This window comes from Argiope bruennichi, chromosome 4 (assembly GCF_947563725.1).
Source record: "Argiope bruennichi chromosome 4, qqArgBrue1.1, whole genome shotgun sequence".
NCBI classification, from domain to species: domain Eukaryota; kingdom Metazoa; phylum Arthropoda; class Arachnida; order Araneae; family Araneidae; genus Argiope; species Argiope bruennichi.
Window position 1 is genome coordinate 45,206,968 of NC_079154.1, and position 122,737 is coordinate 45,329,704.

The 122,737-nt window shown below is 27.8% G+C and overlaps 4 protein-coding genes across 7 annotated transcripts; 1 reads left to right on the forward strand and 3 right to left on the reverse strand.

The window, feature by feature from the left end:
- Positions 1-2,196: 2,196 nt before the first annotated feature.
- Positions 2,197-36,979, reverse strand: LOC129965979 (WD repeat-containing protein 44-like). 3 transcript variants are annotated; one of them, XM_056080301.1, is made up of 21 exons: positions 36,751-36,979; positions 34,912-35,045; positions 34,021-34,063; positions 28,234-28,317; positions 26,138-26,620; positions 24,339-24,455; positions 21,840-22,061; positions 21,410-21,546; positions 20,858-20,950; positions 19,237-19,298; positions 17,801-17,967; positions 16,400-16,444; positions 15,465-15,558; positions 14,688-14,740; positions 14,381-14,476; positions 13,610-13,732; positions 11,848-12,039; positions 10,940-11,041; positions 4,230-4,345; positions 3,850-3,968; positions 2,197-2,743 (listed from the first exon to the last, which is right to left on the reverse strand). In XM_056080301.1, exons 2-21 carry the CDS (start codon positions 34,977-34,979, stop codon positions 2,538-2,540), a joined length of 2,622 nt encoding a protein of 873 aa, XP_055936276.1. In that variant the 5' UTR covers positions 34,980-35,045; positions 36,751-36,979; the 3' UTR covers positions 2,197-2,537. The 3 variants fall into 3 exon arrangements, with proteins under 3 accessions (XP_055936276.1, XP_055936274.1, XP_055936275.1); XM_056080299.1 differs by having other exon boundaries at positions 19,237-19,310; XM_056080300.1 differs by having other exon boundaries at positions 19,237-19,310; positions 36,730-36,979.
- Positions 36,980-37,789: 810 nt separating this feature from the next.
- On the forward strand, positions 37,790-108,447 carry LOC129965376 (trans-1,2-dihydrobenzene-1,2-diol dehydrogenase-like). Of its 2 annotated transcripts, XM_056079210.1 has the most exons (9): positions 37,790-37,805; positions 48,853-48,927; positions 84,150-84,253; positions 85,927-86,038; positions 89,125-89,288; positions 99,286-99,538; positions 102,636-102,760; positions 104,277-104,427; positions 108,226-108,447. In XM_056079210.1, exons 3-9 carry the CDS (start codon positions 84,164-84,166, stop codon positions 108,336-108,338), a joined length of 1,008 nt encoding a protein of 335 aa, XP_055935185.1. In that variant the 5' UTR covers positions 37,790-37,805; positions 48,853-48,927; positions 84,150-84,163; the 3' UTR covers positions 108,339-108,447. The 2 variants fall into 2 exon arrangements, with proteins under 2 accessions (XP_055935185.1, XP_055935184.1); XM_056079209.1 differs by lacking the exons at positions 37,790-37,805; positions 48,853-48,927 and adding an exon at positions 69,352-69,421.
- On the reverse strand, positions 44,319-49,279 carry LOC129966236 (E3 ubiquitin-protein ligase makorin-2-like). Its single transcript, XM_056080651.1, has 2 exons — positions 48,714-49,279; positions 44,319-44,473 (listed from the first exon to the last, which is right to left on the reverse strand). Exons 1-2 carry the CDS (start codon positions 49,277-49,279, stop codon positions 44,449-44,451), a joined length of 591 nt encoding a protein of 196 aa, XP_055936626.1. The 3' UTR covers positions 44,319-44,448.
- LOC129965375 (involucrin-like) lies at positions 54,894-59,511 on the reverse strand. Its single transcript, XM_056079208.1, has 2 exons — positions 59,473-59,511; positions 54,894-56,558 (listed from the first exon to the last, which is right to left on the reverse strand). Exon 2 carries the CDS (start codon positions 56,547-56,549, stop codon positions 55,281-55,283), a length of 1,269 nt encoding a protein of 422 aa, XP_055935183.1. The 5' UTR covers positions 56,550-56,558; positions 59,473-59,511; the 3' UTR covers positions 54,894-55,280.
- Positions 108,448-122,737: the final 14,290 nt, after the last annotated feature.

Sequence of the window (122,737 nt, forward strand, 5' to 3'; positions counted from 1 at the left end):
GTCATGTGAGCTAGAGATGCCGAGGGTGTATTAATATGTCTTTGTTGTCTGCTTTTTTTTTTTTTTCTTTCTTTTAGTGCTGTTCTTTGTGCAGATTCTGAATAAGTTTTCCGTAATTGTGATCCAAATTTTCTGATATAGTCACTCAAAAAAGCATCATTTCTTATTATCAAGCACGATACGGTACATTTATTGAATAATTCCCATAGCAGTCTCAATTTAAATACACTAACTTATCCAAATTTAACAGAGTATTGATTAATTTGCTATAAAATTTTCCAGTATTATATTATTCTCATATCATCTGCTGATGTTTGGTAGCAAGTAGTGAAATGTTTTGTATTTTTTAAAAATATCATTATAACCTTTATTATTAGCCCATGTTATGAATGTTTTTGTTTATTTTGTTAACGACTCCTTTTACAATCAGGATAACAAAGTTTCGTCAGCAAATTTATATCATTTCAAGTACTGAAACCGAATTGATCTTGAGATATGCACGGTAAAAAAATTTCATTCTCGAGTCATAAAACAAGCAAATAACGAATATACATTAGTTCCCCAAAACTGGATTTAATTTAATAATTGCGATTTTTTTTTTAAATTGTACATTTATTTTAGATTAATCTCCTTTGGCAATCAGCTGGTTCACTGGAATTAATGCTCACTAAAATTTCCAATTAAATATTTATATATCTTGTTATCTTAATAGCTTAATCAAAAAAGTATCTTTAAGCCTCAAATTTTGTTAGTCAATCTGTCATAACCTCCTATCATATAGGAGCATAGGCATTGGCGATAAAATCGAAGATTCCAGAAACTACAGGAATCTTAGCGATAGCACTATTAGAGGGCGAATCTCGACGAACTTTATGGAAGCCTCTAACCCTGCCACTAAAACTATGAAAAGCCGGGTGACAGAAGTGAAGTCAGTCAATTGAGAGTAGCAGACTATGCAAGAGACGCGAATAATCGAATGAAGTCTCTTTGTTGCAAGTTTTCTCTGAGTACTTTATGCTTTCATTATTATTTGAGCCCATTGGGATGTTTCCACTACAAAAATTTTAGAGAAATATTTTGTAATAATAAATTATTTACTCTTTAAATTTATTAATAATGGCGTTTAAAACACATAATTGCATTGCAGATCTCTGGGTCATCATTACCTTCAAAGTACAGCAACTGTAATTTCTATAAATGATAGGGAAGCACTTAAGATTTCTGGAAATTAAGCTTTAAAGATGCAAGACTAGATCTTAAATTTAAAACTGTAATAAGTTTGTTTAAAGATATAAAAAGAAATGTCTTAATGATTAGTAAAAGAAATAAAAATTTACACATGTTATAGTTATGTTGTCTGTAATCTCATTGACACTTCATGTATAAAGAAAACATTCAAAATCAGAAATAAAAATTAAACAAGAAATAGATCAAGTTTGATTACTGCAATTTTCAATAAACAAATAATTCTAAGGAATTCCTGATCTATGCTATTTAGAATGTGAGAATGCAATGAAATCTGCTTATGAGCCTTTATTACATCAAACTCAACATTAATTATTTCATTAGTAGATTTTTATTTTCTTTTTTCTGTGACTGAATAGTTTTTATATAATTTGAAATATTACTATATGTAAGAGGATTTTGTCAATTTAGATTACCTGCACATAATAATATGAAGGACTTTGAACAAACATATGCAACTTGCTTGTAAAATTAGCAATCAGTTATTGTTTATTAAAACATGCTTCATATATTCAAGCTTCAATAAAATTAAATATGAAGAAAACCTCTTTTTTTAACATATAATTCTAAACTTTACTTAAATATCTCACACTGCATTTGAATATAATCCAATTAAATTTTTTAATCAAAAATACAATAAAGATTATTTTATATTTAAAAAAAAAAAGCAAGCAAGCAGTAATTTGAAGGGGAAGGAAAAAAAGTCACAATTTTCTTTAACTCATTTCAACAATAAAGCTCTGCAAAAAAAAAAAAAAAAAAAAAAAAAAAAAAAATCGATCACATGATATTTATTTCATAGAGAGTAAAACACTTAATTTTTAAAAAAAATTCTGGGTGCTTTAAATAAATTGTTTTTCTTTTCATTTAAATTTGTATGCAATTTCACCTAACTATATTTATATCAAGAAAAATACTCAGATATAGACATTAAATCTATCCTCAACAAAATTCTTGTCTTACAATGTTTATTCAATATAATCTTTGAAAACTATTCAATTTTTACACAGTTTTTAATTTTAACAGATGATAGACGAGGACACCTCAGAAAAATAGACATCTTTTCAAAATGCATCAACATAGTAAAATGTGATAAATAGTAAAACAAGACAACTTTAATAAAATATAATTACAACATACAATAAGTACATGCAATCTTTACAGTAAAAGTTTCAAAATTTTTCTTTAATAGAATTCTTGTACAAAAATTACATTTATTTCAGATTGAAAACATTTATAATTGATATACTCCATATACTGTACAAAGTTTACATACAAGACTAGTCTATATTTTAAGAAGTATTAGTAGCTCCAGTTTTCGTTTTGTGTAAGAAAACTTTAATTACTCCATTAAAGTCACCACTGACCATAATATAATACTTATTTATGTCTTCTTTCATGGCAGCAGCAACATCTTCATCTTGATCACGTATTAATTGCTTTACAATAATGGAAGGATTAGGTGCGAATACTGCTGAGGTAACAACAGCATTATGGGCTATAAATACAAAAATAAATAAAAGCACGTATAAAATTTGAATGTAAGGTCAACATCTTAAATGGCGATTTTATGTTTTCAATAAGATCTTGGGAATAGTTTCTAAGGTAGCACATTTATTATAACATAAACAAAAAGAGAAGAGAAATAAATAAAAACCACACAACATTTTGGAATTTGACAATTATATACAGTAACATGACTGAGGCTTTGGGAGAAATGTGATGGAATGATGAAGTAGGAAATTTATTCATATATCCACATCAGATCCACAAGCAAATCTATTATCTCATTTCATAAATGATAATTTTGTAAGATGATGGAGAAGCATTTTTATAGAAATATTTAAGGAGTGAAAGTTTGCAGTCAAATTTTAATGAACTTTATTATTATTGTCACGAAGAGTAAGTAACCATCAAATAATGAATCTTTGGTAACAATGAATATATTTTAGAGAAGGAAATAAAATTAACATTCACTTCAAACTGAGAAGCATCAATGTGAGATAACAAAATAATAAAACTATCAAATCCCCAAATATACACCTACATAAAAAAAAAAAAGGCTACTATATAATATTATCTGCTAATACTTAATGAAATAGAAAGGAAAGATTTTTTTTTAAAAAAAGGAACCCTGCTTTTGATTGAGGTGATATGAAATAAATATCCTCCCCCTCCAAAAAAAAACCAACCTAAACCACAAAAGCAGTATAACGATCAATTACTGACAGAGAATTTAAAATAATTCATGAACAAAATTTTTATTTTCACAAAGGATTTCAATAATCATTGACTTTGCTTTTATATTGGAAGATATTTTCATTATATACAAAAAAATAATTTTTCTCAGGAAAATGTAAGGGTTATGGGCATCAGATCATAATCTCAAAAATAAACCAAAGAAGTAACTTAAATCATTTTTTGTTTATAATAAGAAACATTTATTTAATATTTTAAAAACAAAAAAAATTAATAAGTAGGATTTTTTTCCCCGCAGAAATAACATATTTCTGATACATAACCATTTTCTGGGTGTCAAAAATTTTATGAATTCATAATAAAACAACAGAAGCAAATGTAAGAATATTTAAGCTCACTATATACCTTTTATTGCAGTCCAATAATCATTCCTGTCTCTTCTAAATTTGGCATAATCATGTGATGTTTTCCACAAGTATATAAATTGATTTTCTGAACCACTAAGTATGTACTTTCCATCGTGACTGAAATAAATTTATATATTTACAAAATAAATACATAAATAAAATGTGAGTATATTTTTTAACTTATTGACAAAAAAAGCATCTTACAATTTAGCATATATTTCATACAGCTAATCCTATAATGTTTCATGTGCACATAATAATTAAATATAAATTCTTATTACAAAATAGAATATCAAATGCATTCAGTAATACAACATTAGAAGTCTTCATATAGTAAAGCAGAACAAAAGTATTTTAGAATATAAATTACACACTTACCTCAGACTAGCTTTTATTTGGCTACTCAAATTTACATATCCTTTATATTTACAAGTTAAACATAAATCTCTCAAATCATATAATCTGATTCTGGAATCATTTGAAGTTACAAGAATCTAAAATAAAGATAAAAACTTTTAAAGGATTTAAGAAAATGTTTAACATTTTTGCATATAACAGCACATAAAAAGATACAGATAAAACTAAAAGAACAAACATTTTTATAAGTTTACAAATTAAACAAACATCATACTTATATGAATAATACTTTTTCCACTCTAACAATTCTCATTGACAAAGCATATATATTCAATGATAACCTCCCAAATAATTAATCAATTTGATCCAAAAACATATAACTCTCAGAAATAAATCTAAAAATTACATGCCCATATTTTACATATATTCTAAGGTTTGAATGACATAATCAATTATGCAGTAAGAGGAATATTCTGCACACTGTGAATAAATTTTATTTAATGTTTATATAATTTTACTAATAATTGCAATTTTTATGATATACAAAAATAAAGAAATTCGATGCTCTTGCACTTTCATTTTTCAAGATAAATAAAATTACCTTTCAAGTCTTCTTTTGGCAATTCCTCAGCAATAACCATTTAATTCAAGTATGATATTTTTCTAACAGCAAATCTTTTTAAAAATATATAGCATTTAAAACTCTTAACAAAGTTTAATGATTTCTTTCATTTTTTTAAAGAGGTATGATAGTATTTTATAAATAAAATTCTTCAGAAGACTTTACAGAGCTCAATTTCAAAGAAAAATTTTTCAAGATAAAGAAATTACCTTTTATGTCTCATTTTGGCAATTTCTTCTCAGAAATAAACAATTAATTCAAGTAAATTTTTTTTAATAGGAAGAAGCATTACTTATACTATTTTACCCAATTATGCATTTGTTATATCAATTCTGCATCGGTATAAAAATATTGAGAAATTTTTTTCCTCCCGGATATGATTGAGCACTTTTTTCTTTCTAATTGCTCTAGGTCACAGCAATTTTATAGAATATTGATTCATATACCCAGTGTACAGTTGTAGTTGTTGTTCAGAATGTTTCTTTTCTTATATTAATGAAATATTACTTATTACCATTTTATCTTCATAAAATTATTGCTTGCTAAAAAAATATAAAACATTTAAAACAAAAAAAGCATTATATAAAATTATATTAAAGGTAATAATAGTAAAGGTTAATGTTATTGTGCATCAAACCACCTATTGAAAACTGTGTAGTGTAAATTCAATACATGAGAATCTAAAAGTATATTTAACATTAGCATACACAGAATCCTTAATTGCTTGTAAGTAATTTTTTTTTTTAAAAATAAAGTAAGACATCATTTGTATGCTTTGCAAATAACAGACATACAATTATGTATAAATGAAAAGACACATAACTGAAGCTTTAATATACTTTGATTAATAAAAATTTAATATTACTAATGGAAATTCGTTTAATAGTAATAACATTAAAGTTTTAAAATTAGAGAATTCCTGCAAACGTGAAAGAAAAACATAGTTACAGAAAGTTAGAACATAGTTAAAACATTAATGAAAAAACACAGTTGCATTAAACATTAGAAACAGAAGAACATTTAAAACATAGAAACATGGATGTAAACATTGTTGCAGAAAAAAAAAATTTCAAGGATTTTTATACTTTGTGTACAAATTATATAAGATGTATATAAAAGCAGGTAAACATTTAATAAAATAAATAAATTTTTCTATAATGTGCTGATTGTGTGGGAGTATTAAATATAGTATTATGAATCGAATTAAGTATATATAATGTTTTTTCATTAATATTTTGATAAATATAATACATTTTAATTTTCTTCCAATTGAATCCATTATATCTTTGAAGTAAGATGGAACAAATTCTTCACATTTTTCTACCTCATTACTTAAAACACAATACATTTTTCTACACATAATTAATAATTCCAAATTATATTGCAAATTTATTCACTATGAATAATTCTGTAGCAATGATATAATTTTACAGAAATTCACATACTTTTTAGAAATTATATTTGCAGCAAAAAATTTAATGATCTTCATAATGACTAGGAATTAATGAAAATGATATGTAACTGAAACTTCTGAAATTTTTATATAAAGTAATTTAATAAAATATTTATTATAATAGTTACAAATTAATTGACGACTATGATAAAATGATATATAAAAGACAAATGAAAAAAGGGTGCTTTACTATATATACAGATAACATTTTTTGTGTAAAAGACTCCTTTACATAAAATTACAAATCACAAATTTTTTTAGTAATATCCTTTTTTTAAAATTTTAAAATATGAAAATCGACCACCAGAAATTAATACCTCAATAAAACTAGAAAAATTACACATTGTTCTGAACAATTTAAAAAAAACATTATATAGAAAATTTTTCCAATAATTTTTTAAGAATGATACAAAATTTAGTCAAATATTGCAACAGACAGCTTAAATATACATTTGCAAGATGAAAAATGATAGCAATCACTTTCAAAAAAATTCAAATAATCAATTGACTTTTTTTAATGAATAATGAATTAAAAGCTTTTCTAATTCTGTTTATCAACTGGAAGATAATTTTCTTACATTTTAAAATTAAGGTAAGCATAATTTCATTTTACAATAAACTATAAGCATGCATAAATCTGCTGCAAATTAAAAACCACTATTATTCACTTTTATTATAGAAAAAAGTTCAAAGATTTTTTTAAAGAAAATTCATGGATGATATAAATAGAGAAATGCAAATAATAAGTTTAAATAATATATTTTCCTCTTTTAATTTTCCAATGCATTATTACTTTCTTGCTTATTAATTCTAAAAGTTTAAGGAAAGAACCTTAATGAGATATGCAATGTTGATCTTCATATAATAAATTAAAACTTGCAGCTCTAGTGAGTTTCAAATCAAAATGCAAGCATCATTACCTTTAGCCACCACATGGTAACTACTAGATGCTGATTTCACAAATATTAAATGATGTTTTCATAAACATGTTCACAATTTAGTCACAACAAAATTCATTTAAAAATGTTATCTTAACCTTATTTTTGATCATTGGTTGGCAGAATGAAAGGGAAAACAATTTATTAATGAAATGGAATTAATGAAAGGGAAATTTAAATTATATTATTAAAGTTTCACTTTCAGAAAATATTTGATTTTGCTAAAACTTACTTGCACTGAAAATTTTTTATTTTCTGGCTTTTCAACAATTTGTCTGAAAATTTCTGCAGTTATAAATCGTCTCCAATTTTTGTCCGTTATCATTTTAAATTATTTAGTTTATTTGCAATGTGTTTACTTTTTGTATGCTTTTCACCATTGTATCTGTGCTTGTCCACTTTTTATGACATATTTAGAGTATGTATTTTTCTGCATATACAAGTTCTTTTGTATTCTAAAATTTCCCACTCCACCACATTTTTTTCCCAATTAATCTAAAATCAAATATTTTGCAACATATATGCTTTTTTTTCAAGTTTATCAACCATGAATACTTTTATTTAAGAAAATTCACTTTCATATGCTCTGGCCATGGGATTTTATCCTCAAAATCTCATATACTTCACACAATTTCTGATAAGATTTTTTACTTTTTCAATATTTTGATAAAAACTTATTTAATCGATTTTTGGATAATTCATGCTTCTCAAATTCTACTAAATTGCAAGCCATATCACTCATTGTTGAATTCTATAAAAATAATATCACATCCCCCTTTTTTTTTTTTTTGTAAAAACTTGCAAACCACAAGGCGAAGAAAAATGGCTTTCATCTTGTTACAACAGAAAGGCTTATTTGGCTATTCTCTTTTGGACCTGAACGCTAATATTTCAGGAAAGTACATAGTTGAGGTGGAATTTTGTTTTAATTTTATAAGTGAAAAACATCTAAAATTCATGTTTAAAATCTCTTGAGTTCCCTCCTCCCATTAATAAGATTTTTTAACATTTTGTAACCAAAGAATTCAGTAATAACTTTTCTGATAACAAAATACGAATGTTGATTTCAACATTCAACAAAATGTAATTCACAGTTTTTAAGCTTACAAAAACATCAATTTTCAGGACACTAAGTTTTCAAATAGCCAGTGACCATCTTTTTCAAATGTGGTACTAAAAATAGAAAAACTAGGCATTCTATATTGAAGAAAGTATATATAAAGTTGGATAATTTTGGTCAACAAGAAAAATTTCTGTCTGACATAAAGGATCTTTGTTGTACTTAGATCATGGTATTATAAACTGCCCTATCCAACATATAATACCATTTGTTCCTCATTTAGATAGCTCATCTATCAGCAGCTGCATTCTCTATATACTTGATTCTCCAAAGATTCTTAAAAAAATTCCCATTTTCTAAAAATTTGAGCACAATGTTATACTAGTTGTAAATAACTACATTTATTAACAAAGTTGAAAATTCTTTTTAAATTTCATCATTCAATAAGCCAAAAATTTCTAATTTACTGATGGACTATTTATATAAAACTTTTCTCATTTCCCCCCCCCCATGGATTTGATCATCTCAATCAAATTTAAATTTCCTAGTTTGCCCCCCCCCCCTCTCACATTCCAAAGCAGAAAGTGTAAATTATTTTACCTTGTATCAAGAACTGGTTGAATGTTCATCATGCATTATATAATAAATTTTATGATCAACCATACTCTTAAACACAATGCCAAACATAACCATATTCTTCCAGTTACACAGTTGAAAACTTTCTATGCATTTCAAATACCATCTCAATTCTACATATGAGGTGTGATAATATAATCTTCAGTTGCTAGGTCTATTCAAGATTCCTTCCTCATGTGGCTATCCTTTTTCTTCCTTTCTTTTTTTTTCCCCTTTCCTTTCCTTCAAACCACACAGAGAAAAAAAGTTTGGAGATTGACAAATATCTCAAATCAATACCCTTTTTCTGCTGGTGGAATTCTGAAGCCAAAATTAATAACCCATTCAAATAATTATGAAAAAATGCCAAAAATACATAATAGTCATTTTATTGGTTTAAGTTATTGAGTTGTTCTTGAAAACAAACATCTAAGTTTTGCACCTGAATATCTAAATTCAGACTCTTTTCCTGTACAAAAAGTTAAGGTCTTATTAAAGGTTTTAAAGGCTACTCTACTTTTAAGACAATTTGGAATAATATAATGATTTAAAGTATTCTTAGCAAAATAAAGTTTTGAGTGAAAGTTATATATGAATTTTTCATTTAGATTATAATAACATTTAGAGTTTGCCTTTATGAATAATTAAATAAAACAAAAAAAAATTAATCTATAAAGAAAATCATCACAATTACTCTTCATAACAATATGAAGTCAGAAAGCTTAATGTTTGAATATACAGAAATGCAACAAATACAGAAATTAATGTTACTTTTACTCTTTAAGCATTGAATTTAACTTTTTCTCAGTACTTTCTAATTCTGATTTATTAATTCTTTTTTCTCCTTTCTTTTGCTAAGAAGTGAAAACTATTTGATTGACATAGACACACTTTCTTTTGATTGATAAAGACAAATTATATAGACATAATCTATATAATTTGTAAACTCTGTTTTCTCTGGTAATCTTCCTGAATTTTTTTCCAGTTTTTCAACAGGACTTTGTAAGCATCTTTTCCCATTCATTTAATATATATACATATATATAAAGTATTTCTTTCCTATATTCTGAATTTTTTTTTTCTTTCAATATCTTATGATATTCAAAGTAAGCCAATTATTTTTGTTTTACTCCTGCGACAGGTAATCTTAGTTTCTCAATGATTGAAACTGTACTGAATTTTCAAAATATTTTAAAGAATCAATTATATTTCGACAGGCTATAAAGCTTTGCTCTTTTAGGTTTTTAATTTTAATTCTTTTATTAAAAGAAAAAACCCTTATCTATATCAGCTATCCCATGAGAAAGTCTTAAAAGAATTTATGTTACTTTCCACAATTTGCTAAAGTTGCAGAACTGTCGAAAAAATGACTATCAGCATTTTTAAATCTGACAAAATGTGCAGACAAAAAAACAGTAAAAAAGGGCTGTTATATGATTTCAGATAATATAAAATTCAGAAAAAAAAGTAGTGAAAATAACTTTGAAAAAAAAAAATTCTTAGTGGCAACCTGGTTTTCAAAAAGTATTGAATAGTGTTCCTGAGCATAATGGTCATTAGAAAGTGTGTCCAGACGTAATATTTGAACCAAATGCTAATTTCAAATTTAATTTTCATTTTTTTTTTTCCTTTCTTTTTTTTTTTTTTCGTCTTTTGAAAATTTATTATTATAATACCATCTAAAATCGATTTTTAGAGTAGAATTTGGGGCTTAGGGTCCAAAATTGAAACAATTGGTTGCAAATTTCCTTTATTTTTCAAGGATTTGTAAAAACTATGAGAACCTTAATGACAGACTTTATTATTATCATACAGAAGAAATGATTCATATGGGTATGGAAATCATATAATATGGATTGCAGATCATGCCTTTTTTATTGCCTTATATATTGCCTTTTTTTTTTTTTTTGTATTTCAAGAGTATTTTATTTTATAAGATATAAAAAAAAATCCCGATAAGCACAGATACATGCAATTTTTTTTTAAATTTATAATATAGGAAAAGAATTTGCAAGTTTTTAAGAGGGGAAAAAAAAATCAAACCTTATCTTCTCCTGGCATTTCCTCGATTCCACTAATTTTCCTTCCATGAGAATTTTTCCCTTTAGTGCTCCTGACATGAATTTGAGTATAATACTTGAGTTGCTAAAATTATTTACAAATCTTTTTGAATATTTAAGAATAAAATAATAAATATTCGCAATGCATAGTTATTTATAAAATGAAGCTAATTTAATTTTTATTCAAGTCAAACAGCAAAATAAAGAATAAATAAGATGCATTTTTATAAGATACATATTAAGTGCACTCATAAAATAAAAAATGAATAAAATGAATAAATCACACATGAATACAATGCAATAAAATCAAAAAATTAAAACAACTAAAAACATCCTTTTTAAATAATTTATTTAAAAAGAATAAATGGTTTCATGTCTATGATCATTAATAAGTTTATAAAATAATTCTTGCAATTTATTTCAAATTATCTACTGTATCATAAACAAAATAACTAAAATAAATGAATTTTGATAAGCAATAAAGAGCTCTTGAGTAGAAAAAATAGTAAAAGATAGCAAGAAAAGAAATGAAATAAATGTAAAGTAAATAGCATATCAAAAATATTGACATTTTTTTAAAAAATAAGGTAGGTGCAAGGTAAATCAAAGGTAGATTAAAAGTTAATCTTCTTGAAAATGAATAACTTCTATCTATTTTTAAGAATAAAATCTCAATAATTAACAAATTATTTTACACTTCTTAATTATTATGTTCCTATGATGAATTATTCTGTTTATTTAAGAAAAGAAGCAAAATAATAACAAACATTAAGAAAAAATAAAATAATTATGAATATAAATAGACTGTCAGCATATCTAGAACATATATACACAGTTAATTTAAATTGTTTCATCTAAAATAAAAAGCTAAATTATAAATATCATACTCACATCAGTATAATAAAATATACAACGACCATCATAAGAACCAACAACAGCAATTTTCCCATTCTGACAGAAATTTACAGCAGTTATCAACTTTGTTTGCCCATCTAATTCATTCCACAGAGTTACTTTTTTATCAGGAATATTCCAAAGTCTTAGTTTCCCATCTAAAGAGCCACTCAAGAAATAGCGATCGTCCTATAAGAAACAAAGAAATTTTATTGTCTATTTACAAAGATATATTATTATCTATTTTATAATCAAAGACATTTTATCAACATTTAATAATTTCAAATACACTTTAAAAATTAAAATTATTAAATTTTAATGAACAATACGAAGCAAATTTTAAAAAAATATTAAAATCACTTTAAAAAACAGTGCTATTAATATTTAGAGTGTTAATACAAATAGATAATAAAGATATGAGACTTAAAATTGCATTTCAAATCCTACACAAAATTACAATATATACAATAGGGAATAAGAATATATTTCTTATCTCAAAAAAATTTGTATTGAAATTAAAAATTTTATTTAAAGTAGAAATAAAATAACAAAAACAAAATGAGTTTGTAGATTATTAAAAAAACTCATTCTAGACAAAATTATTTCATACTTATAAAACCAACCATCATAAATGAAACAAAAAAAAAAAAATCTTAAAACTTAAATAAACAAACAATTCAAAGCAACTAATGAATTTTAAAAAATGAGGTAAGTACATAAACGAGAAGAATATAGAATATTTTACGATTTCAAACACATTAGAGACTGATTAAAATAATTATCAAAGAATAAATAAAAACTAATTTAAATGAAAAAAGCAGCTACAAATTTGATAGTCAACTAAAGCAATTCAAACCTAAAATATAATAATTAATCTTTAAATGCATCATCTCTCATTGGGATGCACAGACAATATAATAATATAATATGTAAAAACATTTGGGTAATACTTCATCTGCTAAAATTTATAAAAAATAATAATCAGAATACCACATATATAATTTTTTTCTGATCTCACAAAATCAAATTTTTATACTAAAACTTCAAAAAATGTCTGGTAATTTCATGTTTAAAAAAATAATGTTGTCATACTGCTTCTTATAAAGAAGGCTCTAAATATTCCTAGTTAATTAAATTAAATTTATCCACCGCTCTTTCACAAAGATGAATAATTACAAATTTGAAGAGAAAAATACCATATATCTTTTCCTACTATCTCTTTCCCTTCACTGATTAGGCATACAAAAATTTTCTTAATTTTCTTAGAACTGATATCATTGATTAAAAAAAATAAAAGAAAATTATTAACCTATTTTTACATGAGTTTATAATATTTGCATAAAATCCCCTTTCTAAGATAATAAAGTCATTTTATATTGGTACTGTTTGTTTTGCCCAACATAAATCTTGTTAAAATCAAAAAGGAAAGAAATAATATATTTTTTAAAGCAGAAAAAAAAAAAAACAGGTTTCTAGGCTAAAGTTTTCTACATAAAAATTCAATGCTGACATTTTATAATTTTATTTCATAGATAGGGTCATTTTGAAGACAGAAGCCAAAATATAATACAAAATTCCCCCATAAACACCGAACATTCCAAATTAGAATTGCACATTTAAAATAATCATGAATATGACATTTTTTTACAATTGAACGGATTTGAGATATTCAGTCAAAACAACATAAAATAGTAGTTAACAAAAGAATTTTATATACTTAAGAATAATTTAGATTTTAAAACTATTTCAATATACTTACTTTGGGATGAAAGACAATGGCAGTAACAAAATCAATGTGCTGAAAGCAGCAGAGACACTCCTTTCGAGAGATGTGCCATAATCTTACAGTTTTATCCATAGATGATGATAGTATAAAATAATTCTGTAAAATAATAAAGAACAGAAATTGCAGCAAACAATGGTAAAAAAATCAAGTGAAATTACTTCACATATAAATAAAATATATACATATATCTAAGTTATATAATAGAAAATTCATTTTTTCAGAAATTTAGACTTGAATGATGAGGCAATTTGGATGGAATGATACAGATTCATCAGAAAGAAATACAGATAAACTTTTTTTTAAAGAATGATCCAATAACAAAACTAAAATTTGACAATATAAAATAATGAAAAATTGGACAAGTTTTTTTTTTTATTATCTTGTAAATATCTTTTTTTATATATCTTGTAGCACAATAAAACTAGCATGGAAAACAAAAACGAGAAGATAGTAATGCAAAGCAATACTTGAAGAAAATAAAATCCTACTGGTTATTTACATATTAATCACAGGGCATAGTCACATTCTAATTACAAAAAAAAAAAAAAATCTACTGACATACTATTTTTGGTGAATAATCATTCCATGTAGTTTATCGTGTAAGTAAAAGTACTCTGCATTATGTATAGATTTATTTTCATATAATCCATACACAAGGCAAGAGTTTCCATTTTCAACATAATATTTAATAAAAGTTTTAAAAAACACTATGCATACAACTTCACACAAAAGAAATATAATTACCTTTGACCAAGAAACATCCAAAAGCTCAGCAGTATGTCCTTGATATGTGCAAAAAGGTTTTCTGAGAAATGGGCCTTTATCATCTTCGCTTTCCTCCTATAGTGCAAAAAATTTAATACAAGTAAAAAAATTTCTTAATACTAAGTAATTTAATATAAATTATTTTATTAAATATATATGATAGAAATATAACATTTTAATTATTTATGTATTTTTCCCACAAAAACTTAATTACATGCAAATGCATATATAATAAAACTTTTTCTTTCACATGATTAATTGAAAAAATAATAAAATATATATTAACCTTATCATCGTCATCAGTTGTGCTAACATCAGGTTGTGGTGATGTCTTACCACCTATAATTGTTAAACATTTAAAATAAATAAGCATAAAATGTGAATGACATTTTTAAAAAGTAGCATACCGATGGATAAGAATTTTTTTTAAAAACATTCATCTCATTAAATATATAATTTTATCCTCTATATTATAACTTTTTTTATATGTTATATATGGAAGAATTAAGATCATGCATAGAATCCTTGCTATAATTTCTTTTTCAAGCTTTCTACAATATATATCATATTAATAAATTTATACCATTTCAAATTTTTATTAAATATATATGATATTTTATTAAATATATATACAGCTATTTGTTTTTTAAATAAATAATTTCTAAACATATACAAGAAAGTTCAATTTTTTTATATACTTTTAAATTTATTTAAAAGTATTTCCTATTTATTCTATATTATTACTTTTAAAATATAGATGTGCATGTGTATTTCAAAAATATCATGCTTTGCATAACTTGAATATCTTCCATCTAAAAATAAAATACATGAAAAAAACATATCTATTTTCTTGCTGATTAGATTTACATAAGCAAACATATATGCATTATTCTTGAACTAATCAGCAGATTATCAAGACAAATATCATGAAAGAACATTAACTATTAGATGTAGAAAACTAAACTGACAGAACTGTGAAAAACTTCGTGAGTTAAACACTAAATCAATACAATTTTATATAAAATAGATAAGTTCACTACAGAAATTTATAAGATACACTTACTCTCAGCATTGAATCTTTGTCTCATGTCATCAAAATATTTATAAGCATCTCTTAAAACCCAAATGCGAAGATCATGATCCTGGCCTGCCGTTGCCTATTAAATATTTTTTTTTAAAAAATAATCAACTAAATTATAGCATAATTTAATATAAAATAATTTTTAAAAGCAAAATAATGTATTGAAAAATAAATATGGCGTATATTATTAACACTAATAAAAGTTAGCAGCATGGAAAAAATTCTACCTAATATATTAAGAATTTTTCTCTTATTATATGCAGTATTAAAAAAAATGAGGAATGCAACAGAAAAAAATGAGAAAGATAAGCATGATCAACATTACCTAGATAAAAAGTTTTATGCATACCAGCATTTCTGCTATCAAAGATAGCTATGAAAATAAACAAATTGAAAGAAATTCCAGAAAGAATTTTCATATTATTTCTACATAACTAATGAAAGTTACACTTGATACTTGCATTTTTCTTAACTTTGACTTTTTTTTCCTTTGTACTTATATATTCTTTTTAAGTTCTAGTTTTATTTTTTCTATTATACCATATTCTGCATTGTTTCTTTCCAGAGAGATAAAAACGTGAAGCAATAGTACCCAAGTCTTTAGTACCCAAAAAACATTACTTTACATTGAAAATAACTTGTTAGCAGTAAACACAAAATTTTATTTCAATAATGAATCAAAGAAAACAATATAAAACTACGAATTAACCATCAAAACATAAATAAGCCAATTTTCACTAGGAAATACTTAAATAAAAAGTTGAAAAAATATTTAAAATATAAAAACAATATTGGATGAAATATTTGGAAAGTTTGCAAGAAACATATCCAAATCTTAAAGAGATATAATTCAATCAATTAACATAAATATATTAATTCAAAAAAAAAAAAAAAAAAAAAGGAAGAAAAATACTTACTAGTAATCTGCCACATGTAGAAAATTTCATTGTCCAAATTGCACCCTTAAATTCAAAGGATAAGAATTAGAAAATTTAAAAAAGAAAAGTCAAATGAAAAAGAGAGAGAGAGAGAGGGAAACTATCAAATACTGATAACCACATTTTATAGTTCCATATTTAAAATTTGATTCAATTTTTGTTACAAGAACTTTAAAATATATATTTTATATCAAAGTTGAAAACATTAAGATTTATAAATAAAAATAGAGTAAACATTTCCTGATACCTCTCTTTTAAAGCAATGTAACAGCATAGTTAGCTGTGATTAACAGCGGCATGTTAAAGTAAACAGGCATAAAACTGTTTTAATGGCTTGCCTAAGTAATTTATATATTTATCAAAAATGCGAATGTTTAATCTTCGCAAGTAAGAGCATAGTATTCATTACAAAGTTCTAATTTCTGTAATATGAGAATTATAGAAATATTAATTTCTAATTATATAAATATGATTTTCTATAGTATATAACATTTAACAAACTTCATGACTATCTAAAAAATTTTTTTCTTTAAAAAACAAAATATATTTTTTTTAATGTTAAAGATAGTTTCCAAACAAGAATTAACAGTTTGATAATAATTCAGAAAATTTTATATGCAAATTAAGTATTCTTGGGCTATGTATAACACTCACTAAGAACAGTTAGTAAATAAATATACATTTTAAGCACTCAGTATAAAAATATTGACATTATAACTTAAAATTTAAAAAAAACTACATATATGAGTAAAGAAAAGAGTTAATTAAATTTAATCAGTTTAAAGTACATAAAAAAAGAAAATCATATATTAGGGCCAAACCTCTCATTTAAGTACAAAAATAAGCAAATGGTAATAATCTTTTCCATATTGATGAAAATAAATTTGTAGTAAATTTATTGAAATAAATTTGTAGTAAAAAATTGAAATAAATTTGTAGTAAAAAATTGAAATAGGTATAATTCTTAAATGATATTTAGTATTGTACTCTTAATCTGCTATCAGTGTAAATTTTAGGATTCCACAATCAATTTCATATTGTTTAACTTTATTTTTCATTTATAAGTTTATTGGAAAAAATTAAACAAACACAGGCCTTTTTAAATAATTATATTTCAAATTTTTTTTTTTGAAGGGGGGAATATAGAAGTTTGAAATCTAAATATTTTCTAATAAATCCAATAAAGCAACTTTTGCAATACTTTGTAGTAAAAAATTAAAAATTAAACTTAAAACTAAAAATATTTGTAATAAAAAATAAATTAAAAAATTATTACATACAAAATAAATTCAACAACAAACTTTAATACATGCATCAATGAAAAAAATAAAAAAATACAAAATGAAAAATCCCATTTTTCAAATCAAACTAGCTACTTACTGTATGTTCACCACTTAATTCTTGAACAACTCTTATATTTTCAAACTCACTACCACCCTTTTCAGCTGATTTTAATTTGCTTGAACTTTTAATTTTAACAGAAGATCTTTGATCAGAAATTATTTCTTCTTCACTGTTATCTTCATCTCCATGCCGTGAATGAGTAACTGTAACATATGAGAAATTTTTTTGCTAAATGTCATAAGGTATTTTTTTAAAAAGCATAATTAGAATTAAAAAGAAAAAATTATAAAAAAATTCTACAGCAGATCATAAATGCTTTGATATTTCCAGCATGTTTCTAGCAATACTTTATATATGTTAGTTGATTCAATTCAAATAGCAATAACTGACAAGTTGACAAACTAATTATTTTAAGGAGTTGGAAGCTAAAGTTACCACAAGCATAACAAAAACATTGCATTTTGTTAAAAAAAATAACACCATTTGAGATAAGTTAAATTGTTAAATTTTATCTTTTCAATTTAGCAACATCAATTCATTCAAGTTTGTTACTAATATAGTTAGGTAAGTTTTGTTTTTTTCCCCTTGTGACATATCTATTATCAAAACATCAATGAACATATCACAGAATATCAGTTAAAAATACATATTGCATAACTAACATAATCATTCAATAAAAAATCCCAAGCAGAGAGGAAAAAAATATTTTCCATAAGATAAAAAGAGATATGTCATTAAAATGCTGAGGAATGTTGTAAACAAATATGGTTTCCAAAGTGGTTATTGTGAAAAGAAAATAATATATATAAAAGATATTTTTAAGTTAGATGTAGATCACAGCTGAACATTGTTTAAAATATTAAGATAGTAAGAAAATAATTTAAGAATAGTAGTCTTTTAATCAAATTACTTTTAAAAAAACATTTGATTATAATTTTTAATTTTAAGTACGTATATCATTAGCCAACTTCCACACAGTATAAGTTTGCTATGGAATTTAAAAGAACATTCTACATCTCTATTATTTTGAAAGCATAGCTACAAAATAAACAAGACACTGAAAAGACTGCTTTATTTAAAAATAATAATAAATAAGTAAACTTATATTAAAGGATTAAGTTTTGGTTGTAATTAAATACAAATCATTTCTATGTAAGGAATTAAAGCTATAAAATGCTTTTAAAGAGCCTTCAAAGCTTAAGCGTTTTTTTTTAAAATATGATTCTATGATGAATTCTACAAGCATTAAAAGGAGAATCTGCCAACAAAATACTTGCTCATGATTGTCATAAATTCTGATAACTTTAAAGTGAGGTACTAATTGAAAAATTTACTATTTAATATAAGAGTGTAATTAAATATTTAAATTTTTTCAATGCATAAACATTTATGAATAGTAAATTAAAACTTTTATAAATATTACTATTATAGTTTAAATTTATAACTTAAAAAAATCAAATTAGAAAATTTACCTTTATCAACTACAGTCCTAATTCTGCTGACTTCCATCCGTAATCTTCTTCCCAGACCTCGCCTGAAAGAAAACCTTGAAGTTGTTTTTTTTTTATTTTTCAAATTTTTCAAACAATAAAATTAGAACATACAAAAATTTTAAAGAAAAAAGAAATATAAATAATCTTACCAAAGCTAATTAAGGAAAAAATTTTATCATAAATAATTATGTAAAATAGAAATACTGCATTTCACGAATTTTTATGGATAATCTCAAACATTTCTTTTATAGAATAACAAGCAAAATTATTAAAAGATTTATTAAATAAACATTGTATTTTAAACTCTTGTAAATTTAAAAGTCAATTAGATAACAAGAGAAATGATATCCAATCCACAAATATCCAAGACTCATTAGTGTAATGACATTTAACCAACTCATAAAGCAAGAGATTTCAGTCAAATCAAGATTCAAGCTTAATTTTTGAATATTTCCCACTTTTGAGGCCATTAATTTAGATACAATAAATTATAATTAGCAATATTTCTTTATGAAAAAACATGATTATTATAAGGCACTTCTCTAAGTGAAACCAAAACATTTTGTTTTTATTAATAAAAGAAATAATTTAACTATAGACATGGGGGGAAAAAAAGAAACTTTTAATGTATAAAAATGGTATTGTAAGGGGAAAATATATTAAATTTTAAAAAATTAATTTAAATTTAACAATTATTACCTATGCTACTAATTATTACCTATACAAATTTTTAAGTAAAAAAGAAAACAAAACTTTGAATTGCATTCATCCAATTCTGACATCACATATTTTTTAAAAGATAAATAATACTTGTTAAAAAGAAGCAAAAATTTACCAATATTAATAATGAAATATTTTTTTTAACAAAATTGATCATTAAACAAGATCTACAATAAGTTTTGTATTATTTCTGAAACCATAGCAAAAATATATATTTCTTTAAATTTGGTTCTGAAACCATAGCAAAAATATATATTTCTTTAAATTTGGTCCAAACATAAGAATATCCATATAAATCACTAGAAAACAATCAGAATACTATGTTAATCATTACTTAAATGATTTATAAGAACCTAATATAAACCAGATAAGAATAGAACTCTTGCTTATTATTATTCTCTCAGCATTGGCAATGTTCCAGGTTGGAGAGGTGAAACTGAATATTTTTATACAGTCAAAGTCAAAATTAATTAATTTAAAATCATCTCAAGAACTTGAAAATTCTGATTTGGACATTTAAAAAATACTTTTAAAATATATAATTGAATAGTAAATTTCTTTAAGTAACAATAAAAAATTTACAATGAAATCATTTTGGAGTTTCTAATTCACAGACAGCTAGCAAATATTTATGAATTTAACATCTCAACATGTTTTCAATTCTAACTCAAATCATGTAAAAATAGAATCAATTTCTCTTATATAACTAACACTACTTTATTCTATATCATCCTAAAATTTAAAAAAGTAAAACAAAATCTGAAGATTTTCTCACAAAAAAACAGCTACTTCATAAATGCAATTATTATTATTTTTTTTGTTATGTAGAAATAAAGCAATGTACAGAAATAAATAAATAAAAGATAGCATTGTAACTTACGTTCTCTCTAAAGCTCTAGAGGCAATATCCATAGAATCAGATTTCCTCATATCTGTGCTTTCCTCATCAGATTCTTTATTCAAAGCTGTATTACTGTAAATGGAAATAGCAAAATTATCAATAAATAAAATAAAACTAACAATTAATTACTTAACACATACATAAAACTGAAAAAATTCTGGTGTTTTCCACCATTATTTAAAAATAAAAGGATTGCAACCATTTTTTTTTTTTTTTCAATTTATGGAACTTTTTAAATCAGAATTTAATTGAATTACACTAAAAAATTTATCTAACAGGATTTTTTAAATTATTAAGCCTATAATAGGAGGTTGAAATGTTTATAGATAGATATCATGATTTACGTCAGTCAGTATGAGTATAAAATATTATAACCAATATATAATTAAATCAAAATAAGTAAAAAGTATCGTAAATTACATACTATATTATTTTAAAATCATTTAACACTGATTTAATATCTATGAATTCGAAATACAATTTATTTAAAAATTAAATGAATAAAATTACGATAAAATAAAGTTTACTAACCTTACATATTCAGACGTCAATCGCATTATGTGCAGAGATAAAGGATTTAAACATCTTGGCAAATGTTCCTCGGCTAAACTTAAGGGAATCTGTTCACCAGTATCTAAGTTTCTCACTGTTACTTGTGCTAATATTTCCTATTAAACAAACATAGAATTTTATTTAAATCCATAAACAGCTTAAAAGGACAAATGAATTGTATAATTCAATCATCATCATTTTTTGCATATTTTTATATTCATGAGACTAAATTAAAATCAGCTAAAACTTAAGTGCATTCTATATTAAAATATTACAAATGTATTTAATTTGTATTTAAGCTTGACATCTTAAAACCCTATTACGGTCCCAAATATATAGTGTTGTGTATAGTGACAATAATAATAATATGAAACTGTGAAAATAAGAAATTTTTGAAAGATTATCACACCTGATCAGTTAATGGACGTCCAGAATCTGACCGTGTCCTAACCATATAAGGCTGTTGTTGCTTAGGTTCTTCATTAGATCCATTGGCATTTTCATGACCTTCAGAAGCATTAAGAAGATTTTTTGAAGAATTACTTTTCAAGCTGTCAGAACGCTGAGAAGCAGAGCCTCGTCTTTCAGCATTCTCAACATTTGGACCTTCAGCTCGATCTTGTTCTCTATCCTATATAAATGCAGTATGAAAATAAGGTATTCAAAACAAATCCAAATAAGATAATTCGCATTGCTTTATTATACACATATATAAGGGAACAAAGTTATTCAAATCACATAAAATCATTTACACAATACAAAATTTGAAACTATTTTCTTATCTAAACATGTCAAAGAAATTAAAAATATAATAATAAAAATATAAATTGCTATTTAAAATATTAATGAAAATAGAGTAAACATTATTATAAAGGTTTTATTCATTTAAGAATGCTCAGAATCATATAATTTGTTTAGAATTTTCATCAAAGATTTCAAAGCATGCACTACAAAACCAAGTTGCCATATTAACTTTATACTTAGACAGAATGCCTACTTTTATTGAAATTTCAAAAAGGAATAAAATCTTTCTTGATTTTTTAAAAAATCATTCGAGACTTTAAAATCTTACAGCAGAAATAACAAAAGCAAAATAAAAAAAAATTATCTGAATATTGATATATAAGTAAATTATTGAAAATCTTTGAAACCAATTAAAAAAATCTATTATAAAATGTTCACTGGAGCAATGATTACAAACATAGAAAAATAATATCAAGTTGCCATCTTACTATAAGACTGAACATAATAAATGGGTAATAGAAACCTAAGTTCTGAAATGTACAATTTTGAATAACTGGTCAGTATTTACTAAATTGTGAAAGCTTCAAATTTACTTTTTTCTTCCCTTGTATAAACATGAAAGACAGAGAATTGCTTAATTATAGAATCAAAATAATTTTTACCACTTAAATCTACTTCATGCAAGCCCAAAAACAGAAGAATAAGTAGAAGGTGGAAAACCTAGAAGTTTGGGTATATCATAAAAAAGTTCTGTTTAATTTTAATTTTTACATTTTATGGAAGGACGGGTAAAACAAAAATCAAAAGTTCACCTGAGAAATTATACACAATGAAAATATTTACAATTATTCAAATATTGTTTTTAGTTGATATTAGAGATCAAAACATCAAACTTCTAAAAAAGGATCAATGGTAATATTTTTTTAATAAATAGAATGAAACTCATATGTCATTTATTAAAAATCAATGCAAAATATTTATTTTGATAGAAGAGAAAGAAAAAAAAATGCAGGCAGCAAACCAAGTAAAACTGAGCTAATATAAGAAAAAGAAGAAGCAAAAAAGGAAAAAAAAAAAAAAAAAAGACAAATATTTTAATAAAGAAAAATAAACTTAAATTTTTAAAAATAATGAAAACAGCAGAAGTTGGGCTAAAAGATTTTATAAGATAAAAAAAAAAAAACTGTAAATGTAAAATGAATTATGTAACAATATCTTTAAAAAAAAATCTGTTAAATTTGTAGAGCATATTAAATTTTAAAGCAATTTCTTGTCTATTACCATTAGTTTCTTTCACAGCAATGACATTTATAAGTTTCTTTCTTAGTCCTCATAAAAGTTGAGAGTTGAAAGCAAGCATGAGAAATTTTTAATAATCTTTTTTTCAGATTTTTAAAAAATCTAAGTACCAACGAACTATGAAATTTTATATAGCTAAGTTAATTGTTTTCTGGTTATCAGTGTGTAATCTGTAAGCTTTAGCAGGAGAGGGAGAAAAAAATATTTGCAGTGAGTCGAAATGACAATATATAGTAATGGAAATGTGACCTTATTTAGTGTATTTGTTCAGATGAAGTTAAAATGCAACTGCTCTTATTATTTTTACAAAATTAGAAAGGTGCATCTCTTTTATTTTTTAAAAATAAATATTATCCATCTTTAATAATTTTTTTTCCTATGAAATACAAAATAAGCTTTAAAAACAGATTAAAAAAAATCCCAATTTTATTTTTGCAAGAATCATCTCCCTCCCCCTCTTTAAATTACAATTCTATTTAAATACATTACTTTTTCTGGTTAAAAACACACTCAAATGAAAATTGTGTAGTTTGAGATTCATAACTTTCTTATGAATAATGCCCTTCCTGACTTATCACCTCAGTATATAAAACAATTAATAAATATTAATGATAAATAAAAGAACAACAATACAGTTTTCTTCATAGACTGTATAGTGATCCCACTATTTCTTGGAGCATTCTCATACCAGAAGTAATATAAATGAAATAATAAATTCAATTAGAAGACACCTATCTCTTTAAACACTTGAACATTTTCAAGTATAAAAATAAAATAATACATATCAAAGCAGAATAGTATGTATTATTTTATTTGAATATGTAATTATCATTTCCATTCATAAAATTCCAATATTTTAACTCACTTGTGGTTTTACTACATATTGTCCTCTAGTTGCACTATGTAAATCAAGGGAAAATTCTATTTCTCTAGCAAGGCTTTCAACAGGGTCAGTTGGACTTGGTAATTCTACATTAGATTCCTAAAATTAACATTAAGAAATAGCCATTACAAATTATGCAAATCAGCTGTAAGCAAGAACCATATTAAAGCCATTAGATATTGAAAAAAAATATAAGCTACAAAATTAAGGTTTTAACAATAAAATGTATGGCTAATCTTAATAGTACAATATTTCCTTGGTTTTTAATTTTGTCACATAAATATATGTATTGTTTTGTAAATAATTATTAAAAATTAAATAATGGAATGCAAAAGCAATTTCAGCATTTTAAAAAAGAAAAAACAAAGCAGCCAAGTATAAAAATAAATTATTTTCCCATTTAAAATAATACTAACTGAAGAATTAAGCTAATTATAAAAGCAAAGTAATTATTCACCAGTCATTTTTTTAAAAAGAAATTTGAAACTAAGAATTCATTCAGAAGGATTATAACAGCACAATTTCAAATTAGAGATTTTTTTTTCCTCTTTTAAGTTTTAACATATGGTACAAACATTTTTCATTCTGAATTTTACAAGTTTATCACACATACAATTTATCTGAATTTCAAAAAATATGTATCAATAAGACTTTTTACTTTTTTTTTACACAAATTAAAATTTCAGAAAACTTACTGAAGGAGCCATAATAAAAATTCAATATATCAAATAGGATAAAAATGAATATAAGTTAAAACATATATATATATATATTTCAATAAATAAAAATGTCATAATTCAAAAGTATAATTTTCTTAATAATAAAAATGTCAATGAATGAGTACAGTAAATTCCCAACTATCTGGCCTAACATAACAGAAGGATAGTCCAGAATTCTAATAAATGCTCACTCTCCTACCCATCTATATCATTAAAAACAATTTTTTTTCCCACATATTCTTTGACCTCTTACAGTACAGGTATTATAATGCACAAACCAGTGGTTTATGAATGTTTTGTTATGCGAGTTTTAAAAATTACAAGTAAAATTCGGAAAATGAAAATATTGCATGCATTCTAAGACATTTTTTTTTAATGTCTGTTTCAAATGCAGAAAACATAAAAGTAAGAATATATGCATTTTGAAAATAATGTTAATATTAAACACAGAATTCATTTTTACAAAAAAAACATGTTTTACTACTCAGTGATGACTGATTAAACTAATATGAAAAGATGCCTCTGGTGAAAGAGTCAAAGTTGATAAACTTTTGTTTGAGTGAAATTCTTATAGATGATTACTTCTCAGCCTTTCTCCAGCCATACCACTGATGCAAACAGGATATATATATATATATATATATATATATATATATATATATATATATATATATATATATATATATATATATATATATATATATATATATATTATAAACTATTTTCTATTTTATTATGCAGAATTATCTTCTTTAATTGAGCTGGATAGTTGAGAGTCTACAACAAATGAGAGATATATAGCATAATTGCACAATAAAGCATCAAAATTAATTATATAATTCATAACAAATCATTTTAAAGCTTCTTAAAAAAAGTAAGATAATTATTAACTTTTGAATGAATATACTACAATATAAAATAATGCAATCATGGTGAACATAATTTATAGACATTTATTTTTAACTTATGTTTGAGTCAGCAAATTTCTTCCATATTTATTGCTAAAATTCAAGGAATAATTATTAGTTATATCAAATAATACATGTGTAAGAATATACTTACTGAAACTGTTAAGTTGTTGGTGTCAGTTTTATTTTTATTTCTCTTTTTTCGTCTTGGAGGAGCAACTGGATGTTTGAATTCTCCTTTTGTGCTAGCTACAACATCTGGTTCTGTGCAATTAGATCGCTGCCGCAAAGAGGGTCCAGCACCATCTTGAAGGCTTCCACTTTCATTACAAGAATATTTAGAATCTGTTGAAACAGTATCTATATCTCTTGAACTTTGTTTATCTCGACCACCAAGAATGCTGCCAATTTTTCCTAAACTCATAACACTGCTGGTTTCGTTAGAATTTCTGTCAGAATGTTTATAGGCATAACCCCTACTACTAGATGGATAGATTCCTTCAACAGAAGAAGATTCTATGCTGCTTTGCTCTGAATGTATTTCCTGAACATCATCATCATCATGTAACATTTGTTTCCTTAGCTCTTCTACTTTTTTCCGTCGTTGTTCGTTGTCTCTTGCCTTACGTGCTGCTTCCTAAATAAAAAAGACAGAAATGGAAGGAATGGGCATTTGTAAATGTTTATTTGAAAACATAAATAATAATGTTTAGGATGGCAGGAAAGTTAATTTTTTTTCATCTAGCCTGAGGTAAGAATTAATCCTCCATTTCAATTTAAGAGGAAAAGTAGTAATAATAACAAAAATATGATTCAATCTATCATAAGATATTAGTTTACAAAGAAGTACACAAAAACTAAACTTTAAAACTAAAAGTTATTCCTATTTTACACCAATTCAAGTTTTGCCTTTACTCATCTCATTAACAGTTTAAAATTTTATTATCTTTAAAAAAATCCCAAATCATTCAATATACAATTCTATTAATACCAAAAGCTAATGTCCATCTATATCAGTCGATGATGTAAAAGATAGCATAAGCACATTAAAGGGGATGGGAATAGGATCCCAGAACAGTTTGTTTAAACTCCATTGGAACTTTATTTAAATTGTGTTATATTTAGATTTTTCAGCACTGATTTCTAAAGTTTAAATTACACACAAAATTTTTTTTATACCACCTTAAAATTCAAGAAATTATTTTTTAATGATTCCAACTGTTTTGATGCACAGTTTTTTTTATACACATTTTTAAGTAATTCTGTAACAAAAACATTTTATTTTTGCTTCAAATATTTTATTAGAATTTTTCTTCCATTATTAATGACCCTAAGGATTCAGCCCTTTTTTTTTATGGCATATTGAATAAATTTGTTTTTAAAGAAAAGTTTTAATTTTTTAATTCTTTTTTGGTAATTACCATTAGTATGTAATGTTAGAAGCAAGTAATGATGGAATTTGTTACAGTTCATTCATTTAAAAATATACTGTGCTTTCGCATAATATAAATACAATTATTTTTAGTCTCAATTTTTTTTTTAGAGTGCAAGGTGTTTTTTTTTTATCAAACCAGCAAAAAATTCTTCTAAGATATTAAGTGAATTACAAATCATATTTAATAAAACACATAACACATCAATGTAGAAGGATTCTGATTATTATTATAACAATTTTTATGAATATGTTCCAAGTCAGCAAGTAAATTATTGGATTAGTTAAAGCATAATTAGTTTGTTTTAAAATTAAAGTTAAGATAATAAAAACGATGATAAGGGTAATTAGATATGTTGAATAATATAAGGCTTCTAAAGACATGTGGCAATAAAGTTCAGATTGCAAATCAATTGCTCTTTCATTTTTCAGAGTAAAACATCACAAATTTGATATTTTCTACTGTAATTACTAAAACTTTTAAAGTGAAGATTTAATTAATTTATATATGCAAATTGTTTATTAAAATTGGAAGGCTAATCCATGCAACTTACTTCCAAGCAAGCATACAAGCTTTCATTTTTAAATTGTAATACCATTAAATACAATTTCAAATTTGAGCAATCTCGCAAATATGCGAAGGATTAATATTATATAGTGACAATACCCTCCAAAATTGCAATGAAATTTAAATAAGAAAGAAAGTAATAATTACAAAGTAATAATTTGTAATCGTCAATTATAAATTCAGCTAATTAATAAAATAAGAGTTACTAATTTTTTAAAATTAAAATCTTAATTTCACAAGACAATAATACCTTCAAGTCTTCATTAATAATCATGTCAGATATATTTATCATGGCATTATTAGTAACATGTTCGTCTTTAGAGGATTCTTCATCCTGAAAACAAATGCAAGACAATATCAACAAACTGAACAGCAAATTTGAATGTTACATAATTTTTGGAAGAAATAAAGAGAGTAATGTGATCTTATATATATCTCTACATTTAGACAACTTATGCAGACAGCATATTATTTTAACATTCAATAAGCAAATACAAGATGCAAGTTGTGTTTTACAAAATAAAAGTGTTAACGATAAGATAGTAATTTAAATTATGTATTACTAATAAAATAATAAAGTTTGCTCTTTGCCTTACATAAGTTTAAGAGCTGCGTGCTTAAAATAAACTATAAATAAATATTCTTATCTTTTTAATTGATGCTGTATTAAAGTAAAATGTAATATTTTATATCACAAAATTAATATATAGAAATATGAATCAAAATACTGAATTTAAAAAGAAAAAATTTGAAATAAAGGAAAATTATTCTGCATATCATTCTTGGTGCACAAGTTTCCTCTTAGAACATATTGTACCGAAAACAGACTTCTACTTTAGAAAGCATCTTAATCAAGAGGCGAAAGTGGGATTTTCCATTTTTATGTTCAATTTGAAGCAGTTAATTCACAATTAAATATTATAGCACCAGAACTGTAATGCATCACTGGATGGGATTACAGATCTCTGCCTCAAGCGAACATTCTAGCAATCCTGACACCGAAAACAGAGTAGTTCCGGAGTTTTTCTTCAGTCTGTGTGCGGTTCCCTTGCTGGCATGTGAGGAATCCATGTTTACTTCAAGAATGTAATTTTTATAGAAATTAGTTAATTAAAATTTCTTTTAAATTATTACTTGACTAATACCTATAAATTGGCACCCTGTATGCGGGGCCATGCAGCTTGCGAATTTCATGCCCACCTCAGTTTTGTTTTAATTAAAAAGACGGTCGTCTGTACCTTTACGGAAAGGATTCAACCTGAATCTTGAAATATTGATCAACCTGAACAATTTGAAAATATGCTGCGTTGCATGGAATATATAATACCAGATACATCCCATATCTCTGAGATAAGTTTATTAGTTTTTCGATAAGTTCATTAGTTTGTTTTCTGCATGATCGTGTACTTTCTTAACAGGAAATGAATTGATTGAATTGTGAATTTATGTTTTAATATTTTATAAGTTGATAAATTGTTATTTTAAGGAAAAATCTAATTCTGAATGAATCAAGTATTTTAAAATTTTGTACATCGTATGCAATGCAATTACTTTCGTTTTTTACATTAGTATGTTCATGTATTCTCTTAACAGGAAATGAATTAGTAGAGTTGTGAATTTATAGTTTGATTATTTTGTAAGTTCATATATTGTTATTTTAAGAAGAAAAAAAACTAATTTTGAATAAAGCAAATGTTTTTTAAAAAAATTGTATTTCATATGCGATGCAATTGCTTTCATTTCTAACATAGCAAGATGATGGATGTTCTGGTGTTGCCACTAGAAATTTTGTAACTTTCTGTTTACTTTGAGGATTAAACTGTTGCCACAATAAATATTGTAACTTTTCTGTTTACAAACATTGAAATTTTGAGATTCAGCTACACTTTAATGTGGTTTATGTTCATGAATCCCGGCAACTGTAATTATATTGTTAATATTAAGTTTAAATTTTATTAACAATTAATTGTATTTGAAAATAAATTTATAAAATGTTCTTCAGATAAATTATGATTACTGTATGCCTATGATGAATGATAATTTGTTATAATTGATGGTATTGAGTTATATTTAATGGATAATCTGAATGAATATGATTATTATGTAATTAAATTTATTTACTCTAAATAAGATTTATTTTATAAATTTTGAATAGCTAGTGAAATCTACTTGAATTGAATTTTGATTAGTATTTGAGTTTAGCCGTAGAAAATGTTTAATGGTTAATATAAAGTGAGCTGTTTAAGATATATTTAACTTTACCTACTCTGAAAACGTAAATGAAAGAAATTGTTGATATGTGTTTGGATAAAATTATGAGCACTACTAAATATTGTTGTTGACAATATTTTTAATTATGAGTAATTAAGTGAGTAAGATGATGACAATGTACTTAATTAGAATTTAGTTTAATTGATTTGTGCATGCCAATTTAATTACCAATTCTGTCATTGTATAAACTAGTAGTGAACATTTATTCAAGTCAAAAGGTTTATTTTCAGGTGTTAGCAATTTGAAATGTTTAATTGATAAATTTATTTGCAAAATTTAAAATATATGTAAGGAACTCTTAAAAAAACATTTTGAGAACATTTGTGAAAGACTCGAATATTAAACTGAACGGCAACATGGCTTTTCTAGCCAGAGCAACATGTGAAGACCTGATCACATTTGTTGCAGAGTTGGGCGAGACTCTGGGCAACAAAGAGATGAAGGTTACTTTGAAAGACGTCATTTTAAAATCTGTTAACTATGAGGAGGAATATGTTAAAGAACTTCTTCTCGCCATCGCAGAGGAGCAAAAGGCAAGGGTCGAAGAAGAAAAAGTAAGAGCAAGGGCCGAAACAGAAGAAAGGGAGAGATCGAAAAGACTCGAGTTGGAATTTGAGGAAAGGAAATGCAAGGATGAGATGGAGTTCGAGTTGCAGAAATTAAGATTGCAGCACAATACAAGAATATCACAAACAAATACAGGGTCAAGTTCAGAATTGTTGGTTTCTAGTGGGACCTACAAACCCTGATCCATCAAGTCGATCCTGTAAGAGACGAGACCGAACTAGATGCCTGTCAAGAACCCGATACCTCGCCTAACTACTTGTGTACAACTCAGATTAGTGAAGCTGTTCAACTATAGAATTGTTGTCTTAGAGAAGAGGAAGGAGAAAGCTTGATGAATCCCCAAATGTCCCGTTTGAACCAACTGTTGATGGAACACCAGGATACCTTTAATCCAAGGGGAGAATCAATGCCATACATTGAACATCGAATCAATACAAGAAATGCACCTCCAGTTGCAACAACACCTTATCGTATGTCACCTGCTCGACAAGAGATACTTAAAAAAGAACTCAAATCTCCCCTTGACTCTGGAATTATAGAAGAATCTGGAATATAGAACCAAAGAATGTGAAACAGCTTCAGTCTTTTCTTCAAACCTACAGTTGGTACCAACATTTTATTCCCAACTTTGCTGATGTCGCAAAACCTTAAAGTACTCTAACCAGAAAACGAGTTACCTGGACCTGGAGTTCGGAAGAGCAAAATAGTTTTGATGCCTTGAAGAAAAGTCTGATTTCACCACCAGTTTTAAAACAATTAAATGAGAAAAAACCGTTCATCCTCAGAACTGATGTGTCAGCCTATGCCTTAGGAGCTGTTTTGTGTCAAAACCAAGGTTCCAAAAAACACCCAATCGAATATGCCAGTCGTCTTTTTATACTGGCTGAAAGAAATTACTCAACCACAGAATGAGAAGTTCTAGCTATGGTCTGGACATTGGAGAAACTCCAAGGATACATTGAGGGTGCTGAAATCCGAGTTGTTTCCGACCATCAACCATTAAAATGGTTAGTCAGTCTGAAAACACCTAGAGGACGTCTTGCTTGATGGGCTCTACAAATACAGTCATTTAACTTCAAGTTTGAATACGTTCCTGGAAAAGCTAATGTGGAGGCACATATATTATCTCGAACGGCGTGTAACCATGGTGAGATAATTTGTGAGTGTTGTGCTGTTATGGTGGGCCTTTCCACCAGGTTGTTGAGTGACATACGAAAGGTACAACTTAAAGATGCAGATTTGTAGAAACCTTCCAGCAAAGCTCAAAAGACGAGAACTTCCTTGATTGGACGAGTCGAGGATATCTTATGTCCCAAGGAGTGCTGTACAGATAAGCAACCGGAATCTGACTCCGAGGAAGCTCAGTTGGTAGTCCCCAAACAAGAATGGAACGACATTTTGAAAGCACATCGGGATGCCCTGACTGCTGGTCACTATGGTGAAGAGGGGACATATCAACGGATTTCAAAAAGATATTACTGGTTGGGAATAAGATCCTTTATCTCAGACTACATCAAGAAATACCCTGAATGTAGTAAGTATAAAGCTGAAAATCAGAAACCCACTGGACTATTAAGGACCCCAGCTTATTCCCAATGATTTGAAACTTTAGCAATCGACCTTTTCGACCCTCTCCCAGAAACATCAGATGGGAAGAAGTGGATGTTCATCATCGAAGACACAGCCACAAAATGGGTAGAACTCTTTACCTTGAGGGATGCTACAGCGCAAGAATGTGCAATAACATTGCTAGAAGAGGTTATTTTGAGATACGGGCTACCAAGACATCTCATCTCTGATAATGGAACCCAGGAGTGTTGTCATGCAGTAAATCTGTAATTTACTGGACATTGATAAATGTCTGACTCCAGTATATTGTCCTCAAGCAAAGCTGGTCGAGAGAAAGAACCATGACTTAAAACTCAGAATTGCAATCCTAGTTGGGAACGGCACTAATATCAATGATATGATTTTCTATGAACTCTGCAAAATGCAGCTCAACAGAGTATTCTGCTGCTTTTCTTCAATTTGGAAGAGAGATATGCACAGTAGATGACGTCAAGCATGATCTGCGATCTGTTATACACAACGATAACTTCGTTGCTGAATAACACCATACTTGCGCAAATTTGCCAATCTACACCATGAGATAAAAGATCGTGCGGAGAAGAAGCAAGATCAATGCAAAGAATATGCGGACATGAAAAGCAGAAATGCTGTGTCTTATGCACCTGGAGACCGAGTATAGGTAACTACTCATCAGAAAAGCAATAAAGCAAATAAAAAATCTGGAAAGTTTACACCATGACATGATGGACCTTACATTGTAGCGACCCAATGTTCCTTAACTAGTTATGAAGTTGCAGACCCCAACAACCCAAATGTCTCACTTGGAACATACCATTCTTCAGCTTTGCGTCCATGCCTTGAGTCTCATGCCAACAGTAAACCTGTACATCCTCTGCATAGAAAAGGTTGCCCCAAAAAGAACTGAACTTTATAAACTCCTCTTTCTGGCTCCTTGTCGGGATGACAGCGAAGCCAGAGGGGGAGTCTGTAACACCAGAACTGTAATGCATCACCAGATGGGATGACAGATCTCTGCCTTAAGTTAACATTCTTGCAACCCTGACACCAGAAACAGAGTATTTCCGGAGTTTTTTTTCAGTCTGTGTGCAGTTCCCTTGCTGGCATGTGAGGAACCATATTTACTTCAAGAATGTAATTTTTATAGAATTAATTAAAATTTCTTTTAAATTCTTACTTGACTAATACTTATAATATATATTTTCCTATTTGTTTATGAATCAAGTATTCTTAAGATTTCAGATATATGATTAAGTTTTAAAATTCAGTTTTTCTAATTTGAACTATTTGAGTGTTCCAAGGGTTGATACTTTTTAAAGGAAATAATTGAACTAATTTAAAATAACAAGCATTATGCACCTTAAACATGAAGTTAAGAATACTACTCTTAGAAAAAACCTTTATGATAAATATTGCTTTAAAAAAATTTATTGGAATGTAAGATGAATTCAACATATAAATGTAATTAGAAACAATAACATTTTTTATTGTGTATTAAATAAATATTTTCTTCACAAAAAAATATAAATTATTATATTCCCTTCAAAGATAAACTAAAGAAAGTGTAAATGCAAACAAAAACTTAAGCTAAATACTTAAAAAAAATACAAACCAATTTATTAGTTTCTTCATTCTTTTCATCCTTCTTGACAGACCTGAATGAAAATCAAATATTTATTTAAAATTTAATGCAATTAAAAAAATTATTTAATTGTCAAATCATTTAAATGTAACACAAATTATAGATGAAAGACCGAAAAAACCCCACAGAAGAAGAAGATTATTTCATCTATACATTTCCTTAAACCTGCCTTTTTCTTTTTTAAGACCTCAACCCCAAAAAAGTTAAAAAATGTATTTTATCTTCTTTGAAAGTTCACTGTTTAGAGATGAATAATAGAGTAAATATATTAAGTTTCATTGGCAATTGTAATTGGAATTTGGCTACATATTAGATTGATTTATATATGAATATATATGAATTTAATTTATATATGAATTGCAATGTACAATAATTACAACACATGCTTTGAAATATTTTTCATAAAGCAATACAAAAAAAAAAAAAATCCTAATAGTGTGTTTTTTTTTATAAATATAAATCAATGTAAATATATATATTCTATTATACAACAGATTGATATTGGTTAAAGTCTGAAAGGAAAATTAAATATGTTTAGGAATAATTTTCATTAGTGAATTAAATGGTAATAAGTACTAGATTTCATAGGAGCAAGCAATTACGAAACTTTCATGTGCAAATGATGTAGTTAAAAAAAAACTCCTTCTGTATCATAAACAATTACAAAGGCAGGTTTTTTACATTTTCATTTGAGCTGGTTTGGTAATTAAGTCAAATTACAAGAAAATTAATATTGAATCCCATTTAAAAATCAATAATATTTTATTTTTACTCATTTAGGTCATAATTAAGAAAGCGACAAATTGAAAAATTAAAACAGTTTTGAAAAAACTATATTTCTTTTATTAATAAGATACATACTTAGTGGTTTTAACAGGAGTAACTTCTTCAGCATCAAAGAATACATCTGAATCACTTTCAGAAGACATGTTTAATATATTTACAATAGGGATAAGCTAAATAAAATTATAAATAAAATATCTTCTTTTACAAACCTACAAGAAGAAAATATCATTATTGTATATGTTTTCAAAAGAACATTTAAAAAAAATCAGCTATCAAATTTTATTCTAATAACAAGTAAAATATTACACAATTAAAAGTTTTTCTGCAGATGAAAGTACTAAATCTATATAAGTTATGACTTTGTTATTAATATGGATTAACTCAAATAATTACAAAAAATTAATATTAAAAGATGCATCAACCAGTGAATAGAATGATAAAGCAACTGTAATTTTGAAGATAATTTATAAAATAGCCTAATAAAAAGAAAAATTAACATGAAAATTATTTTAATTTCTTGAATGAAAATTTACAGCAGAGAACCTATGTACAATTATGACTTCATAAACAATATATTTTTCAAGTTATAAATTTGTTAGTATACTTTTCTTTACAAAAGTAACTGATCAACTGCTTTTTTTCTTTGGTGTAAAAATATCTTTTTTTTATTTGACATAGTTAGAGTATCTGTTAGTATCAAAATGTTTTTATAGATATATTTGCAAGTTTTTTTAAAACATTTTGTAATCCTAATTTTCATAAAATAAAGGACAATGAGTGCAAAAAATTATCTGTATTCTTGGAAGTCTATAAAATCATGAATCATTTTATAAACAACATTAAAATATGATATTGCATTTAAAAGTGTACTGTATAACTTTTAAAAAATTAATGTATGTAGCATACAAGCAAAAAAAAAAAAAAAAAAAAAATCTTGCAATTTCACATTGAAAGTTTGTTTGTTCTATTACATTAGCTATAATAATCAATTTATGTTCATTTCTTTAATACTCCACTAATTTCAAGTCCATTAAATTAACAATTTATTGCATAACAATCCAAAGTACTTATGAATAATAGTTGATGTAGATGTTATAGCAGATGGATAGTTAAAAACTGGTGTTAAATATTTTAAAACAAATCAAAGTTTTAAAAATATTGAATCAGTTGATTAATTTTATTCATTTATTAAACACCATATTAATTATTTAACAAAAAAACAGATAATTGATATTTTTACACATCACAATACCTAAAAGGTACAGTATATTACATATCAGTTGAAATTCTATGAATATATAATATCCATCAATATGCCAATAAAAAGTGGCATTAAATTATTAAAATTAAAAATTTAGAATTTTATAAACTAAAATCAATATAATGTCAAAATGCAGAATTCATAAATAATAACTCAAGTCTGACATTTTGTAAAATTCTCATAAATTATTTTAAGAAATTGATAGATTGAATAAATTTTTCCAATTAATTTTTTGTTCGGTTATTCTAATTGTTTTAAATTAAAAATATTCAGACAAAATTTTTAAGAAAAGCTATATAATATTATAACCTTTTCCTGATAGTAAATTTCATCTGCTGAAACATATCACCATTCAAATATCTCGCAATTAACTTTCCATTCTATTTAACTAAAAATATAATCAGGCACCGCTTGAAATGAGAACATAACATTTTTCAATTGCGATACAAATTTGGATTCAAATACAAAATTTAATTAAACATTAAAATGACAATTTCTTGAAAGGTACACCTTCCCTCAAGGAAGTTCCATTTGACAGATGTCAAAATTTTAGAAATTTCTTAAAATAGACTATCCCAAATTGTAGAATTAGAAATAAAAGAGTGAATACAACAAAAATTAGTAATTCTCACAACAATAAGCAGGCGACTCACGATATTTCGAAAGATTTGTACTTCATATATTCAGGAAGTATAACACACATCTCCATATGTTGTTAGTACAAAGAAAAGTTTCATTTTTGAACTATACAAGTCTAAAATAGAATGTACAATTTCATCGTTCAGTTTTTCATGATAATTACAGTATAAAAATATATAAAATTATATGTTTACAGTATTCTTCAAACACAAAACAAATCCAAAGGTCTTTTAATTTATCGATACACTGTTCTTCATTTCATGTCAAATCTGTTAAATCATTGAGTTACAAAAAATCTGATCATAATGGATATATCATCATAATATTATTTTCCAGTGTCTAGAAACTATATTAATTTCATTAAATAAAAATGCTTAATCCGATAATATATGCATCAAAACGTACTTTTTATACAAAAATAGTAGATTATAAGAAAGTTCTAGTGCGACATCTACTCACTTTGCATCTACAGAAAATAATATTCAAAATTATCAACTATATAATATTATTATTTCATAATAATATTATATAATAATAGTAGGAATATGCTGTTTTGATAGAAATATTAATCACATGATGGTAACAATATGAGAGTACAATATTCAGCCAGAAAAAAACGATAAATTTTGAAGCCTTTTTATTAAAAAGTTTAGATCCATATTCTCAACTTTAGTATCAGAGGTTTCAAAATTAATGATCTAATTTCTTCGAATACGCACAAAATATATAAATCTAATATACCATCACCGACATGGATTAAAAACTCTTGTTAATGTGGTGTAAAAGTTTGGAAATTTGAGTGCCACTTCTCATATCAGTCTAATCTTTCAACAACGATTCCACATAGTTGTTTTCAACTAATCTTCACGTAATCTGAGAACGGACTTAATCTATCAAATCAAATCAAATCAAATCAAACAAAACGTTTTTACTTCTATAAGCTAATGAATGATATAGCAATTCTCTAATTGCTACACATTCTTATTATAATAAACCATTGCTCATTAAAATCTTGCCGTTGATTTACAAATCTCATTTCTGGCTTCACCAATCAATGAAAAATAATAAGGTAAAATTTTTTCGTTTTTTCATACTTAAAATATACTCTTTTTTTTTTTTTTAATTTAGCTGTAATATCTCTTGAATATTTTGTATGTTTTTCTTATGTAATAAACATTTTATCATTTCACTTTGTCTAATTTAACAAAATTACTCACAATTGTACAAAAACATTTAATATTATGGTGTCGCTTCGGTTAGAGAATTGGTGCTTTTAACAAAAATGTGTGATCTACAAATAAAGAATTGTAGCGTCTTCAAATGTAATGACACTTGCATATCTATGTAACCTCACATTAACAAAAAGGATAAGTATTTGTTATATTAAAAAAGAATTATAATAGACAGTCAAAAAGTTGATGTAAAACAGTGTACAAAAGAGAGCATTATGAAAATTGTTGCTTTGGAAGTCGGAAGAGAAGCAAGTTCAATTACAATAAATATACTTTTATAATAGATACTGAAGATTAGGATGAAAGTATTATTCTTGATTAAGGTGATAAAAATAACTAATAGAGATGAATTTTAATTCGGCATTCCCCTCTTAATCACAAATTTTACTTCGTAGCAGGTTTTTAAAATTATAAGATGGATATGTAAAATGAGATTGTGATGATAGGTGATATGTACAAGGCAGGATTACCTAGAATTCTTATAACATTTTCTTTTATTTATTTCTATTTTTTAATATGTGTATAAACTGTGATAACACATCTGCATGCTCAAATATATTTGCATTTTTAGGAAGTAGTTAAGAAATACTAGAACAGTGTTTTAAACGTTTATTTCATTTCATCATTTAAAAGATTTATTTAAAAATATCCTTATATTTGACGTCTTTGGCGACCAGCCGGTTCACCGGAATTAATAATCTGTAAAATCAATTAAATATTTCATTCAAATTGGTCTTCATGGTTTTCACAATAAAAAATTGTTAAGCTTCAAATTTTAATAGTTATACATTTCGCCTTATTTATGAAACCTTATACAATTTAGTTCATTGTACTATACATTCCTCTAATTTTCTTTCACGTCCTCTAATTTGGAACGAAAATTATTAAATTCAATTAATATAAACGCTTTTTCTACTGGAATCAAATATGATTTTAAAAATATAAACAGAATTCTTTAGCATCGAAGTCTTATGTGTACTACAGAATATTATTTTAAAAATAATTTATCTAATATTTCAAAGGATTATTCAACAAAAATTTTTGTTACTCATCATAAAATTCAGTTTTACTTTCAAAAGGATTTATTGACTTAAACAATAACATTTTATTTTGTTTTAGTCAATAAATTTGCTTCTGAAAAATTATGAATTTTATATAGTCTTTTGGTCCTAAGGAATCATTTTCAGTAAAAATAATCTTGATACATACTTTTAAATAAATAAATAAATAAATTTTTTAAAAAAATTTCAATCTTCTGCGATAAAATATGACCTAGTTATGAAGTTTCGAATGCCTCTATTTTAGACAGTCAACAATTTTATTATTTTAGGCCAATCAGCCTTGGGGAAACTGCGGTTACTGATTGACTTATTTTTTTTTTTTTGAAACGGTCAATGGAGTGATCTGAAATCAACCGTTTTTATAAAATAATATTCAGATTTTCATAACTCACCTATTTATAGTCGCAAAAAAGTAGACCCTTTTTTTATTTAAAATGTTAATGTCTCAAGAATATTTTATTAAATACGATTCCCAAAGTCAAAATTCTGTATAGAAATTTATAATTTATCAGAACATCTGTAGGCTCAAACTACATAACATGTAATTATTTACTTCATTTAGACCTTTTTTCTTATTAGACAAATATGCGTATTACTAACGCTTTAGAAATTAATTGTTGGGCCTCGAATAGAGAAGATATCCTGTATATATATTATTTCTGTTTTAAATGTAGAACTACTAAATTAATAAGGCAGATATTTTACATCACAGACACCTCTTTGTTGCATTTGGTTTTCTAAAAAATATTATGTTTCATATTTTATTTCAAACCGCCATGTTCTAAAAATTGCATTTTTCTAGGTTAGTATTATTAAGAACAACCATTGACCGGTTAGTAACCGTAGTAACTTAGATCACGTTTACAACAATATGAGAGTAATCCCTAGAGAGGGAAATTTTAGGGCCCCTCTTCCCTATCTATTAGGGTATTCAATCAATCTAAATAAAAATTATGGCGGAATAAGTATGGAATAGGTAAATGTATGATTTAAAAGGGATAAAATGGTTCTACAATTATTATTTTCTTGGGCTTACAATAATTATCTTCATGTGCTAAATATTGATATTTACTGATTCTGTGCCGTAATGTGCTTGTGAAATATGTTATAAAATAAAACAATGAAAAGCAGAAAAAAATTTGATTATTTGAAGTGCAAAAGTTATACGCGAGAAATGAAGTGTATTTGGCGAAGTAACTCCTCTTCTATGTTTAGTTTAGTTATATAAACGTGTCGTTTTGAAGCAATACGATGGTTATAATGTGATAAATATTGTAATTTTAAGTCTCAGTGTGATGATACCTGAGCTAGCTTTCTTTCCTCTCCAAATTCCACAACATCGCCTTTATTCCACAACATCGACCTTTGAACCGCGTCGCCAGATTTAATATTTTTCATGTCTACAGTCATGATGGATCATTAGTAAAACCGAGTTTCGAATCTAGAGTTCCTGAACCCGAAGCTCTACAACAAGGCCATGGCAATGTCTTCGCTTTGATAAAACGTGTCCTTCATGTATTTTCATTTTAAGATAAATGGAAACCGTTTTTCCTAGATTTCTCAAAGGAATAATATAATCATTAATTAAATTAATATAACTAATTATTATATTCATATTTCATTTTTAGAACTCACTAAGATTTCAGTTTCTCAGGCGAAATAAGTTTTATTCATTTATTTGCTTTAAATTGTTAATATTTTTTTATGCATCCTTTGAATTATATCTGAAGCCCCATTATCTTTAAAAATGAAAAGAATTGCCTTTCTTTGTATAAACCACTGAATTATTTTTACTCGGTTATCTTTTTTAAATTTTAGTTTTATTCAGTGGTGAAATTATTGGCAGTAATTTGACATTAAAACTAGTGGAAGGGATCTCCCAGAAATTTTCTGACATACTCTCTAATAAAGGTGTTTATCTCCTTCCTCGCGCCCATACATAAGTCTGGATCCTGAGCTGACTTGCTTAGACTTCTTTTTTTTTAGACTCGCACAATAAAGTTGTGTGCTTCAGAAAATAGGCATACGTTTATTATTAACAGCATTTATAGTTACAATAATTATTAAAAAGCAGGTAAGTGTGCTATCTATGGCGATTAATCACTAGAATGAGGGAAAAAATGCCAGGAAACCAAATATGTATTTCGCGCGCCGTTGTTCTGAGCCATTGAAACCAAAATTTTACACAGTCCTTATAATCACAAGATCGATTTTCAAATTTCATTTATTTCAGTCATTGCGTTTTTGAACTGTCACACTTATATGCATGTAAGCTTAATTTTTTGATTAGAAGGCAGAAATGAAGACACTTTGGATTTTTTTAATTCTCTTTAATATCCATCCCGGGAAGGCAATTTTATTTACAAGTAGTGACGCGGACAAGGCACGTCCGCCACAGCGCGACACAAAAGCAGAAGTAAGGAAGGGCGAAACAAATGATCATTAGTCTTATATAACATAGGATTTCCGGCCACGTGGCGATTGAATACACGTGTTGACCTTTGACAAGGGCAACGGAGGGATCATTTTCACTTGACACGTGGAATTGATGGCGCAGTAATTTTTACACAACGTCATACGTGGAATGGAATCAAGAAACAAGAGAACACTTTAGAATGACCGCGCCATGGGCCAAATTAGGCAAAAAAAATTAAGAAATTACTTTTGATTAAATTAGATATTAAAATATCATTACATGCATGTGAAAGTAACAGACTGACAGATAGTCAATCCTTTGATGGGGTTCGAAATTGGATAAGGATGTATACTTTAGATGCTAAATTTGTGAACCGAATTTCATTTATTTAAGTTATTACTTTTTAGAATTATCGCGCTTTTATATGCATGCAAAAGTACAAGTTGACAAATGATCAACTTCAAGATAGATTTAGTTCCAAATTTGACACAAATCTACACTTTAGAATGATAAAACTGTGGAATTTTTATTCGTTGAGTTCTTTTTATATTGTAGTTATCATGTTAACTTGTATTCGGACAACCGAACAGACAGAATTTTTCGTTCATAACTCGATGAAAATTTACAAATTTGTTGTAAAAAACCCTATATCGAATTTCATCTGTCTAGCTCAACGCATTTTTGAGTTATCGTATTCACAGAAAATTTCAAATATTGGTTTTTCGCACTCAGAGAGGTCAGAAATCTAAAAATTTATTAAAATCTCGAGTTAGAATTTTGACAGTCATAATACTTTCTCGTTGTACACGGGATAGTAGAAAAATAAATAAATCTAATGAAGTTTCAACTGTCGTTGCAGACATTATTATAAGCCTAGAAATGTTTTTCATTTATTATAAACTTTGAGATTATGCTATTAAAAATATAATAATGAGTTGCATTATGGTTTACTTGCCCGTGTCAAAATAAATCGAAGTAACTTAAAAAGGGTTTAAAACTTTATATACATATATGAAATATTGTATAAACAACTATTTATTATTATAAATGCAAAACTAATTTATTTCCAATAGATAACCCAGATTAAAGCAAATTGCTTTTTAAAAATAACTCTTAGTAATCTATTTTATCAATTGCTAAATACATCTAATGGTATATTTGAAGCCATCCATCTATACATCTAACATGTTTGAGTAAAATTATTGCCAAGAATGCAATTTTTATTCTATAAGTAATAATCACATCTCTCGTCAAGACTAAGACCGTAAAATGTAATCCAGTCAATAAAGAAAAAATATTATTTGTAAACTGTTGTTACTTTTCGATAAATCTCAACATGGTTCTTGAAGGCAGCACATTTATTAGACATAGAAAACGAAAAGAAAAGAACACAGGTATTGACAATTACGCACACAGCATCATGTTAAGCAGTTCGCTGGAGGAATGGCGCCAGAACGAAGCAGAAGCGTGATCACACAGATATTCCTACGCGAGAAAAATAGCTCGCTCGCTTAATCCCAACATAAACAATAAAGTAAAAAAGCATGTATTATAAGGAATAGCTAATCTTACTGGATTTTATTGCGTTTGCAGTTTCCCCTTTCATGTTAAAAAGTGAACAATCTGTCAAAGCTGATTTTATAAAACAAGGATTCAATGGCGTAGTGAGAGTAAGTGGTGCCACGATTATTATGATATTCTCCGTTCTCATTCAACATAAGTGGTAATATGAGGTGTAAACGACGCACGTTTTTTTTTTTGTCCTCTCGTGTTAATTGGCTTTAGAAAGCCAGCCGGATAGATTTTGTTCAGAAGTTGAGGAAAATTTGTAAATTAGTTGTAAAAACGATATACGAAATTTCACTTGTCTAGCCCGAAGTATTTTTTAACCCTGGACAATCGAATGTCTTCTCTCAGCCGCCATTCAAAGCAGTGCATCATTTTTACATTTTATTTATTTTTTTAAATTTATTTGTTAAAAATACCTACAGAATTTTAAAATGATGTAGATTCATTTTTCAGGTAAATTCAACTTAAAGCAGTTGCATATATTTAGTTTTTGGTGTAATAAACAAGTTCATGTATTAAGGGAATAATTATGCATCGAATTATCTTTCCGACTGCAAAGGGTTAATTATAATGTTCACAGACAGGCATAATGTCAAAAATGTGTTTTGGGGACTCGGTGATGTCTGAAACGTGGAGATTCGTCTAAATCTTGAGAGCAAATTTTGACAGTTACATTGCTGCCTCTATACTAGCTATGAGCAAATATAACAGATGCGGCACTATTTTGGCATTTGTTATACTGTCATTAGTTTATTATGAAAAGAGTCCAGAGAAAATTTGGACCCAGAACCGAATTTAGGAAATTTTCGGTAATAACAATATATATTATGAGGCACTACCTTTCTTTATTAATTTTTTGCATTTCAACATATTTTAAACTTTATTATTTATTTTTAGATATTTTTTTTAATTTTATTTATTATGACCCATAACTGAATGGCATATATAAGGTACCCTGTATTATTTAACCATATGTTAAATAAATGTGTATGTTAAATAAAGAATGAAATGTAAACGACTCGGGCCTGTTTAATATACTTGACAAATTGCCTATATTATTCTTATATTTTACATTTCTAGAGTTTTGAACTTTTTATTAATTTGTTTGATGAATAAGCTAGTGACATTAAAAAAAAAGCCAACAGCCCTAAACAGTTATCTACTATGCTTAATTGGAAATCCACCACTGTTCGGAATATCAGGAACTTGAATGATAACGATGAATGAAACAATTAAAAAGTAAAAAGAAGAAAACAAATGTTCTTTTTTTTTACATATTTATTAATTTTTGAAAAACACACTTTTTTATGCAAATGATAATTGAGAATGATAATTCCCGTTTGCTGTTTAAGGTAAAAAACGTTGACCTTCTATTCGCATTTTTGTTGAATATCAAGATAGGATGCGTACATATATTATAGCTTTCTGCACAGCTCAACCATCCGCCTTCTCAGGGATTCTAAAATGATAAAAATCATAATCAAAGAGAAGCATCAATCAGAAAAGTAATAATCAGAAGAATCATAATCAATTATATTTAAAATATTATTACGATTAATGAATTTAGAAACGAAAACAACTTCATTTCATTTATTAGATAACTTTTGTCTTTATTGATCATACTTTCCACCCGGGATATCGACTCAATAGTTTATTAAACTATTTAAATAGACTGCACAGTTATTAAAACTTTTTATATTCTTTTTACTAAAACATACGGCATAATCTATATAGTGAAACAGAAATTTAAACAAATATGGTTCTAAGCAAAAATATTAAAAAAAAAAAAAAAAAATAGCATCAGTTTTTTTCAAAATTTTAAAACAAACACACCAAAATAATAATAATGAAAAAGAGCAAAAATGTGTGTATATGATGTAAATTAAAGTGCAAACGAAAATTTACCATAGAGTTAATGCCTCTCATACTTTTGCTTTCTTGTATATGAATTATTAAGTATTCATAAAAAAATTCGCACTCGAAATTTTAAGATATGGTTCTGATGGATAAGGCTCGAATTTTTAAGATATGCCTTCATCACTGAACTAGAGTTTTTCTGTGAACAGAACTTAACAAGAAATAACTTATTTTCATCGCAACTCTAAAATCCTGATTTCGAACGGAAAAATTTGTTTCCAATATGGCGGACAGCGTACATTAGTGAATAAACTAGTTCAGTGCAAATTCTACCGAATTTTCATGTGATCTTTATAAAAAAAAGTACGAAAAAAATTTTAATTTTCGGAAAATCAATTTCTAATATCACGATATATATATTTTTGTAAAGCTGGGACATTTTTTGAATAAATAAATGATAATAAATTCTATACTAACATCAGAACTACCGATGTTAAATATATACCTATTTTTGTCACACCCGTCAAATTGGCGGGTTTTTGATCATCATGGCTTTTATTGTAACTTTTCGCTTAGTTTGTGTAAATAAAAGAATATAATTTAACAATAACAACATTTAATATAAAAATTCATTAATTAATAATAAAAAAAACCCAAGAAAAACAGTTTGATAATGATTGTATCCTGATTACATTTATCAGTTAGAACTTTTAGGCTCTAAAATGAATCATAATCGGATAAAATAGATCCCAATATAACGGCTGCCGAACACTTTTGATCAATCAATATAATTTCATACGAAAAATGTAATTCAAATTTTTCCAGAAAATGTCCGAAAGCGATGTATAAATGAATGTAAATACATATTGATGTCCATCATTGCATAAATGATTCATAAAATATTATAAACTTTGAAATTGCTAAAGCCGTTATTTTAACCCGCTGTATTGTAAATAGGTGCAAGTCGTACTGATTATGGAAATTAAAATGGCAGAGTGGAAATTGAATAGGAATATGTAATTGTTCTTATATTTCATTAAAAGTCGTCATAAAGTTCTACAATATATAAATTTTATCAAAATTTTTAAGTGTAAAATTTGAAAACCGTCAAAATGACGGTTTTAGTAGTTCTGTATTAAGGAAAAAGTATAAATATATATAAAAATATTATATACAATGAATTTTCAATCCAACTTCCGTGTCGGATGATTCAATACTGAGTGAGCTCATAGCATCTTAATCTTTTTCTGCAACTTTAAAGACTAAAATTCTTTCTCTATTGTGTGACACATTGGATATTTGCCAGGCATGCCAAGGTCTTTGAGCATAGGTTTTCTCAGCGTTTATAAAGTAGTTTAAAATGAGGCCGGAGTTTTTTTAGAATTATTCAATAGAAAAAGATTTTTTAACATTTAGATCAAAATAAAGCGGTTAGAATTTTTGAATTTCAATCCAAGAAGCTGGTTAAGAAAGTGTATTTAAGCATTATTCAATGAATAAAATTCAGGAGGAAAAACTTATTAATTATACTAAAAATTCGATTATGAAATCTTATATTTAAAAAAAAGAAAAAGAAGCACAAATATATTTTGTTACAAGTTTAAGTTTTTTTTTAACGTGATAATGTTTATAGTTGACATTCTATTTATATATTGCAATAAACATGAATTAAAATATTATAAATTAAAATTGATGCAATTATGAGCTGTAAAAAAGTAAAACTACAGCTGCTGAATTTGGCACGTTTATTCTTATTACTTCTTGGGTGGTAGAGCTTGGTAAAAAAAGAATTTAAAATTTTAATCAAAAATTTCATTTTTACACCACTTTATAATTTTAAAATTAATATTTATGTGATATCAATTTTATTTCCATACTTTTTTTCTCAAATTTTACAAAAATTTTAAATATATTTAACAGTAATGCTTTTCACTGTTTTTGTAATAGCTACAATATTAAATAAATTTTTTTAATATTGTATTGAATTTGTGCATACATTATCATTGCTATAATTGAGAGAAAATTAAAAAAAATAAGATAAAGACCGATGAATGATGCCTAAATCATTATCATGCTAACATGACCTTGCACATGTTAGCATGATAATGATTCGAAATGATAAGAGATTCGAATCACCTTTATTCACTGACATTGCATATATGAGAATGATCATTTTAGATGCAGTAACGATAAGAAATTCCTAAAAAAAACACAGAGGTATTTAAAAAATAAAACTAGTAAATCCTTTTTAATAAAAATTATTTACTTTTAAATAAAAAAGCGAGACAATACTGGAAGTTGAATTCATATTCGAGACGCATTTTTAATCTGGCAAGAGGATTAAAAAATCTAAATTGTCAAGACTAATCAAAAGACATCTGATCATTTTAGGAGATTAAACTCCATTTTTTCCTCACTGACCAAATTATGATGACCATATTTTCCGAATAGTAAATGTTGAAAATAATAATTCACATTTTATTTTACTTTATTACTAAAACTATAAAACAGGATACAGAATTTTCACCAACTTCTGAAACAATAGGAAACAAGTCAAATATCAGCTTAAGAATACATCGTAGGTTAACATTTTTGGCCATTTATCGCCTTTTAAAAAAATTACGGTTTGGCATTGTACCATATCATTCTTTAAGTAATTATTTTAATGTAAACCATAAAACTATTTGTTAAAAATTATACGTGCGCAGAGAATATTTTACTGAATATGAATCCTTAGAATCAAAAGACTGTATAAAATTTAGACTTCATAACTTTTTTCAGGAATACATTTACTGGATGAAACAAAATTATTACTACTTGCATCATTTAAATCCATTTGAAAACAAAAGTAAAAACTGAATTTTAGATGAATCGGAGAAATTTTTATTGAAAAAGTTTTGGAGATATTGCATAAATTATAAAAAAAAAAAAATTCTATAGTGCAGATGAGACTTTAATGCCAAACGATTCTATTTTCTGTGCTCACATTTAAAAATAAAAATTTGGCTTCTGCAATATATAAATTAAGTTTAATCACTTCCACTTCAATTTAAATTTTACAGGAACGGTGAGAAAATTAGACAGATACATAATACAATGAACAGAAAAGCGCAAGGCTTCTATAACATTATATAACTATCAAAATTTGAAGCTTAAATATTTTGTCGCAGAAGTTACTAAGAAACCAAGTTATATAAAATGCTTGGTTGGAAATTTAAGTGAATATTAATCCCGGTGAACCAGCAAATAACAAAAAAAAAAAAAAAAAAAAATGGCTAGTTTACTAATAAATTTCTAAACATACGGAGACATTTAATTCAAATTCGGTATTTCCTAGCTAACACATGAATTTTGGTCACTTCATACAACAATATGTATAGCACAAGATAAATAATGAATGTAATTTATACTACTTTATTTCATAAGCATTTTATTATTATGCAAAACTTATTTAATAATTTAATTAGTTTTATGTATGAGTTCAATAATATTTTACAGCAATAAAGGATAAAGGATTACAAAAGCTATTCGTGAAACTGTATTTGCCCGTTTAACTTTATACACAACATAGAAATAAAATATTTGTTTATTTAAATATTGCAGTAAAAGTATTTAATAATACAGACAGCAATTAAAATTCATAGTATGTCTCCATTTCCCACAGACTAAACGAATTAACGCATTAAAAAGAATTATAAATTTTACACGTACCTTATTAATACGAAAACAAATATTTTATCGCTTATGCAAATAATTAATGGAATATTGAAGCAATTGAGTAACTAAGAAATAAAAATTGACGAATGTAAATGAAACCAAAGAAAGAGCGAAAATAACCATACTTCTCTTTTCGCTGTTCAGACAAAACATGACCAGCACACTTTGAGTACAAACATTGACCTTGACCATGCTTAAACCAAGGGCATGAAATATCCTTCGTTTCTTCTTTGAAGAGATTTAAATAACGAGTCTTTTTATTAGGATCATCAAACCAGATGTTACTTGACATGATATAGAGGGATTCCACTTTGCATACAGGACAAGCAGTTGGGATTGGTGAGTGTTCTTTGCTGTTGTTTCCATCCTTTTTTGAAATAATTGTATTTTGCAGGCCCGCTCGATGTTTCCTAATGCATGTTAGACAAAACACATGAGGACAGTTTTCCAGTAAACCAAAGCGTCGTTCATCGTATTGCATTTTTTCAAGAACAAGCTTTTTACATATTTCGCATTTCAATGGATTTTCCTTATTCCCTAGCAATTTGGGAAATACTCCACTCCTACGAGCATAAACAGCACTGATCTTCTGTTTCAGAAAAAGAGAATTAACATAATACTCAATTAAATCAAAGCCAGAATAGAACATTTTTCGTTTGGGGTATTTTTTAGAAGTTTTGAGATCATTCATTTCTTATTCTCAATATAGACGTAAATAAACAATTTGAAGACATCAAATTATATAGCAAAGAATATGTTTTTCCTAATAAGCAGAACACAGCTGCGAATCTAACGAACATAATAGTTGTTTTTTTTAATAAGGAAAATAATATTCCAGGAACAAAAAAAAAAGTTAGAGATTTTTTTTTTATTATACGAATGAGTGAGAGGCAGCATTTTCGAATTCTACCCCCGAAGATTTACTTTCTAGATTTTTTTAGAATTTGTTTTTCTATTCTAGGAATACGTTGTTATTTAAATAAAAGATTTACGCTGAAATATGATTGATATTGATTCGGAATTGAGTTTAACTTAGTAAACATGTTTTTTTTTTTAATCCAGTTTGATGCAATATCAGATAAAATACTTTTTCTTCTATTACTCAGATTACATTAATTTTAGATCGGATTTTTGTTCATTAAGAATCAAAATATATTGGAACTAAACAGTTAAAGCTATATGAAAATTTTTTTTTCAAAAGCAAAATAAATTAAGTATTTCAAAACATTCACGCGAAATAAATAGGGATTTAGAATTTAAGATAAAAAAAAAACTATATGAATTATTTTAATTACCTATTCACTGATAAATTTTTAATTTTAACATAAATTATCCCATTCATTTTCAAATAATAACTTCTTCAGGTTGCAAATAAACAGATGTTTTGCATTTGTGTATGTAACATTTACATTCCAATGTTATTCGGCAAGCGAATTCCCGCAATAATACAAACGCTGATTCTAGCTAAAAATAAAAATCACTCTGCAAACACTGGAAATAGGTGATTGATGAAAATGATCTTACTCAAAATTTATTCCTTTCAATGGTATTTTTTTTAATCTTTTGACTTAAAGATATTGCTGATTTAATAACATCGCTCTTTTCACTTATTTTTTAATCTTTTTTTAAGTCTAATAAACTTTCTGAATTTCTCTGCTTTTGAAATTATTTATTGATCCGAGTTTCTTTCGTTGGAGCTTTTTGCTCCGTTTCATTTGGCTCCTTTCATTATTAGAAAGGAAAAGTGAGCTGCATTTTTTTTTTCCTTCTGTGAACAAGACTTCAATGCAGAAATTTGAAGTAGCATTGCGATGTACGTTGAATAAATTTTGAGATAATCTCGGTCTACTTTATTCTAGTCTAAATTCTTTGTGTAATTATTTTACATAAATCGGTTGAAAATAATTTTTTCCCACTTTGGAATAGAATCAATGAGGTAAGTGTTATTTAATATCATAGATTTGTACATTTGGATAATATTTGCCCGAAAATATTGCATGGAATTACTTTTCTATTTTTGCGTTATGTTCACTGAACTCCAGAAAAGAAAGCGAGCAAATTTTCTAAAAATTCTAAATATATTCATGTAAACATATTTAAACTGTGCGTGGCCGAAAAGATGGAACTTTTGGAATTGTAACTTCGATTTATTTCACCACGGGAATCAAAATTTATATTATAAGTGGCGACGATAAATGGACGTCTGTTTACATCACGATCTAAGAGCAAAGTGTCAGAATTTTTTCCCTTCACTGCTTTTATTGTGATATTCTGATAGGGATTTCTTTTCCACGTGTCGATTGAGGCAAGGGAATATTAGGCGTCTTTGAAAGGTATTTGCAAGTGTTAGGGATTTATAACCCTTTGCTCGGAGCGGGAGAAAATGCTTATGTCATCAGTTTTCAAGTGCGCGTGTTAAAAATAATCAAATAGAAAATGAGAACTGGATAAGGAAATAAGAGAATATTTTAGAATGGAATTAATATAGGCTAAATTAGAAAATCAATTAAATTATAAATTAGACTTTTAAAATATCATTACATTCATATATACAAATTTAGCATTATATTATTGAATAGATTGTAAAATAATAATTTATTATTCAGGATAAAGAGACATGCACAATGTTTCGTTTTGATTTTTTTTCTTCTTGGAAATGCCTTTTATATTAAATTGTTGAATTATTTTCCTGGATTTAATTGGATTAGTTTGATACTTCTAGTGAGAATAAAGTTTTACGAAATATATTTCTTTTAATTTCTACTCAAGAGCATAAGTCATCACATTTGGAAGATAATATACTGCATTTTTAAAAAGAAGTAGACGTAGGCTTTAAATTTTGTTGAGAACAAAGTTACGACAATGTATCAAACATGGACAAGCAATAATCAGAGTTCATGTTCAAATGAAAGAATATAGCCCTAATGCGAATTTTATTCTCTTTTCTGCTCATTCTTTAAGTTTAGTTGGCAATTTTGCAACATATTGCTGATTTTGCTGTATTACAGCAGTCCAATAATTTATATTTGTACAAAAATTATTTGTACCTTTGCATCGCATTCATCGCTGATTTATATTAATTAAAAATATCAAGAATATAGAAAATTCACTAATTTTTAAGAAATTATCTGAAACAAAATGGTCGGGAGGGCTGATGCAGTGTTTCCTTTAAAAGTTCGTTTCTACAAAATAATAGAAGCTTTATCAGAAAAAAAAAAAAAACAGCAGTATCAGAAAATTAACCTATTGCAGCTGAAGCTGTGAATTTACATTAGAAAATATTTAAATATAAAATTGTGCTTATGACAGTAATTTAGAATACCATTTTCGCTGAAATTAACTGTAAAAAATAAATTATTACAATCAGTTAAAAATATACTTTTTTAAAGAAGTTTCTTATTAAAATAAGTAAAAATAAATTTTCAAATGTTGAAATACAATCCAATTCCACAGAAACATTAACTTTCAAGGATAATATTCATCTCAGGCATGCACGAAAAAAGAATATTTATTGAAAATTCGTTTTTTCCTCATGAAAAGTTCATTTATAATTCTGTTAATGTTATTTGTGACAATTTAATTGCAGAGCTTTCTAGAAGAAATAAAAATTCTGAACATAATCTAGAAATATTCAAAATATTTTTTGATTTTAATATATCTAAAGAAGAAAAGAACACTTGTCTTGAAAAATTAAATTCTGTCGACTACAACGACTACTTTGGCGAGATCGACTACTTTGACTAGATCGACTACAAAGACTACTTTGGCGAGAAATTAGAACAGTTCTTATAGTTAGAATCACTTGTGAAAGTTGATAGAGAATTATTTAATAGCCTAATTTAAATGTTTAAAATCTAGAAAGTGTTATCATCATTTCTAATAATTTTGAAAATATTGTTGATTTGCCATACAACGAACTAATCAACAGAAAGATTCTGCCATGAAAAGAATAAAATATTATTGCTGAAGTTCAGTATCAGAAGACACATCAAATTGCGTGACTTTTCTGTACATGGGGCAAAAACACTCAAACAGCATAAACATAGCTAAAATAACTGAATAAAGTATTTTTTAAGAGAAAAATCCAGAAAAAAATATTTTTACTTCTTATATTTTTATAATTAGCTTATAAATTCTTCTAATAATTTTTCTTTGAAGTATTATGCATTAGTTTTGTATAATTTTAAAAGTTATTGTTTAGCATCACTTTCAGCACATTGTTTCAAAAACTGAAAAGCTATTTTTGTTTTAATTATAACTAATAAATTATTTTAATTATTGTACCTTTGTTAGAATATTATGATATTAGTTGTAATGATAAAACTTTGAAATGAAGCTTTAGTGAAAGCTATTCTTAGATAATAGAATTCAATTTCATTTATAATGCTTTATTCGAAGGGTTATTTGGAACAAATTTTAAAGGCAAATTTTAGATATCTGATAATGTATTATTTTTTCATGATTAGTTGAACAAAGAAAACTAGTTTCACTTTCTTTTTCGGCAATAATATGAGCGAATTTCAGAATGATCCAAATCAGCTTTCAATCTTCGGTTTACTTTTAAGTATTTTTGGATTACTTTTTCTAAACACTTTTATACGTAATTGTGTGCCCCTTAAAAATCTGCATTATTAAAAAAAAGGGAGAAATAAAATGATTTATAATAGATTTTGGTCATTAAAAAAACAACGGAAGAAAAAAAGAAAAAGAAAAATGCATATCAATTGTACTGGTACGAAGATTTAAACCTTGCTGTTCTTGTTTTTATCACTGTTGATTTATCGTATTTCAGTACTATTTTGAATTGAATTAATTATTAAATTTTATCTTAAAAACCGTTGATTATATATTTTAAATATTCGGAAATCATAATCAAAGTAATTATGCCAGTAAAAAGACTTTTTTTTTGTCTACAACAATACTATGTTATTTCGGTAGTATTTAATATAAGTGTTTATTTATGCAAAATACAGATTTGAATTTCATGAATTCATCTACAGATAGAAAGTATATTAATTATCAATAAAAGTTAATTAAACCAATCAACTAGGTAATTAAAATAAAATTATAAAACGAAATTATTGTTAATAGAAATAGTTATTATGAATTATAATATGCGAAATTATTTTAAAACATATCTCAGAAGCTAAAATTTATTAAACTCATAGATGTGATTCTTTTAGAGGGCCACCACGAATATCAGAGACGGGGGCCCCTAATATGCTTGATCCACCCTTGCCTAGAAGCTACATAGATAATTAACAGAATCCCTTTAGCTTTCAGCAATGGAAGAATACCGTGCAATTAGATACACGATGAAACATTGAAAACATTTGTTTCAATCACAACAATGAAAAATGTTGTTGTGAAATATACTTAAAAGTGTTTAAAAATGAATTAAATCTTGACTAAATAATTTAAGAGAAACTAAACTGGCACTTTTAGTCAATTAAAATTAAAATTTCAAAAAAGTGCTCTGAAGTGTACATTTCCACCATCCAAAGTCTGTCTGGTCCAAATTTAGTGGCTCTAGGGGATATGGCCCTTTCTGTAGAGTGCCAAATGACACATACATATTTATCTTTTTTATTAGTCGCCATTGACGACAAGCTGGTTCACCGGGATTAATGCTCGCTGAAATTTCCAATTAAACATTTTATATAACTTGGTATCTTAACAGCAAGTCAGCAAAACAATTTTTAGCTTCAAATTGTGATAGTCGTATATCGGATACTATTATAGGAGTCTTAAACAGTTATATTCATTGTACAATGCATCTCTCTAATTTTGTGTTAAATCTCGTAAAATTTGAATTTTAAATTAAAGTGGAAGTGATTAAACTTCAATTAATACAAAGCATTTTTTGCTGAAATCAGGTATGCCTTTTTAATATTACGAGTTTAAAAAAAGAATTCGTTCAGCATGTCAATAGTATTTTTCCACATTCATTTCGTTTTAAAATATTGATAAAAATTATTAAAAAAAAGTTTATTAAATGCATCGACCTTTCTGACGATAATTTATTATTTTACGTTTTGATGATTCATTTTTTATGATAGACATTATGTAATTTCCTTTTGGATTTGAGAGTGAAACGCATTGCTTTAGACATTTGAAAATGTGATTTTTATTAAATTCGTTCAATAAAGTAAAGAAGTAATTCGATTCTTGCATTGTTTGAATATCAATATTATTAATATGGCTATTATTCACATATAAAATCATAAAAGTTTGTAAATGTTAAAAATAAAAAATACATTTTAAGATAATGTTTATTTACAAATGTGTTCTATAATTAAGCCTGTACAAAAGTCTGTATACAAGAATATACATAAAAATATATACATTCATAGTTTTAAAATTTTTAAAGAAAACGACTGTATTTATATACATTTATTCCTTCAGCTGATTTGTTTAACGAGCCTCTGGAATTTCCGAAAGAGGGATTTTGACTAGTTACACACTACTTTTTAAAATAATACATTGAGATAGTTGTTTCTCAAATTATTCAACGCATACCATTAGTTTCAGTCACTTAAACCCGTTTAGCTTATAGCTATAAATGGGTACACCTTTCTAATATTTTGAATTTTTAATAGCTAGAATCTGAGGTAAATATTTGGCAGTATTATTTCTGCAGAAGAAAAGAATGCTGTATCTGAAGTTCTATCTCGCCAAATCAAAGTGAATATCTAAAACTTCTGAGGCATAAATGGCTGGTAACTGAAAGGAAAAAGAAAGCTTTCTTGTGGCATATGCTTCCTGACAGTATGATATCGTTCATGTTCAGGTTGAAAATGACCTTGTTCTGCCTGCAAATGAACCTGTTCAGGTTGAAAGCGAGCTTGTCCTGATTGCAGATGAATCTGTTCAGGTTGAAAATGAGTTTGTCCTGATTGCAAATGAATCTGTTCAGGTTGAAAATGAACTTGACCTGCCTGTATATGAATCTGTTCGGGTTGAAAACGAGCTTGTCCTGATTGCAAATGAATCTGTTCCTGTTGAAACTGTGCTTGTCCTGACTGCAAATGAGTTTGTTCAGGTTGAAAATGAACTTGTCCTGTTTGCAAGTGAATCTGTTCTGGTTGAAAATGAGCTTGTCCTGTTTGCAAATGAATCTGTTCTGGTTGAAAATGAGCTTGTCCTGATTGTAAATGATTCATTTCAGGTTGAAAAGGTGCTTGCACTGACTGCAAATGAACCTGCTCAGGTTGAAAAGTAGCTGGCCTTGTCTGTAAATGAACCTGTTCAGGGTGAAAAGTAGCTGGCCTTGCTTGCAACTGAACCTGCTCAGTTTGATAAGGTGCTTTATTTTCTTGTAACTGGACTTGTTCAGGCTGAGAAGCTTTTCCTGGCTGTAAATGGATTTGCTCCTTTTGATAAGGAGCTTTTTCTGCCTCCAAATGTACCTGCTCAGGTTGAAAAGGGAACTGTCCTGCATGCAAATGAACTTGCTGGGCTTGGAAACGAGCTTGACCGGCATGAAAATGGATTTGCTGAGGCTGATAACGATTTAATCCTGGCTGATAATGGACTTGTGCTGGCAGAAAACGTGCCATTCCTGCATGAAAACGGATTTGTCCTGGTTGAAAATGAATTGGCCTAGGTTGGAAACGAAACTGGGCTGGATGAAATGGGACCGGTCTTGGATGGAAGCGGAGTGGCATAGGATGATATCTTATTGGTACTGGAAATCTAGCCTGAATGGGATATGTTGCTCGTGGGTACATTGGCATAGCTGAACGCTGATGATGATGTCCACCATGATGATGCTGATGCCCCCCATGATGATGATGACATACAGATTGGTGGTGGGTAAATAACTTGGCTATGACTCCAGCTGCTAGAAGTGTTTCCAAGGACTGTCCTCCTTGACCACCGCCTAAGAGAGCATCCACAAGCAGCGTTGAAAACAGCATCAAACACAAACATACAGAGATCATTTTGTGAGAAAAAGCCATCGTTTAAACCTAGAAATAAAAAAATATGTCAAAATTTAAAAGAAAATTTTTTTGAAGTATTTTAAATCACAGCAAAAGATAAAAATATATTTTGAAAATGAAATCAATACAAACGGAAAATCAAAGTTACAAGAAAAATTTGAATTCTTCGTATTCTTTTACAGACAAAAGTTTCACTTAAATTAATTTCTAATTCGTGCATTTTCAAAATGATAATCATTTCGTTTCAAAACTGTGCTATGATGTATGCTTTCTGAAACATGCTTAAGAGGAGGACATTTCGACCAATGTCCATTCTCCTAACTTTTACATAGAGAATGAGACAGTTTATTTTATGTGATAAAGAAAGCATATGGGATGATTATCCACGGAAAATGTATAGCCCAGACTCCAAATATATTATGTGAGAAGGGTTTCTCTTGGAGATTTGGTTCAAATTCTTTTTCTTTTTTTCTTTTCTCATTTATGAAGTATAAAAAAAATATTGTAATCGTCAACTCGAAATTTTGGTGAATTTCCACGTTTTAGACCTTTCCGAATTTGGAAAGCGTATTTTTGGCATTATGTTTATCTGCCACTGACAAAAGCAACTCAAAAACACTTTGAGCCAGACTAATGAAATTTGGTATTTGGTCTTAGTATTAAATTTGTAGATTTCTATCAAATTTTGTGCGAAACCCATTCGCAGGAAGTCTGTCTGTTCGGCTATGTGAATAAAAGTTAACACGATAATTACTAAATGAAGCGAGCTAGATGGATAAAATTTAGATTACAAATTTTTACTCGCAATCAATGATGGATTTATAAAATATGTGTCCATAGGCTCTAAATTATTTTGATGACCTTCTTCGGCAAAATCCATTGATGTTAAGAAAGTAACGTGAACTATACGCATCTACAACATTTATTTTCCCTCATTTGTGCAAAGAATATGTTCTTAAAAATTATCATATATTATTTTATTTTCTAAAATGGCTCTTCTTCATTGACCTTATCCTGTGTCTCATATAAAAATATATGAAATCTTATATATATATATATTGGAGAAAAAAAAATTGCAATTCCGTTTAGCAATACAGGAATCAGTGTCAAAAAATTGAGATTGCATTATTTTACAAAAAAAAAAAAAAAAAAAACAGACTGCCTAAAATATCTATAAGTACTTTTCCATCTACTCAAAGAAAAAAACCAATCTACACTATAATTTTAAATGGTTTCTGTATGTTAAATATTGAAAAAAAAAAAAAAAAAAAAGGAAAAAAGAAATAGCTTTTTTTTTTTTATGACAGTTTGGTCCCGAAAAGCATTAGAATAAAATAAGAGGGGGGGGGAGGGGAGAAAAATAAGCAGTTTTCGCGGACATAGTGGTGCGCGATTTAGAATATCGGAAAATGCATTTCCATCACTTTCATCTGAATAACGACCACGCAGAAACCATTTCAAATTGTAAAACTATACTGCCAGAATGATATGATTTTTTCTCTACAAAAATTCTGATAGAAAAGTATTTGTGGTTATTTTCCGATAACCGCAAATACTCCTATATCCCCTTCTTTTTTGCACATTAGTTTAATTTCTGGAAGATTAGTGTGGATATTGATATTAAATTTTTATTTGATATTGCCTTCTATATAACACGTATTTCAAAGAAAATGTAAAAATTTAGCTTAAATAATTTTTTTAAAAAATCTACTGGTAAAATAGTGTAACAAATTTTAAATGTTAGTAGTTTTTCCAATTTTTGTGCAAATAAGCAGGTAAATTCATGTGATGGCAAATAAGCAGACTATGAAAAAGTATTATGATTTGGCAACAAGACTTAAAGCTACATGGTAAGTTGAATGTGTTTAGAAATATCCAAAAGCATGCATGTATATTTATTTAAATAACAAATTAATTAAAATACAGGAATCTTAATTTTTAGCAAAATGATAACATCGATTTTCTTCAACCATCATTTTTCGTCTTTGAAAAATATTTTGAAATTCTGATGAAAATAGAAAAAATATTTTTATTTGTAACAAATAGTCGCCCTGGGATATCTCGGTGACTGACACCTGGTTATCTCATTAGCTACATGGGGTCTTAGGTGACCATCAAACAAGACTGATATTTGAGTAATTGATCTGCACTGCCAACCATACTCTTTGTGTATTTCATTCTATAAAGTGATCGACATGGACCTTCTGCATGTGCTGCGATTTGGTCTGAGAGTATTATTTAAAAACAAAAAACGCAATTTATGCTCATTTGTAGTAAAATTATTCCATTAATGCCGTGATTGACACTGGTGGCCACACATGGAAGGAAAAAAAAATATTTAACTTTGTTAAAAAATGCCCCAAAATTATATATAAAATAATTAATGCACCAAAATAATAAATGAAATAATAAATGCCTAAAAATAATAAATGAAATAATAAATACCCCAAAATAAAATAATAAATCAAATAATAAATACCAAAAAATAAAATAATAAATAATTATCTTCATTATATCCCCACAAATTAAGCTAGAAAATCAATAATCATTTTTCTATAAATTTCCAAAAGAATTCTGTGATGATCAATCAATGTGTTAACGTTATTAAAAGCAAATCAATGATCTAATTTAACTTTTTACTTGAATTTATTCTCTGAAAAGTAAAAAATTTAGGAAAATGAAACTATTCGATTAGTTCTTCATTAATTACATTTATTCATGTTGTAAATAAAACAAAGAAAATGTTTAATGAAATTTTTTTAAAAAAAATATTACATTTTAAAAAAACTTATTTAATTTTATTAAAATACTTGCGATTAATTCTGCATTTCAATTTCACCTTAATGTTTGTTTTAAAAAGCGAGTTCTAAATAAAATTGTACAATTCTGCAATACAGAACTGAGCTTACTAAAGGCAAAGTAAGAGAATGCTTTCACTTACCTTTCTGTACGACGAGAGAGGATATCCAATGGTTGAAACACTTTCTTTGAATGATATTTTTCTTCACTGAGAATTCCATTTTATACTCCTTTGGTTTTCTTAATAAGCTGGGAAGTACTTAATTTCCTATTAAGTTAACATAACGGAATCGAAACATTTCAAGATTTAGAAACAATGCGCTTCCTTGTAAGGTTTCTTTCCGGATATCGATCTAAATAAGGAACAAATATAAAGCCAACACATTATAAGAGGATGAGATTATTATTTACACAAAGTCGTATTCTTAAGTATTAATAAGGATGATAAAAGGAGAATTGGAGATTACACTTTTCTACTTTCCCTTTACTGCATTTTGGAAAAAAGAAAGATGCCATAAAAATTATCTTTGTATTTTTCTAATGCAGCATAATGCATTTGAGCGTTGAAAATCTGATTAATTCCAATTCCATCTCTTCCATATTTAGTAACAAACCTAATAAATTTATTTTAATAAAAAATTAAAATATGGAATATCAAAATAATATTGTGGAAAACTGAAAAAGAAAAGAAAGAAAGTATATAATTTATTTTCCATAAAAACACAAGAATGAAATCAATAAAGTAGAAGACATAAGAAAACAAATGCAATAAAAAATTCAACTTTTTACTATATTAAAATCTAAACTTATATTAAATAAATTTGTTTTTGTAATGATTTGAATATTCGTAAGTTCGAATTTTGAGGATGCATAAAAGCTTATTTTAATAATTCCCAATCTGTCAGTTCCAACCTTTCCCCTCATAATGGAATATGATGAAAAGAGGAATACATGAACTTGAAAAAAGAATGTATTTAATAGAAATTTTTATTTGGAAAAAAATCAACTTTCGTTTTTGGCATAGAGGAATATAATAATACAGTAGACTCCCGATTATCCGCGCCTGCCACACAAAGTTTTTTTTTTTTTTTTACTGGTTTCTTCAAAAAGGTGCAGTTTTACAGTTATGCTTTTGTAATTACATAATACATTACAGTATTAAAACAGTATATATGTATTAATTTTTCTGTGTATCCTAGACGTCTCTCGTAAGTACAAAGCACTTTTCTGTTTTCATTAACAAAAGGCATTTTAGGTTAGTTTTGAGTGATAAACTAAAATATTAAGCGTTAGTTAAACATTTCCTGCTGTTTATTTTACGTTTTATTGTACATAAAACGATTTTTCAAAGTTGGAATGACTGTTTCCTCTTTTGCTATACCCGTTTTTAGCTTTTTTCGGATTATCCGCGGCGGCCGCGCCACCCAATTCCGCGGATAATCGGGAGTGTACTGTATTGCAATTTTTGTGTTTAGCCTTGTAGTATGGTGAAGAACATCGAATGTACATCTGAATTGCTTTCCGCTGTATAAGTGGGTTCAAAATGTAAGATCAGTTTACAAATTTAATGCAAAGATTGAAATTTAGAAATCACCCAAGTGATTTGTTTTGTATTTGAACTACCATGTTTCCGTATACATGGACAAGCAGACTTTCCTTTGAAACATTTTGTTCAAAATTTGATAACCATTTACAATTCTAGTATCAAAATTACATAGCAAATTAAAAATTTCTTTTTGAATTATCCTGCTTTCAGAACTAATTATAAGCCGTTTTTTTTTCTTTTTTTTAAATTCAGAGATATTTGAAGCATAGAGATTCATCAAATGGCAAAAGATTTTGATTATTACAATAATTGGTAGAGGACCCAAGGACTAGTTGTAACCGGGGGAGGTTATAAAACACTTTTAAAATTTTTGATCAGGAGACCAAGAACTAAACCAATTCTGATAATGAAGAACGAGTGTAATTTTCAAATCTGTGAGAGCTAATGATCTGTCTTCCGTTTGTTTCAATTGCAGTTAAAGATTGGTTTTACGTAGATTATTTTAAAAACTTTTGTTCTTTTTTACTAAAAACCACTTGATATCATTCATTATCATTATGACAAATAATAATAATTACCAGATGTCTTTTTTATTTTAATTAATATGAAATACTAACAAAAAATATTTTTTTAAAAATTCTAATTTTTATTGTTACTACTTACTAATAAGCTATTACAACTTGCCCCGCTCATGGGGCAAGTTGTAACAGTTGACTTGTTTTGAAAAATATTTATTGAGCTGAATTCATTAAAATTGCTGAATTTTTTTTTTTTTTTTTGCATATGATAAAGGAATAGTTATATTATGAAAGAAAGCCATTATAAGTGCTAAATTTTTAATATTTTTAAATAAAGAAACGTTTTTTCAAATATTGTTACAACTAGTTTCAAGCTTCCATATGCTTCATGCAAAAAAAAAAAAAAAAAAAAAAAAAATGGCAAAAGAAAAGTCACCAATATAAAATTTTGAATGCAGCAAATATGTGGAACAGATAAAGCAAAGAGCAAATACCAATTTTTTCAAAATCAATACATAATTGTTATCATCCCGATAAAACTATGCAACTCCGTCTTTTTTTGTTTAGTTTGTGCTGCTAGTTTGTACGATCTACTCATAATGAATTCTATTGAATCGCCTTGTAACGGGATCTATTGAATTATCCTATATTTATCTTTATAAAAATATTTAAAAAATGTCACATTTTGTCCATTTTTTATTTAATATTGAAAATCTCCCTTACTCGAAATTTCTATAATGTGAAAAAGATAATTCTAGAAAATTCATTTCAGAATTTTAAGATTCTACTAATTTTTGAAGTATTTAGTGTATTTTGCTAGTAAGGAAATTATCATCTAGAATTATATTCGCATAATATTGAAATGGAATAAACTATTACTAATCATGTCACCTGGAAGATAAAATAATTGTGGGATATTTCTTAGTTTTGTCATTCAAAATTTATATTAAATAAATCTATCTTATGTACTAATATAATAGTTCTGAACATTGTGAATTCTGAAGAATCATTGATTAATTAAGATAATAATTAATTAAGAATCTCATTAATACCGGCTTCCGAAATAATAATTCCTGATCTTGAATGTATATATATTCTTTGCTAAAATGTGTGATTAAATTCTTCATAAGAAACACACGCACACACAAAAAATTTTTTCTTCAAAAATAAATTTCCCCCCCGTAAAACATACGTTGTTCGTCTTTGAACCGCCAAGAGTAGTTCCCTCGAAGTTTTCCAGTATATTTGTTAAAAAATATGTTTGAGTATTACTAACTGCATGTGTTAGGCGAACAATAGTAACGAAAGAGGCTACTAAGTACAGAACTATAATTGTCACGAAATCACAAATAAAATTCGAATATTTAAATCATTCCTTTTTTCAGTTATCACATTTACGTGCTTGTGAAAGTGTCTCCTGACAGATTTGATTCTAAATTTGATAAGCATCCGAAATTTAGTTATTAAATCGGTTACTAAGTTTTATTCCTTTAGCAAATATTATCTTCTATTCAAGCAGCCTTGGACTTGCAGACTTTCTCTAAAGGGGTTTCTTTCAAAATTAGTTAGAAATCTATAAATTTGGCATAAAGATCATATGCCAAATTTCATCCGTCTAGCACAAAGCATTTTCGAATAGTGTTTAAAAACAGATGTGATTAAAAAATGAGTTTTTTCAAAAAAAGAAACTCAAGGAAATCAAAATTCTCTTTATAATTAAAAATGGATGAAGTGGGTTTAGTTTCTAAACAAATGGGTTGCAAATGTTTAAAGGTTTTGGGATCCCCTGATTAATACTACACATTTTCATATAGAGCATCATACATATAGAGTGCTGATGTATAAAAAATATTCACATTGAAACTATGCAAACAGATGCATTTGGAAAAATGTCTAATAGTACAAGAGTTGCATTTTGACTGAACATATTGAAAACTTGTTCAGGTCGTTTGAGTTGAATTCTTAATATTATATTAAATATTACATCTCTCCGAATGGCATTCCGAGCCCATAGAGATTCTGACTAACCACCTTTTTTAAAGTGTTTATACAAATTTTAATTCTCTCATTTCGAGTGACATAGAAATCAAATCTCAGTTGTTTCATACAATTTGGTTAGTGATGTTATCACATCATTGTATTTAAATGGTAAATTTCTTGTTAACGGAGTTTTTTTTAAATTTTATTCACAAAAAGAGATTATTGTTTCTGATTGGAGGTTAAATATTTTTATATCTTTCTCCTTACAAGGAAATGTCAAACGTAATTGAAAAAATCTTTGATGTTATGAAAAGGAATTTAGCATGTCACAGGGAATGAATGCATTACATGCAAAGGTGTATTTATAAGTAAAATTTTTAAATTATAATATTTTTAGTCTGACATATTATCTGTAAATTGGAACATACTTTATGCAAGTCTTTCAAAACACTTTATAGACAGATTGTTAGATCAAGAAATATCAAATTTGATAGTTGGTGTTCTCTAGGAAAAAGTTTTAAAAAATTTAATTAAATTTTTAATTAAAAATTAATTAAATTGTTAACATTTTTCTAAATAATATCAGAGCATATTATTGCACAAAAATCTATTTACATTAATTAAAAATTAAAATTCTTTTTACAGGAATATCAATTTTATTTCTGTACAATATTACCTCGTTTTTTTTAAATAAACTTTTAAAACTATTTTTGTGTATTTTACAACAATATTTTTCATAGTTTTGTTTGGATTTATATTTATATTTTGTGTGCGCATTATCACTGCTAAGTGTAAATTTGGTGAAATCACTTCTTTCAGCGACTGAGACGAAGAAAATAAAATTATTTAATTGAATTTAAAATTCTGAGTTTTGAAACCCTTTCTGTTCACAAAGATATAGCAAAAACCCTGAAAAAATTTCAAGGCCTTTGTTCCAAAATACTGGCAGAATTTATGTTTGCCCTGAATTGTTTTAGAACGTCGTTAACTAACTGACGCTTATTCTTCTAGAACAATGAGAGTTGCAAAACATTTTCTCATGAAAATGATTTAAAATGTTTCTTTTTACACAAATGGCAATGATTTATTATTATAAGAGGCCATCTTTGCTTTTGCTTTATCTTCGTATACTAAAACAAAATTTCTCATCATGTGGATTTCCGACTATGCAGCTTTTAGGGTTGCTGAGCTAAGGATGGAGCGATTAAAAAAATATTATAAAACATTATTCTTTCTATATTACATTGAATTATTAATAATTCAAAGAATTTGTTATATATTTTCGATGCATTATTAAAATAATTATTAAATAGATTGAAATGTGATTGATTACTTGTTTCTAATATATAGAAATATTAATTATTTATTTAACTTATTATTCTCTGTTCTCTCTAATGTTCTGTAAAATGATAATTTTTAACATTATATTTGTTTGAAGTTTATTTTTTCCTCATAATATGCCATAATAATTAAATTCTTTTATTTAATTATTTTAATAGATTAAAGAAAGGGAATCATTAACTAATAATCATGGTTAATATTTGAAGAATATTATTTCTTCAGTTATTTTTTTCCTATAATATAAAAACAAAAACAAGGGAAAACTTAAAATTTCTCTCATAAAAATTAAAAAAAATAGATAAAACATGTATTTTATAAAGTTACTAATGTCAAATATTACACTGAAATAAACCTTAGCATGCTGATTAAATTAACAATGTGTTGAATAGTGAAAATAAATTGATCAATTATTTTTTAAAAAAAGAGCTTAATCATATTTGTATTACATGCCAAATATCTAAATATACAACTGATTTTTATGATTTTTAAATATCTTATGCATTTAGATTTGAAATCCTCAGATATCATTTGGAAATTAAAACATAGTGCATTTATTAATTTTTTCATGACGAACCAGTTTTAATGGGCGGAAACTGAAAACTGAAAGTGCTGATATTAAAAACACGTTTAAAACACATATAAATAAATTTGTTTTTATTTAACTAAAATCTCTAGGTTTGGAACAAAAATTGTTATTTTTTCTGTTATTTTATGGAAATAATGATAAAGTTTGAAAATCGTTTGCAAGTTTGTAGGGATATTTGCACCTGGCTGAACTTATTCGGTTTTCACACAGAAGAAAAATAAAATCGTTTGGATCACCTCAAGTGTGTCGATGACTTTCAATGATGCTTGAAATATCACTCCTTCACTCAGCCATACAGGAAGCGTACTCTGTTGACCTTTACGGAGTTAACTATTAATAGGTGTTTTTTTTTTTAAATTTTAGTTCAATGTTTATATGTTAACCTGTTTACAAATATTTTAGATTCTTCTCTATTTTTAAAATTTATTTATTTGATTTTGTGAAGTACTCGAGGAAAAAAATGTCGATAAAATTGAAACTTTTTTTCTTTGTTTAAATTTTTGGCAGATTTAGACTTTTTTTTAATCTCTTAAATGAGGAAAGCAATGAATTTTACTTTTAATTTTTTTTCTCATTCACAGTTTTAAAATAAATGCAGACTTAGAAGAGATGAGTGACACTAAAGAAAAAATTAGAATTCTTATTAGAATGCCAGCATAAAATGCATTTATGTCATTGTAAACATGTCCGGAGAGGATAGTTTCTTTGGAACTTTTTCATAAGCTCTCAAATAAAAATATTAAATCTTCCTCCCCCACCCCACCCCACATGAAAGTTGTAGATCTTGGACAAGACAGTGAACATCACAAGTTCTCAGATTTTTATTACCCTAGGGATAGGAGACTGTGGCAAAGGGGGGGGGGGTAATAAACACGAATGAATTACCTTACTCTTTCCAACTCTCGAATAGATCTTACCATACTTTCCATCCAAGGTTTTTGTGTTTTGTAGTATAATGAAAAAAGCTAGGAATACATTCTGGGTGTCATATTTTCAATCGATTTAAACCACAATTAATGCATACAGAACTACGAGTTTAGTAACAAAATCGCATTCCTCATTTCATTTATCTAAATTATTGCATTTTTTTTTAATAGTCGTGTTTGCTTACATGCGAGCTTACAGAGCAACAAACGTCAATCCTTAGCGAATTTGGTTCAAAATTTCTTGCAGGTCTACACTATAGATGTTAAGATTGTGCACCAAATTTTATCCATCTAGATGATTATATTTTGTAGTTTGTTTGTTTGTTTTGTTCACTTGTACTCAGACATATAGACAGATAAATTTCCTTGTGATAGTTTTAATCTGAATTTTAATAGAATACAAATTTCTTGTAAAGATCACATACCGAAAATTTCAATCTTCTTTCTCAAGTTTATTTTTTGAAATTTTTTTATTTTGCATATTTAAACGCACAGGGCAGAAATCGAATTTTTAGACGATTATAGTAGTTTTTCTTTGTACAGAGAAAGTGAAACCGTAGCACTATTTTAAATATGCAGGATCTTAGATTCAAAAGAAATATTACATAGCGATTCGTATGAAACAATTATCTTTTAAAATTAAAGTTATGTCAAACAATGTTTTACATTATTGCACTGTGGAATTTTCTCCTATTTTTGATCTCAAAGTATCTAATGATCACGTAAAAAATATCAGAATTTGCATTTTTTTTAAAAAACTAAATAAAACAAACAAATTTTTTTCGAGGAAGGAAACGTCTCAACATGCATGGTCAAAGATAGATGATAAAAATAGACTAATTGGAATGTATTCTTATATATGATGATTTTCACAATAAATTTCCCCAGACCTCTTTTGGGTTAGCAGCATCATTCCCTCGACTCAAATTTTTCTATATAAAATGAGTTCGATAAAAATAACTTGAATGCATTTATCCATGTTATTATTAGTTTTGTTTGACAAATTCTTCGAAAAAATATAAGGATATTTTAAAATTACCTTTTAGAGGATTACATTGGTCTCAAGGATATTGAATCAATCTGCGTACGATTATGTGTTTGACTCATGAAAAAGGAATTTTGGATGTTTGTTAAATTGAGTCAAATGAGTAATTACTTTAAAAAGCAAACATCATTTATATACTTTTAAATATCTCTGATGTGCTTTAATTCTTATCTGCACTTAACATATCATATATATTCCAAATATGAGTTAGGTTAAATAGAGGGTTAAATATATTTATAAATCAAAATTATTAGTTAATTAGTAATATTAGTAACTCATTAATGACTTAATAAATTAATTACTAATGTTAAGTAAATTAAGAACTAATATTAATTTGTTACTTAGTAAATTGTTAGATTGTTAATTAGTTAGTTAATTAGTTACTGATGTTAAGTAAATTAGTTATCACTGTTAATTAGTTACTTAATAAATTGTTTAATTAGTAGATTTTAATAAATTTTTAAATGTTAATTAGTAAATTAGTTACTAAGGTAAAATTAGTAACTTATTTGCATTCGATCCATCCGTGCCGAATTCCAAAAAAAAGTTTCACGATATTTTCGAAGAATTTTTCATTTTTTGCCATCCCTGAATAGCAGAATCATCTCTTAACAGTTAATAGTTTAATTACTATAATAACAAATCTTCCATATTTGTGAATTTCTCTTGGAAGATTTGTTTCTATAATCCAAACAACCTGGATTGGTCTGTGTTTTTCCCAAGTAATTAATGATCAAAAATCTTAAGTACGAATAATAATTTGTTTCAGCTTTTAATTAAATTAATTAATTATCTTATAAATAGCTTAATAACTTAAATTTTTATTCAATTTAATATATTCATCTATCTCATTGCTCACTCGTACAGAATTCGACATTTTTACTTGGTTAGATAAGTTAGACATAATAATAGATGTGTGCAAAATATGTCTTTTTTTGGAAATGGATAGTTTATAATCAGTAATGGAAATAGCCACAGTTCCGGAGCTTGCGGCTAAATCGCATAAAGTAAGCAACCAATACATAAAAATGGCGAAGTTATGGAAAATTATTGGGATCAAACGGAACTCTGTAATCTAGCATCCGTTACCATTTGTCCAGACTGGTAGCTAGTTGACTTCGAACAGAAGAAATATTAACTGTAATCTCTTCTAAATTAATTTGAATTAATTTTCTGGTTAAGATTCTTATAATAGAATTCTTTGGTGAATACATGCATGCTTTTGGACATTTCTAAACTGTAATACTGTCAAGGGCTTTATAAAATTTAATTATCATCGACTGAAAGTTATATTTTCTTATAAAGAAAAAAGCTATTAAGAATAGTCTTTCCAATATTTGTATTTTGTTTTCAAATTATTTCCTTTTTATTTGATTTAAGAGGTGAAAATTTACTTTTTAACGCTTTGTATTAATAAATTGTAAGCTAATTTATTGGCTTTAATTTCAAAGCTTCATTGCGAAACATTCTTTTTTGCTTTTTTTTGCGTAATGACAAACGATTTTTTTTGTATATTTCTTATGCTTTATTTTATTTTCACCTATACTTATTTATTATGAATTTTACTGGAAAATGTTTAATTATGAGTAGCAATTCAATTCAAATCTTCAAAAAATTATTCTTGAAGATTAAGAAATTACATTAGTAGTATGTTTTATAAGAATATTTTATTTGAAAATTTGTGTTTGAAATATTGACAAGATATGCCATTGATATTCATTTTTCATAATTGAAAATAAAAAATGAAAATAAAATTCTTGATTAAAAAAACGAATTAAACGATTAAAAATTCGAATAGATATTTTACTTTAAAAAATTAATTAAAGAATTTAAGAATATATTCTAAACTCAAGATAAAGAATAAGAGATTTCTAATAAAAAAAAAACATATAATTTTTGTTTTAAATTAAACTTTATTGAATACATTCATAAAATCGAATTGTATGGCAAGATTGCTTTCAATTGAGGTATTCTATTCACTTTGAGATAGATTCTGATGTTGATATGAGAAATGACAAATTTTATCAATCATTCGTCTCATCACGTGGTTAAATATAAAACTAATCGCGTTTTCTTATCATGGAGGTAGGATGGTATTCTTCTGTGCCTGGAACGTGATTTCTGCCAAACAATACGTTATTCGGCAAAGGTAAGTCATAAAACTGATAATATTCTTTTAAATCAATAGAAAGAAAATCTAGTGTATTTGAGCAGTTGCGAATTTTCTATGAAGTAGCTTTTAAAGAATTTAGTATTTCATGTCATGATTGTTCATATATAGTTGTTTTATTTTCTGTTTTTCTGATTGTTGATTTGAATTTGTTAAATATTATTACATAAGTGTTGAGTTTATATTTTCAGCTTAAATAGGAATTGCATTTACACCCATGTCCATAATTTAAGGATAATGCAAGTTCATGAAAAGAAAGAGTCAGAAGCAAAACAAATGTGACTTATTTGTAAAGTCTATTTATTTACTATTTACAAAAACTAATATTACATGGTTGGTATGATGGGTTAATACTTAGTATGTCTCTCAGAAGATGTAATACAGTCCGTACAACGCCTGGGCATGCTGAGTATCAAATTATCGATCTGATCTTGAGGTATATTACACCACTCATCAAGCAATGCTCATCAAAATTACGGTAGACATGTAGGAGGGGGTTGACGAGCTGCCACTCGTCGGCCAAGCATGTCTCACATATTCTCTACTGGATTCAAGTCCGGTGAGAATGCTGGCCAGTCCATACAGGTAATATCCTCCGATCGAAGGCATTCGTTTACGAAGTTTGCATGGTGAGGACGGGTGTTGTCATCCATAAACACGAATTCTGCGTCCATGGCTCCCGAAACAAACGTACATGTTGTTCCAGAATGACGTTCTGATAGATTTGGTCTGTCATGGTTCCAATTTGAACATGCAAGTCAGTTCTGGAACCCAGAATAATTCCTCCCCAAACGAGCAATCCTGCACCACCGTAACGGTGTCGTTCAATAATATTCTCTTGGTGGTAACGGGTAGCTGACGCTCTCTATATGAAAGTCCGTCGGGAATCAGACTACAAGCTAAACCTGGACTCGTCGGAAAATACAGAAGCCCACTGTTGCGGTGTTCACAATGCATGCTCACTACTCCAGGCTAACCTCTGGCGATAGTGAGTTCCAGTAAGTGGAGCACATCTGACAGTCCTATGAGCATACATACCAATCTGTCCTAAGCGTCTGTGCACGGTCTGCCTTGAAATTGTCGTACCAGTGGCTGAAGAGAGCTGACGAGACAGGTCTGATGCTGTGCTCCGTCTTTTTCTTTTGGTAGTAACTGCCAAAAAACCGGTCCTCATTCGGCGTTGTAATTCGGGGGCGACCTGTGCTGTATCGTCTACTCACATTACCATTATCTTGGAATCGTTGTTAAAGCCTGCAGATAACACTCTGGGCGATTCCAAGTTCCTCGGATACTTCAGCTGGGTACGCCCATATTCTAGACGGCCAATAATTCTATCACGTAAAATATCATCCAAATGCGTCCTTTGTGTCATAACTATGCTGTTATAGTACTGAAAGGCTTATAAAGCACTTGAGAAAATTTTACTCCTTTACCTGTATTCCTTATACATCACTCTGTTACTCTCGTCATTGTAACGTACTATCGGTGTCATCTGTTGGCTTCCTGTAATTTGCATATGATTTTTGAAGATGTGTGTAGTCATTTTACGGGTGATATATGTATTTTGCAGTTCGATTTCCGCGTGACTCTGAAGTATCCTTAATTTATAGACATGAATGTATCTTGTTTAAAATTTATTTAAGAATGTAACCACAAACATTTAAATTGTACATGAATTATTTGATCTACGAATTGTCTGGGAATAATGATATAGTAATATAGATCGATAAAGCCAATCAAAAATTACTTTTATAATTTAAGAAAAGATTGGTAATTTTTAATCAATTTCTGTATTAAAAAAATTAAAGCCTTTATTTTTTAAAAGTTTAATAGTTTCAGTTATTTACTAGAGCTCTATCCACAAAGAAAAGGAAAATCAACGCGAAACAGCGAGCGGTGGTATGAAAAGTTTATATATAAATATATAATTTTATTCAATTTTTCAATTTTTCTAGATGGCAAAAAAAATGGAAAAAGGAGCTCGAACGATTTTGAGATGGGAAAGAAAAACTCATCGCTTCTCTAAAAGTTGACGATTGCGCAATGCAGTAGTCACGTGAGCATTCCAAAGCAGTTTAAACTGAATTTTCACAAAAACAAACAAACAAACAAACAAACAAACAAAAAAAGGTTTGAGAAAAAGTTTTGGTTCCCGAACAATTTTGATATGGGGGGGGGGGAAACGTTGTCTTTTAAATATCGACGCATACGTAATTTGATAGTCACGTGATTGTTTCAAACCGGTTTAAACTCGCTTTCACGGAAAAAAAATTTGACCTCTATAAAAAAATTTTAGAATTCGATTGATTTTGAGATGGTCAGAAACCATCCCTTATCTACTGTTGTTTTTAAATAAATGTTTGTGAAATATGAGTCATGTGAGAACAAGATGTTTTTCTGTCCGGCTGATATACCATGTGACTTTAAAAAAATAATATTCTCATATATCTTCAAATTTGCGATAGCATATTTCAATTTTTCAATTCTTATTATTATTTCACATTCTCCCTACATATTTTATATACCTTGTTCAAATTTACAATCGTTAATAAAATGCTTTTTATTTATCCACTCAAGTTCAAATGCATTTTTTAATACTTGTAGTGGATGACACTTGATGTTAATACAGTTTTTCCAAATATTAATTCATTAGTTATTAAATTTAATTAATTTTTAATACTTTAAATAGAGTTTTAGCAGTTTGTAATGAAAATTGAAACCAACAGGCAGAAGCTCAATCGGTAAAATGCAAGGATTTCAGTATTTTTCACGTGAAGGTGAAGAATGCAAGTTCAATTCTTGCAAAAGTAGGAATTGACTTTAAAAATATTTTTTTCAATTACTTGTTTTATTATTATTTCTTAATTAAAGAGAATTCCTGCTTTCGCCAATCGCCTACAAACTGAATTCAATTTTAGGATTTAATGCAGTTTAATCTGATACTTGCAGGCACACTAATAATTGATTGCAGAAAAAATGAGACTTTTTTTGGGGGGGGGGGAGAGGAGAGAGGGATGTTATGTGTATAAATATGTAATTTATTGAGACCAAATTCATGCCTTTGGTATTAATAGCTACCCTTAGATGAGAAATTTCAATTTTTATCTTAATATATATAAATTACGTGTCACGTTGTTTGTCCGCGATGGACTCCTAAACTACTTAACCGATTTTATTCAAATTTGCACACCGTGTGCAGTTTGATCTAACTTAAAAGATAGGATAGCCCTTTTTTGAACTTTTAATTAGAATTTTAATTATTAATTAAAAACTAACTTTCCCGCCAAAAAAATCTTTTCATTTTCCCCACCGCCAAATGAGTACGGCTTCAGTTTTTTTCCCCAACAGTCATGAGGCTAGGCTTAAGATTTTTCGGTGGATTATTTGAAACGATTCTATTTATTTTCTTAATGTTTCATGCATTTAAAATTAAACATTGTTAATGAATCGATCTTTCAGATTCATTCTTAAGTACTTTTGAATTAAAATAAAACAGAATAAAGGAAATTAAAAACTTCTAATCTGCATAGCGTTACCCCAACTGGCGTAGAAAAACTCACGCATTTGCGTTACCGTAACTGGCGTTGAAAATTGCATTGTGTTCTGATTGTTGACATGACAACGGATGATTTAAATTATTTTTAGGTTAGTTGCATGTTTTTGTAATTAAATTGTATTTATGTTAGTTATATATTTTTTGTATACGCTTATTGTTTTAAGTACATCGTTTTTTTAGTTTTTTTAAACCTGTTTTCAACCGATTATTTTAAACGATTCGTTTTATTTTCTTAGTGTTGGTGCATTTAAAATTAAACATTGTTAATTAATCGTTTTGGTCATGATGAATCTGAGAATATTTTGTTGACAAATTCTTGACATCTATACTTATAATAAAGCTCAATGTGTGTGTGTGTGTGTGTGTGTGTGTGTGTGTGTGTTGGCGCTCTACAGGCCAGACCGTTTGACATACAGCTACCAAATTTGGTACATGTATACCTTGGAGGTTGGGAATGTGCACCTGGGGTTTCTTTTTTCGAATTTTTAATTAGAATTTTAATTATTAATTAAAAACTAACTTTCCCGCCAAAAAAATCTTCCATTTTCCCCACCACCAACTTTTCCGCCAAAAAAATCTTCCATTATCCCCAGCGCCAAACGAGAAAGGCTTCAGTTTCTTTTTCTCCCAACAGTAATGAGGCTAGGGTTAAAATTTTTCGGCGGATTATTTCAATCGGTTCTGTTTATTTTCTTAATGTTTTATGCATTTAAAATTAAACATTGTTCATTAATCCATGTTTCAGATTCATTCTGAAGTACTTTTGAATTAAAATAACACAGAATAAAGGAAATTAAAAATTTATAATCCGCATAGCGTTACCCCAACTGGCGTAGAAAAAACCACGTATTTGCGTTACGTAACCAGCGAAGAAAATTCACGCATGCGCATTCTGTTCTGATTGTTGCCATGACAACGTTATCAATGGATGATTTAAATTATTTTTGGGTTAGTTGCATGCTTTTGTAAGTAAATTATATTTATGTTAGTTATATATTTTTTGTATATGCTTATAGTTTGAAGTACATCGTTTTTTAAGTAGTTTTTTTAAAACCTGTTTTCAACCGTTTATTTTAAATGATTCGTTTTATTTTCTTAGTGTTTGATGCATTTAAATTTTAACATTGTTAATTAATCGATCTGCTCATAATGAATCTAAGAAAATTTTGTTGACCAACTCTTGAGATATTACATAAATTAAAAAAGATATTCTTTAGTGCCCATAAAGTTTAAACGCTGAGTGACTCTATTTTCAGTAATCAGATTATAAAAAATTCTTTGTTTCAGTAAAAAATATTATTATATTAATTGAAGATAAATTCTTTCCACTTTAATTTAAAGCATAAATTCTACCATTTTCAACCGTTTATTTAAAACGATTCGTTTTATTTTCTTAGTGTTTGATGCATTTAAATTTTAACATTGTTAATTAATCGATCTGCTCATAATGAATCTAAGAAAAGTTTGTTGACCAACTCTTGAGATATTACATAAATTAAAAAAGATATTCTTTAGTGCCCATAAAGTTTAAACGCTGAGTGACTCTATTTTCAGTAATCAGATTATAAAAAAATGCTTTGTTTCAGTAAAAAATATTATTATATTAATTGAAGATAAATTCTTTCCACTTTAATTTAAAGCATAAATTCTACCGTTTTCAACCGTTTATTTTAAACGATTCGTTTTCTTTTCTTAGTGTTTGATGCATTTAAATTTAAACATTGTTAATTAATCGCTCTGCTCATATTGAATCTAAGAAAATTTTGTTGACCAACTCTTGAGATATTACATAAAATAAGAAAGATATTCTTTAGTGCCCATAAAGTTTAAACGCTGAGTGACTCTATTTTCAGTAATCAGATTATAAAAAATTCTTTGTTTCAGTAAAAAATATTATTATATTAATTGAAGATAAATTCTTTCCACTTTAATTTAAAGCATAAATTCTACGTTTGCTAACAGAAAATGAGAGAGATACATATTACGTTATGACTGAAGGCCTTTATAATATTATGAATGAATTATATGATAATCAAAATTTGAAGTTTTAAAATATTTTGATGAAGAAGCTATTAAAGTAGAAATTGCATAAAATATTTAATTATTAAAATTTTAACGAACATTAAGATTGGCGAACCGGCTGGTCGCCAAAGGCGGCTAGTATTACATAAATTAGGAAAGGTATTCTTTAGTGCCCATAAAGTTTAAACGCTCAGTGACTGGTTTCAGTAATCATATTACAAAAAAATACTTTGTTTCTGCAAAAAATATTATTATATTAATTGCAGATTAATCCTTTCCACTTTAATTTATAGTATAAATTCTACTCGAACTAACAGAAAATTAGAGAGATACATATTACGTTATGACTGAAGGCGTTTATAATATTATGACTGAATTATATGACTATCAAAATTTGAAGTTTTAAAATATTTTGATGAAGAAGCTATTAAAGTAGGAATTGCATAAAATATTTAATTATTAAAATTTTAACGAACATTAAGATTGGCGAACCGGCTGGTCGCCAAAGGCGGCTAGTATAAGATATGATTTTCGATTTTATATCAAAAATATATATGCATTAAATTTCATGTTGTAACATGATAATTTGATGGTTTGCCGTTTCTCCTCCCCATTTTCTAATTTAATATTTTATTTTATCCATTTTTGTTTTGGATAATGGCTATATTTATTTCTTCTAAAACACAATACTTTTCGGAAAGATAAATTGAAAGTTTATTTTCAGATTTCCCTTATATTACTGTAAGGCGCTTTTCACAAATCGTATAAGTCGATCTCTAATATAAAAATAAATAGTTATAGAATTATATATAATTATAAACCTGGAAAGTGAAAAAAAGTAATCTGTGTATTTTGGATATATTGACGGCCATTTTAATGCTTTTGATGCTTTATTTACAGCGGTATGTTTTACGAAGCGTAAAATACCCTGAGGGCTTTTTTGTTTTTGGTCGCGGAAAAGATGTTTAAGGCTTAATTCCAAATCTTCTCTTCCGATTTAATGATAAAACTAAACGTCCCTTGAATACAGTTGTTTCCCATGTTGACAATAAATTTTTTGCAAAGATATTAAGTGAACAATTTTCGTGAGTAACAGTGTGAATTCATTTCAGTTTGCAATTACTAATATTTTCTGGATTTATCGTAATTATCTCGAACATCGGTGGCTTGTCCCAAATTAAAAAAAAAAAAAATGTTCTAGATTTGATCCGAATGTAAATTTCGTATTATACTGAATTTACTTTCAAGTAGCGTAGTTGCCGCTTAATGTGATAATTTCGGGACTTAAGAAGTTTGATAACATTATCTGAATGGGAAAAATAATCGAGCTGGATAAAATCAACTGTATCTTAATCATATAAAGGGAAACCACAAAATGCTACTCGGTCACGTCAATAGGCATTCAAATAAATCTGAAAGACTGGAACATCTCGATAGCTTTGGCGGGAACTCTGGTTGAGTTCGAAGGTCCATCACCGGCTGCGATACAATTCCTCCCGTAGGATGCACGCCCTGTCACCGGCAGGGGTAGACATCCCCATATCATTCCTTTTTTTAATTCTAAATATATTAATTATGTTGAGAACAAGATTTTTCTAAGTTTTTAAAAGACACCTTTCTTTTAAAATATATTCATTATGTTACTATTTAATGATTGAGAAAGTTCTTTACTAAACTTTATAAAATGAAAAAAATATATATATTATTTTCAAAATTTTTCTATACATTAATTTAAAAAAAAACAACAGATTTTTTTAGACCTTTCTGTGTTTTTTTAAAAGCTTTGTGACCATCATTTGATTTCAATGCTTATAAGGCTAACTTTTTTTCGACTGTCAATGATAATCTTTGATTTACGTTTTGATTCTTCTTAAATTATTCGTATTCTTCGCTTAGCCTCAGGAAAATGCCTCACATTTTCAGAAAATATTGAAATTCAGTGGCATATGTAGACTGACAAGAGTTTGGGTGAGAATCTGAGTTGATGAAACCTACAATAGCTGAATCATGCTTGATATTTGGATTAATTATCAGCTTGCCAGTAACAGATACAGGCAGAAGCTTGACATTAGTAAAAATATTCTTATTAAAGGGAACAAAACCTATAACTTATAGTATTAAAGCCTTCCAAGATATTAATTGAAATCAGATTTAGTAGTCCAGTATAGCTAGATAATAAGTAGTTTTACTTCTATTACTTGATGTTAACATCCAGTTATTCATTGACTGATTGTAATGATTTGAATGGGCCAAAATGCATCCCAGTTAAACGGATGTGTTCGGTGATTGTTGTGAGGATGAAAAGGCATGATAATCGCATTCTTTTTTTGTCATCTCAATTTTAAGAATGAATGCATGTGTTTCGTTGTTGTCAAAAAGTAACAATGGAGGGTTTTCAGGATGTGGTCGGATACGATTGATAAAGTACTTTAAATAACTGAAGAAAAGTATCCTTATAAAAATCTGAGGCAAAAAAGTTGAAATTGAACAGAAAATTAATTCCTAAGAAAGCGTAAATGAAACATAATCTAAAGACTAAACTACTTAGAGCTAAGATATTCCACAATATTGTAAATTAAAATTATAGTTTAAAGTATACTTAGAAATATTTTTATCAGTCTTTTTTTAAGAGTAAATTTTCAATCTACAGAGAAATGAAAAAGAAAATTTATTTGGGACTCCCAAAACTCTATTACAATGTTTGTTTTAAGATTGATTGAAAATCTCTTGCGACAGATCGTAAGACCGAAAGTCAAATAGAGATGACACACAAAAACTACTATCTTCCTCATAATCTGAAGAAATGACCTTGGACGAATATTCCTAGTTTCCATTAAATTAGAAACATTTTATATCTCACCTGTAGAACAACTTGGTAAAAGTTTCTATTTATATCTTTATAATTCATTTTTGGTTTGGAATAGAAAAGTCGGAGTTTGCATAAAAGAAGATTAATAGCCTGTCTAGAGTATATATACACTAAAATCAATCGTATAAAAAAATACTATGAGGCAAAATGTTACGTTTGTAATATTTACTTTTTAACATTAAAATCAGATAAATATGTTTATTCTATTAAGTATTCATCTCTTTAAAATAACAATGCGTTAAATTAAGTAATTAGTTATTAATGATTGCACTATCACAAAAATTTTCTAATTTTGTTGCCCGTTGCCAACAAAAACAGAAGTGGTTAAAGGTACATCTTCAATCCATTCTTTGGAAATATAAGACAAAAATAATTAGTTTTAGAATAGAAAGCCATTACTAAATAATCTATTTTTGAATAGAACTAATTAAAAAAATTTATAGGCTGATTTTTCTTTGCTTATATATAACTTTCATATAAAGCTTGTGGCATGATTTTATGAAGATTCTCACCAATTCATTCCAGTAAATTTATTCCGTAACGTGGAAAATCTATTATAATATAAATGCCGCTATATGATATGTGATAATTAGAATGCAAAAAAAAAAAACCAATATAATTTATACGTTTATTTACAAATGGATTTTTTTATATATTACAACATCCACATTATCAAATATATACATAAGGCAAAATATATCTACAAAAACAAAACAAAACGATTTTTTTAACTTCCTGTCTTGTACACGGCAGCAAAATCAGGCATACATATTCAGGAAATAGAATGGAAAATAATAAGAGCTTCAGGAAAGAAGAAACAGTAATTTAAATCGCTCTCTGGTAAGGCAAATAAAAAAAAAATATCTGTGCTCTTCACCTTTGAATTTTGGTTATAAATGTTTTTCATTTTCTGAAGTAGTTGAGATGATTAAAAATCTTCCTTTTATTCTCTGAAACTTGGTGATTATGAGTAATGCAATGGCGGTATGAATGATGGACATACTCTTTCTCTACATATTTCATCTCATGGATGATGATAATGATGGCCACAGCCCCCTCCATGACCTTTGCTCATTAGTTCGGCCAGAATTCCAGCTGCCAGTAACGCTTCTAAGCCGTAATGACTGCCGCCATGTTTACCTTGGCCACCTCCCATGCCTCCAAACATGTCTCCCGACATAGGACTGGCATTTACAGTAATTAGATACGGCAGTACCAAGGCACACAGAAAAACGTATACAAACTTCTTTGATGCTGGCATTTTAATTCGAGTAAAGAATATGTCCTGCAAAGAGAAAAAGAAAAGATATTAATTTGAAGTCAATTTTCTGTATTTGTATTTCAAGGAAAATTTTCTTGAAAGTTTTAAACAAGATAAATCGATTCATTGAGATTTAACACGTTTTTATTCATTATTTTCGCTTGAAATATATGGCAAACTTTTTAATATTTTTTTTTAAAAATTCAGTGCTTTAAATAATGATTAATGCTCTACAAATATTTCATTTCTAAAACGGTTTTGCTAAGCTTTCAGTCCTCTGATTTTCTTCAGGGCATGCTCTAATTTTAAGACTATTTTAGTATTATTAGAAAATGTTTATTTATGGAAAAATATTTTTTAATTTATTTAAATTCATCAAATGTTTTCTCTCTATGAATAAGCAAAAATCAATAAAACGCTCAAAAAATAGTTAACTTGCGATAAAATTTATTTATTAAAGGATAAGCACACACACAGTCTCTAAATATACAATTTTTTAATTGCAATTTTGTCTCTGAAAATAATATTTTGTTGCTGCTGCAGTTTAGCCTCTAAGATAATACTGTTAAAAATAATAAAAAACAATTTTAAATCGTATAGTTAGATTGCAAAACTAAATATTACAAGATATTTATTTCTAATAATTTATGACTACTTTATTTTTGAAATATAATAATCGAGATTTAGGAACAAAGGCTTCATCTCCTAATGTTAAGAAGTCACAATTAGCCCCTTTGCTCTCGGAAAAGTAATTCGATGCATACTTATTCCTCTAATACAAGGACTTGCTTATTTCCCCGAAGAATAAAGTAAATAATTGGATTTCCCTGAAAAAGTAATCTTATCACTCGATAAGTAAGTTTTACAATCAAAATTTTAAAAGATGCATAAATAACATATAAAAATGATGCATCATTTTGAATGGTAAGAGGTGACATACGAGTATAAAGGGTAAATGCATATCAAAAGAAATTCAATGACTGATGGAAAATTTGGGATGAATTTGCAGTTTTTTTTTTTTTTTGACGCAAAATGAATCATAAAATTGATTGGTAATCAAAATTAAGTTTCTTCCATGGGTGTTCTCTAAGGAATATTTCAAATGATGAAGAAGAAAAAGTCCAATGTCATTTTCATGGTCGCAGGTGTGACAATAAAAAATGTCATAAAGAACCAACTGTATTCAGTAGGGTAATGAAATATCATCTAAATTTCAGAAAACGAGATTTTTTCGAAAATTTTTATTAACGTATTTGAAACAATAATTTATTCACATATTTAATAAAGCATATATGCATTTAAAATAATAAAGAAACCAGTGAACGAGTCCTCCAATTCCAACCGTTGGACTGAATTGAAAAATTTTAATTTTGCATAAGAACTCATAACCTCGAGATATTTTATGGCCTGCCGACATTTTGACAGGAATCAGAAAAGCAATATCTCGCTGCGCATTCTCTTTGAAAAAAATACGGGGCTAAATTTGCCGACTCCAATCATTGTAGTAATTTTTATTTTTCCCCCTCAAATGAAAACAACCGACTCAATGCATATGATCCCTTCATATGCGTCAGTGGTTGTTTATACTCTTCATTTCGAAGAGATATTTCAAAACTTTTGACACAACCCTCAGCTACAACTGGGTGGATACAATTTAGGAATAAAACCATATATAAAAAATCTCATAGTTTTAAACTATAACGTTTTTGAGTTATGTTCACAGACAAATATATGCAATTTCATAAAATTATTTTTCGCTCTTATTCAGGTAGATATAAAATGTGGAAATTCATTAAGCTATCTATATTGAATTTTTTAACGATTACAAAAATATTTATTATTCTTACACGAGAAAGCAAAAATCAGAAATTTTTGCTGTGTAGGAGTTCAGAATTCCTTTATATTAAATTAAATAACCAAAATCAAGTCAAAGTATATAAAAACACTTACCAATTTAAAAAAAATGCAGAAATATTTCTATTGCAAGTATCCACAAGATCTGTTAAAACTGCCAAGTTAGGCAACCAATTTATACTCTATGGCTTCTTTCATATCTTTTTATCTCCAAAAACTAGTATTTCCTACAAAAATATATTTGCGTGCCAAATGTCTGCTCATGACTGATAAATATATCTTATTATTAACGCCACTTCCACTTTTGCATGTTTATGAAGGCATTTTACTTGACAGGTTGAATTCCGTCAAGCATTACGAGGATGATTGGGAAGGGTTGTTCCTCAAAGAAATGTTTTTTTACCCGAAGTTTTATCACTTTTAAAGGATTAAATTCACTGTTTTGACATAAATTATTTATATCCGAACTTAATAGCATTTTCACGCGGTTTGTTTTAAATTGCAAAATTTTCGGATTAAGTTTTATCGGTTTTTGCTTTCACCCAAACAAAATTACAATGTTAAACATCCAAATTACAATGTTTTATGATACGATAGTCATCAAGTTCTTAATTGGAGAATTTTAAAGTGAAAACAGATTTTGGCATCCTGTTGAGTTTATATTCTTGAATGAACGAAAAATACATGTAAAGTGTGTTGACAAATATTAATGCTATGCTCAAATGCTAAGTCAACGAAAAAAGCTCATATGATTTATTTTCTATTTAAGTACCTCTTTAGTATGTAAGGAAAAAAAATGCCACTTAATTCCACTATTTGCACCTAATTAAAATTGGATGTTCACAATATTTTTGAATGGTTAAAATATACATAGATTATTACAATTTGAACTTATACATTTTTCTCTTTCGGCACTTGATTTGGAATTTCGTAGTTTAGCAGATAACTCAAATTTGGTTCACGGTCAAAGAACCCCTGGTTCTAAATCATCGAATAAAAAATTATTTTTTTACCTTTTACACTCTCTATATTATTAATCCAATAAATCAGTTTTATTTTAAGGCAAGTTTTGTTTAATATGAACAGGATATCCATTCAAATCAGGGCCACACAGCTAATTTGTAAATCTTTAGTAGTAGACACAGATCTGCTAAAATGGTCTAAATGGAAAATGATTATATTTTATGTAACTTGATTCAATAAATGCTCTAATAAATAACGAATTTTTGATTTTACATAAAGGTTCTGCTGTGGAAATCACGTTTAACAAAATATTCTTGAAATACTAATATTTTAAATAAAAAGAGTTAATTTCCAATCAACTAAATCAATCACTTAAACTGATTGATTTATGAAAATTTGAATATCACTATTCAATAAAAAAAGGATAATTTTAGATTTTCCATCTATCGTTTCAAAGAAAATACGCCAATCAGCGCGCAGGTTTCTCAAGATTAATTGACCTAAGATTATGAAAATGTTGAGTTTTTCTAAATTTTTAACATTCAAAATTTCATACATCAGTCTTAGTTGATCGTGGAAAATAGAAACATTCACTCATTTATTTAAAATTTGGTGTGTCCAGAATATTTCTCAGAATATGATACCTTACTGCATTAAATTTAGACTTCATTATTTTTGAAATATATTTATAGGCCGAAACAAAATATTATTATTGATTTCATTTCAATCCTTTTGAAAGCAAAACTAAAAACTAAATTTTATGCTGAATCTGAGAAATTTTTGTTGAATTATTCTTTAGATATTACATAAATTATGAAAAATATTTTGTAGTTCACATAAGACTTAAATACTGAGCGATTCTGTTTGCAATACTCATATTCAATAATAATAATAATAAATAAATAACAATAAAGATGATAAATAAAATAAAACGCTTGGTTTTATTAAAAAATATCTTTATATTAATTGCAATTTCAGCAATTCCACTTTAAATTAAAGTCGAAGTTTTACCGGAAGTGACAACAAATTAGAAAAATATATATAGTAAATTGAACGAAACGATCTAAACAACAGTATAAGTTTGGTATGACTATCAAAATTTGAAGATTAAAAATGTTTTGTTTGAGAATCTATTAAGAGACCAGTTACTTAAAATATTTAATTGAAAATTTTAGAGAGCGGTAATACTGGCGAACCGGCTGGTCGTCATAGGCGGCTAGTACACAATATAAATGCCGTTGATAATCAAACATTCTGTTTAACCTTTGCAGAGTGTAAACATTTTAAAAGAAGATGCCACTTTAAACTACGGTTTGTAGTTGAAAAGTTCAAGAAACTTAAGAGCTGCAGCTTCAAAATACTGCTTCAGTTTTTCAAATCAATTATCACAACTTATTATTAAATGGTTTTTTTTCTCATTTGCGAAATAATCAAAGTGAAAGATCAAAAGAAAGCGATTCTGATGAAATTTCACAGCCTCTCTGTTTAAAAAATATATAGAGAGAATTGTACCTAATTGATAAATATAACAAATCAAAATTATGAGAAGCTAAATGGTCTTTATATCCAAATTAAATTTTGGATGCATTCTATCAACGGTTAGTCTGTCTATTTACCTATCTATATGAAAATGACAGCTCAAGCTAAATAAATGAAGAGCTAGTTAAATGAAATGTGTTAATAAGGTTTTCTTACAGAATTCTAAATATGTGTCGAATTTTGAACTATAATGTGGCAACCGAATGATTGCTCCTTTTTGTGCTAATGCGAATGCAACGTATAAGATGGTGAATTTTAGTATGAGATTTTTGCGCCAAAATTTGTTGATTTGCGTGAAATTTTGGACTAAATCCGTCTATGAGTAGAATATTTTTCCGTTTATGTATATAAGTGTATGTGAGCGTGATAAATGAAAGTGTCAAGGAGCTAAAAAAATTAAATTTAATCTTGATTTCTAAATTCTAAATGTATATCAAATTTTGAATCCAATCGATGCAAAATATGAAGACCAAATTGCATACTCAATCCCCTCTGTTGAGTATAAAGCTTAAAAATATCCACAATCGAATTCGAGGGAAGAATGTTGGCACTGTTTTTTACTGCAATATATATGTAAATGTTGGAATTAAAAGTTGATTAAGTATTTTAATTAACTTTTATTAATTTTCTAATTTATTTTTAGCTTTTGTTACCACAATGGCCACTAAATGGGGAATTGCCAGTGCTGGAAAGATAAGTAATGACTTTGTTGCTGCAGTTAAAGGAATGTGTGGCAGTGAACATGAAGTACGTTATTTTGATTTTTACGTAATTCTCCAAATCGAATATAAATAGTGAATCTCTAAGAATTTGTGATTATATATTATAAATCAGAATTTTCATTTCTCGATTTTCTAGAATTTCTAAATTTGATCTAAAATTGATTTGATTAGTAATTTATTAATTTTTTTTTGTGCGCTTTTTTTTTTTTTTTTTTTTTTTGAGAGAGAGAGAGGGAGAAACACATCTACTATAATAGACAATTGACGATTTTTGGCCGTTTCAACGACTACTTCACGGATGACCAATCAGCGATCTTTTTTCCCTGAGATGATCATTAATTGGTCTAAAATAATGAAATTCAAGACTTAATAATTTTTTCAGATAGGATTTTTGAAGAGTGGAACTTTTATTTTGTTTAAAATATTGCTTTGCAAAGAATATTTTTATTAAATTTAACTAAAGAACTGGAGATACCTTATAATAATTTAGATTTCTAAATTTTTTTCAGATGTTTATTTATTGACTGAAATAGTACAAAGTATAATTCTTTGTCATTTAAAGAATTTTTTTTTCAATTTGAAACGATATGGCTTTCTCCAACTGTTAAGAAATTGGTTGTTTTGCATATTTAATACGAGCATCTTGCAGTATAAAGGATATAAAATAAGAATTTACTGTTAAATCAAAGAAAATAGAAAATTTCAAAACGAATGATTCTAAATAAGGAAAGAAAATATGTATTAATTTTATTCTTATGGTGGTTAAAGTAATTAAATGGTATTAATAATAATACACTACATTAGTATTGACTGGAAATATTTTTCAATAAGCAGTTTAAAACTATTTAATTTTTTTTTACAGAATTTAATTGTATTGATTTGATTATTAGAAAGTATTTTCTGATGGATAGTGAAAAAAATATCATGTTACTTAAACAATTTTATATAAAACAATTCTGATGAATAAAAAAAATTTAAAACGCATTATTAGTACTCTTTAAATTAGCAGTTCGGGAGGATCGTTTATTAAATATTTAAACAGTTTGATTTTCGCAAAAAAAGTTCTTGAAATAGTTTTTTTTTTTGGAAAATAACTATCAAGTAACTTATTTTTATATGTAAAATTACATAAGAAAATTTCTTGTATCTGAAATTTTATACACACGTTTAAAAAATGAATCATTGTTAATTACTTTAAAAAGGTATTTTTTTTTTAAATATCGCACGTGTTTGAATAATTTTCTTTTGGAAAAAATTTTATTTCTTATCCTCCAACTTTTCATCAAATAATAAAAGTTTTGTTAGACATTTACTACAATCTTTGTACTGTTTTGATTTTTGGAAAAACTTCATTTTGAAGTTAGCAGCGTATTCAGTTACAAGCACATGTTTTTACATCCTTTTTAAAAGAATGATTATAATGCCTCTTATCTACACATCGACAAAATCATATTTAAAGAGAAAATCCTTTAAATGGGATTAAATGTGAGTACATTTTTTTAAGCATACTAACTATTTGAATAATAATAAGTATTTTATTTCTTAACTAGCTCTTAATTTCAGTAATCAGATTAAAGCTTTAATGGTTTAAATTTGTAGACTAATAATTTTTAATTACGTTTACATCTTTATTCTTAGAAATTCAAACATTCAATTTTTTTTCCATTTTCACTTTGTATATTTTTTTCAAATATGCAGTTTTTAGCGGTGGCAGCAAGAAATTTATCCTCTGCGAAATCGTTTGCTTCGACGCATAACATTCCAAAAGCTTATGGATCATATGAAGAGCTTGCAGAAGATCAAGAAATTGGTATACTAACATTTTTACTTCCTTTTTCTATGTATTTCTATGGAATTATTTTATATAAGTTAATGGTTTATAAATTAGGAAGAAACTAGAATTTTAAATTGTAAGGATTTTATTTTCATTTTCTAATTTTTTTTAATTAAAAGTTTTACATATTTTTGTTATTGAAATGTTTTAGTTGAAATCGTTATATTTTAAATCGAAAAAGTTACTTATACAAATCAGTTTCAATTATTTTAAGTGGACAATAAATAATAAGTGCATTTGATTTTGTTTAAATTTCTCTTTTTGGAGGAGGGTGGACCTTAAACATAATATATTATTTCTTCTAATTTTGTGAATTAACGCACAATGAATTCAAAAACTAATTAGCGAAACATTTAGTCAATAGTCCAATCGAATTGTTATGAAATCTATTAGAATTAAAAAAAAATACATAATAGCAATTTTATGGTAATCCAAAATAAGTTATCGTGTTTGCTCGTTTTACGCGTTTTAATAAGAGGCTATATAATCTGATAGGAAAGATTTAAAATGAAAAGTTAGAAGCATCAACAAGCGGGAATGTTCTTTAAACTTTCACGCATACTCTCTTATAAAGGTATCACAATTTTTCTCGTATAAAATTATGGACTTTGACCGAGACGGTAAATGTCGCAAGTACCCACATTTTTAATTTTATAACTTTGTACATGAGAGTTGTATGCTTTCGTTGTATCATAAAGAAAACTGATACCTGTATATTAATCGCATGCCAATGCGAATAATGATTTCGAAACCGCCTATTAATGTCAGATCTTTTGCAATTCATTTATCCATATATTTAATTTAGGCAATTAATTGCTGGCGTGCAGATAATACACAAATACCAGAAAATCGAATTAGCATCTTGGATGTCTCTATGCCTCTTTTTTTCGGACAATTTCTTCACTTTTTTCCGAAAGCACAATTTGATACATAACTATAATTATCGTCCACCAGAAATTTTCATACGATTCATAACGATCACATACCATATATTATTTATTTAAATAAGTAAGTTTTTGAGCAAGTCAAGCCATTGACAGAGTTGTCCCGAAATTCGATAAGGTTCAGCATTTTAGATGCGAAACAGGTAAACGAAAACTGGAAACAGTTTTCGTTTATATCGTTTTCATTTCGTCATGTATGTTTAGTAGTTATCGTGTTCACTATTACTCGGACAGACAGACATCCTCTCAATGAATTTTGTCCAAAATTTGATAGAAGTATGCGAAATGAAGACGATATGAAAAATTTCAAATGCCTAGCTGAAAGTGTTTTAGAATTATCGCATTCACAAATAGACAAACAGACATAGCTCCAAAAATGTGTTTTTCGAAAAGTGAAGATTCCTCAAAATCTCGATTTCGAATGTTTTGATGTACACTTTCTATTAATATACTTCGTACTAGAGAGAGAGAGTAAAAAAGGCGCATACTATTAATCATAAAATGCCAAGACAGCTTGAATAGAGTAGGAAATATTTAATTAGCAAAAATGGTCTTCCCAAAATGCTCTCGCTTATTCTTTAAATGTACTTGTGAATTATTAACCGCATGTTTATGACAAACGATAATTACAAAAAAAAAAAAAAAACTATTTACGTGCTATTTTTGGCAAATAATCACTGGGATAGGGTTAATATTCAAACAATAAAAAAACCGAGTATGTATTTTTCGACACTTTTTTTCCTACCGAACGAAACCAAAATTTGACACAGAATCTCAATTATAGAAACAAATTCATATACCACTTTTCACATATTTATTCACTGCTTTTTTGATTTATCACATTAATATGCTTTTGAATGTACACATCAACAGACAGCTAACTCCTTGATGGATTTTGTTCCAAATTTGATACTTAGTTACTTTTAGATGTCACAACTGTATACTAAATTTTATCCATCTAGCTCTGTTTGTTTATAATTTATTGCGGGAATTTATATTCGAATAGCCGGACAAATAGACTTCCTCTGAATGAATTTTATTCAAAATTTGATACAAATCCACAAATTTGGTGTGAAGTCTATTTTTCAAATTTCATCTGTCTAGCTTAAAAGCGTTTTTGAACTATCATATTCGCATATAGACATACATCATTACAGAAATAATTGTTTCACACTCCAGGAGGTATGAGACGGCAATTCATAAAAATATAGAGTTCGAATTTTTTTTATGCTTGTAATCATTTCTCTTTTTTCACTTCGTGTCCAAGGAAGTAAAAAAGCGTAAAATTGGAAACATTATTTTTAATTATTATTATTATTATTTTACTTTGAGCGAAATTTTTGTAATGTTTCTTAAATATGCGTTACACATAGAGAAACATTTCATTAAAATTCAAATTAATATATGCATTCTGCTGCTTTTGTAAAAATGCAGCTTTAGTGAGGGGGGGGAATGGAATCATACAAAAATGCATAGAAGTACTTTTCTTTAAATATATTTCTAAATTTTTTTATCTTCTTTATTTCTAAACTTTAAAAGAATGGTAATACTTTCTATTATTGATAGATTTAGAATTAGAGTTGATAAACATATTTAATATATTTTGATTACTTCTTTACTTCCTTAAACAAGGCAAAAAACACACTTTTGTATTTAAAAAAAAACATATAACTGAGTTAACATGTTGACTGCCATTACTCACATCTGATATTCAGGCTATCTATCTAATTAGATGAGTAGAAAAGAAGTAATCTAATTAAGCAGATGGTTCGGTACAATTGGATAGTAAGTGTGACTCACTGGTGAGTCACACGGCAGTTGATATTGTATTCCATTGTGGATAATTTTATATTTAAATTAAAATGCCAGGGAAGTCGTTGAACTTCCAAATATTTTCCTTTGCAAATGTTATTTGCCTATATTTGATGGTTTGACACCTAATATTTTTCATGTATTTAAAGAATAATAATTTGTTGATTATAAAACAGTAAAATATATATTAGTTTAAAATAATACTACACATATCATTAAGCAACTGCGGTGTTATCAGATTTCACTATAAAATTAAAATGATTAAAAGAAGATGTTGTCAAAATGTTTTTCTTTGATATTTTTTAGAAGTTGTTTATATTGGATCTGTGAACTCTCAACATTTCCGTCTGGCCAAATTAATGTTGGAAAATGGGAAACACGTTCTAGTAGAAAAACCGATGACTTTGAATTTGAAGCAGACTAAAGCATTAGGAGAGATAGCACGGAAAAATAAACTTTTCCTAATGGAGGTGAGATTTTTTTTTTTTTGTTCTTTTTACGTTTTGTAAAATGATAATTAATTTATGATTATGATGATTAATTAAATTGCAGAATAGATGACCGGAAAATAAATGTATAATCATCATCCTTAAAAAAAAATTTCGTTCCATTATAATGTGATTACGCTTGATTAAACTGTAAATATTTTTTATATATATGTATCTGCATTGTTAACATACATTGTATCTTTATCTTAAAACCAGGAAATGATGTTACAATAAAATTCAAACAAAGTGTTTGCTAAAAATAATCTTAATCAATATATTTCTGGATTGTTTGGATTGAGGAAAGTACTTTTATTCCTTGAAAGAAGATAATTACTATTTTTTTCTCTTGGTTATATCGAAAATGTATTAAATGTGTATAATTGGCCCATATGGAGTCAGTGATACAAGCCAAGGAACGAATCACATGATCTCATTAATTTAATTTTCGTATCTAATGCACAGCTTTTATGTGAAAAAAAAATCACGCTACGTTTTAGTCACATCAGCTAAAATGGTTGTTATATATTAGCTTTAAGTTCTTGTAATATGGAAATTTAGTAAGTGAAATGCTGTCTCAATTGCTAGCCTAGAAATTAAATCATTATAATAAACTGCAAGCAGGACCTTCAGCGACCTTTATATGTCTTAATATTCAGTTATTAGTCTAATATAAGTTTTCTTAAACTACCAGAAGATGTTCCTATCTAAACTGACTATTATCCTGTTAACAATATCTTAGATATAATTGTGATAGATTTAAATTTTAATTTCGCTTTATTTCGTCCCGGAAGGCAGAACTTGTACAAGAAACAAACGGTCATAAAAGATGGGACAGTCTAGATCGCGAACACAAGAACAAAAGAAACCGAAATTTTCCCCTTCAATGGTTTTACTATGATATTTAGATAGGAATTTCTTTGACACGTGTAGACTTAGGAAAGGGAATCTAAGGTATCTTTTAAAAGAATGTTGTAAGCATGAGGGATTTTTATTCCACCACTCGGAGTAAAGTCTGCAGTTTTATCAAGTGCATGTAAAATTAATTAAAAAAAAGTGGATTGGATCAGGAAATAAGAGAAAATTTTAGAATGAAGTTAATATTGGCTAAATTAAGATAAATATTTGAAAATTAGGATTTAAACTGGATTTTAAAATATCATTACAAATATATAGTAACATTAAAAATTTTGTTTCCTTGCTGCGGTATTCTCTATCCATTATGTTCACGAACACTTAATACTAATTATTAAAATCAGTTTGAAACAAACAGTGATACATTAAAGAAAGAATTCAAATATGACACCGGCTTGGAATAAAACATGAACCTCATAAAATAATACGTTTTTCCAAGCATAAACACCGAATAAAATAAGTAACATTACACGAACAATAAAATTAATAAATTTATACTGAAAGTGTGCGAAATATTGAAAATACTGTAAGATTATTACATAAATGAAAATTATTCGATCTCAAGCATAATAAAATTCGATTCCGAAACGTTGGAATTCACTTTTCCTCGGAAGTGAAATGTTAAATAAATGCAAAATAAAAACCAGCAGGAGTGATTCCTCCAAAACTTTCTCGTGTACTCTCTAATAAAGGTGTTAACCTAGAAAACTCCTTGCATGACGTTGGCGTTCAATAGTTACGAAATATCAACTTTTGACGTGAATTAAGCATTTTTATTGAATGTATCGTGATTTTCTTGGTGAATGTTTTAGTGATTAATCCCTTGCTTGCGATTAATTGTATCCGAAAATCAAATTTGTGTTTTAAACGCGTTTTTCCCAGTCAAGTGAAACAAGAATTTGACATGCAACTACACTTGAAGTCACAAAATCCAAATTTGATATATTTAAATCATTACGTTATTGAGTTGTCGCTTTTTTATATTTTTGGGAGTACAGACTGACTGACGGTCAACTCTAATTGGATTTGGCTCAAAATTTGATAGGTGTTTACACTATAGATGTTGAATCTGTGTACCGAATTTTATCCATCTGGCTCTATTCATTTTGGTGTTGCCATGTTAACTTATATTCGAACACACAGACATTCATACTTCCTCTGAACGGATTTTGCTCAACATTTGATAGAAATCGAAAAATTTGGCCTAAAGACCGGATACCAAATTTCATCTATGTAGATCAAAGCATTTTTGAGTTATCTTTGTCACACACAGACAGATAGATAGAAGAACATTTTCTAAAAATGCCTTTTTCGAACTCAGCGAGGTCTAAAATTTCGGGAGATCCGTTTAAAATTTCGAGTTCGAATTTTTTTGTCGATTATTTTACTTTTTCTATACTACGTATACGAAAAATTTAAAATAGCTGAATAAAAGGAAGAAGTAATTTAGCACTATGCATATTCGTATTCATAAACACTTTCTGTTATCCATAAGCACTTCGGAATAAAATGTAAATATACACAATAAAAACTTATTATTACTGATGCTTACATAAAAAAAAGCTTGTTAGACACCTAATGAGTGCGGCAGACATCTCTAGAAAACTATAAATAGATATACATACCTCGCTTAACGGGTGATTCGCATAACCAGCAAAACAAAATGTGGAAAAATTCATTTAAAAAGCGATGTTTCGCAACGATTGAGGAAAGGGCATTATGACTTCATTTTTAGAATGTTGCCTATATTTCGGCTGTCTCTCAACATTTAATGATTGTTTGTTGATGTTTCCTTTTCTTTCTTTTTCCAAACTAAAAGCGGAACTTTAATACAATTAATTAGAGCTTTAAAGATAGAAATAAATAAAAAAAGCTGGATATTTTAATAAGGATATTAAAACTGCGACATGTGGAAGATGTATTTCAATAATATGCAAGCACTAATACAAACATAGTTAAGAACTACTCTCTGTGTCAAGCAAGAAGTTGAGGAGGAGTGTATAACTAACTACCTAATCACATTCCAGTGAATTAAGGGAGATATTGAAAGTATGGAAAATTTTTACATTGTATAGAGAGACATCACATTAATAAGGTCATAGATATGAGTGTAACAAATTTATTTAACAATACGGCTTTTGTCATATCCGTCGAATTTTGAAAATGTATGCAAAACAAATATCTTTGAATAATTTTCTTATAATTAGCGTTAATTGTTTTCCCAAGACTCTCGTATGCTCTCTAATTGTGTTACCCTAGAGAACGCCTTGCATAACAGTGGCGTGCAATAGTTAACCTTTGAGGTGAATTTTGGAATTTGGTATTTTTACTGAGTCTGTTTTGTTTTTCTTGATGATTATTATGTTTTTGATTAATCACTGGCATGCGGTTTATAGTTCTGTAGAAGTTGAATTTGGACACAAAACTATACTTGTAGTCACAAAACGCCATGCCAAATTCAATGTTTTTAAGTCAATCCGTTTTTGAGTTGTCGCATTTATGTGTTATTGAAAATATAAACTGATAGATGATCAATCCCTTGTCGAATCTCGCTCAAACTTTGATATGTGTTTACGATATAGGCATTAAATCTATATACCGAATTTTATTTATCTAACTCTTTTCGTTTTGTAGTTATTGAGTTACGTTCGAACAGCCGGACAGACAGATTTTGCTCAAAATTTGATAGAAATCTACAAATTAGGTATAAAGACCGTATACCAAATTTCATCCGTCTAGATCAAAGCATTTTTGAGTTATCTTTGTCACGGATTAACATGTGTTTTTCGAACTCAGGGAGATCTAAAAGTTGGAGATTCGTCAAAATCTCGAATTCGAATTTGTTGACGATTACAATACTTTCTTTATATTACGTACATGCGAAAGTAAAAAAAAGAAATATTGTAAATAATAAATGCGTTATTATAAATTTTTTAAAGTATTTTTTAAATGGAACGTATTAACCCTATTTTACATTGATCCCAGGACAAAAATTGTTTCGTTTAACAAGTGTTCTGCATTACGAGTAAAATTCGCAAACGAATTATGCTCTTTAAACGAGGTCTTACTGTAGCTCTTTTTTTCACCCTGTAAAAGTGACAAATAAAATTAAAAAAAAAAACTAAGATATAATTTACTTTTTCAGATCTATACAAAAGTGTATGTGATGCAATGAATAACAATTTCTTTCGAAATGGTTTATAAATCTATGGGAGGGAGGCCCTCCTTCTTCTACAGAATTATGCGTTTTGTGTTTAGATTCGTCATAGAATGCAGATTATTTAGTATGTATTTTGAATCTTTTCCCTTTGACCAATTGCCTCCAAAATTTGATAAAGATATACAAATTTGGTTCAAATATCCAAATTGAAATTTAACCTTCTAGTTTGTTGTGAACTCATTTAATACATTTAATCTGAATAGAAAGACGAATTTTTTGCAAAAAATTGACACAGGTTCACAATTTTTAGTATATCACATGCCGAATTTCATAAATCTGGCTCATTGCGTTTAGGAGTTTTCCTGTTTTTATACAAGCAGATGCAAAAAGTGGAGAGATTTCCTGCATTAACAGATTTTATTTTGAATTTAATACAATAGCCACAATGTTTACTTTCTTGTATACGTAGTGTATAAAAAGTATAGTAATGCTCAAAAAATTCGAACTCTAGATTTTGACGAATCAAAACATTTTAGATCTCTCTGAGTTCGAAAAACACAATTTTTGGAAAATATCCGTCTGCCTATCTATGACAAAAATAACTCAAAAACGCTTTGAGCTAGACCGATGGAATTTGGTGTACGATCTTAGCACCAAATTTGCAGATTTCTGTCAAATTTTGAGTAAAATCTGTTCGGAGGAAGTTCGTCTGTCCGGCTATTCGAATATAATTTAACACGATAGCTACAAAACGAAAAGAGCTATATAGATAAAATTCGGTACACAAAATGAACATCTATAGTCTAGCCGCATAATTAAATTTTGAGCGTTATCGTACAAGGGATTGGCCGCCTATCAGTCTGTACTTTCAGAAACACGTAAATGTGATAACTCAAAGATGCAATGACTTAAATATAGCAAATTTGCTATGGGATTTTGCTATTATAAGGGCAATTTTATGACATCTTTTTTCCAATCAGTTGAGAAAAACATGTCTAAAACACAAATTCGAATTTAGGATACTATTAACAGCAGGCAAGGAATTAATCGCCAAATAACTCGCCAAGGATGACACGGCATATTCAGTAAAAATGCAAATTACACGCCAAATTTATTATCCCATAACTATTGTACTCCAATACCAGACGTTCTCTGGCATAAGTTTATCAGAGAGTATGCGATATAGTTTTTAGGAGACCACTACTGCTGGTTTAATGACTAAATATCATATGTGTCATATAAAATCTGAGCGAGCTAACATAAAGAGTAGACGGAAAATTTATTTTGGTCAGTACCTAATATTTATTTGCCTCCATTCTTAACAGTGGGGAGTATAAAACATAAAAACATTGAATAAATAGGTCAGAAAAATGGCGAGTTCTATTAATTTGATAGATTGCTGTTTAAAAAGATAAACGCCTATAATTAGTTAGATTGGCTTCCGATTATGTCAAGCCAGGAAACGGGCCTATTTAAAGCAAAAGAGTTCCACTACAGATGTTTCTCTTTCCATTTCCTAAACGACTGTCATGCTCTGTGGTTACGGTTTCACACATGAATGCAGTTTCGATTACAACCTAAAATAAGAAAACAAGTCGGTTTCGAGTTATTTCCTTGATCAATTGAATATTTTATTTATATTTTACTGAAATGATATTAAATTTAATATTTGAAATATCTATCAAAGTGTTTAAGTTGAATTTTATAGTGATTGAATTTTAAGAAGATTTACAAATAAAAAATGTTTTTATTAGTTTTAAAAGAGTGGAAAGAACTAGGATTAAAGGAAGAATTAATCTTACTAAAGTGAACTACAACTTAATACAAATGAATTAGTTTGTCTTTTAGTTTTACTTTCTTGTATATTTATATAAATGAAATTGAAACACCTTTTTTTTTTTTTTCTTCCTATATTTATGTTTTTTGTTCTTTGCCAAACAACTAAATGGGCTTTCTTCAAATTTTTTTTCAGAAGTACTATGAAACATAAGGAAATGTTAGAGAAGGTTTTGAGAAAATAAAGTTAAACAACTAGTTTTCCATTGATTAAAAATTGTGTTTCCATTTAGCATGCACAATACTAAATAAGCCGACTTTAAGACAAGATTAAATTGAATTTAAAATATTCAAAAGATGGAAAAGTGAAATATTCAAAAGATTTATTTTGTCTGCCGGTTATCGAAAAATGTTTCTTTTGCTTGAAAATTGCTATAAGATGCCCGTTAAATAAAAATTGATTATTTGCTTTTCACTGTGGATGGAGAGTTAAATTCCTGGATGAAAACAACTATTTTCATGTAACGTTATAAACATGCCCGTGAATTGCAATTCGTATTTTTAGCTAAATTCCCTATTTTTCTTTAAGAATTATTAATATCTTATAGAAAAAGATAGTTTTCTTTGTAGTTTTAAAAAATCGTTTGGAACATGTAATTTATCGAGAAGTTATGACTTCTTAAAATTCTTTGACACAATTGATGTCTTTTCATTTTAATTAAAAATGAAATTTCAGACGATAGAAAGATTTTGTAAACTGTAATATTTTATATAAAGGATAATACTACAAATTTTGTTCGCAATTACTCAAATATAATCTAAGTTTTAATGTAATTTGTAAACAATTAATTAAATAATTAATTTCATTAGCAAAAACTTGATATTTTTTATCCCAAGCAATATTTTTTTATTAACTAGTCAAGAATAAGAAGAGAAAATGTTAAAATCGTTAGGAATAAAATAGTAAAATTTGACTTCGGTAGCTTAATGAATCTCCAGTTTTAGAACTGCTTAAGATGAAAAATTTTTTTGGGGAATGATTGTTGCTGTAGACATGTTAATATAAAAATACAAGGAACTCGAAGTCTAAAATTTGATATATACCCTTCGTCAAAACTGTAAAATTGTTACTTTCAAAGCTTTCGGAAATGATCTCTTCCTTCTGATCCATGCTCATGTGATCACAATAACTTCAAAACGCAGAGAATCAGATGGATGATTATTATTATAATTTTATTATTAAATTTATAAATTTATATAATATTTTGACTAGATGCTTCATGGTTGACTATCCATTACTGTGTGTATGATTACAATAAAGCAAAACTGTAGCAAATTAGAAGAATCGATTGTAATATTTGATCTTTACTTCAATTTACACCAAATCTGTTAAAGGAAAGACTATCTGTTTATATACCTAACCATATGCAATTGGATACAATAAACAGCAACTACAAAAAAAAGACATAAGATAAGGCTAAAGAAAATTTGATGTGTTGTTTTGAAATCTAAATTGTATTCTTATCAAAGGTTTATTCTAAAGTAAGTCTATACCAAATTTAGTCAGCTGAAAGTTTCAAAATGTCTACTCAAGCTTTTTCATAATACTTCAAAACTAAATACAAAGTTATCCATATTATGCAGATATATGTGGAAGTTGTATATAGAACGGACGTAATATAGAGAAAGTATAGAATTGTCAAAAAATTAAAACTCTAGACTTTGAAGAATCTCCACGTTATAGAACTCCCTAAGTTCGAAAAACACATTTTTGGAAAATGTCAATCCGTCTGTGACGAAGATAATTAAAAAACGCTATTATCTAAACGGATGAAATTTGGTATACGGTCTTTATACCAAAGTTGTAGATTTCTGTCGAAATTTGAGCAAATTCCGCTCAGAGAAAATATGTCTGTCCAATTGTTTTGATATTATTTAACATGATAATTACAAAACGAAAAAACGTAGATAGTTAAAATTCGATACCCACAATTAACATTTACAGTCTAGACACTTATCAAATTTGAGCCAAATCCAAGAATTAATTGATTGTCTGTTTGATCTGTAGTCTTAAAAACTGCAAACTCAAAGACTTAAATATATCAAATTTGGTATGTGATTTTGTGATTACAAGTGTAGTTTTATGTCAAATTTTTATTTCAATCAGTTGGAAGAAATGAGTGTAAAATACAAATTCGACTTTTTGGTTACTTAATTGCAGGGATTAATTAAGCCAGGATGCCAAATAACTCGCCAAGGATGACACGATAGCAGGGGTGTTTGTGCTCCGGGGAAACCCCGGAATTCCGGGGATTTTGAACTTCGATCCCCGGAATTTCCGGGGATCGTCGTTCAAAAGGAAGTAGGAATAATAATGAATTATTTATTTTGATCTGGGTAATTTTGTTTGCTTTTAAAGCAGAAAACGCAAGGTCAGTGTGTGTGGTGAAAACTTTTCCTTTCTTTCTCCAAAGGCAGTGATAATGCGTGAAAAGGGGGAAAAAACTTCTTTTTTGTTCTTTCCTTATTGCGAGTTATGACTCATTCCCCCGGTTCTCGGACATTCTCTTCTGGATTCTTTTCGGCAAGTAGGCGCGGCAGAAAAAAAAGGGGGAGACTTCGTTCGACCAGATGTGCGATAACGTGACTCTGGGTTCAAAGGTCTTATCTCTACTGGCGTGGCGCCAATAAGTAGAGAAGGGGGATTTTTCGCCGTATCAGCTATTTGTCATTGATCGCTTCGGAACTTTTTTTTCTTCGCTGTGTAAAATTTTCGTTTCATTTATTGATGCACGTGTAAATTTTTCGTTTCGCTTATTGAAATATTTTTTTATTTATGTACGCAAGAGAATTTCATTTAGAAATTTCAGCATATGAAACAGAAATTACCCCTTAAAAATTCATATCTAATTAGTTTTACAGCATTAGATTCAGAGCTAAGAGGTAAAACCAGTACAATATTAGCTTTTGAAAAATTATCATCTTTTATGTCCCATATTTTTAGTGATAATGAAAAGTCAAAAGTAGAAGCTGAAATAAGGTTATACCAGAGTGATATTGATATCACCAAAGAAATGCTCTACACATCTGATGAAAGTGGAAATCAAGTCAAGTGTACAATTGATAAATATTGGTCTAAAGTTTTTAATTTAAAAGATGATTTCACAAATGATTATAAGTATCCTACATTGGCTAAATTGGTCAAAGCCTGCCTTAGCTGCTTCCATGGCCCATTAGTGGAAAGTGCATTCAACTTAATGGATACACTTGTCACTGACTATAGAACCTCTCTTAAGATTGATTCCCTAGATGCATTGCAGACTATTAAATATGATTTAATGGCTTCTAAAGACACCTCATGTGAAAAATATGGCTCAAAAAATCCAATGACTGATCCAATTCACAAAGATCTCTTACTGAATATGAACAGAAGTTGGAAAACATATCAAGAGGACTTAAAAACATGTATTTCAGATGAGTCACCTATAAAAGTCTCTGAAAAACCTTCTACATTAGCAGAAAAGCAAACTGCTTCTACCTCTGCATGTGCAGTTCTCGAGGAAATTTCTTCAACTGTAAATGAGGAAAATAAAAGTCAACCTTCCTGCAATTATGAAGTTCACCACAAAAGAAAGACAAGCCCACAAACATCAGAAAATAAAAAAAAAGCAGCAGAAACTAGATAATTTTTTTAAAAGAATTAATTCAGGTAATTTAAAAGATTTGCATAAAATGTAGTAGTTTATATGTTTGAAAATTTATGGTTATTAATTTTGCAAAAAAAGTAATTCATTGAACTTTTATAATTAGGTCATTCAATACTTCATAATTGTAATTTTTCATTTCTCCCCCCCCCCTTCTCGAAACTCCAAAATGCCGGTAGTAAGTCCGTAAAAGTTTCCGGGGATTTTTTGGGGTCCCACAAACACCCCTGCGATAGATTCAGTAAAAATGCTAAATTCATGTCAAAAGTTAGTGATTCCTAATTATTGTGCGCCAATGCTATCCAAGGTGTTCTCTGGGACAATAATATCTTTTAGAGTATATGCGAGGAAGCTTTGAGGAGACCAAAACTGCCTGTTTTTTTTTGTTTTTTTTAAAACTATTTTGGTGGTTATTAATTTTTTTCAGGCCCTTTGGAGCAGATTTTTACCTTCTTATCGTTATTTAATGGATATTGTTAATAATGGCTCGATTGGTGATATTGTCCACGTTGATGCAAACTTCGGCATTTCTATGCTGGACCGAGAACGAATTGTGACTAGGGCTTTAGGAGGAGGAACTATTCTTGACCTGGGTATTTATCCTCTGAATGCAGTATCAATGATTTACAAGAATGAGAAACCAGAGAAGATTGCTGCAGTGGGGCATCTGAATGAAGATGGTAAATATTAATTAAAATTTTTTAATTATAATACTATGATATATCTAACTCTTTTAAAATAATGGAATTTATTACATTAATGTTACACATTCTCAGAGTACACGAACGCAGAGCACATAAAGCGGTGATGATTTAGTAGCAATTAGTAAGTAGCAAAGCTTTAGTCTCGGGTGTTTGGATACGTATTAATTTCTCCTTTCATAATGACACGCCCCAATGCACGACACTTAATGACGTTTTTTATTGGTCTAGATAAGTAAACCATGCGCCTATCATAGGAGTATGGCGCACGCATTTTTTCACATATTACTTTTATTTTGTCAAATTTATAACAAGGATTAAAAAGATGAATTTTTATTTTCAGCTTTCTGTAGTGAAAAAAATTATTTTTCTAGGAATGCTCTCAGTAAATTTATGAAAAAAAAGGTGAAAAAGATTAATAACACAATGAAAAACAGTTTTTTTTTTTTTTAAAAAGTATTCTAACAATCATTTAATTTTTATTATAGAAACCAATGCAGTCGATTCCAAATCATTAATAATCAGAACGATGTTTTAAAAATAGGATTATTTTATGTTCTTAAGATTTCTAATAAAAGCGTTTTTAAAAAAAAACTGTAAAAGGCTCTTTATAGAATAGAAAAGATGATAATTACAGAAAATCTGGAAACCAATGTAAATATTTCCACAAGTGTAAATATTTTCACATTTTTCATTCCACATTTCCACAACAATTAGTTTATTAACAAAGTAACTTCCACTTGAATGTTTATGGGGGACACCCGCGGTTTAGACACGGTTAAACAAATATTTAAATGTGTGAAGTGTATTTCTTTATTTAAGTTAGACATCACAATATATTCTGAAAATAAAATCTCAATTTTGGACCTTTGAAAATACTGTAAGAATCTTCGAAATTGCATCATCCCAACGAAATAAAAGGAATGAATTATAACAAATGATTAAATTAAATGGAGGCAAATTAATACATTTTCCACTTAATGAAATTTGTGGCGCTAACTTAATTCCAACTAACTTTTATACTTGCACATTTCAGCGAGAATTAATCAAAGCGTAAATCACAAAGAATAAATCATATTATATTTACTAGTTTCCTTTAGCGACAACCTGGTTTTGTCCAAGAATCGCTTGGATGTAATATCCTGCCCATGTTTCCTTCAAATTATTAGACACTGAAATCGCGTTGTTCAAAGTTGTACTTATAATATGATCTGTTGATGGTATACATGGACTTTCTTAATACAGACAAGTCCTATGACATCATAGCACTGTTATAAATGCTATTGTCTGGCTCTTCTATTTTCTAGTTTTTACGGCTTACTTTTTATACCTTTTGTAAATAAACTACACTACACAGAATCTTTCTTCTTTTGCCCTCAATGGAAAAAAAATCCTGAGATTAAATAGTTGATAGAAAAATGAAAATACTTTGAATTTCAGGTCAACAGTTAAATTTATTGTTGGGAATTAGGCAAAAATATCTTTTTTAAAAATTGCTAAAAATCAGAAAAAAATTAAATCGAATATTAAACTGATATCATATAAATAACGATAATTTTTAACGTTATAAAACGATAATTTAAAAAAAATTTAAGGTATAAAATCATTTTCGTGCAATAACATTTTCGGAAGTTATTACGGGAAAATCACAAAATTCATCTTAAATTTTTAAGTAAAATAAACATAAGTAAAATAAGTACTTAAGTAAAATTTTTAAAAATCGCCCCAAGGTGCACATTTTTAACCTCTAAGTGCCAAATTTGGCAACTGTAAACCAAATAGTCTGTTCTGCAAAGTGTTAACACACGTATACACATGCACACACACACACACACGCACTATCGTAAAGACTATTGGGCATTTTATGTTCACAGGGTATGGTGTTTACTCTAATCGTGCCGTTAATTAATTTCTAAAGCACTAGAGATAAACACATATTTCTAGTTAGAAAAATGCATTAAATGATATGCAATATAATATTGCAATTATAATGATAATGCATATAATATTTATACATAATTTTCTTTGAGGCAATAAATATGTTGCTGAAAAAAATTACAAAGTACAAATGATATGCTATCCACCTTGTCATATTCAGCAAAATATTCTTGACATACAAATATTTAAATAAAAAAAGTTCCACATTTCTGAAACAAAAACGAATTTAATTTTGAAGCTTAGAATATCACAGTCTTGGGCAACTTTTAACCATTTCCTTTGCTATCTCAGGGTAGATCCTACAATAAATGTGTTATTATTTTTCGAATCAATAGGTAATCGGGTTAAACTAATGAAAAGAAAATAGCATCATTAAAGTTTTTATTTTATTTAAAAAAGAAATTTACAGTGGAAAACGTTTAAGAAATTTTGTTTTTGTTCTTATTTTCTTTATTAGGAAAGTCGTAGAAAAAAAAAAGAATTTTCCAGTTAACTCTACCTTTTTGAACACTTTTGGAAAGTAGCAAGTTGATCAAAGTGAACTCTTTTAGAATAATTATCCTTTGTAAGTGCAAGACTGCATTTTCCTAACCGTCAGTGAAGTGGAACAGACATTCCACTGTTTATGACGTCAAAGTACTTTTTTTTTCTCTATGTCTACTTACTTTTACGAGAATGCCTTCAATTACGCATCCATATTTTGAAGTATATTTTCTTCCTTTTGTTAGAATAAATGAAAAAAAAAATATTTCATAGCATATGTATGATTAATTTTCTTTCTTCGAATTTTTATGAATACTTATTCTTTTATAATTTGCAGCGGCATTGTGTGAAACGTTCTCTACAAATTCTTTTTTATTTTTATTTTTGGAGATTGTTGAGAATTTGCTCTAGAGTTCTATTTAAGACCTTTGTGATTCAACGTTTTTACAATTAATATCTAAATTGAATTTTATATTTCTTCCATTTTTCGGTGACCTGTATACATAACAATAGTTAAATTATTAGTATTTGTTCTAACTGATGAATTCTGATTTGAAAAAAGTTTTAAATTAACATATTTATTTATAAACAGCAACTACTATGTTAAGAAAATGAAAGTATTCTTACATAGTTAATATATTTTTTTTATTTTTAGGCGTTGATATTTCAATGACTTGCAGTTTGCGATATAGTAAAAACCGCACAGCTACTGTTACAACTAATGGAATGGCGCAATTACCAAATAGTATTGTGATCATTGGAACCAAAGGACAAATAAAGGTATAATTGATAATTTGGACAATTTCAAACCAAATTCGAGTAATTTGAAGGTAGAAAGATTTAATCGTCTAAGAAAGCTACGAAAGGAATCTTTAGGAATAAAATATTAACAAATTAACTATTCTAATCTAGACATTCTTAGTATATATGCTTATAAAAGATATTTAACAATTTTTCTCAAAGAGTGACATAATTTAATCATTTTTTACGTTTATGTAATTATTTAATATCTTAGAATGCCTTTTAAACAAACGAAGAAGGCATTTATTTCGGAATGATATATGGAAAATGAATATTTTATTTGTAGATATGGTTCCATACCGTTATACATGTATTTTTCATTTAATTTGTTTAAACATTGTGAATTGTATTTGAAATGTGGCAAGCTGCTATCTAGCAATTTGTCTTTTAAAAAAAGGAAATTGGCATTATTTAAAAAAATGCATTAATTAAATATTTATGAGTCTTTTTAAAGAAGAACTCTAATTTTTATTTTCAATGAATTGCAATAATTCGATTTTAAGTAAGAAAAAAAAATTAAAGAAATTCATAAACAAAATTTGGATTCGAAGTAAAGAAAATAATATCTGAAATAACATTATATTATGTTCAAACATAAGCCATATATTTATTTTAAAATTCCATTATGATCTTGGTGTCTTAAAGTAATTAACTCGCTAAAAATATATCAACATTCAAAAGCTTGTAGAAATTACTATGCAATTCAATCAATTCATGCTTAAGTGATACAAGTCAAATGCATATCTTCAAACAGAATTTAAGAATCGTTTTCATGTATTTCTGGATATAAAAGAATTTATTGCATAACATATTGTAAAACAACATCTATTTGATGTTATATGACTTGCGTAGTTCTGTTTGTCATTTTCTGTTATGTCACAAATATTATATTTTCTCTTGTAACAAAATAGATTCTATAAAAATATTACAAGAAACACAGTTTTATTTATTTATTCTTTTTATATTTAGAAATAAATAACTCGTATTCTCAAATTAAATTACTTAAACATTTTTTTCCAATCACATTATTAAAACTGTCTTTTTAGCATCAAAAATATCTATAGATGCTATTTTGGTAATTCTTTTCTGTTACTTGTTCATATTCTAAATTAAGATGGATAAAAAAAGAGTTTCAAATTTCTATAATATGAATTATTATCATCACAATTTATCAACTATGTTCTGTTTTTATGAAGTTATTTATTTATTTTTTGAATTCAGAAATAATTTTATTAATAAATAATTAATGAAATTTTTATTTAGGGATTAAAATGTGTTCATCAAAAAAATTAACGATTATCACTTGTCGCTTTTGCATTTTAAGCATCTTGAACATGACTATCATTACGGTATCTATAAAAATAATATATTTATTTTAAATTAAAATTTAATTATATATGTATTATGCTATATTTAAAATTATATGATCGAATTTTGCTTTAATGATACATATTGAAAATTGATGATATGTAAAGTAATTGCTATTTTTACTTAGGTTCCTTATGCATTGTATGTGGCTACAAAAATCGAAACAAAAGATGGAGTAGTTGAGTTTCCTTTGCCGAAATCAACTGCATATTTCAACTATCCAAACTGCACTGGTCTTGCTTACGAAGTAATAGAAGTTAGAAAATACATCCAAAACGGTATGGTAAATCTTAAATATCGTAATTTAAAAAATTAATTTCTATTTTTGTTCGTAAAGTTCATTTTAAACAAATTTTTTTCGAAATTTGCATCAGATCTCGAAAAAAACGTGAAGTTTATATGTAAGGGATGGTTTTTAACTATTTGTATCAATTGTTGCAAATTGGATTTAGGCGTTAAGAGTGTCAGTGTCTGAGGTCAGTCTACTTTTATCTTAGTTTAATGGCGTACTTTGTATGAAACAGATAAACCTTATACTCTAAATCTTTAAAAGAGTGTGCAAAAGTGGGTTTGAAAATGTAAAAAAACTACCAAATTTCATTCTTCTAGTTCAAAGCGTTTTCGAGTCGCCATTGTCACAAATAGACAGCGGGCATTTTCCAAAAAAAATAAAAAAAATCCCAAAAATGTGTTTTTCGAATTCATTGTTGTCTGAAACGTGGTGATTCGTCAAAGTCTCAAGTTCAATATATATATATATATATATATATATATATATAATATGATTACTATACTTTTTCTACAATGCATATACCAGAAAGAAAAAAATTGTGAATAAAAATACTAAAATAAAATAATATAAAAATGGAAAAAAAAAAAACCCTTTCGAAATCATGATTAAAAATATATATTTTTTTAATTTAAAATTTTATTCCTTCTTAAATGATTGGGAAACACGTTGATTTCAGTAATTTATTTATGTAAAAATCGCCTTAATAAGGATTTTAAAAAACGAGGATTTCCCCGTTATTAGAATTATGCCTAATGTAAATCACATTCTTAAATATTTTTTATTTAATTCTTCGGCAGATATAAAGATAAATTCCCTGTAAAGATTATTAATCGAGATACGGAAAAATGAGGAAATATACTTTCTTTTTTTAAAAAAAAATCATAGTTTTTTATCTTTATAAATGTATATGAATATTCAGTTCAGTTTTTTTAAATGCTTCTTAAATGCACTCGACAAAGTCTTACAGATATGAGAGATTAAAATGCATTTATTTGAATCATGTTTCACAGCTAAAGATTCTTTGAGATAGATATAATGATTAAGTGCTTTTGATTTCTTTTTAATCTAAAATGTAACCGGTTGAATGGCTCTTCCCACTACTCAGTTGTACGCTTCGCGTTTTGTATTTGGTTTCGTAGTATCGTGGAAAAAAAACCGAATATGCATTTTAGATCTCTTTGTGATGATATATAAGGTTCGAATAAAAATTTACAGTTGCAGTATCAATTCCACAAAACAAAATCAACTTATCTATCTTGTTACTTTCTTGTATATGTAGCATGTAGTTTCTCGACGTCGACGAATCTCCACGCTTTAGACCACCCTCAATTGGAAAAACGCATTTTTGGAAAATGTCCGTCTGTTTGTCTGTGACAAAAATAGTTTAAAAACATCTTTCAGTTAAACGAATGCAACTTGGAATAAGGCCTTAACACAAACTTTAAATAAAATATGTTCAGCTCAAGTCCGTCTGTCCGGCTTTTCGAATAAAATATAACACGATAACTACAAAACGAAGACAGCTAGAGAAATAAGATTCGGTATACACATTTATCATCTATTGTGTAGACGCCTGTCAAATTTTCTACCAAATCCAAAGAAAGGTTGATTGTCTGTCGGTCTGTACTTTCAAAAACATTTAAACGCGATAATTCAAAAATGCAGTGACTTAGCCTTTCAATGCATCGTGAAGCCATTTAGTTATACATTTATAAGCTTCACATGATTGTATCAAAGGACAACAATGAGTGATTGGAAATCATTTCTTAAATGCGTTTTGATAAACATTTGCAGAAAACAACAATATATGACAGCTGTGGAACTAGAATTAAATTTAAATTGGAAACCTAGAAAAATACCAAGATGTCTGTTGTATGAATAATTCTACCATTAAAATACTATCAAAATATTTTATCTCCATTGTAAAAAGGGACTTTTATTTTTATTGCAGAATTGTCATAACGTGATTTATGTCACTGGTGACATTTTTTAATTCATAATGTAGCCAAAAGACACATTGCAATTGTTTTGCTAAAATTTCACCAGAAAAAATAAACTAAAATTTTTAAAATAATTTTCCTAAATTATATGTAGCTATTCAAAACACATGTATTTTCCCCGTAAAAAAATGAAAAGTCATGCATTCTAAGGTTAAATATGTTAAATTTGGTATAACATTTTGTGACTACAACTGCAGTTTTGTGTCAAAGTTTTGTTTCGATCGGTGTCTGAGAAAATCGGTCAACGAGAAAAACGTATCTAAAACTCAAATTCGATTTTCAGATATTATTAACGGCGTACCAGAGATTAATTGCCAAAAAACTCGCCAAGGATAGCACGATAGATTCAGTAAAAATGCTTAATTCCCACCAAAAGGTTAATATTTCGACACTATTGTACGCTAGTGCCATCCGAGGCGTTTAAAAGCATGGAAAGTTTATTAGAGTGAATGCGAAAAAGTTTGGGCGAGACAGTTCCCGTTGGTGTTATTTAGTTTTTATGCTTACATATAGAGGATTGACAAAAAAAATCTACATGTTTACGGATTTTATCCAAAATTAAACACATATCTACAATTTGGTGTAAGAATCATATACCAAAACTCACTCATCTAGTTGTTGAGGGAATATGGTTGCATTTTTGAATTATCGTGTTTAGATTTGAACTGAATGATAGATAGTCAATAAGTTGTTGGATTTAATTAAAATCTGATGTAAATATATAATTGTAGTATTTAAACTATATGTCAAATATCATTTATATTTCTCTCTACATTTTCTTGCTCATAGACAGACAATCAATATTACAAATCAATTATGTTTTGTTTTGTTTTTGGATTGAGAAAAGCCTAAAATAGAATTTTATCGAAAGTTGGATTTATTTGAAATGATCCTACTTTTTTTTATATACTTTATATGTCAGATAGTAAAACGTTTAACGTGATGCATAATATAAAATGATAATTTGAGTAGGCATGTGTGACAAGATAATGGATTTGAATAAATATTAGTCAAAATATAAGTAAGAATTAATTGAATATTGCTGAGAAGAATGCTTTTAAAAATAAAGCAGTGCTAGAATAAATCCCATTTAAAAAACATTCAACTTATTTAGAAAATAATTAAGATGTAAAGATTCTAAAATTCGAACTTCGAGGTACATTATATCGCCATTATGATTATCTGTATTTCAAGTGCTTTAGATTTACCTGGATATCACCGACACGCAAGGGACACTAATACTTCTTTCTGAAAGTATATATGAATATTACTGCTGGGATTGTATAAAAATTCGTATGTTTTACTTAACTGAAAACATAAAATGTAAATATTTTACGTTAATAAACATTCTCTCATTGCAACTATATCTTATCGCTAACAGTTTAGACATTAGTTATTGGGTTACGATTAGGGAGAATAACCTGTATATAAAAGCCGATAAGTGTTAATACCATCCTTATCACTTAAAAATTTATCAGTATATACAATTTTGACATGAAATATTAGCTTGTTAATTAATATTTTTGTTAAAGTATTTTTTTGGGCTGATAAAACGATGCTATTTAGAGAACAGCATTTAAGAAGCGACATTACTTTATGGCATAGTTATTTGGAATAGCTTTCCTGCAAAATATTTTCCTGTTCTTTTCAAGTGTAAGATTTACTCAAACTGTGACAGTAATGAAGTTATAACCTATTGTTAAAATATTATTTAAATTTAATTATAACTATCTTGTTTCTTTGTATGAAATGTTTTAATTTTTGTCATTTTCTCACATTTTTAGGTCTTCTTGAGAGTCCAATAATGCCTTTAAAAGATTCTGAATTGCTTGCAGAAATTATGGATGGCATTCGCCATCAAGTTGGCGTCGTGTACCCCGAGGAAGATGATAAGTGATTTTATTCAACATTCACTTGAATTGATTGCGTTTAAATATGTAGAAATCTTTTTTTTAAAATTTGTTCTACTTTTTATAATACAAATTTATTAATAAATTTTACCAAGCTTCCAAATTTTGTATTTACTTAATAATATCTTAATAATTACGGAGGATAACCTATAGCTTTCTAAAATTTGTTACAGTCAAATAAAGTGAAGTTAATTATCCAAATTTTATGCAATATCGATGCTGTCCAAATTTTTTTCTTGCTTCAAAACCTCTTCCTATAAGTAAACTATAATAAAAGTTTGTTTTGTTTTTTAAAAAAATTCGTTTAATAAGGTATCTAAACATCCTTTACGATTTCTATGAAGAATGGCCTGTTATTAACCCTTCGCCTAGAAGACATATTTGACTAATACATCGAATTATAGAATTTTCCAAATTTAATTCTATAATTAAAACAAAGTAAAAATAAACTTAAAAGACCGAATTCGCGCAGAAATGCATAAGTATATCAAGTGTCCTTTCAAAAATTTGAAGTTTTTAAATATCTTCCTGGGGTAACCATTAAAATTAATTTCTGAAAAAAGATTCAGTTGAAATTTTACTTAAAATTTAATTCGAAACTTTACTTTGTAAAAGGCAAGTGCAATAAATAATAACGATATATTTATTTACTACTAATCGCCTTTGGCGACCAATTTTTTGGTCAGAGATATTGATTATATTTCATTTCACTTAGATTGCTTGGACATAATTTTATGTGCATGACACCATCAAATTATCAGACATTAAAATAATGTTACTTTAATAGTCTGTTTATTTCATAAATGAATTTTTCTAATGACGATCAGCTAACTGCATGGCTTCATATCATTATTAAATGCGTAAATGTCCAATTCATCTATTTTATAAATTTAGCAGTAAAGTTCACTTTTTATTCGTTCTGTTAACCACATAGATATTTAACAGAATCGTTCTTCAGCTTTCAATCATGAAAGAAAATCACACATCCAAATATTTGATGAAAAACGAATTGGTTTTATTCATAGCAATCATAATATTGTAGTGAAATATACTTAAAAATAGGTTTTAAAGTAAATTAAATCTAGACTAAGAATTTTGCAGCAACTAAATTAGTATAATTGAAAAGATAATTTTTTGAACTTCAAAATGGCATAAAAATCATCTTTGGGTGCGAATCTCTATCGCGAAAAAAATATTAAAATCTAGCCAACTTTTTAGTCAATAAATATTCTAATGAAAATTTAACAAAAAAATAGATATATCGCTCCGAGAGGTTCATTCCCTCCCTCCGAAGTATATTTGTTCCAAAGGTCTTTGTCTGGCGTGTAGAGCGCCCAAATTTTATCTCAAAAATTTTAGCAATCTTACTCAAACACACTTTTTATTTGGATTTTGAAAAGCAAAACAACATTTTAATCATCTATTATTGCTTACTAATTGCAATTGAGTGTTTCGCATTAGTTTTATTGAAAACGAATAAAGCTAATGTGATTTATTTATCTACCTCCAACGAAAATCAATGCACAAATCAAACATTTTTACTTTAAAAGATTATGTTTCTCTACTTCTTTCTTTCTCCTCATTCTCTTTTCAAAACTAAAATAAAAAAAAAAACTCAAATATAATCATTTCAGTAATAAAAAGCTTTCAATTCATATGTCATTAAAATACTCTAAATATAAGATCAGAATTTCTAAAGAATATTAGTTCCATAGATTTTTTCCTCTCTCAACTATCGATACAACTATAATTGCTTTAATCATTGCAATTTGAACTTTCAAAATCACATTGTTGTTATCTTTATGCAAGCAAATTTCTACTTTAGAAGGATTGTTTTTCAGATGGCAAATTCTCAATACCGATTGCTGATCTATGAAAGGTGGTCTTATAGTTACTTAAAATGCGAACTTTAAACTTATTGTGGTTATTTGGAATTGTGAGTCCTTCCAGTAGAAATCTCAAAAAGTTGCTGACGAATTTTGTATTTCTATTTTTGATGGCAGCTGCTTATGTAGATTCCGTTCTTATGTACATCGAAATAGTAAAGACAGGAGCTTATGAATGGAAGTTTGCCATTGGAAGGATTTACAGTGCTACTTCTTGTATCATGTTGATATTAATCGTAATTTATAGAAGGCACCCTCTGATAAGTTTAATGAGAAAAACTTCAAAGATTTGTAATATCTCTGTTCAAGAAATTACTAACAGACTGGCAGCATATGTTTTAATTTTTCCCACAATTTATGCTTTGATAAATTTGAATATTATCATTTTCACAGAAGACACGTTTGCAATTCAATTTTTATTCTATGGAATACCAATTGAAGAAAAATGGTTTATATATCTATTAGCAGGAGTGAAAATCTTCATGTTTTTCTTTCTTCATTCATCTTATTCGTGCTTGATTGTAATCCTGTTTTGCATATTCTGTCATCATTGTTGTTCGGCAATCGAAAATATGTCCAAAGAAATAGAAATAATACCATCGAGCAGTTTCTCAATTTTCATTCAATTGAAATGCCTGAAACGTCGAAGAGAGATTCTCAACATGCTGAATGAAATTCAGACCACCTTTTCTGTTCTGACTTTTCTGGCTTTTTCGAGCAGTTTTTCTTTCTGTTTTGCAATGCTTGGAGAGAAACTTTTCTATAATTTCCAAGCCTTTCTGCCTCTTATAGTAGACATATTCTTCTTTGGAATATGCCAGCTTTTTTCCCTTTTGGCGATTTTCTGGTTTCCCGGGAAAATAACATATGTACTAGATGATCTAAATCAAGCATTTCGAACAAAATACGAACAGAAGTCTTGCTTTGGTTTAAAAGCAAGTAAAGATTCAGTGGAAAAATTCTTACTAGAAGAAAAGAGTTTCATGTTTTCTGGATTAAATTTGGTAGAATTCAAAAGAGGGAATATTCTCACCGTGTTAGGTACTTTATTGACCTATGGTCTGCTCATTATGAATTTCGAATTACAACATAAGAAGACAAGCATTGGAAATTAGAAATTCAGAGACATATTAGTTGTCTTAACGAATGTAACAGATGTGGCGACATGACGAACACAAAATGAAAATGATGATATAGCTGGGCAATTAATTATTTTAATATTTTCAAGGCATATTTGGAACAACTTTATTGTGCATTGGTACAATCGTGAGGGGGAAAAAAGAAGAAAAAAAAGAGAGATAGAAAGAGTCACCCAGCCTTATTTTAATATCGTTCATTGTGCAAAAATAAAAAGGGATATTATTCCAAAGAAATTAAAAATAGGTGCTGCTATTATAAGGTTTGAAATTTTTGAACTAAAACTTTCATAAAGAGTTGCTATATGTATGTAAACATTCTTTTTAAAGCAAAATCGTGGCTGAAGACCGAGAAATTTTCAAACTTTAAACTTCGCTTTTATTCCATTCCGGGAGGCATATTTTATGAGCACAAGAAACGTGGACGAACTGACACTCGTTCACCAGCAATAGAAGAACAGAAGAGCCGACTTATTTATACTATTAGATTTTGATAGGGATTTCTTTATACGTGTCGATTTAGATAAGGGAATTTTAGGCATCTTTTAAAGGAATGTCTTATATCGACAAATTTTTATCCCTTCACTCTGAGTGCGGGAATTTGTTAAATAAAAAAACTAAGATAAAAAATTAAGACAAAGGGCAAAATTAAGATAAAAATTTAGGAAATTAATTAGGATTGAATTAAATTTTAAAATATATATATATATATATATATATAATATGGAATTAAGAAGAAAATTTCAAACATTATAATGGCAGCACCCATTTTTTCTTCATCAAATTTTAAATCAAAAGTTATTTCCAGGAGTTTGAGTTTCTTTAGACTAGGTCTATTCCTTTCGAAATTATGAGCTAATAAAATTTTGGCTTACCAATGTTCAAATTAAATTTTGAAATTTTATTCATATCTTAAAAGAATAATAACATTTTGAACTAAACTTTTTGTTGTAAAAATATTAGGTATGCTATACAATTTGCACTTATAATTATTATTAAAAACGATGCATTCAGAGGCGCATTCACAAATTTGCAAATATCGACAACTTTTAATTTGGCATTTAAATGCGACTATGACCTTGCATTCTTTGAAACAAATGCTGTTTTCCACATTTTTGTAATGTAACAATAAATTTAAAAACATTTCTTCAGCGAAAATAAATAAATAAATAAAATGAAAAAAAAAATGTTTTACATTTCCACAATATTTTACTTCCACTACTTTTAAATGGAAGACAGTCTCTGTCTGTATTGCAATAACTAAAATTTTTATTTTTCGATTCATATAAGGTCACTAAAGTAGGTATGTTATTTCCTAATAAATACTTTGTAGCACTTAACTATTTAGTAGTAATAAATACTTTGTAGGACTTAACTCTTTATAATCTTGATTATTAAGAAAATTATTTCTCTTAATACTTAAATGATTATTTTGCATCAACATATTTTATAAGAAAAGAGCAATTTGTTCTTCCTTAAATTTATTGATGTTTAAGTGCTCAGTATTTATAAACGTCACAGATTTCATACAATTAATCTGCCATAATTATAACTATTGTAATATTGTAAATAATTATAAATGGAATTTAAAAAGATCAGGCATCAAAACAGCATTAAATAACGTTATTAGATGTGTATGTTCATCTGTGATAGTTTTATATATAAAAAACTACAATGAAATTTACATTTGATTGTGTTAGATATAATATAAGCATATTTGTAATCATTTATTCCAATCCAAGTAATCACTTCGTGTCAAAGAAACAGTCTTATTCACAAGAAAAAGGAATTTAAAGTTTTCATTATTTATTGTCGAATGTCAATGGTCAAATCAAAGAAAATTGTGATAGAGTTGATTCAAAAGTGGTAAAATAAATAAATAAATCATATCAGGGTATTTTACAATTTAACAAAAAAAGGTTTAAAAAGTATAAATGAAAATAACTTTTTTTTTTAAAATACTTCATTTAAAAATTTGAAAAAACTGGAATGCCAGCTTTGCAGTATGCTTGTAAGAAAAATATATATATTCTTTTCCGACTTCTCTGAGAGATCTACTTTCGGTTAACTGCTGCAGCTCTATTAATTTTTCTCCATTGATTTTAGAAGGTTTATTTTAAGAATTTAATTATATCAACCAGGGAGAAATAAGAATTTATCATCACTTTTTATAAGAAAGAAAACAAACATCTTTTTTTAAGTCTTTAAGAAAAGAACGTCGTTTGCAATTCCCCTTTCTTAAATTTCAAAGAATTGCAGTTTATAATAAAAATTAAGATTCTATCCGAATTCTCGATTACATTAAAAACGAATTATCGCCTGCTTTTCTTAATTATTATATATGGAGCAATATGAAGTCAAGAATTTAGTTTGCTGCGAATTATGAATTAATTTTTAAAAAAATCTTTATATTGAAGCTACAGAAAGTTTATCTTTTTTTTTAATACAGTAAAGAAGAGTGTGTGGTTGGGGGAGGGGGGGATTTGAGTTTTGTAATAGTGGATTGAATAAGTGAGTTATTAGTCTTGGAAACTGGGAAAAGCGGTGTTGTTCGAAAGTAATTTTCCGAAATATTAGATTGTAAAAGTTTCTCGTGTACAAAGTGAATTCAGAGATTCCAAAAGATCTTTCTATTTTAGTTTTTCAGCTTCTCTGTAAAAAATTTCAGTAGGTGCTTGTAGTCCAAACTGGCGTCAAGTCCGAGATCCCTTATTAGTATTTCGCTTTGGCATTGGGTAATAACAAAATCCTTTTACTTTACTTCCAACAATGAAAAAGAAAAAAAATCATGCGATTAAATATTTGATAAAACAATGAAAACTGGATTTTTGTGTAACAATGTAATCTATTGTTGGAAATTAAGCAAAAAAAAAAAAAAAAAAAAAAAATATTTGTTTAAATTTCCAAAATTTGGCAAAAATTTACACGGTAAACTTTTCTCAATAATCAATAATTAAAATGATAGTAAAATCTTTATTAAAAAATATGCGATAGCGAAATTTTTCGTCAGTAAGAAAATCACTTAAAGACTGAATATTTTTTCACTTACCAATTCCAGCCACGTCAAAATTTCAATAATAATAGCAACAATTCGAAAGATATACGATTTTTCAAATTTTATAATCCGTTAAATAAAAGCTACATCTACAATATGTTTATTTGAATTTATAGAATATTTGAAATGGAATTTTAAAATATATGCTTTTTGTTATGGAATGAATCGATTTGGCAAATGAATTGCACATATATCCAAATGAGATTTTGTAATGACTGTTAAAGCTCGAATTTCATAAGGACCAGACTGATAAATACAATTTTAATATGTGATCTCTCAAAAATTGAGCATTACCTACTGACTATGTGAATTTGGCAGTTTCTACTTTTTCGTATTCGAAGAATATAATATATCTACACTCATGTCCAAAATTAAGGTCACAAAAATATTTTTCAAAGTAATTCTAAATGGCTACCAGTAAAATGTAAGCAAATTATATTTTATATACTGTGAAGGACCGGTAACACGATATTAACGTTTGTTATGGGAAAAAATGTTGTTTAGCATTAGTTTTTGAGGAACTACTGAAATTAGACCTTTTAGGCATCTGGGAGTTCTGCCTGCAATTTTGTGAATATTGCATTAAAACAAAAAATTTAACCCGTTTCCAGTGAGAATGAGTTCTCATAATCTTCTAGACGATTCCTTGAGATGGAGAGCCGTTGGTAGGCTTGAAGCTGGGCAGTCTCAAGCGGATGTGGCTCGATGGTTACAAGCGGCACCGAAAGGGTATCGAGGTTGTGGAATCAATTCCAAACAAACGGTACTGTAACCAGGAAGGCCGGCCAAGGCCGTTACAGAGCAACGACGCCTACACAGGATCGCTATTTGGCATTAGGCGCACGACGGCATAGGCTGACAACGACTCCTCAACTTACTCGTGACCTTGCTGCTGCGTCTGGAATAAGAATTTCCAGACAAACAGTATACAGACGTCTAGCAGAGAGGGCCCTTTATGCCCGGCGACCAGTTAAGTGCTTCCCTTTGACTACATCCAACAGAAAAGCCCGGTTGTTGTGGTGCCGAACACATCAGTCTTGGGCACAGCAAGAATGGGGGCGTGTTTTTTTAGTGATGAGTCGAGATTTACCTCACAGAGTGACACTCGTCGAATCTTCATCTGGAGAGAGCGAGGAGATCGCTCTCACCCCTCCTACGTAAAAGAAATAGACAGATTTGGTGGCAGAGGAATCCTTGTCTGGGGTGGCATAATGTTGGGTAGTCGTACATCACTGCACGTCTTCGATGCGGGTACTGTCAATGCACATCGCTATAGGGATGAGATCCTTGAAGCCTATGTGAGGTTGTTACGGGGTGCTTTGGCCCAGACTTCATGTTTATGGACGATAACGCGTGTCCACACAAAGCCCAGATCGTTGATGATTTTCTTGAGAAAGGGGATATTCGACGTATGGCCTGGCCCTTCAGGTCTCGTGGATCACAATCCTATCGAACATGTTTGGGATGGTCTCCGAAGAGCCATTGCACAGTGTAGCCCCCTTCCTAATACCCTCCAAGGGTTAAAAGCTCACTTTTGGAAGAATGAGCTTTGTTGCCACAAGCATTTATTGACATCCTCATAAACAGTATGAAAGCTCGTTGTGAAACCTGTATAGCAGTACACGGTGGACACACTCCATATTAGACAGGCTTTTCCCGAGATAAATGCTTTATCTCTGATTCATAATGTAACACTTTTTGATATACCCTTTTTCTTAATTCCCAGTTAAAATCTTTTCCATGTTGTTATGCGTCCATGTTCTTTCTTCCATTGTAGTGTACCTCTGTGCCAAATTTCATGGCAAAACAGTGAATAGTTTTTCATTTTTCGCAGATTTTATGTTTGTGACCTTAATTTTCTGGGTAGCCAAACCTGGGGTAGCCATTAAAATTAATTTCTGACAAAAGATTCAATTGAAATTTTATTTAAAATTTAATTCAAAACTTTACTTTGTAAAAGAGAAGTGTAATAAATTAAAATATATTAATTTACTACTAATCGTCTTTTGCGACCAATTGGTTGGCAGGTGATATTGATTATATTTAATTCTCCTTATATTAATTAGACAGAATATCATGTATATGATACCATCAAATTATCAGACATTACAGTAGTGTTATTTTACTAGTCTGTTTATTGCATACGTGAACTTTTCTAATGATGATCAGCTGCATGGCATCGTAGAGGTAACTGTTCAGGTATTCCGGTGCACCCTCCAATATTATAGCCTCTATATAGTACGTGAATGAGCGTATACATTTATTCTAAAGTAGAGATTTTATATCAAAAATTTTTAGCAATTTTACTCAAACACACTTTTTGTGTGGATTTTGAAAAGCAACACAACATTTTAATCATCTATTATTGCTTACTAATCACAATTGAGTGTTTCACATTAGTTTTATTGAAAACGAATAAAGCTAATGTGATTTATTTATTTTTATCTACGTCCAACGAAAATCAATACACAAATGAAACATCTTTACTTTAAAAGATTATATTTCTCTGCTTTTTTTCCCCTCCTTCTCTTTTCAAAACTAAAGTAAAAAAAAACTCAAATATAATAATTTTAATAATAATAAGCTTTCATTTCGTATATCATTAAAATACTCTAAATATAAGATCGGAACTTCTAAAGTGTATTAGTTCCATAGATTTTTTTCCCCTCTCAACTATCGATATAACTATAATTGCTTTAATCATTTCAAATTGAACTTTCAAAATCACATTCTTGTTATCTTTATGCAAGCAAATTTCTACTTTAGAAAGCTTGTTTCTCAAATGACAAATTCTCAATACCGATTGCTGATCTACGAAAGGTTGTCTTATAATTTCTTAAAATGCGAACTTTAAACTTATTGTGGTTATTTGGAATTGTGAGTCCTTCCAGTAGAAATCTCAAAAAGTTGCTGACGAATTTTGTATTTCTATTTTTGATGGCAGCTGCTTATGTAGATTCCGTTCTTATGTACATCGAAATAGTAAAGACAGGAGCTTATGAATGGAAGTTTGCCATCGAAAAGTTTTACACTGCTACTTCTTGTATCATGTTGATAATGATCGTTACTTATAGAAAGCGCCATCTGACAAGTTTAATGAGAAAAACTTCAAAGATTTGTAACATTTCTATTCAAGAAATTGCTAACAGACTGGCAGCATATGTTTTATTTTTTACCACAATTTATAGTTTGGTAAGTTTGAATATTATCATTTTCTCAGGAGACACGTTTTCAATTCAATTTTTATTCTATGGAATGCCTATTGAAGAAAAATGGTTTATATATCTATTAGCAGGAGTGAAAATCTTCATGTTTTTCTTTCTTCATTCATCTTATTCGTGCTTGATTGTAATCCTGTTTTGCATATTCTGTCATCATTGTTGTTCGGCAATCGAAAATATGTCAAAAGAAATAGAAATAATACCATCGAGCAGTTTCTCAATTTTCATTCAATTGAAATGCCTGAAACGTCGAAGAGAGATTCTCAACATGCTGAATGAAATTCAGACCACCTTTTCTGTTCTGACTTTTCTGGCTTTTTCGAGCAGTTTTTCTTTCTGTTTTGCAATGCTTGGAGAGAAACTTTTCTATAATTTCCAACCCTTTCTGCCGCTTATAGTAGACATATTCTTCTTTGGAATATGCCAACTTTCTTCTCTTTTGGCGATTTTCTGGTTTCCCGGGAAAATGTCATATGTACTAGATGATCTAAATCAAGCATTTCGAACAAAATACGAACAGAAGTCTTGCTTTGGTTTAAAAGCAAGTAAAGATTCAGTGGAAAAATTCTTACTAGAAGAAAAGAGTTTCATGTTTTCTGGATTAAATTTGGTAGAATTCAAAAGAGGGAATATTCTCACCGTGTTAGGTACTTTATTGACCTATGGTCTGCTCATTATGAATTTCGAATTACAACATAAGAAGACAAGCATTGGAAATTAGAAATTCAGAGACATATTAGTTTTCTTAAGGAATGTAACAGATGTGGCGACATGACGAACACAAAATGAAAATGAAAATACAGCTGGACAATTAATTATTTTAATATTTTCAAGGCAGATTTGGAACAACTTCATAGTGCATTAGTACAATCGTGAGGGGGAAAAAAAGAAGAAAAAAAAAGAGAGATAGAAAGAGTCACCCAGCCTTATTTTAATATCGTTCATTGTGCAAAAATAAAAAGAGATATTATTCCAAAGAAATTAAAAATAGGTGCTTCTATTATAAGGTTTGAAATTTTTGAATTAAAAATTTCATAAAGAGTCGCCTATATATTTATATATATATAAACATTTTTTTTAAAGCAAAATCGTGGCCCGATGACCGTGCAACTTTCAAATTTTAAAGTTCGCTTTTATTCCATTCCGGGAGGCATATTTTATGTACAAGAAGCAAGGACGAACTGACACCCGTTCACCAACGATACTAGAGCAGAAGAGCCGACTTATTTATATTATGAGATTTTGATAGGGATTTCTTTACACTTGTTGATTTAGATAAGGGAATTTTAGGCATCTTTTGAAGGAATGTCTTAGATTGACAAATTTTTACCCCTTCACTCTGAGTGCGGCATTTTACAAAGCTTTTGTTGAATTAATTAAATAAAAAAGGTGGAATTGGATCAAGAAATAATAGAACATTTTAGAATGAAGTTAATATGGACAAAAGTGAGATAAAAATTTAGGAAATTAATTAGGATTGAATTAAATTTTAAAATATAATCACACACACACACATATATATATATATATATTGAAATAAGAAGCAAATTTCAAACTTTAAAATGGCAGCACCCATTTTTTCTTCATCAAATTTTAAATCAAAAGTTATTTCCAGGAAGCAAGTTTCTTTAGTCTATGTCTATTCGTTTCGAAATTATGAGCTAATAAAATTTTGATTTACGAATATTCTATTTAAACTTTGAAATTTTATTCATATGTTAAAAGAACAACATTTTAAACTAACCTTTTTGATGTAAAAATATAAGGTATTGTATACAATTTGCATATATATTTATCATTAAAAAGCAATTTTAATGTATGGAAAAATTTTCTAATTGGAATTTAAAAATTTTCAAATGGCAACACATTTAAATTTGGGCATAAATCAAAGAACAACGCCATTTTATGGGGACATGCAACATTTCAGCTCATTCTAACTAGTAGTTTTTAAATTACATTACACTTTCTGTATTGCCCCTAAAACGATGCATTCAGAGGCGCATTCATAAATTTGCAAATATTGACAACTTTTTATTTGGCATTTAAATGCGACTATGACCTTGCATTCCTTGAAACAAATGCTGTTTTCCACATTTATGTAATGTAAGAATAAATTTAAAAACATTTCTTCTGCGAAACTAAATAAATAAATAAAATGAAAAAAATAGTTTTACATTTCCACAATATTTTACTTCCACTACTTTTAAATGGAGGACAGTATTTGTCCCTACTGCAAGCTAAAATTTTCATTTGTCGGTTCATATAAGGTCACTAAAGTAAGTATTTTATTTTCTAATAAATACTTTGTAGAACTTATTTCTTATTCAGTAGTATTAAATACTTTGCAGGACTTATTTCTTTATAATTATGATTATTAAGAAAATTATTTCTCTTAATACTTAAATGATTATTTTGAATCAACATATTTTATAAGAAAAGATCCATTTGTTCTTCCTTAAATTTATTGATGTTTAAGTGCTCAATATTTATACACGTCACAAATTTCATAAAATTAATGTGCCATAATTATAACTATTGTAAATAATTATAAATGGAATTTAAAAAGATCAGGCAACAAAACATCATTAAATAACGTTATTAGATGTGTATGTTCATCTGATTGTTTTATATAAAAAAAAAACCTACAATGAAATTTACAGTTGATTGTGTTAGATATAATATAAGCATATTTGTAATCATATAGTCCACTCCAAGTAATCACTTCGTTTCAAGTTTCAAAGAAACAGTCTTATTCACAAGGAAAGGAATTTAAAGTTTTAATTATTTATTGTCGAATGGCAATGGTCAAATGAAAGAAAATTGTGATTGAGTTGATTCAAAAGTGGTAAAATAAATAAATAAATCATATCAGGGAATTTTACAATATAACAAAAAAAAGGTTTAAAAAATACAAATAAAAATAACTTTTTTAAAAATAATACATCATCATCAGAAAGAGAGGGAAAAAAAAAACTGGAATGCCAGCTTTGCAGTATGCTTGTAAGAAAAATATACAGTGGCTCCCAAAAGTGTTCGTACACCAACAAGAATCAATTAAAAACCTCATTATTTACCATTATATATTCTTATTTTTACATGAAAATTTTTTCATAGCATATTTTTACAGTTCTTAATAAAGCAGTGAAGAATAAATTTTAATTACGATGCAAATTATTTTTTTAAAAATGACAATAAATAAAATTGCACAAAAATAGGACACAAAAGTGATCATACACTTTAAAAAAACATCACTAAATATGAAATTTTCTAAATTTTTATAAATGTTTAGTATTTAGTAGGATATCCTTTATTCTTTATAACAGCTTTTAAACGTTTGGGCATAGATTTAACTAAACGGTCGGTTACTTCTGCACCGATCTTGTTCCATTCTTCGATCATTACTGCTTTCAGTTGAATTTTCGATTTAATGTCGTGACCTCTTATTCGCACCTCGTAATTCTTTCCAAATATGTTCTGTAGGGTTTAAATCCGGTGATTGAGCTGGTGTTTTAAGGCCGTGTGCTTAGGATCGTTGTCTTGCTAATACACAAAGTTGTTTAAAATGCCCAATTTTTGTGCTGACACTTTTAAATTATTATTGAGAATATTTATATAAACTCTATGATCCATTATACCATCAATGAATACTAAATTGCCTACTCCAGCCACTGACATACACCCCCAAACCATGACACCTCCACCGCCATGTTTTACTGTTCTAACTAAATTCTTGGGATTAAGTTCTTCGTTTTCTTTTCTCCATACAATGATTCTCCTTACAATGTTAAACTTACTTTCATCTGCAAATAAGACACGATTCCAATAGCTCTCTGGCTGGTTTATCATAGATTTGGCAAATTTAAGCCTAGCAATTCTGTTCTTCTGACTTACAAAGAATTTTCTTCGTGCAGAGTGGCCATGTATACCAGCATTCCGAAGAATTCTACGAATAGTTTCACAGGAAATAGAAGTTCCATTTGATTCATTATATTGTGAAGTAAACTTTATTGCACTCAGACGTGGATTTATTAGAAATTTACTCACAATATTTCTTTGACTTCTAGCTGACAGAATTTGAGGGCAACCATTACGAGGCTTGTTTGCAATCCTTTTTCCCTCTCTGTAACGTTTTATTATGCTTTGCACTGTTGAATGAGGTAGATTAGTTATAGTTGCAATGCCTCTAATTGATTTTACAGCTTTAAAATGAAAATAATTAATTTTCGTACGTCTAAACTCGTTTCTTTACGAATGCGCGTCATATTTAAGAATAAAGTAAATAGAATAAATAATTGTGATATTAAATACTGAAATCAAACGATTTTAGTGTATTTTTCAATTAGAAGAAAAATAAGCCGCAAAAGATATTTTTATGATGAATTTAAATAAATAATGTTTGGATGTGCGAAGACTTGTGTTTTAATTTTGTGACATTTTTTATTTAATTATTTTTTAGAACAATACTACTTGATTTTTTATAAAAATATTTGTTCAGTTTTATTAAGAACTATTTAAAGATGCTAATTAAAAAAACAACAACTAATAAAATGCTTTATTAAAAAGTATAGAACACAATTTCTGCAAATTTCTTTAGTGTACGAACACTTTTGGGAGCCACTGTATATTCTTTTCCGACTTCTCTGAGAGATCTACTTTCGGTTAACTGCTGCAGCTCTATTAATTTTTCTCCATCCATTTTAGAAGGTTTATTTTTGGAATTTAATTATATCAACCAGGGGGAAATAAGAATTTATCATCAGTTTTTATAAGAAAGAAAATAAACATTTTTTTGTAAGTCTTTAAGAAAGGAACGTCGTTTGCAATTCCTCTTTCTTAAATTTCAAAGAATTGCAGTTTATAATAAAAATTAAGATTCTATCCGAATTCTAGATTACATTAAAAACAAATTATCGCCTGTTTTTCTTAATTATTATATATGGAGCAATATGAAGTCAAGAATTTAGTTTTGTTGCGAATTATGAATTAATTTTTTAAAAAAAATTTATATTGAGGCTACAGAAAGTTTATCTTTTTTTTTAATACATTAAAGGAGTGTGTGTGTGGGAGGGGGGGATTTAAGTTTTGTAA

What these genes read in the sequence shown, in the direction of transcription:
- LOC129965979 (XM_056080299.1), bottom strand. Translation starts at nt 34,979, where the DNA reads ATGTCTTCTGAAAGTGATTCAGATGTATTCTTTGATGCTGAAGAAGTT. An exon ending in TTATTAATGAAGACTTGAAG is followed by an intron (nt 26,621 to 28,233) that starts GTATTATTGTCT and finishes TTTTTTATTTAG; the next exon opens with GAAGCAGCACGTAAGGCAAG. An exon ending in CAACTGATGACGATGATAAG is followed by an intron (nt 14,477 to 14,687) that starts GTTAATATATAT and finishes TTTGCACTATAG; the next exon opens with GAGGAAAGCGAAGATGATAA.
- LOC129965376 (XM_056079210.1), top strand. Translation starts at nt 84,164, where the DNA reads ATGGCCACTAAATGGGGAATTGCCAGTGCTGGAAAGATAAGTAATGAC. An exon ending in TGCAGAAGATCAAGAAATTG is followed by an intron (nt 86,039 to 89,124) that starts GTATACTAACAT and finishes GATATTTTTTAG; the next exon opens with AAGTTGTTTATATTGGATCT. An exon ending in TAGAAAATACATCCAAAACG is followed by an intron (nt 104,428 to 108,225) that starts GTATGGTAAATC and finishes TCACATTTTTAG; the next exon opens with GTCTTCTTGAGAGTCCAATA.
- LOC129965375 (XM_056079208.1), bottom strand. Translation starts at nt 56,549, where the DNA reads ATGGCTTTTTCTCACAAAATGATCTCTGTATGTTTGTGTTTGATGCTG.
- LOC129966236 (XM_056080651.1), bottom strand. Translation starts at nt 49,279, where the DNA reads ATGAATGATCTCAAAACTTCTAAAAAATACCCCAAACGAAAAATGTTC. An exon ending in TCTGAACAGCGAAAAGAGAA is followed by an intron (nt 44,474 to 48,713) that starts GTATGGTTATTT and finishes TTATCATTTTAG; the next exon opens with AATCCCTGAGAAGGCGGATG.